This window comes from Orbicella franksi, chromosome 7 (genome assembly GCF_964199315.1).
Source record: "Orbicella franksi chromosome 7, jaOrbFran1.1, whole genome shotgun sequence".
In the NCBI taxonomy this organism is placed as follows: Eukaryota; Metazoa; Cnidaria; class Anthozoa; order Scleractinia; family Merulinidae; genus Orbicella; species Orbicella franksi.
Genome location: NC_138151.1, coordinates 29016790 through 29154706, shown reverse-complemented (window position 1 = coordinate 29154706; position 137917 = coordinate 29016790). Strand labels below are relative to the sequence as shown.

General features: G+C 38.8%; 17 protein-coding genes and 2 non-coding genes across 23 annotated transcripts in view; 12 read left to right on the top strand and 7 right to left on the bottom strand.

Annotated features, from left to right (window-relative positions):
• Nucleotides 1–7507, top strand: part of LOC145492940 (UDP-N-acetylglucosamine--dolichyl-phosphate N-acetylglucosaminephosphotransferase-like) — a 7829-nt gene extending 322 nt beyond the window's left edge. Inside the window, exons 2-7 of the mRNA XM_081472317.1 lie at nt 1744–1864; nt 3593–3806; nt 4372–4606; nt 5456–5644; nt 6040–6283; nt 6780–7507. Of these exons, the coding sequence (XP_081328443.1) occupies nt 1744–1864; nt 3593–3806; nt 4372–4606; nt 5456–5644; nt 6040–6283; nt 6780–6854 (1078 nt within the window). The 3' untranslated portion in view covers nt 6855–7507. The remainder of the gene's footprint in view (nt 1–1743; nt 1865–3592; nt 3807–4371; nt 4607–5455; nt 5645–6039; nt 6284–6779) is intronic.
• A 43-nt stretch (nt 7508–7550) lies between these two features.
• LOC145492939 (serine/threonine-protein kinase Chk1-like) lies at nt 7551–13868 on the bottom strand. The gene is made up of 15 exons (XM_081472315.1): nt 13757–13868; nt 13555–13654; nt 13357–13480; nt 12608–12672; nt 12372–12441; nt 11807–11913; nt 11542–11623; nt 10728–10832; nt 10130–10211; nt 9981–10009; nt 9769–9865; nt 9483–9660; nt 9081–9212; nt 8551–8649; nt 7551–8445 (listed from the first exon to the last, which is right to left on the bottom strand). Exons 1-15 carry the CDS (start codon nt 13816–13818, stop codon nt 8374–8376), a joined length of 1404 nt encoding a protein of 467 aa, XP_081328441.1. The 5' UTR covers nt 13819–13868; the 3' UTR covers nt 7551–8373.
• A 69-nt stretch (nt 13869–13937) lies between these two features.
• Nucleotides 13938–18874, top strand: LOC145492941 (omega-amidase NIT2-like). Of its 2 annotated transcripts, none has more exons than XM_081472318.1 (10): nt 13938–13980; nt 14064–14182; nt 14504–14716; nt 15250–15343; nt 15803–15877; nt 16033–16111; nt 16321–16336; nt 16448–16530; nt 17382–17437; nt 17740–18874. In XM_081472318.1, the coding sequence occupies exons 1-10, from the start codon at nt 13938–13940 to the stop codon at nt 17826–17828; spliced, it is 867 nt and encodes a 288-aa protein (XP_081328444.1). In that variant the 3' UTR covers nt 17829–18874. The 2 variants fall into 2 exon arrangements, with proteins under 2 accessions (XP_081328444.1, XP_081328445.1); XM_081472319.1 differs by having other exon boundaries at nt 13938–13971; nt 17740–18871.
• Nucleotides 18875–19297: 423 nt separating this feature from the next.
• On the bottom strand, nt 19298–22138 carry LOC145492942 (DNA damage-regulated autophagy modulator protein 1-like). The gene is made up of 2 exons (XM_081472320.1): nt 21084–22138; nt 19298–19968 (listed from the first exon to the last, which is right to left on the bottom strand). The coding sequence occupies exons 1-2, from the start codon at nt 21447–21449 to the stop codon at nt 19558–19560; spliced, it is 777 nt and encodes a 258-aa protein (XP_081328446.1). The 5' UTR covers nt 21450–22138; the 3' UTR covers nt 19298–19557.
• A 4459-nt stretch (nt 22139–26597) lies between these two features.
• LOC145493124 (alpha-1,3-mannosyl-glycoprotein 4-beta-N-acetylglucosaminyltransferase C-like) lies at nt 26598–28565 on the top strand. Its single transcript, XM_081472524.1, has 3 exons — nt 26598–26672; nt 27424–27534; nt 27863–28565. Exons 1-3 carry the CDS (start codon nt 26627–26629, stop codon nt 28561–28563), a joined length of 858 nt encoding a protein of 285 aa, XP_081328650.1. The 5' UTR covers nt 26598–26626; the 3' UTR covers nt 28564–28565.
• A 1052-nt stretch (nt 28566–29617) lies between these two features.
• LOC145493123 (uncharacterized) lies at nt 29618–32159 on the bottom strand. Its single transcript, XM_081472523.1, has 2 exons — nt 31670–32159; nt 29618–30656 (listed from the first exon to the last, which is right to left on the bottom strand). The coding sequence occupies exons 1-2, from the start codon at nt 31791–31793 to the stop codon at nt 29623–29625; spliced, it is 1158 nt and encodes a 385-aa protein (XP_081328649.1). The 5' UTR covers nt 31794–32159; the 3' UTR covers nt 29618–29622.
• A 1545-nt stretch (nt 32160–33704) lies between these two features.
• Nucleotides 33705–41914, top strand: LOC145493212 (uncharacterized). The gene is made up of 6 exons (XM_081472627.1): nt 33705–34559; nt 35099–35167; nt 36559–37027; nt 38286–38488; nt 39101–39277; nt 39718–41914. Exons 1-6 carry the CDS (start codon nt 34499–34501, stop codon nt 40020–40022), a joined length of 1284 nt encoding a protein of 427 aa, XP_081328753.1. The 5' UTR covers nt 33705–34498; the 3' UTR covers nt 40023–41914.
• Nucleotides 41915–42266: 352 nt separating this feature from the next.
• On the top strand, nt 42267–51825 carry LOC145492225 (zinc transporter ZIP4-like). Of its 2 annotated transcripts, none has more exons than XM_081471577.1 (7): nt 42267–42963; nt 44686–44838; nt 46993–47162; nt 48189–48332; nt 48817–49072; nt 49549–49736; nt 50477–51825. In XM_081471577.1, the coding sequence occupies exons 2-7, from the start codon at nt 44823–44825 to the stop codon at nt 50621–50623; spliced, it is 921 nt and encodes a 306-aa protein (XP_081327703.1). In that variant the 5' UTR covers nt 42267–42963; nt 44686–44822; the 3' UTR covers nt 50624–51825. The 2 variants fall into 2 exon arrangements, with proteins under 2 accessions (XP_081327703.1, XP_081327702.1); XM_081471576.1 differs by lacking the exon at nt 42267–42963 and adding an exon at nt 42970–43813.
• Nucleotides 51826–51847: 22 nt separating this feature from the next.
• LOC145492223 (uncharacterized) lies at nt 51848–56176 on the bottom strand. The gene is made up of 4 exons (XM_081471575.1): nt 54865–56176; nt 53374–53911; nt 52371–52515; nt 51848–51999 (listed from the first exon to the last, which is right to left on the bottom strand). The coding sequence occupies exons 1-4, from the start codon at nt 55848–55850 to the stop codon at nt 51848–51850; spliced, it is 1821 nt and encodes a 606-aa protein (XP_081327701.1). The 5' UTR covers nt 55851–56176.
• A 614-nt stretch (nt 56177–56790) lies between these two features.
• On the top strand, nt 56791–56862 carry Trnat-cgu (transfer RNA threonine (anticodon CGU)). Its single transcript has one exon. It is a non-coding gene; the product is annotated as a tRNA-Thr (tRNA).
• Nucleotides 56863–57589: 727 nt separating this feature from the next.
• On the top strand, nt 57590–71530 carry LOC145493750 (endothelin-converting enzyme 1-like). The gene is made up of 17 exons (XM_081473207.1): nt 57590–58705; nt 59773–59826; nt 59947–60063; nt 60700–60771; nt 61355–61482; nt 62275–62497; nt 62640–62738; nt 62913–62990; nt 64022–64125; nt 64563–64621; nt 67118–67172; nt 67712–67779; nt 67908–68044; nt 68642–68707; nt 69191–69286; nt 69598–69674; nt 70542–71530. The coding sequence occupies exons 1-17, from the start codon at nt 58016–58018 to the stop codon at nt 70639–70641; spliced, it is 2223 nt and encodes a 740-aa protein (XP_081329333.1). The 5' UTR covers nt 57590–58015; the 3' UTR covers nt 70642–71530.
• Nucleotides 63085–63156, top strand: Trnad-guc (transfer RNA aspartic acid (anticodon GUC)). Its single transcript has one exon. It is a non-coding gene; the product is annotated as a tRNA-Asp (tRNA).
• On the bottom strand, nt 64999–66924 carry LOC145493751 (uncharacterized). The gene has a single exon (XM_081473208.1). The coding sequence runs from the start codon at nt 66745–66747 to the stop codon at nt 65098–65100; it is 1650 nt and encodes a 549-aa protein (XP_081329334.1). The 5' UTR covers nt 66748–66924; the 3' UTR covers nt 64999–65097.
• Nucleotides 71531–72716: 1186 nt separating the features above from the next.
• On the top strand, nt 72717–92972 carry LOC145493748 (dixin-like). 2 transcript variants are annotated; one of them, XM_081473205.1, is made up of 15 exons: nt 72717–73012; nt 77820–77940; nt 80045–80167; nt 81974–82214; nt 82986–83409; nt 84117–84294; nt 84706–84965; nt 85863–85961; nt 86536–86649; nt 86748–86849; nt 87004–87078; nt 87666–87732; nt 89591–89684; nt 90060–90168; nt 90501–92972. In XM_081473205.1, exons 1-15 carry the CDS (start codon nt 72842–72844, stop codon nt 90606–90608), a joined length of 2286 nt encoding a protein of 761 aa, XP_081329331.1. In that variant the 5' UTR covers nt 72717–72841; the 3' UTR covers nt 90609–92972. The 2 variants fall into 2 exon arrangements, with proteins under 2 accessions (XP_081329331.1, XP_081329332.1); XM_081473206.1 differs by lacking the exon at nt 72717–73012 and adding an exon at nt 73020–77725.
• Nucleotides 92973–93524: 552 nt separating this feature from the next.
• LOC145493752 (out at first protein-like) lies at nt 93525–99553 on the bottom strand. The gene is made up of 4 exons (XM_081473209.1): nt 98831–99553; nt 97834–97968; nt 95916–96090; nt 93525–95264 (listed from the first exon to the last, which is right to left on the bottom strand). The coding sequence occupies exons 1-4, from the start codon at nt 99047–99049 to the stop codon at nt 94972–94974; spliced, it is 822 nt and encodes a 273-aa protein (XP_081329335.1). The 5' UTR covers nt 99050–99553; the 3' UTR covers nt 93525–94971.
• An 862-nt stretch (nt 99554–100415) lies between these two features.
• Nucleotides 100416–114536, top strand: LOC145492970 (AMP deaminase 2-like). 2 transcript variants are annotated; one of them, XM_081472346.1, is made up of 15 exons: nt 100416–100582; nt 101664–102064; nt 103120–103312; nt 103926–104163; nt 104651–104780; nt 105859–105990; nt 106740–106802; nt 107418–107472; nt 107559–107799; nt 108627–108753; nt 109948–110111; nt 111151–111271; nt 112013–112186; nt 112980–113090; nt 113528–114536. In XM_081472346.1, the coding sequence occupies exons 1-15, from the start codon at nt 100522–100524 to the stop codon at nt 113678–113680; spliced, it is 2364 nt and encodes a 787-aa protein (XP_081328472.1). In that variant the 5' UTR covers nt 100416–100521; the 3' UTR covers nt 113681–114536. The 2 variants fall into 2 exon arrangements, with proteins under 2 accessions (XP_081328472.1, XP_081328471.1); XM_081472345.1 differs by lacking the exon at nt 100416–100582 and having other exon boundaries at nt 101014–102064.
• Nucleotides 114537–116929: 2393 nt separating this feature from the next.
• LOC145492973 (uncharacterized) lies at nt 116930–127609 on the top strand. Its single transcript, XM_081472350.1, has 11 exons — nt 116930–118756; nt 119039–119290; nt 120051–120290; nt 120891–120966; nt 121501–121641; nt 121924–122042; nt 122906–123098; nt 124555–124698; nt 125234–125354; nt 126578–126690; nt 126858–127609. The coding sequence occupies exons 1-11, from the start codon at nt 118719–118721 to the stop codon at nt 126954–126956; spliced, it is 1536 nt and encodes a 511-aa protein (XP_081328476.1). The 5' UTR covers nt 116930–118718; the 3' UTR covers nt 126957–127609.
• A 1317-nt stretch (nt 127610–128926) lies between these two features.
• Nucleotides 128927–134659, top strand: LOC145492972 (homeobox protein PKNOX1-like). The gene is made up of 5 exons (XM_081472348.1): nt 128927–129107; nt 129237–129633; nt 130802–131521; nt 131817–131893; nt 132430–134659. The coding sequence occupies exons 2-5, from the start codon at nt 129250–129252 to the stop codon at nt 133148–133150; spliced, it is 1902 nt and encodes a 633-aa protein (XP_081328474.1). The 5' UTR covers nt 128927–129107; nt 129237–129249; the 3' UTR covers nt 133151–134659.
• A 1874-nt stretch (nt 134660–136533) lies between these two features.
• Nucleotides 136534–137917, bottom strand: part of LOC145492968 (phosphatidylinositol-glycan-specific phospholipase D-like) — a 10044-nt gene continuing 8660 nt past the window's right edge. Inside the window, exon 11 of the mRNA XM_081472344.1 lies at nt 136534–137869. Coding sequence (XP_081328470.1) covers nt 137714–137869 — 156 coding nt within the window. The 3' untranslated portion in view covers nt 136534–137713. The remainder of the gene's footprint in view (nt 137870–137917) is intronic.

The following is a 137917-nucleotide window of genomic DNA, read 5'->3' as shown; positions in this document are numbered from 1 at the left end:
GGTTTAGAGACTACTATGTAATACGTAAGCTTTTTAATTCTGATTTTTGAATCGTGTGTCATGGTGATTCGCTATTTTGGCCTGAACTCCATGTAATGACCTTAATTGTATTCATACGATTACTCAAAAATTGTATTTTTAAGTATAGTGTGAACATATTGCACTGTCGACATTACTGTTTACTGTTTCAGCCATTTTTATTTGTAGAATTCACGTCATTTATAAAATATTAATTATTTTACGAAGCTGTATTGACCTTTAGCTTGATAATCAAAACAAATCTATTCACATTCATGTGAAATTCGCATCTGAGCCAAATCATTGCTAAGTCTCTTTATCGATTGGTTTTTTTGGTCAGTTCTGGGAATTTGTTAGTCCATAACACTATTCCCATGTTGATGTTTTTATTTGTTCTCGTCAGCTTTCTGTTTGACAACATACTGACATTGCAACAAGAAATTACATGTTGAACAATCAGGGTTGTTCAAAAGACGGATAACGCTATCCAGCAGATAAATCACTATCCAGTGGGTAGTGTGGGTTGCTTTGTCAACACTTATCAATTGGATAGTGATTTATTTGGTGGATAGGGTTATCCAGTTTTCGAACAACCGGGGCCTGGTGTAATCTATTAATTTAGGTGGAATGCACTATATGACGGTCTTTTTCCTGTAGATAGCAACACATTCTGATTCTGTGCAAAGGTGCATTCTGTTCTCATCAAATGCTAAAGGTTTGAAAATTCTAAACCAAACAGCCCAGATCTTGAAACTACAAATGGGTCAACAGGGTCTTTAAAATGGTGTTAATGTTTACAGCAAGAAGCTTGTAGCACGGCCACAATCATATACTGGTACACTATGCACCCAAACTCATGATGTACTTCAGTATGTCTCATGCTTATAAATCCTGTGTAACAATCATAAAATTAATACACAAAGAAAGGTACCGGTATTCATTTCTAAGGAAACTGATGGGCTGCGTCAGCAGTTACATGTAAGTAAAACATTTAACTATTTATCCACTTGAATCTGATATACATGTAAGTATTAAGTTAGTGAAGCTGGCATTTCAAGCAGTAGCCCCTCATCAGAGCAAAGTGCAAGATTGTGGTTTGTATGTGTGTTTATGTTGTGGAGTAGACTACAGGTAGTCCCTCTTTTGCTTAGTCCATCGTGCGTGACGCGAAAGAAAACCGCAAGAAAAAAATGGCCGTGTGATATCCTGGGGACGAGAAATGCGTACTCCTTTTGTATGCTTCTCGCCCCCAGGAGTTCTCACGGCCATTTTTTCTTGTGGCTTTCTTTCATGTCACACACAATGGACCAAGCAAAAGAGGGACTAATTGTAGTTTAGAAGTGGAGCATGGAGTTCTGCTATTAGCAAAACATGGCACCAGGAAATATACATAATATTTATTGTATGAATGAATAAAAGATCCCATGGAGAGCCAAGATACTGAAGCAAAAGATCACTGTTCTCAATTTTAGCGACTTTTAGTCTTCTCTTGATGGAAAGTACAATGTAATACCAAAAAACGATCATGTTTCTCGAGGAGTAGCCAGCTTCAGAGAGATTTTAAAAATGTTCGAAGGACAGTTTAGAGGCATCTTTGTTGCTTTTTTTTTTTTTTTTTTTTTTGCACCCCATACAGTATTATGTGATTGGGCTGTGATAAATTAGAAACAATTTATTAGACCATTAAGTTCATTGCTTGCTACTTGTTAACTTTGTTTCTTTCAGTCCAGAAGGTCTTGGAGTTGTCACTGGAGCAGTATTTCTCATTGCAATGTTTCTGTTTATTCCCTTTCCTTTTCTCACTATATGGTTTGAGAAAGGCGACTATGATTTTCCTCATCACGAAGTAAGTTCAATCTGCTAGTAAAGAATGACATAATCTGAGACCTACAGGTCATAAACTAGGGTTAGGTGTAGGTAAATATGTCTGCATCACACCAAAGTATTTATACTTATGTCAGAGCATATCGCGGAACCTTCTGTAGTGTTAAATGACTCAAAGTATTTCTTCTCCCCAACTGGATGGGACCCTAGTCCACGGGGTGGGAGGGGGAGGTAGAAATATCCCTCTTCACGCTACAGAAACCGGGATAAGCTCCGGCCTGATGGGCCACTTGGTTTTGAGAGTTCTTTATAGCAATGATCCCTTTAGGATTAGAATAGCCCTTACCTTTACCATTGTCACTTCAGGGTACAGAAACGTTTCAGTATGAGTTAATATTGTTTTATACAAGGCTCGACACTAACTTTTCAACTTACTAGCCTAGTGGCTAGTGATAACTTAGATGTTACTAGCCAAAACCTTTTTTTACTAGCCAAGTGTTGTGGTTGGCTACATTATTTCATGAAATTTTCATGACACGTTTATTTCACGATTTGGGGGTGCACATGTTTTTTGACACTTTGACACTTTGCTAAAATTTTGTATTTTGAATCACTTTAACTTCGCATTTTTTAGTAACACAAAATTTATTTCCTTCGCAATGTTACTTAAACATGTCTTTGAATTTAGTAAACTGACTTTATCAAAGGTACAATAATGTCAAAAGTAACAAAAACGCAATAGCGGTACTATATGTCAACAGTAACATAATGTGTTAGGTTTCCGACACTTACTTATTCACGTCACTTTAATTTTGCAATTTCTTTTAAATCATGAAATTCACAAAATTAACGTGCCGCGAAAATTTCAGGTAGGTCCAATTACAATTACTTGCAGGCACAACGCAATTGACTCTCTTTAATACATAACGTTGGTAATTATACTGTACTTAAACTAGTTTCAAAAAAGTTCGAGTTCCTGAAAAGACTTTCAGGAATCTGTTTTTCTCTGAGACTTCCTTGGAAAAATATCAAAACCCCCAAGATGTCACTGTAAAAACTGTGGAGACTTCTTCACAGACAGGTGCCGTAGAAATGTTTCAAAAGCTAAACAACTATCTGAACAATACTGTAAACTGTCTTTGGCAAAATTCGACTGCTAAAAATGGCTGGTTTAAATGTTGAAGGAATAAATCTTTCTTGTCTAATTATTATTTATGTAGTGGTAAGTTTGTAAGTATACATACAACGACAAATCACCCATGTATTGTTATGCTAAATGAAATGTTATCCCATTACAGTTCCACACTATTTTGCACATGAAAAAAATTTTTCAACAAAAAAGAGCATATATGTGTGCTTTCAGAAAATGCTGTCTTGTTTGTCAAATATTTCTTTCAACAAAAGTAACATGTTCAGTTCCCCGTTTTCATACCACCCAACGAGAAGTTGACAAACTTAAATTTGCATACATGCTGAACACCACATGCCCAGTACCATGATAATTTATGTCGACAATGAAATTCTGACCTTGTTTCTGAGAAAAGTGTAAATTTTGTGTTTGTCTTCGTTGGAGGAGACAGAAACTACAGATGTAGTTCACCCAATTTCACTTTGTTGACTAGCCAAAGTGGCTAGTGGAAATCGAAAACCTGCTAGCTAAAACTAAATTTCTACTAGTCTGTGGCTAGTTGGCTACCGTTAGTGTCGAGCCCTATTTATATCTAACGTTAACTTTTTGTTCTGCACACAGTTTGTCATGTTTATAGCTGGCCTGCTGTCAATTTGTTGTATGATTTTCCTTGGCTTTGCCGATGATGTTCTTGATCTCAAGTGGAGAGACAAGCTTCTTCTACCCACAATGGCTTCCCTTCCTCTTCTCGTGGTTTACTTTGTCAATATTGGTGTTACAAACATCATTGTTCCTAAACCGTTTAGGTTTATCCTTGGATTTAGTTTAGATTTAGGTAAGAAAATTAGCTCTTTTAACATCTGTTGAAGTGTCTATTTAAAATGACAAACCTGTGTGCAAAATAATTCCCTCCCCCAGTTTGCATAAGAGGTGAAAAAATAATAATTGGACTTCATTAAATGGGTACAGGGGACAAATCCAGGCAGGTTCAAACTTCGTTTGCTCCCTAAAAGTTGCCATTATTTCCAGATGTTGCCTTCTTGAAGAAATGTGAAAGATTTCATGTACATGTATGATAAATCAAAACTAGCAAGGCAGATGGAGAGTGTGAAAGTTTTTTTGTTTGTTTGTTTGTTTGTGTGTAGTGTTGCTTTGTTATGAAAGAGCATCCTAGTATCAATCAATGTGTCAAAGTTTAGCTAGCCAAGGAGAAACACCCCTCTACTATTAATTTAAACAGCACTAAGAGACAATGAACATCTCTTCTCCCTTTACACTGGAGACCTCCTCCCCCCTCCCCCCAAAGTGATCACATTGTAGTTTTGTTAGTCAAAGCATTGCTTGTACCATGTTTTTATTATTTTATTTTATTTCTATTTCTTTCTTTTCTTTTTCATCAGGAATACTTTATTATGTTTACATGGGGATGTTGGCCGTGTTCTGCACAAATGCAATCAATATTTTGTCAGGGATCAATGGTGTTGAAGCAGGACAGTCATTAATCATTGCCGTCTCTATCCTGGTGTTTAACTTTATTGAGCTGCAAGGAACATGTTGCTGGCAGGCTCATCTATTCTCTGCATACTTCATGATGCCTTTCATTGCAGCATGTTCAGCATTACTCTACTATAACTGGTGAGTTGATTAAACAAATATGTCAGATGCCACAAATTATATTCCTTGACTAAAATTTCTTCAATCCTATTAACAAGATTTTGCATAGATTTTTATGACCATATTCTCCACCTACAGCTTACTTTTACATAGTTTCACTTGAAAAGATATTATAAACACTCAAGACAGTGTTTCAGGTAATTTTATCAAACGCAACCGACAATGTTTCATCACATTTACAAATGCCGAGAAGAGAGTTAAAAATATGATGCGCAGCAGAGTATCTTTGGTGACCTTCAAGATGTTTGGAAATGTATTTTAAAAAAATATTTTCATCTCTCTTCTTTGTGTTTAGAAATCAGATGTAACATTGACTCTCATATTATTTGATCTAAGTACATCCTAACAAGATCACAATTGTATTCTGCAAGTTCCATACCACAACCACATTCCAAACAATGGACAGTGCTTTCCACCAGATACAGTTAACCTCACTTTAGTTGCTAGCGTTTGTTTTCATTATTGTGGGTTTTTTGTCAAGAATAGAATACATGCCCCTGTCCACTAGCGACCATCATCAAATTGTTGTCCTTGCTAATATAAATTGTCCTTCCTTTGTCCTTTTCCTGTAAAAGCTGTGTGTGAAACTCGGACAAAAATAGCTCATTGGCAGGCTCAAAATGTTAGTTTGTAACATGATTGTAGTGAGGCTGACTCTGAAGAGAACTTGTTGGTGACTGACGTTTCGACAAGCTGAGCAGAAGTCATCTTCAGGGTCAAGATGTTAGATTTCAAAATGTTCTTAACCATTATTATAAATATATGGAATCCTTTACAATTAATTTTATTGATCATCTTCTTCTTCTTCAGGTATCCCTCCGAAGTGTTTGTAGGGGACACATTCTGCTACTTTGCAGGCATGACATTTGCAGTGGTTGGGATTTTAGGACACTTCAGTAAAACAATGCTACTGTTCTTTATTCCACAAGTCATCAACTTTATCTACTCCACACCTCAACTATTTCGCTTCATTCCTTGTCCAAGACATCGACTACCAAAGTAAGCTAACTTTATTTAATTTTAAGATCTGTTGTTGTGATAGATAACATCCTCTACCTTACTGCATGGAGAACATTACAGAAATATAAATGTACAGTGTGAGTGAGTGTAGAGATAAATTGAAAAAAAATTAATTTGGCAAAAACAAATGAATTTAAAAAAAAAAATTACCACTTGGGTGAAGAGAGGCAGGATCACGGTAAGCTGTACATGTACTTGGCTCAAGAACACAGTACAGTGTTCCAGGGTAGGACTCAAACTTCAACTTTGGAAAGTTGCTTATTTCGGGATTTGCTAAGAGAAGTGAAATTTTTTGGTACTTCTTTTAAGAGGCAATTATTTTCAGAACTTTATGGTTATTGTAATTAATTGCAGATTTGTTTTTATCTCTTTAGGTTTAACCCAGAAACTGGCTTCATTGGAATGAGTTACACAACATTCAAAACTTCTGACCTCCGTCCACTTGGCAAACTTTTTCTGTCATTGTTCAGTCATCTAAAATTAGTTCATGTGGAAATGGGAGTGGGAGAGGATAAGGAATCAACTCGTGTCAATAACTTAACTTTGCTGAACTTTGTTCTCAAAATACTGGGCCCCTTACATGAAAGAACATTGACTTTGATCATTTTGGGAATACAGGCAAGTTTAAATTTAAACTTGTGTTAATTTAAGTTAACTTAAAAACCAGCTTGCCCTTCAGACAAGCAGCTCACAAAGTTTGCATGCCTGGGGCAAATCTTGGTTTACTTTTTTTATTTGATGGCAGATTGATGATCAATGGGAATTGTGTTTTTTGTCTAAGGAAGTGGAAGTGTAAAATAGTAAGCTTCTTTCGATAATTTTATGTTAAAATTCAGGTTGGTAGCGAGGAGATTAGCAAATGAAATTGAACAGGCATGTTTGTTCAATTCTTTGTTTGTGTCCTTACATGTAGGTCTCACTATAAAGTTGAATTTTAAGATCATCAAGAGTAGCCTATTGTTCTGCAGTCATCAGAGTCAAAGTGTGTGTTTTCTTCAGTATAGTGTGTAGACAACTATGTAAATGTACATTGATAAGATATTGTCATAATAAAGACTTCTGTGTCAAAGCAGCTTGCTCCAAGCTAACAATCTTTTATCTTTTTTGTTTTCAGGTTTGTGGCAGCATGGTAGCCTTCATTATTCGTTATCATCTTGTGAGATTTTTTTATGATGTAGAACAGCACTAGACTACAGAAATGCAATGGCTTTTTACAAACAATTATTGATATAATACTGAAAGCAAACACATGTATACATGTTCTTTTATACATTTTTACAATAATTCTTACTGTCAATTTTTTTTTGTTTGTTTGTTACCAATGAGGGTATCAAGAACAAAAAAATTAATATATTTCATTGAGTACAATTGCATTGTTTTTGAAAGAATTGTCAACTTTTTATGACCTGTACCTTTATGATGTTATGAAAATACTTTCACAACTAAGTGAAGCAAACTGCCTATGAAAGTTTTTGTTCTACCAATATTCAGTAAAAACTGCTGAAAGGGAGAATAATTATTATTGTACACAACATAGAAATCTATGTTTTAGTGAAAATTAACTACTGTTAAAAAAAAGGGCTTTCGGAACTATTGGTCTTTGTAAGATGCTAGGTTTCATCAAAGTTATTGAAAACCATGAAACAAAAAAGTGCTTATTGAACTTTATTTAAACCAGAAGATGAAAGTTAACAAGGCTTGTGTTTGTCAGTAAATTTGTAATGAGGTACATTGTCTGTCATTCTGCAAGTTGTTGTTATGGTGGTTTGGTTTTGTGGTCAATAGGGGTCACTTCACTTTCAAGTGGACAGTGTTATTAATTTTGTAAATTAATGTCAAGTAATATAATTATATACTTTAAGTTAGAATTCAATGAACAGCAATGTTGAATACTGAACATTTAATAACTAGAAAAATAATAAATACATTTTTTTAGCTTTTGTATCTTCTTTATGTTACTTATTTTGATAACCTTTTTTCAATGTTTATTAATTGCTGATTCATATGCTTTGAACATGCATTAGGACTGTCATTAAGTTGTGAGTCACCCATTGTCTTGGTCTTCTCAGCTGTAACAAACTTGGTGCTTCCTGGGTGAATTTTATTCAACACAGGCAAGTTTACCTGTAGCTTCAAGGGATCATCAAGCATATGGCCCATAATAACAGCCCTGTATACGACGAAGGGTAGCCTACAAGCAGGCTCTTCACCCTTGCCCCACAAAGAGCCTGCTTGCAGGCAAGATGAAGGGTGTCTGTTCTGCTATTGTAACTCAGCCAGAAGACCAGGGGAAGGAAGACGAACAAGAATGAAAGGCCATCTTGTGTACCCTTCAGTTCTACTGCATTTTATACACTAACAGATGAGTTAGCTACTACATACAACTATAGTGCCCAACATCGACTAGTTTCACAGTGCATGCTGTGTACTACATTGTTTTATACAAATTATGGTTTAGAACTTACAAACAATTTTCATCTTTAACAGCAACAGTAAGGCATCCATATTTTTTTAACTTTTTTGCCTTGAGTTCTTAAATTACTTTAACTTTAAAATTTGTATTTGTATATATACTGTACTAACAAAACATGGTTGGTTATTAATTAATACTTCTTTGCTTACATAAATTGTTCGGTTTGCTGCGACACTAGACAGTCTTTGAACACACCAGTACCTTGTGTGGTAACCATGGTAACTGCAAAAAGATACTATCTGTCTATGATGTCCTTGAGTTGGGCCTTTATCTTTAGGAAGTGACGTTTGAAATCAAGCCCATCGCCCTGAAAAAATCAGTCAGCATTTAGTGAGCTTGTTACCTAAACTTACATTACAGTTCATAGATATCTCCACTCTAGGAAACAGTCAAACAAGTCAAAGTTATTTACCTTGGATAATCTGAAGTCCACCATGAGAGGACTCATGTCAATAAGGTTCACTTTAATACTCAGTTTATTACGCCGCCTGTCCATGGTGAATATTGTGACCTAAAGAACAATGAAGTTGATTAGTTTATCTTTCTAGTGTTGCACTTGTTGCTAATAATAACACTAACTCCCTTTAGTCTGTCCACAGACAGTTTTTCTCTCCTGTGAATTATTTTTCTTCAAGTTATTTTTCTTTGCTCTGCATTTTGCCTTGTTCAAATCTTGACAAACCCAAGCCCAAACAGAGGGTCTGTGAACAGCAATGCATTTCTTCACAAAACTAATATGAAATTGGTTCACAATTTTGTCATTTCTGTGGGTTTTTTAGACTACTGATTATTACACTTGTAGCAGTCAGGCACCTGGTTTCATCAAATTCATTTGTCTATTGAGCTATCACTAAATTCTAAATCACAATTAGTAACTGTAAATCCTTTAAGCAGGAATTAATTAGCTAAGATGAAAACAAACCTTCCTAAAGTGAATCTTACTTGGCGAGGGGAGTTTACTGTGAAATTATATTTAAGGGTGTCCAAGACTGCTTTCAACTTGTACAGTGTCTTGTCTGCGCTTTTCTTTGTGTGAAAGCGTGTCATTCGCTTGACTAGTCTATGGAATGGATTCTGAAAGGTAAATGTGAAAGTTCAGATTTAAAAAAGTCATTTCCAATTTGAGAGCTTATAAGCTACTGCTTAGGAGTTTTCCTCCCTAGGTGGGATGCTTGTCCATCAGAGTATTACCTCCACCCCCACCACAAAAATTATTTGCTCTTCCAAGTCTGAATGGAGAAGAGCACGTTGAGATTTGAATGTCCTTGCCAAGAACAGAACACAAAGTCCCAGGTAGTTCAAACAAAAATTAATTTTAGTGTATTGTAAACAAAATAACCTCACCTGTGATGCACCAGGTGTAGACTGCATCTGTGTGCTTAGTAGCATGTGATCAGGGTGGACAGGCTGCGAGAAACATAACCCATTCACTGTTCCTTCATCATCCACACCCTCCAAAGCACCACTGTCAATTCCACTGTCCAGCCGCCGAGGTTCTGGCTGAGATGCGGAAATGTGATCCCTAAAACAACACCCAGTGACAGTGAAAGATGCTTAGTACAAATAAGAAATAAAGGAATTATAAAATATATCGGTCAAGGTGTTTTATAAAGCAGAGTAAAGCACTCACCGGTTTCTTCTAGGTTGTACTGGGGAAAGGACATCTGCCTCGGTGCATCTTCTCTTAAATGGCGCTGTTCCAGAGGGTGTGTCTCCTGGTGAACACCCTAAATGGAAACACCATTATTTTTACATCTAGGTATGCGTAATGTACATTGTATATCAGCACAATCAACGTTTTACCAAATGAAATCAATTCATGACTAAATTTTAAATGCTTACCATCTCTTTGACTTCTTGATGATAATGTTCTGGAGACCAAAAAAATCATTTAAAGTTGTTTCAAATAATTTATATTTGCTTCATTGAAAATGTTCTTTAGTACTTAAAAAAAACAATACAAAGTTATGGAACACAATTAAACACAATACCTGCAAAACCATTTTTCTTTCTTTATTTGTTGTATTGTGAGCCTCCGTTTAGCATTTTCAATGAGAAGTTTCTTCATAAATTCTAGAAGATAAAAAGTCATAGCTTAACTGAATATGATTTTCTTAAGCCAGGACTACCACTGGGCTTGATTATGTTTGCAATGCTATACAGACACAAAAGAAAATGAATGCTGCGAAGTGAAATGGATATTTATATTCTTAAAACCCTCATTTATTCCTTTCCCATCCTTCCTACAGAATCACCAAATACCGTAGGTCTGCAGTGCATACATAGGACTACAATTACACACATGGCAATCAACATGCATTGCATGACTGTAATGCCAGGTCATTACCAAGAATTAGAGTCTGAAGTACATGCAAAGGCTACAGCTAGAAAGGCTTATTCATGCATTGTGCCTTCTGCTCTTGTTACTTGCTTATAACTAACACTGGGTAATGATAGTACAGCCTAGTACTACAGATTCAAACTGCTTGTACACTTTTGCCCTCTGCATGCATTGCATACCTGCAATGCTTAAGTATGATTCTAGCTGCTTCATGGACATCATCTGAAAAACAACAGAATCATACATACCTAATGATTGAGAGTCCATCTTGATCCAAGGTGTCCTGTTCACTTTGTTATTGAGCCAATCAAGGTACTCTTTGTTTGTCTTTGTTGGTTCGTCCCACGGAAGTTCTAAGTAATGGTTAAAAACATCAAGTCAAATATTTGCAGATCTACTTATGGCTAACCTACTTTGCAAAGAAAACACTTGCAAATTAAAAACAATCCTGTTTGTGGTCTTTTGAGTTCAGGCACTGTCATTATGTTGTATTCTCAGTCAAAGACAATAATTGCACGTACATCGGATCCAGACCATAGCTGTCCAAAGGGTGGACAATGCTATCCACTGGGGACTGACGGCACCAAATCACCCAACTGTGGATGCATACAAGTCTTAACAAAAAATAAGTACCTGTTCAGTGGAAAGTAATTTTATAAATAATTTTCATATCTTCAAGCTACCATGTAAATGTATGTTGATTATTATAGACAAACTGACTGTTTGCACAAACAACTGTGAAAAAGCAGGAAATGAAGTCATCAATATCTTCATTAGTGAAGATATGGAAAATATGCCATTCAAGTCCAGGATGACGTTTCATACAAATTTTACGAATGGTTTATTTTTCAGTAAAACACTCACGTACTGGTAGGTACTGGTCAACAAATAACAAAATAGGTAATGGTCAACAAAAATACAACTGGAACAGACTAGCTTGCTGCATCCTATCAAGGTGGGGTAGCCTTACCCCTGGATGTATCAAACTACAAAATTAAACTCTCCATTTTATGTACATAAATATCCTAGATGTTTTGCTCCAAACAGTCATCATATATTTACCTCCTGTCAACATTGCAACTAGGACAATACCACAGGACCATATGTCTGCAGGCTCCGCTCTGTATTCACCTTTGGATAGAACCTACAAAGGAACAGAACAAGTATCAAGAAAGTACATATAACATAGAGACGAAAAAAAATTACTCTGTAATTAAGGTTTATGATTATCATAATTTACTGTCATTTGCTTGGCTCTATGAAAAAACACCGAACTGTGAAATGGACACAGCAAACAACTAAAAGTTTTATTGATGTTTTATTATACCTCTGGTGCAACATATGGAGGGGTTCCACAACATTTTCCCAGAGGGCGTTCCTTGCCTTTGTGGCGGAATACAGTTGAAAAGCCAAAATCAGTGATCTTTAAATTATCTACAGTAAACAAGAGAAAGCAATCAACATATAAGTAAATCTACTTCATGACAGTCCATCATATTAAAATAATTCAGATCATTTACACTAAAGGCATTTGCAGTCGAGTGTCAATCGATAACCTCAACCTACCCTTGATCAACACTTGACTGACATCTCAATCAACAGTCAATCAACACTCGATCAACATCTCAATCAAAAATTAATCATTGATTGACACTCAATGGCTTGTCTACGAAAGTAAGTCGACTTTCGACCAACTGTCAACCAAGATGTTGATTGAGTGTTGATTGAGTGTCAACCGAGGTGTTGATCAAGTTTCGATGAAGGGTATCAATCAAGGGTATTGATCAGCACTCAACCACAGATACCTTTAGTACACATGATCTAAAAATAATTCTTGTAAAAATTGCAGCAATTTTAGTGACCTGATGTATTTTTAAAACCATGTATCTTACCATCAGAATCCAAGAGAAGGTTCTCAGGTTTAATGTCTCTGTGGGTCACACCTTGTCTGTGAAGGTACTCCTAAACAAATGGATGCAACAAACTGTCTTATGCACCAGTAAGACAAGTGTCAATGCACACACTAATGCGTGACCATTCAAATAAAAAGCTAATGAGCAGTATCTGAGTGGTACCACTGCCTGCTCAGTATTGTACAAAACTATCTAAATTGGTTAAATTCCCTTACCACTCCATCTATAAGTTGCCTGAAGTAACGCTGTGCCTGGTGCTGCGGCATTCCAACATCGGGTTCTATGGAGGACATTGTTAATGGTATGTTTTGTTACACATTTGAATGTCCCAGCTAGTTGAAGGAGATACCATAGCATACGAGACAATAACAATGGTATATGTTGTTTTAGAGGCATATTTTATAGTGACCCATGTTTGATGCAGTGTTGAGGGAACACAAACTATCAGGAGTTTCATTAAGGTTTTCAGCAACAGGTTTTCACAGTCAGGCAAATGTTTTAAACTGAACTTCTTTATAAGAAAAACTTTCCTCTAGATGGTCAAACCAGGCAGGCAAAATCATCCTCACAGCCGGGCAATTTGCCCAGAGCCCCCCCACTCCCCCACCTAAATGAAACCCCTGATTTATTATTTATGGAAATTATGTGGTCAAGAGGTTTGCAACACTGGGTTTGGTAATCCAGACATTCTGTGTTCCGTCTTACCAGAACCTGTCCTTGGGACTAGGAACAGGGCAGGTCAAAATTGGCACAGTGGATCGTGGACTGCAAATAACAATCAAACACTTCCATTATTCACTATTTCATGCAGTTATGCCCATTCCCCCCCCCCCCCCTCCCCCGCCTCCTTCATCCCTCCAACCCAACCCTTCCCTTCAACGGGTCTCATGTAACAGCAATTTGGGAGAGGGGAGGGTGAGAATTTGAACGACTCAAAATCAAAGGTATGAATACATTTAAATACCTATTCTATCAAACAATTCTCCACCAGCAGCGCACTCTAGAAACAGATACTGTTTCTTTCCTTCAGTTCTCTGTCCATAAAATCGAATAACGTGGACATCTTGAAGCATTCGATGAATGCAAATCTGTAAACAAAAGGGGCTCGTTAAGAAATGTACAGTTTGATCCATCTTTCACAAGCGACCTTCACGCCACTAACCTCCTTTCTGACGTTGTCATAACAATCAGCAGCTTTCTCTAGGTCGATGATCTTTACAGCAATCGCCTGTTGCGTTTCTCTGTTCACTGCTAGCTTCACTCTAGAAATATTTGGAAAACGAAATCGAACTCGTCCAGTCATTCATAACCAAAAGCTTGCATTTGATCACAATCCCAACAGCGTCAAGACAGGAAACACTTACTCGCCATAAGCACCTTCACCAAGGGTCTCTAAAAAGTCCCATCCCTCTACAAACGCAGTCATCGTTGCCAGAAAAAGATCAAAAGTGTTCGTGTTCTCACATGGTCGCAAGTACCGCCATCTTGCCGAACACGAATTTCGCGCGCCCACAAACCATTTAGTCACGTGAGCACACGCCACATATGGTCATGGGACAAAGAAACATGGCGGCTTCCAGTAAGCAAGGTTATTTGCAGTTTCTTGTGATTTTCTTTGCACGGCGTAAAAAATTGTAAGGTTCCCATCTTTCTTTTATTTTCTGATTTTAGAATTTCGTATTGCGCTTGTTCAGCTTGCTGTAACTTCAAACAAGGCTCAGAATTTGTTGCGTGCGAAAGACAAGATCAAAGAAGCGGCGTCGAATGGAGCGAAAATTATCGCGCTTCCGGTAGGTTTTGCTTTCACTTTAGAGAGATTCTATTTCGCATCGAAATTTCGTGTTCTAGTTACATGGCAGATCTATAACAACTTTGTGAGAAATAACGCTAGGTTGTCTGCCAAGTTCAAACTGTTGACGTTGTAATTTGATGCACCTTTCCCTCTCCCCCCCCCCCTCATCCCCTGTAGTCCCCTCCCCACCCCCTCCCACACAGATAGACCTATCCACACCTACCTGGAAAGTGCTCTCTATTGGTAAAAAATTATGAAAATTCACTAACTTACATAATTTTGTTTTTGAGTGCAAATCAAATAATTTTTACCTTACTAGGAATGTTTCAACTCACCCTATGGCACTCAATATTTTGCTGACTATGCAGAGAATATCCCAGGGGAATCAACAAACATGCTGTCATCTGTTGCAAAAGAGACCGAATGTTACATCATTGGAGGGTCCATTCCCGAGAGAAAAAGTGATGGAAAGTTGTACAACACCTCCACCTCATTTGGACCTGATGGCACCATGCTTGCTAAACACAGAAAGGTCAACAATGACAAATGAGTGTTCTTACTATGGGAGCCATGTGAGACATGCAAATCAAGGATCCCTAACCCCAATAAATCGGCTAGCCACAAGCTAAGTTATGCTAACCATAGTGCAATCTAGACTAAACAGGGAGCTAGTTAGGCTGATAGGGGATTTTTTAGGGTAACCCCCACTCCCTATATGCCACAAGGCACGAGGAGAATGGGCAACCAACCACCAAGCAAGCCATGGGAGCCAGTAATACCCCTGGCTCTTAGGCTAACCACAAGCTAACTAAGCTAACTTTTTGTTCTGGAGGGGGAAGCTATTTAGGCTAACCAGGTTCTATTTAGGCCATAACCAGACTGTTATTCAGGCTAACCAAAATGGATTACTGGTACATGTTGGCTCACATGACTCACTGGCTTGCACTTTGTACAGACTGTTACTGTAATAGTCTGCACAAAGTGCAAGCCAGCGAGTCATGTGAGCCAACTTTCAAGCAGTTTAACAACATGGTAGGTTTTTATTTTGCATTTATTTTGTTGTAGGTTCATCTCTTTGATATTGATGTTCCAGGAAAAATTCGCTTTCAAGAATCAGAAGTCCTGAGCAGTGGAAAACAGCTGACAATGATGAACACATGTAAAATAGAAACTTTTTTCCCTTTTTTTTACAATTTGTAATCATCATCAACACATTAACATAGTTATAGTTCATTTTACACATAATACAAAGTAAAAAGTTACATTTCACTGGCAATATACAAGAAAATAATAATGATGATAATAATAATAAAAGCTACTTACATAAATACTTCTTACAAAAGATAACAACAGGATACTATAGCTAAACAATACAAGGGAGTATTCCTATATTAATTAAATTTTTACATTACGTCCATTAAGATAGCTAATTTTGAACAACAGGGAGCAGTTATTTCTGTTTTTTGTTTTTAATTTGTTTTGCTATAAAGAAAACTCTACTTTGTAAGTGGTTTTTATTCTGGCTTTCAATAATTAGAGGATGGTTTTATTTTGTTGTTGTTGTCTTTATCCTGACCTGTAATCATTTTGTCTGAAGTCCTGTTTATTTTTATGGCAGCTTTGTGTAAAATAGGAATTGGAATCTGTTATGACATGAGATTTCCGGAGATGGCTCAAGTTTACACTCAGCAAGGTAAATAAACCCTTATTTTAGTGTCAGGTCTTAATAGTACTAAACATTTTGGTGGTTAATTTACCATTGCAAAGTCCTTAGCAGTTCCTGGAGTGTAGTAGAATGTAAGGAGGTGTGCCTTTTTAACATTAGCCACTCTGATCCTACTGTTTTAGGCTGTAAATTATTATTTTACCCTGGAGCATTTAACATGACGACAGGACCGGCTCACTGGGAACCTCTCATTAGAGCAAGGTACTCTCTTACCTTCACCAAAGCTTTTGATTTTCAATCAAAAGAGAATTGGAAAATCAATGCATACATTCATATATGACTTTATTTCATCTCACATCTATAAAGTAGCCAAGAAGCTTATGTCTAATAACTTTGTTTTGCAATTACTGATATGGTTGGATTTTAAGCATCAGAAATGAATAAAACAGTGTCATCCTTTTCTCTTACAGGGCCTTGGATAATCAGGTTAGGACAATCAACATATCCTTTTCATCCAATAATTATCGGACATAAAATTCCATGTTATATGAACTATATTTACTGCTGCATTGTTAATTCTTGTGTGGTCCTTTGTAGTTGTATGTAGCAGCTGTATCACCAGCCAGAGATGAGAAAGCAACTTATGTAGCCTGGGGACACAGCACTGTCGTCAATCCATGGTATGGACAGTCACACTAAACCTAAGACTTGTACATTATACCACTCTCACACGACCAGAGTACAAATTTAAGGGCTTGGACCATTTATTAGGTCTAATAAGCCAAGGAGTTACAATTGGTAAAATCCAAGACCCCGAGACCCTTGTTGGACAATCGAAGAAAGCGAGAGAGACAAATGAGACATGGAGAGTTGAGATTTTGTGAGTCATTGTGAAAGCTTCTGATTGGATGAAAAGTATCCCAGACTCAAGATTGTCTAGTGACCATTCAAACCATCAGCCTTACTACCAGTGGACACTAGGTGAAATATGTTCCAAGCAACAGCAATGTATTTCATGTGCAATGTATTGTTGTCCCCAGTTGTAGTTAGTTGCACTAGTTACACAATGACAGCTCAATGTGTACTTTCATTATCATGGTCATCACATAAGTTTCAAGTGACAAAAAATTGCCAAGACTGACAACAAAAATTACCCTGCATATATACCAGATGTAAACGACCTGGTACCCACTGATCTTGATGGTAAAGCAAATGATGCCATTAATTCTTCATTGACTTGTTAAGGCAATGACTCTGAACATGACGACAAGAAAAAAATTCTCCATTTTATGCCTCCTGTACCTGTGTAAGGAAAAAAATCAGCTACTCCTACTCCTAGAGCAGGACCACCTGTTTGGCAAGAACCACATCTACAAACTGACCGTGTATAATTTGCAAATGGCAAGTCTGTTAATTTTGTTTCTTGACATGGTGTACCTTCTGCTGGAAAAAATATTGATTGAGACTAGTCCACTCAAGATGGTTAAAGCTCAAATCTTGTATTAAATCATGTCTTGCTTGCTTTTTTTAGGGGTGAGGTGATAGCCAAAGCAGACCACACAGAGCAAACCCTTTATTCAGACATAGGTAAGCTGTTGTGGGACATTATTGTCCTCCTGGGTTGCCTGTGACACTGACTGCTCGTAGTGCTCTACTTACCCCTGGATGGGACGTTCATCCATCACAGGGTTACCCCCAGCATTAATTGACTAGTACCCATTTATACACCTGAGTGGAGAGAAGCACTGTGAGAGTAAAGTGTCTTGCCAAGAACACATCACAGTGTCCTCAGTCAAAGCTTCATTGGGTCACTCAATCTGGAGATGAGTGCACTAACTATGAGGCCTCTGCATCTCCATTATTGCAACTGTCTTAAATTTCTTTCATAGATCTGAGTTATCTGGAAGATGTCCGAGCCCAAATTCCAGTCCAACAGCAGAAGAGGACCGATATGTACAAGTTAGAAATGTTGTCATAAAGTATACATGTACACACCTGTGGACACTGGCACAAGAATATGTGAGGATGAATGTGTGGGAACAGCTACAGCTTAGGTTATGTAAACAGCAAATTCAGGAGTGAAAATTTATTTTTAAAAAACTGCCAGCTGAAAGTAACTTTGGATGTTCTTAATCTCTCGTCTTCATATTTTATTTCAAAGGGACCACTAGGAAATTTAAAAGGAATTAGATTAACAAGCAGGATGTAAAAATATTGATACTGGGAAATCCAAATTGAGCCTCCTTTACTCATTAAACAAGCTCTTTAATTAAACGGCAAAACAACGAATTTATAGGAAGCTGAACTAAATTAATACTAATTATCTAGATTAAGGAAAGATTGAAAACAAGTTAGAAATTAGTTTTTGAAAACTTAAACTGGCTGAAAAAATCCAGATTTATCTGTAGTAGTATGTAGGTAGGATTTGTAATACTCGGTGGATTGGAGGATTAGTTTTAGAATAAATTAAACTGATTGATTGAATTGACAATTAACTGAAAACACCTTGCTCGTTATCAACAGAGTGTCTTTGAGGCTCATCAGATTTAGAAAACTCTAAGGGCCTGTCGCAAGTAATATTTTCACACTCAATATTTCCTAGTGCTCTGAACAACAAAATGTGCCTGGAAACTATTTCTTAACATCCTGCAAAGTACACCGTGAGAAGTAAGAAATGTGAACGAAAGTGCTCGTTAGTATTAAAAGATCAAAATAGAGAAGATAACAAAATTAATTTTGGTGTGGATACTGATAATTTAGTCCAATGAAAATACCCTGTAGTAAGTAATATAAATATTAAATTTCCTTTTCCTGCTTTTTGGAGGTGAGAAAGTTCTGTTGAGAATAGCACAGGTATGCCATCCTCTGCATTAATGACTGGCCGTAAATGCCTCTTCAGAACAGCAGGGTTATAACCGTACATGAATAAAAATACAAACAATACTCTAACTGCCTATATCCAGTATCTTTCAAAACATTGTTCACTTAAAAAAGTCTCAAATAAATTTAATAATAGTTTAACAAAGCTAATTGCCATCCCGTTCTATGATAGCGATCGGAAATTAGGAGAGCCCAAGCGTATGCCACGCGTTGTGGCGTTTTCCCGCCATAATAAAACCCATCCATTAAAAGTTCTATTTGCTTTCCGCCAAAATGAGACGCGTACAACACATCTTGCAGTTGTTTCCCGCCATTTATATGTGACGCGCGTGTCAAAGTTTACAGTTGTGTCCCTCCGAAACTTCCGCATGGGATCAAACTGTTGTGTAATGATTTCTTATGTGTATCGTAAATGTTTTTCTGGTGAAGTCAACTCACTCACGGGATATTTCTCTGTAAAAGAACTTGGAATAAAAAAATTACTGAACACATTGAAGGTTATTTAGTAAAACGCAATATAAAGACTACGTCGGCTTTTTCATCCTTTTGTTATCTTTTGGAAAACTAAAACTCTTGCTGGTTTGCGCTTTTGTGATTCAACGTATCAGGTCATGATGAAGCCTTGTAATATATCAAACACGAAAGACCGTGTTTGACCACATTTCAAAACACCGAGAAGAGAGTTGAAAGTACGGCGCGTAGCGGAGTATTTTTGACGAACTTCGAGATGTTTGGAAATGTAGTTAAACACTGTCTTGAGTGTTTGATGTATCTTGTGAATGCAAACAAAAAAAGCTTAAAGTGGGTCGTGTTTTAGTACAGTTTGATCATTCCCAATAATCTGTGGACGAGATATCAGAGGTTATCTCTATTTGTTGAAACTCCTGAGCAAACGTCAACATAAACAGAAGCATTCCTCCGCACATGCTCCATTCGGCCACGCTGGATATCACATGGTACAAATATCCGGGATCTTGAGGACTCCACTTGAGTTTGGCAAGGAAGTGATATCGAGGCCGAACTCGGTCCCATTCCATATTAGCTTTGCCCTGACACGCGCCAAAGATCATGACGCAGAAAGTTATTATGAGAGAGAGCGTGGCTCTTGAATGGCACACCGCTGAACTATTGATGACACCGTGGTCTCGAAGCTTGTAAGACATTGCACATTGTAACCAACAGTATGAAAGACCGCTGATAAATGCTGTCATGGCACCGACGTCGTGGACTGACCAGTTCTGTAAATATATACAAACTCTTGTCACAACTCGATTTCAAGGGACTATATGAAGCCATAATGGCTAAAGTGAAACATTTGATCCAAACTACCTCCCCTTTGTGTTCTTGAGCTGGACAATATGCGCTCACAGTGCCCCTGTTCTCTATCAAACACTAACAGATACAGATTTTCTCAAAAGGGAAGAAAGGCCTTTTCTTGCCTATAAAAAGGATTCATACTCCAATAAGAAAGAGTTTGTCTTTTTCAAAAAATAAAAAAAGAGGAGAGGCCAACCCCCAAAGCCCCTCTCTCAAGAGTGTTGCAACCGGCCCCACCCCCATTTATGGGTTGCCAGTCCACCAAATCATTAGCCTCACCCCGACCGACATTTTGGCCAGTTTGCCGCACTATTCTCTGGTACCCGTTGATACTCCTGGAAGCGGAGACACCGTGAGAGCAAGCCTGTGTCTTGACTAGGAAGACAATACAATCTCCCCTCTCTCCCAACCCCAACTAAAGGCTAGAATTCAGTTGATCCGGCGAAATCCACAGCAGTAGCGATTAGGTCTGACACAGCGTCGTTCATGTAGGATTAGATAGCTAGGGCTTGATATCAGTAATTATAATCCATCAAAAAGTTTCGCTTGCGTGGGATTGGTCCAAACGCGTCACGTGACTGAATATGTCCCAGCTAAATCTGGGGCATATCCGAGTGTTATTCCCCAATTTTCAAAACTGCACGTGTTGTAAAAAATATTTGAAGGATAAACACTGCACAATGGCGCGAAAATAAAATATGTGCGGATATTTGTCCTTGGACATTATCTGTTCTATAAAGCTCATAGTTTTCCTCGAGCCACGCTCTCAGAAAACTGTTCGCTTCTCGGAACAGACAACGTCCGCGGACAAATATCCGCCCATATTTCCGCGCCAAATAGAGGCTACTGTTTACTTATTACCTGTTCATGTTTCAATACAATCCGTAACATGATATCTGGTAAAATGAATTTCTTTAAAAAAAAAAATAGCCCAACCAAAAGACCTCTAAACACTAATCAAAATAATATTCAAACATCCTGTCACACAAGTCAATAAGAAGCCTCTCTGTAAAATAATAAAAGTTTCTTGGCATACCTTTTCAATTTCAAAGTTGGCCACGAAAGTCATTCCGACACCCGCTAAAATGGCGACTACAAATGCCAATTTGTTAAGGCGATTGAGCTTCACGTGTTCCTCTCTACACTGCTCAGCCACAAGTTTATACTGCATAAAACGAACGAACGCGTTGGAGATGAATAGAAAGGCCGTTAAATTAGCTAACTCCCTGAAAACGTATTTCTCCGGATACAAAACTCCAGTTTCGCTGATCGCTGGAAGGAACGGGTAGATGTGTCCATGTGAGAGAGCTACACAATACGAAGAGATCACAGTAACGGCACTACAGATGATCAACAGAATACAAAGCCAGCCTAAACCACAACGCGGCCATTTCCATGGCATAACTTGAATTTCTTGACCAATAGTTTTCGCTGAAAGCGCTAATCCTTGATTTGTTTGTGATTTTTAACTGCGAAATCTCCGTGAGCTTTGCCAGTCGCTATCAACGAATGAACTGTCGCGCTATATTGAAGAGAGCCGGAAGTTGCTTCGAAGGTGATCTTTCACAACAGCGTACTCCGTAAAGATGATGTACATTCACGTTTTTCTGTAGTGTGTACACAAATAACATTTTGCCGCTATTGTGTGGCAAGTCCTCATAATCGTTATGACCAAACTGTTCACTTCAAATTAAACCAATACAAGTCAGGAGCGAAACGTTTCCCTCAGGTACCGGCAAAAAGGTCTTGACTTCAAACAGAAAAAGAGGCCGTTTTTTCTTATAGTTTCTGCGGCTTTTGACGCTAAATAATAAAGAAGAATACTTCTTCATAAGAATAAGCGTTATTATGATTCTGAATAAGTGAGATCACGGGCAAATATTACAGCTTAAACACACATGGCACCCGTTTAAAAAGTATTCATGCGTACAACAATCTTGTTGTTGCATGATAGGTTTTCTCACTCAGATATCTTTCTTTTCTTAAGTAATTTACAGATAGCTATCGTCTGATTAAATGTCAGGTATGCTAAAATGTTCTTTTTCCTCTTCTTTTGGGTAACGGTTCCGGTTTTCGCGTGAAAACAATGGATGCTTCGCCATGCATTTAGTGCGGCCTTGACGAAGACCTGCTTTCTGGTCAGCAGACTTTACAGTGTTGTCATGCACTTTACAGCAGTGATTGCGGTCGGTAGACGTTTTTATGTCGTTCCCGGAGTCCTTAATTACGGGGTCGGCAAAGAGAGAAATCTACCGTACTCGTAACGACATTTTATCGCGACGAGAATGGAATTAACTGAGTTTTCAGTTTTCCTTCATCAGCATTTCTCAACGACAAAGACAAACACCAACCAGAATAATCTAGCATCGCGAAACTCATTATCTAGGTTTTTAAATATTGCTGAATTCACAAGCTGGTAACATCGCTGAGGCACGGTGGAAAGATTTATTGTACAACGTGACGGTGTTCTAGCCAATCACGGCAAAGAATCTGTTTTCTCAGCCAATCAGCTGCATGCAAATGCTGGTCACGTGATTTGATTCGCGTTCCTGGCCACGTTTATCCCGCGCTTGTTAGCGGTTACATGGTTTTGATTCAAGTTCTTATTGTTTTGTTTAATGCGCTACTTGCGGCTGTAGTGAATAATTTTAGACCTGCTTACCACACCGTGATAAATTGTCAATGAAAGGAAAAACAAATATCGGAACCTACAGAAGTGACTTTAATTAATCTTTGCTATTTGGACAGTTTCCTTCGCCGAACATTTTAATTTGTCGCTCAGCACATGTGCACTTTTCACAGTGAAGAATTCCCGTGTTAAATCTGTGTTCTTTATTTGGGAAATGGAGACGAATTAACATTCACAACGGCGTGGCAAAAAAGCAAGCAAACCCCATGGAAACATAAAATCTTTTATTGCTATTTGGAAACAGAGATTAAATCTGCATAAATTAGCTTAACCGCCGGACAAGTTTCTAAAGGCTGCTGCTGTAGGAATATTTCTATCTAATTCTTCCTGTACGGCGGTTTTCATTTGATTTTATCGCCTGGCATCAGTAAATTTTCGAGAAAAAAAAGACGTCTCGTCTACAAAAGCACTCTAACATTTTCTTCACCGAGTTGGACTCATTGACCTAAAGGTAAGATAATATGGAATAAGCCATCGCCGCAAATAGATCCAATTTTGATCCGATAACTTTGTTTTTCCTTCTTTTCTTGCGAATCACCGTCACGTAGATATTTGTTCTAAGTGCGTGGTATCGGCAAGGAAAAAGTAACTTCCCTTAAGGTGTTTTTTTCTCGAGAAAAGTAACAGCTTTAGATTCAATTCGTCCTCGCGACAGCCGTCAGTCTCGATTTGAACTGAGCAAATATGGTTGAGAAGTTTTACCACAGGAGGTCGGTAAAGAGTATTCCTTCTCTTAGAATCATATTATTTCATTCACGCTGTACATTTTCAAGCTTTTAAGTAAACAAGAAAAGGATGGCACGGCCGGTAAATTGCGAGCAATTAGTTTATTGCGAGTTGCGAGCAATTCTATTGAAAAGCAATATATTTCTGTAGGTATTTTTTTGTTCCGAGTGAAGATTGTCTGTGATGGAAGATCCTGTTTGAGAGCACGCTTCCATTTTTTAAGTATAGCCGATAGTGAACCATGTAGCTTTTTAAAAGAAGCCTAGAGACCAGTCTTCAAACGGAACTTGTTTTAACATTTAAAAATGTAAGCAATCCATTGTTTTCATCTAATAAACTTTCGCACTCTTTCCAGTGTACTTATAATACGCTAATTGTTTCATAAAATTACATTCTCAATACGGGTTCTACTGCCCGAAATTTGACTCTGGCCGCCCGCCCAGGCGTTTATAAGAACGCGGTCAGCGTAAAACGCTGGTACAGTTTATTTTGTCTAGATCTAAAAATTTTGCGTCATTATCAAGGTCGAAATTATCTTAGGGAATTATCATCCATTGATATTCTATGCCTTTCTTCCTACTTTAAACCCAAGCAGCTTGTAATGTTTTACATATTGTGTCAAATTCTGGCAAATCTTATATTCCTCTTTCTTTTGGCCCCATAAGCGAATCTCTTTCTATCATGGTCATATCTATATAATACTGAAAGCAGAGTATGTATACACGCGCTTACAAAGACAAGTTTCCAAAGCCCTAAGGTCTTGACAATTGTTATTTTATCGTACAGTGAGAGTTCTCTCAGAGACCATGCATTGAAGAGGTTTTGAACTTTACTCATTATCTTGAGAAATTTTCCCATTCACAAAGTGTTGAATGGTAGCAAAATGATAACTGCATTGAAGTTCGAATGGTGTATCACCCTTGTTTACATTTTTTCCAAGCCCCATGGCACTTTGCTTCAGTTACTGCAGTCTTTTAACAGATCTAATAAATCTGGCAGCTTCCCAAGCCGTGAATACCTCCTTACATAATTTTAGACTGGTTGTCATTTGAGTGTGGAAAAGTAATTGGTTTTGCACTTACTACGCTTCACGATTGGCTCAAACCACTAGCGCCAATTTTTCATCCAATCAGAAGGAAAACCAAAGCCAACCGTGACTCGTTCGCACGCGTTTTCCCGCGTAATTCAATCCAAGTCTTATTGACTCACTGTATTGTCTATGTCCTTTGTGATTGGCTAGAGCGATGACTTTGGTTTTGGTTTTACGACACTCAATTGAAAACTACTCTATTTCTTTGTCAAAGACCTCAATTCCTTTCATATCTGGCACAAGCTCTCATAGGCGTTCGAGTTGAGGAGGGCGAGGAGGGCTGCAGCCCCCCCCCCCCCCCCCGCCACGGAAATTATGGGTAAGAAGGGTAAGATGCTTCCAACATTGGGGGCCAGATCATTTTCGGCAGCAGCTCCGAAACTCTGGAATGGCCTACCTGAAGAGCTTTGTCAAGCAACATCACTTGACAGTTTTAAATCTCGACTTAAGACATCTTTTTTAAGAAGTATTTTTATAATTTATAATTTTATTTTATTTTTATGGTGATTGTAAAGCGCTATTGATCAGAATATGTAAATATGCGCTATATAAATTGGTAAATTATTATTATTATTATTATTATTATTATTATTATTATTATTTCGGGCAAAACGCTCATGATTCGGGCAACGACACTTGAGAGAAAACATCAGCGTCAAAATAAAGCTATTGGCGTGATTTCCAAAACTAGTAAAAAAACGTTTCTTCTTTTTTATTAATCTCTTTGTGATTAGACGCCCTATTGGGAGTCTGTAGGCCGTCAAGTGACCTGAGGATTTTTAGTAGCTACAAGTCGTTTAAATGTGTATCGTGGAAATCCACAGTAAGGATATTATTTCCTTTCCCAATTTTCTATCGACAAAACAAGGACACGAATCTAAGCGAACGAAGACCAAGCTAAGACTTTTGTTTTTGTGGAAGCCCTAAAAAGAGCCGTTTGGAATGTCTTAACCACGGAGTGTTTTAATTTCTTTCTTGAATTTTTCTTTGGAGGTGTTTCTCTAGTACGTCCATGTTGTTTACCATAATATTGACGTGGTTTCTGAATTCATGGAAGGCTTGAATTCATGGATGCCTCATGTTGTTCTTTGAACGTCTCGAGTATGTCGAGACGCTCGTCTCGAATATAGGATAGCTTCTGTAACGGTCGTCCAAACTGTGCATCTTGAAACACAAATGTCTCTGTTGCTGATCAGCCGATCTCTGAACGAACGCCTTGAAAGGAAGAACTTTTTCTTTTAATAAGTTTTCGATTTTACTCGATTGAGACTGTTCATAGAGGTCATTGAGTACGCAAGCTTTCAATATAACTATCTTTGTGAACGTTTTTGTTTTTCACGCAATTTATTTGAGTGCGTTTGCATCCCGATTTCAACACTCACACATTCGGGCGTTGCTTAATTTTTTCGGGCAAGAAAGTCCCTCCCCCTCCCCCCCCCACCAAGTCCGAAGGTGCCCGTACGCTTATGCAAGCTCTCATTGAACAAGGCAGTTATTCTACAACTAAAATGAACAGTAAGCGTTCTTGGGAAATAACATGCCCACTTCTCGAACGAAATGCCATGCTTCGGAAAAAGTCTTTGCTCCCAGTTTGATGACTGATCGAGGATTTCGGTACTTTTCAGCTTAATTTTATGATGGTGTCACACGTGGTGTTAAGATTAAAGAGAATTTGACCCATAAACCCATCCACAAATCTAGCCATCCTTACACTTGATTTTGAACGGGTTTATGCCCAACTTTGACGTTACGAGATGTTGTCACCTAAAAGTGGTATTAGTCATGGTAGTCTGCAAACCACATTTTTTGACTTCTCTCGTACTTGGTATTTTCATAAACAGGCTAGTGATTGAAAAACTCAAGAAAACAATCATCGCAATAAGATGAGATGGATTGTTAAGGTACGTAAGCAATACTACTGACAAGCACCGAAATATTTTTGTCTGCTTATTCTGCGGTTTCCTCAGTCATCAAACTTATGTGTTTGCTTCATTCCTTCTAGTTAAAGTTGTTTCTTACCGATTCAAGAGGCAAGACTTCATCTTTCAAGAATGTTCTTTTGATTGTTCTTGCGATGTTAATGCTTCAGTTGAACTGGAAACTTCAGTATCTTAGCCTGTGTAAGTACTTTAACTTACAAACACTACCGAGACAACTTTCATGGGATTTTGATTTGATTGACAAATGCAGCCTTTGATTGCTTATTTTATGATTTCCTGTTACTTCAATATATTCGTCAAAACAGGTTTGACCAATTAGATTAAACTTCACGTCTTCTCAACCAATCAGATGCGAAACCAAGCCAACGGTGAATTGGGTTCGCGACTTTTCCCGCGGTTAATATCAATATTTCAATCACAATGCGATATACTCTTATTATGATTGAACAGACGCACTTGCAAGTTTTAGCCAATCAGAAAAAGGATGAGCCCAACTTTACTCCTGCTAGCACTACCTACCATTGCTTGCATACTTTTTACATAGTTTTTACATACTTTCTTGTTTCTTTTTTACTGCACTACGTGAGACGATAGTATTTTTCGCTTTTTGTCAGCACTGTAGCGTTACGACCGTCGTAAGAGATTTAACAATAAGTCTGTATGGTAGCAATAGGCCATCTCAGAGCTTTACCTTGTGCCTCGGTTTAATAACGAGTCCTCGTGCAAAAACCTTTCAAATGAAAGTAGTATGATTTACATGAAAATAAACCTGTACGCGGAACACATTTTCATATGAATGTTTCGTACGAAGACTCGCTTTGACACAGCGACAAAAGGCAACTTGGAAATGGCCTTTCGTCGTCCTTATGGATGGCTTTATTTCCATTTCTCGGTGCATCTTTTACCATGCTTTTCATGTACGTTTTTTAAGGTGAGAGTGCCCAAACAGCCAGTCTGGATGACTTTGTGTCATGTTCAAAAGGTGGAGAAATCATCACTAAAACTAGCGTCAGAGAAATAGGAAAACCACTCACGAAAAAAGGTACTTACTTTGCCATTGTTATTCTGGTCCATTCAAAAGTTTTACCGTAACCATTACCGTAAAATCTTAGTTGTCAGTGTTAAGCTTGCAAAGCCTCGGAACATTTAGGGTTTTTGGGTGGGTTTATATAACTGCAGTCAGATTTTGGCGGGAAACTTAGCGGCCTGTGTGTCTTCCCTGCATTCCTTGGGCTACAAAATGTTCAGTCCATCTATAACAGTCTTTCTCATTAAATGCCTCACACTCGGATGGTTAAGCTAAACGAACGGCAAGTATTTTATTTTTTTATGTGCGAATGCTCTTCTATTTGCCATCTTCTCTGTTTCAGTTTTTCTGACCATTGGAATTCCCACAGTTCAAAGAACTTTCAAAAACAAGACCGAAAGTTATCTGGTGGCAACTTTAAACTCACTCATAATCAACGGCAGCTCCGAGGAAGACCTCAAAAATATCTTAATCGTCGTCTTTCTTGCCGACTCAGAAGAGTCGGCTCGGACAAACGTCATGGAAGATCTGCGGTCAAACTTTGGTAAATACTTGGACATGAATCTAATTCACGTCATTTCAGCTCCCTCCTCGTTCTACCCTCGTCTAACAGGACTTCAATCGACCCTTGACGACGGTCCAGACAGAATGCATTGGCGTTCTAAGCAGGCTATGGACTATGTATTTATGTTTTATTACAGTCAAGGCCTGGCCCAGTATTATCTCCATCTTGAAGATGACGTTACGGTTATGCAGAATGCTTTGAGTCAAATAAGGGAATTTATCAACCTCAGAGCCGGCAAACAATGGGGTATATTGGCTTTCTCCAGATGGGGTTTTATAGGAAAACTTATCCGCGACGACGATTTGCGATTAATTGGCAGGTATTTAGAACAGTTTTACAATGAAATGCCATGTGATTGGCTGCTGTATATTTATCTTCAATCGCGAGGTGGAATGAGTATATTGGACGATAAAAGCAATACTTGGACAAAGGAGCTGTTTCAACACGTTGGTCACCAGTCTTCCTCCCTTGGAACATGAACTAGTCACCAGTCTATTGATCATGTGGCAAACTCTCGATCTATTTAGCTAATCAGGCATCGACTTTCGATCGACACAAGTCTTTGGGAGTGTGAGCGCTATTTCTTAAAGGAGCTCAGTCAAGGTATTTTCAGATAGAAAAACACCAAAGAGATAATAATAAACCATAAAGAAACAAAGATGGTTAATGATGGAGAAGATTAACACGGATTACAAAGGAGGAACTTGGAAAATTTTTGCTCAACTTTTCTAAGATGCGCAAACCGTGACGTAGCTCCTTTGTAATCACGTACCAATCAAAACGTCAATAAATCAGGTTCATCACTGTTCTATGTTTAAAAGTTGATTCATTCTCGCTCGGCTCTCGATAGTGCTCCCTCGGGTGTTCGGTTGTTATTGGGAGTCTGCCTATCAACTTTGATAGTAGAATTGAGACCTGGTCTATCGCCAACTATCTGCACAAAAAAAACCCTCGGGGTCAAACTTGAATCACTTAATGATCAACCTGTGAGCGCACGCCTACACAACAATTAACTCGGTTAATAAATCATTTTTCGTGTATATTTTACGTTAAATATAACAGTGACTGGGTTATGACTGTAAGGCTGCCCACCCTTGGTTCAGAGTCAGTTACCAGTTGACTCGATCGCAAAGGTTTTGAATGTTGATTAACGAATTTTCAAAATGTCAACTGAAGAGTACTTTGAATGAGTTGTCGCGTGAGTTGAATTCAAGTTGCGACAATGTGGCAGGTTCGGTTGCCGACCAACGCATGTGCCAAGGAAATATGAAGAAACGACGACGACTGTAGCTCAGTCAAATTATGGCGGGAAACTTAACCGCGCGTATGTCTTCCCAGCTTTCCTTGCTCCAGGACTTTCCAAGTTCGGTGTGCTATGACGCCCCTCTAAACAGTCGGGATGACAGTCAAATTTTGGCGGGAAACGTTATACCTGCGCGTCTGTCTTCTCAACATTTCTTGCGCGACGAGACTTTCTAAACCACAGCGCAAACCATATATGGTCATTCGCTCACGTAACGAAGTCTTAGTTCGGTGAGCTATGACAGCCCTTCTGAACAGTCAATGTGATTTAACCATTTTAACAAAACCTCTACCACCCCGTTTGGCTTTGAGTCAACAGAGTAATTACGAGTTAGAACAACAGGCCTTATATAGCTAGTGTTCGGTGAAAAATGCCGCCAAAACAAGCTAGCGTCCTTCTGAGCTCGCTCTTCTCCATAAAGCGAACCGATGTCCACCCCTGTCACTTGCTCGGTTTTTTCGGACAATTCGAGCATTTTTATCATGGTCGGAACCGCTATCTCCATATAGACTTGGTGCTTTTGAAACACGGCGGAGAGTTTCTGAAATGCAACTGCGTGTTGTGAAGGAATGTAGAATAGATTTGAGAATCCCCGATAACACATGTTCAAACCACGTCCATTCCATAGCAAAGCATTCAGTGAATTTTCCACATCCCACGAACTTTCTTCCTGTCCCTTGCTATCGATTATTGCACGCTTGTAAGCGTCATTCAGGTAAATAAGCTCTTTATAAGCCTCCTCGCAGGCCTTGAGTCCCCACGGCGTATACCACCAGATCCAGGAATCACGCGTTTGCTGAAACATGACCTGGCTACCAAGCTGTCCTGAGCTTTGCCATATCCGTGATCGACTAAAATTTGCAATGCTCCAAATATTCAAGAACAGATCATTCCTCATAAATAAATAACCCGTAAACTGTGGTAGTGTCCTTGCTGCAGTACTCAGACACTCGTAAGCTGTAACCCCATGAAGCATAGAGACCACTATAAGTTTGTACTGGCCTTCCTTAGGCGGTTTGACAGGTCCGCAATAAACAATATTTGGAAAGCGATGTCTGTAGAGCTTCTCCAGATAAGGAATAGAGTCATAAAGAAATTCAACGAAAGCTATAACCAGTAAAATGTCGTCGAACTTGTCGTGTTTACAATTTCTTTCGCTGTTGTTCCCTCCGCGGTTGTAACTGTTCTGTAATTCGCGTTTTTGATCGATTAGAATGCTGTCCTCATCAGCTATTTCAATTACTGGACTTATGTAGATAAACAGATAACCTGTTGGAAACAAAGTATCTTCATTACTTTAAATCTAAGTGGTCGCCATCTCAAAAAAGCGTAGAATCTTGAAAATATTAGCCTAATTTTTCAAAAATTGTTCCTGCGTAAAACTTCTTAATTGCTCCCAATTTTAACCAGCCCTCTTTTTCTTTGTATATAAATGCCTCTTTTGTGTTTTCATACTCCTCAGTAAGCTATTATTTGAGTTTTATTTAATTTGTAGGTAAATATGTGTATGATAAATATTGCTTTGAGCGGAATGCCATGAAAAACAATCAAAATTACATTTTTCATTGGTTTCCGTGTTCGCGTGTATTTTGTTCTTTTCATTCTTCATGACTTTTACCCTCACTTTTTTTTTGTATTGCGTAGACTTACTTAACAATCTTACCCCACTGTCAAAACCACTGTTTCTCTTATCTAGAATCGCACTACGGCGACCGAATGTCGGTGCGGTGTTGCCCAAATCAAGGTCACCTGACCGAGCGATAGTTTTACACACGAAGCGAAGAGAAAGTAGCGACATGGCTTACAAGCAGGTCAATATGTCTGTTATAACGGACGCTATATGAAAAAAAGATTTTGAAGTTCAAGAATTAAGCACCAAAAAACCCAGACCTAAACACTGCAGTAGGGTAGTAATTATTTCACGCATTGTCTGTTTAACAGGTATTGTATAAACAATATTTGCGCAAGTGCATTTACCGTCCCGAACTTGCTAGCTCCATGTGTTCGCTGTCCGAAAGCATTTGTATCGAGCTATACGGTGAAAAGCGTACAAGTTCGTACAAGTTCGCCTCCTTATCTCTCAGATTAACGATACATCCCCGCTTTGTCCCACGCGCGAAGTCGAAACTTTGAATAGTTCAAGTAGCTTACTGAACGCTTCAATGAATGTCTAATAAGCGATCATTTTATTTCGACGCAAGGCGCTGATCACCCACCAATTCCTAGACGATGTAAAGTGAATTACCTGGACAGAAATTAAGAAAATAAACTGCAATGCTAACCTCTTGTCATTATGAAAACAACGGAGCACAGAGATAAAGTTACTAAACCAAGGAAGCACAACCGGAGACAGAGTCGGTGAGACGCCATATGCACTTCAACATGGCCCGCTTCCTTGGGCAGCATCAGTTCTAAAATCTCTTTAACACTTGCGCAAAGGAGTGAAACAGTTTCCGCTCCTCATATGTCGCTAGAAGGGACGGTTCGCTTTTCTTTTGTGTGGAAATCAACGTTGTGAGCACGCTGCACCGAAGCGCATGCTCAGTTAATTTGCCTGGCAGGTACCAGTAAGATGCGATTTTTTCCGTGCGTCAAATAGAGAAGACTATTTTCAATTTGTCAAAGGAAATTGAAAGACCAGTTTAGACTTTCATTCAGATTACATGCGTTGAATAAATGTATTTCTCCCTTCTTTGTCAAATTAAGTCTTCTTTACATTCAGTACTTCGCAAAATTGTTCATGGGAGATGTAAATTGCAAAATTATTTACCAGAATCTCGAGTTGCTGAGGCAAAAATCGTTAAAAATTTTACTGAAATGGTTCTTCAGCTGTTAAACACAGGTAAAACCAAGCCTATCCATCCGTGTTACCACGGTCCTTAACTCGTTAGATCTCATAATGGATTATTTAAGTGTAACTGACAAAATCGACGAAAACATTCACATTAATTGAACACTTTCCACGGTTCACTGATCAAATCACACGGTCATCTAACCAAAAAGAAAAGAATGTTATGATCAAAAAACTAAAGAATTTGTATCAAATTTCCGGAGCTAGGATCGCACAGCTTTTCCGCAGGCTTGCTTATGAGTATTTGTAACAATGAATATTTTGCGGGCAAATTCAAGGCAAAAGTGTTGGGTCAGATTTGATAAAGAAAACCTCTCTTTCTTATTGGAGTTAGACATATTTTATAAACTATTTCAATTGTTTTGGTTACTGTTTTTTTAGTCCAAGATCTAGCCATTTCTTCGTAACAAGAATTGAACACGCGATTTTTGATTACTGATGTACAAGTTTTTGTCAACATTTTCGTTCTTCCAGTTCGATCACGAAAAAGAGCCAGCAAACTATTTTATTTCACTGACTAGGAGAACTGAATCAAGCGTAATTTGTTTTGGTGGCGATGATGCGAGCTCAGATCCAATAAGCAACCAGTAAAAAGACCTGCCTAGAAAAATTACAACCGTTACGAGGCACAACAAATATGAGAACCTCGAGATAAACAAGAGCTTTTTCAGTTTCTCTTAGCCTGTCTGAAGTTCAGATTTCCTACGAAACTTCGCTGAATATAAAAGCAAAGAATTACGATTATTTTGCTAGCTAATCTCATGACGCCTGTTCTTCACTGATTAAATCTTGTGTTAATGGCTTTATTGCCTGTTAACCCCTGACATTTTAATTGTCAAAAGTTGTCCAAACTCTCTCTTGAGATGTCAAGGTTAATGATGTTACTAAAATCATGTACTGAAAATAGACGATACACGTCGTTGCTGAAAGCCTTTTAAACGGGTTTTTTTTCTTTAAATTCAAGAGAATGGACATTAAACCTACTTGCTCAATCAATATTGAGTTATTACACTGGCGAACTTTTTAACGATCTGATTCTTCAAAAAACATGCACCGTATATTGTAGGTATATGTCAAATGCAAAACCTTAAAGTTCAACTGATTAAATCAACTAAAACCAGTTGAATTCTTACGTTCGCGTTTATATTTCCTGAAGACAGAAAAAAATATCTAAAAGTTTGCGTTCTCTCAGCGATGGTCATGACAGTGATTCTTGTATGCTATGTTTAACCCATTACCGCCTGAAAGACGCACTGTAAACAGCTCAAAGGAACCGTAAATCACGGGTTTTTCGTCCATTCAAACATATGTAAACCTCTCCTTATCGAGAATGTCAGGATTGCACACAACATACTTGTGACCAAGGACAATTTTCGACCCCAAATTCAAGCGCTTAACAGATGTACTTAACCCAAGTTGCTGGGCTAGTGTTGTTCAATTTATTCTGATCTTATCACATTGAACACGGTGCTGCTCATTGTTGACACGCACTTCTGTCGGCCACCTGCGAGCTAGACACTAGCCTGCCGCTGGAGACCGTGTCAACAGCTAAAACGGCTCAAGCGCGGGATATTCAAGGACCGGTGAACGCCAAGTGTCATACCAGGGAACTCCAAGTTCCAACACGGGTCAAAATTTGCGTCTACGACGGCTGGAATTAACCACAACACTGACCGCTTTGAGATAGACGTTGCTGGCTCGAAAAGGGAAGAAGTTTGAGTGATTTGCGCTGAGTAGAAGTGAGAGAGTGGTTAATCTTGGTGCATGACGCTAAGCGTAAGACATTCAACTCTATTACCTAACCGTACGCCTGACCGTGACGTAATTATTGACTTATTCAATCTGCCCGGTTGGGCGGTCGGAAATTTCTCCAAACAGCTAGCGGGGTAACATCAACAACACTCGACCACCTTCGAATTTTCTTGTCCAGGGTTTGGAGAACTCTTGCATACGGCAACGCGAGCGTTTAGATTTGAAATTCCTCCCCGTTCGTCGTAGATTTTTCCTCTGCAAGAAACGCACGCTTTTTCTGGTTTGTTTTGAAACAGGGAACCGCGCGCGCATGCTCAACGCAGTATCGGTAACGCGTTTGAGTGATGGAGCGGTGTTAGGAGTTGTAGGAGAGACGCGAATGGAGGGAAAGCTAATCTGCTGATAACGTCATCTGAGGCAAGAAGGAGGGATTCCTCTCCTTAGTTGCCTTGTAGCTAGATGAGTAGTGGGGTTAGTTTGAAGGACAACTCGAGGACGCCACGGTGATATGCCAAAATCTTTCCTTGTGAAAAAACCCTCTCGCAACAAGAGGAAGGAGAGATATGATGGTAAGTACCTGTGCTGTTATTTCAACACACCAGACTCCGCGAAACTTGTCATTACCAAAGGTCAGCGCGTTTTCAAAGCTTAGAAACATTAAACTTAGTATGGAGTTAAGCTCTCATTTGCGCCAAAGTGTTTTTAAATTCAAGTTTGTTGAATTTTATTTGATTTTACTTGACTTCTTTAATTTCTGTTGTGGCGCAAGTCCGCGGTTCGTTGGGTCAGCACGACCCACTCAACAGGATTAAGGCAGCCTGTCTGACAAGTAAATAAAAAAAATTAATCCATAGATTTGAAGTAATTGTCTTATTAAACGAAATGAGTTAATTATCTGGGGTTTTTTTTTAACTTGAGGCGCAGATTTTTCAGTGAGATTTTTGTTACCGCTGATTACTTCAGTCAGCGAGTATGCGAAAGTAGTGAACTCACAACCAGATATCAATAATTTAGCTTTGCGCTAGTTTGTCAAGCTCGGTTAACTAGCTTTTACGTCGTATTTCTCTACGAACTACACCGCATAAAATGCTGTTTAATTTTTTCACAGATAATGAAGAGTTATCGGACGTTATCGAGGAAGGAGAGCCGGACAGGAGTCCAGAATCAAGCATTACCGGTTTGTGTTGATTAACTATGTTGACATGACCACCCGTTAGGCCCTGGACTTCAATATAGGGATAAGAAAAGATCTTCACGCTCCGAGAAACACGTTTAATGCTAGCTTAAGCTTTGCTTATTTTGTCGTTTTTGACTTTTTGGCTGTAATGAAGTCCATGGTCTTTCATTTCGCTGAAAAGATTGGAAGTAACTAAGTTCTGTTGGATTGGAAAAACGGACTTAGTGTTAACGAACCTAGTCTTGCAAAACACTTTGATTTGTAAGTAGTGAGCCATAATTTAACTTCTCATCCAGATTTATATCCTAAAAATCAAAGGCTTTTTGCTAAACAAAGCAGTTGGAGAGATTTCTGTTATTGAATAACGTAATTGAGATTACACTATCAAAAGATTGATGTGAAACAAGTGGTTCTGGTCTAGGTTGCCATGGTAATAGTTAGCTTGTGAAATGTGACCGCATGCCGGCGAAAAACTTTGATCACTGGAACCCCGATAAAATATCTTTCTTACAATTTTTTTTTTCTTATCGATAATATAATTATCGGGTTATGTAGTTGAGTTAATTACTGTTGGAGAGAGCATTTCTAATCTTATCCTCGCATATATTTACGACGCGCAATTTGACAATAGAATATCTTAACGGCCAGATACCGAAATTTAAAGTATTTATAACTTCTGGCTTTTCGTTTGAAAACAAAATGAAAAAATTTGCGATAGGAAAAGGTTAGATTGGATATGTTCGAGGTAAAATTTCATGGCATCACGTCATCCCACGTGAAGACACCCTAAAAGCAAAACTTGAGGTAAGATAACACTACGGTATGTTGTCATTTGGCTAACTTTGTTGCAACAGGAACAAACAAACAACCAATCTTAGCGGTTTTCCATTTAAGAAGGTCTCAAATAAGAACGCTTCTCTTGGAAACAGATTCAACTACTTGTCAAACTCGGTGGCGCTTCGACGGAAAAGTTTGTTTTTGGCCACTCCGAGCCGGTTTCAGTTAGAAAATCAGCCAGGATTGAAGCTTGCAGGTCTTTTAATGGAACACCAAATTCAGAAACCGCTGAATTTTACAGCTCGGATCTTGTAAGAAGTACCTGCCAAAAGTAGTTTGCATCAACCCAAACGGGCTTCGAAACGTTCAACTTTTAAAGCCTAAAAAATAGCGAAGCGCATTTGGAGATATTTTACGTGACAGAAACGCTTTCAATAGCAAATCTTTTGTGAAAAACTTATATCTTGCCTTGGTTTGACCCTGCCGTTCCTTAAATAACATCTGTGATGGTACCTGATTGATCATGGACAGGAAAACAAGTAAGAATTTAAGTTTTTTATTTTTTTTTAAAGCCTTCAAGAGTGACTGTTTCAAAACTTTAAATCTTTTTTCAGGCGACGTGGCGATTCAGTGTAACCTGGAAACCGCCGCAAACTCTCAAGTGCCCCGCGTCACTAATGGCGGGAACCAACCGTCTGTTTTTCCCGCGCTTGACACACGCGGACTGCACACGCTTGCGGAGCTGTGCCTGCGGCGGGCGGACTACGAGTTTTGTGCAAAGAACGTTAATGTAGATCACAGGGATACCAACAGCAGCGAATTGCATGAAGCCGAACTAAACAATGATACTTTCAGAGAGCCTCGTAAAGTCCACGAATCAAAGTTTAAACGGCGTGTTAGCGACAGCTTCGTAAGTTTAAGGCGAGAACAAGTCAAAGTTGAAGACAAGGAAACTGCAGAGGAAAAGTGTGATGATCTGAAGGAAAGAAAAAAGCAAGCAGCGAGACGATCAGTTAATACCATGAATGAAAATAACTCATCAAGACTTCACAAACTGGAAGAGGAACTGGAAAAGATGTTGCAGTAAGTATCATAAAATTCAAAGCTTTTTTCAGCTTTTACTTTAGAGTCGAGCCTCCACTAACGTCCACCTCTCTACACGTCACGTTTTTGGTCTCGGCGGACAATCCATACATTCAGTCTCCTTTTTAACCTCTCAACAACGGCCAGCTCTCCACAACGGCCACTAAACGCGTCCCGACTGCCAAAATAACCTCTTCACAATGGCCAGTTTATCAGTGACTGAGAAACGGTGTATACGAAGCCCATTTTTAATGTAAAAGGCCACCAAACGTGATCCGTAACGCGCTTCGTTGGTCCGTGTTTAATGTTACACCCCCTCTCTATAACGGCCACTTTACTCTGTCCCCAAGGTGACCGTTGTAGAGAGGTTCGATTATATCTTTGATATCTGTATTTTTCAACTTACAGTTTTTATTTTAAAAATTAAATCTAAGCTACAAAACATTTGGTTTGGCTCCACAGGATTAGACACCATTTTATAAAAATTGACCTAAGTTTGGCTTATGTACGTTTGACAGAGAACATTTAACATTAACATTAACATTAACATTTATTATTTGTATTGCGCCTTTTCTATAAAATATTCAAAAGCGCATCACAACAATAATTAATAACTAAAATTTTACAAATCTTCCTATCAAAACCATAAAAAATATTTACATTAAATGGGTAAAAGATAATTACAAATAAAGGTATAGATATGCTAAGATAACTGAAATGATTCCTTAAATAAAAATGTCTTAATTCAAGTCTTAAAAGATTCTAAGTTCGTTGCTTCGCGCGCGGACCTTGGCAGCTTATTCCATAGGAAAGGAGCAGCTACCTGGAAAGCTCTGTCTCCCAATGTTTTCTTGGCTTTCACACTTGGTCTTTCCAACAAACGACCATTGTCGTTGCGCCTCAAATGGTAGGACGAAGGCTGTTGAATACTAATTAAATCTGAAAGGTACTTAGGTGATAGGCCATGCAAAATTTTAAAAGTTTCAACTCAATGCAATTTCTTTTCATCTTGAACGAACCATGGGTACTCCTCCATTGAGGCTTTAATTCTATCATTTTTTGATCAATCTCAGAAAAATGTCTAAATCGACTGAAAGACCACTTCAAATATGCTAACAAAACAAACTAAAATTGTGTTGTAACGCTTAAAAGTTCCTATCTTTTCGAAGCAATAAGATTAGAATTTAGTGACTTTGCTGATGACCGTCAAAGTTTTCGCGTGCCCATTGGCTGAATGTATGACGTCACTGTTTTTCAGAGGCAAAGAAGAAATTATCGGACGTGAAATCAGAGAGTTCATGGAAAACAACAAGGCTTTGGAAAAAGAACTGATTGAAGAGACCGGCGTGTCTCAAACAGAGATCACGAAATATCTTCAGGAAAGTGTCCACTTGAAGGAAGACAAGCGAACAAAACTGTTCAGATGGTATCTTGAGAAAAAGCTTAGTAGAACAGAATCAGGTACGGCAAGTTTTCCTTGATGGAAATATAAACTCTCTTTACTTTTGTAACACATTTCTTCAAAATTCTCACATCTAATATGTTATGAGAATTTTGTTTTACATCAGGACGATGATCCTTGGTCTATGGTGAATTTTTTTATCGGATTTCTGGACGAAATCCGCTGTATACAGGCTGTATACAATCCATTGACTCTTCTTGACCAGCAGCACTGGTGATCTCTCAAGTTGCTTGAATCTGTAGCTTTACTTGACCCACGCACAACAAATTTATCTCAGAGTCATTTTCATTCAATATCCCTAGCCTTTCTACACTTAACAGACATTTGCATAACAATAGTCGAACGTGGATGCGAGGCAACTTTGGGCAATTCTGTCGTTTCTGCCCGAAATTGCCTCGCATCCACGTTGCGTTACCTTGTCAAGTAAACAAGCAAAGCAAACCTTTAAATGGGCTATTCTCTTGAAAGCGGGCACAAGGTTGCCATTCGCCGAATAACATTCCATCTAAGTTTAGTTTTCGAAACTTCTCGTGATGGAATTATCGAACTCAATGATCTATAGTCGTTTCCTTTGATTTTAACCAGATGTTGTTTGCTTTCTCATCCCTAAGATGATGAGAGCTATACATGTTACAAATGCGGCAAGATTTTCGCATACGAGAGCTACCTGGAGCGTCATGTGAAGTATGTGTGTCCGGATAAAACTGGCCGCACTTGGAAATGCTCGTACTGCAGTAAAGCTTTCCAGTACCCTTGCTATCTGAGGAGACACATGAGATCCCACACAGGTATGTAACATAGAAGGAACAAAACCCATTGTGGCATTTTGCATCCCCGGGAGGGCACGCCTATATCAAAAGGACGAGTGAGTTTGTCGTACATTTAAGGGGTTAAAAAAGCGTACGTCTTAGCGTGTTCAGTCTCAAAAGGTCCATAAAGGAAGCTTTGGCGGTACCTTTTAGGGTGTTGAGCCGAGAAAAATAAGACTGGAGATAATGTGTTGTTTTAGAATTGGTATCTCCTAGGGGTGAAAAAAATTTCAAGCTACGCTCAGAAAACACGGTCGTGGTACCTCTCAGGAATTCTTTTCAAAATTTCCGACGACCACCCCGGTCCTTTTTATATGGGAGCCCCCCCCCCCCCCCCACAGGTGTGCACCCTGGTTGTTCATTATAGTAACATTATCGCTTAATTGTGATTTTGAAATTGTTCCCTATCTTTCCCTCAGGCGAGAGTCCTTACAAGTGTACGCAATGTTCGCGGGCGTTCGTTCGTTCAACTGACCTTCAAAGGCATTTACGCAACCACACAGGAGAGAAACCGTACAAGTGTCAAGAATGTTCTAGGGCATTTGCACGCTCTACGGACCTGAAACGCCATATGCGCACGCACACAGGCGAGAAACCCTATAAATGTTGGCAGTGCTCTAAAGCGTTCTCTCAGTCAGGGAGTTTACAGACTCACTTACATACACACTATAAAGAGTCTCTGCAAATGAAGGGAGTGATACCCGACAAGACGAAAAGGACTTGAAATTAAGGCTCGGAACTCGGAATTGAAACTTCCAACACCAGAGATATGGGCGTCAAGAGTTCTTCAGGTAGCGAGAGAAATACAAGGGAGTTTTCCGTTCTGGAAAAGCGTCGGAGAGGATAAGAGTAATTCTATTTAAATTAAGTGTAAGATGAGATTATTGATGCCATTCAAAATTATGGGGAAAACGTGCACGGTCTGTTTAAAACAGGTGGGGACATAAAGAGGCGTCTTCATTTGAATTGTGAATGATGATGTTAACGCAAAATTCTCTGTATCAGAAAGATAGATGTTTTCGCTTAGCTTTGAGTCACCTTTAAATGGAATTATTTGCTGCTAAATGCACGTTTTATCGATTTGTGTCAAATTAAGGAGAATCAAGCTTGTTTTAAATGCAGTACGATGCGCTGGGTAAACCGTTATGCTGTTCGGTTCACAAGAACGATCATTGAGTAGAATGCCTGGTTGCAAAGTAAACATTAATGCCACATTCAAATAGAAAGGTTTTGAGTTTTTCTCAAGGGACCATCAATCTCAGTTGACTTCTCTGTTTGTTTGCTTTTTTATTTCGCTTTTTTACGCGTTAAACGCCAAAGATGGAGGCTAAATATGTAAAAAAAACTTTACTTAAAAAATGTATATTTTCGAAATTTTGCTAGGGTACAATACTAAGTTTTGTGTATATGTTTGCTTGGGAAAACTGTTTTTATTTGCTTTGCTTAACTTTTGAAGAAAGTAGCGAATTCACGTGTACAGCTATCGAAAAAAGGTTTTTACCAAAATGTAAGGCGGCGCTGTTGCGGACCATGAACAAGGACTTTACATCATAATTGTATGACCTCCCTGACGTGAGATAATCATCACTTACATGAAACTACCATGTGATTTTCAGAATTGAGTGACGCTAAATTCACATAACTGCATGAAGTTCTAACACACCAGGTTGAATATTGTCGAAGTGAGAGCATTTTTAAACCGTTACATTTAAGGTAGCTTCTATGACTGGGTGTTAAATATAAAATCCAAATGTTCAGTTCAACAGCCGTTAAAAAGTCCTCGCTTTTGTAAGTAACATCTTTGAAGAAACGTTCTTTGGCTAACGGTTGTATTGTCTGTTTCAAGTTATGCAAGTTTACAACAGATCTTACAAATATACAAATTAAAATGGCTTTCTACAGTTTTCGTCAAGATTCCTCGGGACTGTTGTGGATATTCCTTGTTAAATAAATCTGGAGTTTTAACAAAAAAAAAATACTCGTCTATTTCGTTGAACATCGACTAAACGGCTTTTCGTTCTGTTTTTCAAAGTGTTCCAAGGACTTTTGTCGAAATCGTATGTAATCTAATGGCTCTTTCCCTCTGAGTTTATTTTTTAACTTTCATGTACATAGCTCAAATGAAACATGGCATTTACCTGTTTCTTACCTTGATTCAGCGATTTAATTCATTGTATTATAATTCTAGCATACATGGGTGTATATTTTTCATTTTATGGTTCTATTTAATCTTTTAAATTTATCATAGCTTGATTTGAAAATGGTATGAAGTTTCTTTCATGTAATAACAACGAATTTATTTCCATGAAAACAAAATTAGGCAATATTAAAGAGTTCTTATTGGATCTATAAGTTTGTTATTCCAATCCTTGACAAAGCCAGATAATTGTTGATGCTCGGCTTCGAGTATTGATGTATTAATAAAGTTGGCCACTTACTTAAAATTGTTCCATTTTTCCGATATATGTTAATTCTAGATATGTCAAACGTAAGCAAGATTTGTTTCTGCTTTGTTTCAAAAAGTATTCGTTTAGCCGCATCCTTACTACATTAAATAACTGTTTTCATTAAAAAAAAGTTTGTTGTGATCATATCTCTGTCGACTCGTTATTGTCCAAATATTTGTTATCATTAATTATTATAACAATGTTATTATATTTATCACACATATTATGATATCCCCAATAGCGACAGGGTTTCAATAGCAATGATGTTTAGCGTATAGTATATAAGCTTACATGTTTATTCTAAAAAGCGAGCTGGTCTCATTTTCACTCAATAAAGCAAGAACTTGAGAGCGACTGTGACCTATATGACTGTTGTCTGCATAAGGGTAATGTCCGATCTAGCATTTTGCCCAATGCCCTATTAATTTTGTACTGCCCATTAATGATCTTTAGTGGAAACAGACACTGCGAAAATCTAAGCTAAACCTTAGAGCACGACAGAACGACTTTAGGCAGCCTAAAATCCGAAACGCCTTTCCAAGCTCTCCATGATGTTCTAGCAAAGTCCAGTCCGTCCATTTTCTACTATGCACGCTTTGCGGGCGTATTTTTCAACTTTGTGTTTTAGCATTGTCATACCTTGTCGCGGATTGTCAAAATGCCTGTCGCATTTTGTTATAACACACCTGCCGCAAATTATACTAACGTGCCATCGTAATTTTTATACCTAGTCGTGCCTTTTTTTGTACGCATCGGTGACATATCAGGTGATTGTGAATTGGTCGAGGTATGGTTCGTATTTTGGCGAGAAGTAGTGAAGCCAAAATACCCATGGCGAGATCAAACGAACTTGATACGCCGCCGAACAAAGGTACGATTAGATATTTACCTTGCCCGAATTCGGCCAAGTGAGCATGATACCGTAACCATATCAGGTCAGGGACTTGATATCGCAGAATATCAGGGCAGTACACACGGCTCCGTACGGTAAGTAATTATAAATCCGGCCTGTCGTAGACTGTAATGACACATTGTCAAGTTGTGTTTAGTTAATAATAATCTAAATGTTCATTTAGCAATTCTCGTGTCATCGTCATGTTTTCTTGTGTCATTCAACTTCTAAATTCGTTAAAAATGGGTCAACGTTAACTATCGTAACTGAACAGGAACTGGCAAGGAATGGCAACAACCTAACCAAGCAACCAACCAACCAAACAGGTAGCGTAATGTTTGAGTTAACCTGTAAAATGTAGCAAAGAGGTTTGTCACCTACAACTTTACGCCAGCCCTAGGTTATCATTTCGTAAACTAAATTTACAGTTTCATATCGTTCGTGCCGGCCATCTTTTCGGGTACACAATCACGTCGGAAATTTATGCAATCTTGGTAAAGATACCCGACCTTGAACAATCTCCGTAAAATTTGAATTCTGAAAAGTTTATTCACTGAAAACTGAAAATACTAGCTATGGGTTTTATGTAGGAGTTTTAGCCGGGATGAGGCTTTGCTAGAAGCCAGGCAGTGTCGTTTCGTTCATGTTTCCACATTGTCTTTCGATTCCTTGCCGCGGACGTGAACACGTTCGACAAATTACTAACGTAACTGTGCGTTTTCTTACAGGAATACATCTCGCGGATTAACTCAGTAAAATCGTTTGCCTCAATGTATCTTTCTCTGCAACTCACTCGTCATTTTTACCACAGAACACGAATCTAGTATTTTGTGGTTCCGGTTGTTGATTTTTACCGGAACGTGGCACGTTTGGTCATCGCTAATCGAACACGCGCGGGCTCTGGCGTGACAAATGTCCCCTTCCCTTCCCTCCCCGCGACTGAACCTGCGCGCGGGCAATATCACCTCACGCCTTCTCGCGCTAACTGTTTGCTAGTATTGCCATGGTTACATAATGGCAATTCAAGTTGAAACAAACCATTTGAAGTTCACACGGTTGCAAATGTGTCAGTCTTGACGCGTAAGGGAACAATTCAATGTCTTTCACATATGTATTATCCTCGGCCTGTTGACAAGAGAAAAAGGTTACCGCTGAAAAACACAGCTTGCTATAAATGTAAGTATCGGTTCTTTTCTACAGAGGGAAGCTAGTATGTATAGACGCAATTAGAGAGGTTAAGCATTAAGCATGACGTTTATTTCAAACAGCACATATTACCTCAGATATTGTTTTCTTTTCTTCTAATATTTAAATAAATCACAGAAAAATAGAAAAACGTCTCTTACTATTCACCATAAATACAAACATTTTCGCTCTACTGTACAAACAGCTGAAGACACACGGTAAAAGTTTTATTTTTTACGTACATTTTTGTAACTATAATCAGCTAAACACTTCGTTGGTGTCAAATGCACATTGAAAGTATCTGCCAGTCACGGATCAGTTTATTCCACGGAAAAATGGTTACACATGGTTAAAAAAAATAACTGAAACTCTTAAATTCCTCCTCAAAGAATCTTCAAACCACCTTTTACTTCTACCCCTAATTCTTTCCGCTTAGAAATTACCCTAAACCCGTTTGCTTCAGGCTATAATTTAACTGTGTAAACTATTGCGCCTGTCTATTTATTCGCTAATTCTTGTCATTTCATCAAAATCCATATCACAAACAGAACATTAGATCATGAATCAAGGGTATGATCCCAAAAATGGAGCTTGCTGACCCTGCCAGTGTTGTGTTCGTTGGGTCGTTTTAGTTTCTGAAATAAAACTGCCTGAGCTAAGTGGGGTTTTTTTCGCTACGTTTCAATTTCTAATATTGATGGAAACGTTTGTCTAAGGTTTCATCATTAGTGTTTGATAACTGGACTTTGCTGTGTTTTTGTAATGGACAATACTTCACCTGTCTGGGGGACTGGTGGTTTGAGCCACTTGAAGTCTTGTAGACCGCTGACTAGATTTGTCGCGCTGTTATTTTATTTCTTCAGAGTTCACGATGACGAAGACACCATCCTTCATATTAACGGATTTTGTTTTGTAAGTGTTGTGTTGAATCGATCGAAACACTCGAAGCAAGGCCTGATTTCGCCGGGCAAAGCCGCGCTTCTGAAAGCGCCGTGGCGCTATGACCATAATCAGAGGTAAGTAATAAGTAAGTAGAATCTAGTGCTCGTATATTCCTCAGTAGATTTCACTGCCATGCCATCAAAAAATAAAAGTCATAACCGTACAGTAGATTAAGTCAAGAATCGGTGATGTGATAAATGATTGTTATATAAGCATTTCGTCAAGGCGTAGGTCTGTGCAGAGAAATGTTTCAATCTAATTTACAGTGGTACGCCATATTGGCGTCTCTGAGAGGAGGGCCAATATGGCGGCCTAAACTAACAAAATCGAAACATCTCTGTCATAGAGTTTTGCTATTAAAACAAAACGTTATCATTCTAGAGCGCCCACACATTAAAATTGATACTCCTTCTAATGCAAGAACTGTTCATTTAGCGAAAACTTAAACGAAAGTTATCTTTTGATCTACGCAACAACCAGTTTAATGTCACGCGACGCAACAGCTTGGAAATTCAAATGTGCTCTATCAAAAAACTAAGAACCCGGTCAAGTTATAACTTTGTAAAACATCAAGTTCTAACAGGGTCTTAAGTCTGACGAGACTAAAACCTCAGAAGAGTAGGTAATTTTGAACTTTGCAATATCACAAGTCATATTTAGCGATATTGAAAATATATTGTTTGTAAATTCTTACTAATAGGCGGACTCTGTTGCCCTAAAGTACATTGATTTTTGAAGTGTTTTTTTCAACCAGTGCTGAAGATTTAACCGTCAGTATATGAAACCTCGCCGTCAGCGCCTCTCAAGATCATTGCGTTTTTGAGATCAATGTTTTCAATGAAGTATTGTACAACTAACAGCATCTTCCATGGTTATGGTCTGATACTTTTTGCACAAAAGACTACGAGAATAATATTATTTTATTTATTATTTTTTTATTAGTTTACAACACCAGACTGAAGGCTTTAAAAGATCATTTTCTTATTTAATTAAAGGTAGCGTTTTGTTAATTTCTTCTCGAAGAAAATTCAGATCGACCAAATATGTTCTTTTTTTGGCAAACGTCGGTACCAGTTTGGCTTCAATTTTCAACCCCATGTTTATTCAATATTTGAGGAGTATGCAAGAAAATTTAAATATGGCTAGAACTCTTTGTCTTCAATATCGTATGCCTTTCAGGTTGCTAAGGTATAATACGACGAATGCACTGTGGCCTAAAGCTACGTTCTTAAAACGACCGCTAAATGTTATGGTGTAATTTTTCGCAAACGAAAGTAATCCGTTCATCTTTTACTATTTTATTCAACCAAGGATAATTAAGTGGATGAAATTCGAGGTACTGAAAATCAAACTTAAGATGCGCATGTCAAAAGAATACCATTGTTAAATGTTCTACCTTTACATTTGTAATTAAGAAACCGAACACTAGAACGAAAACACTGCGCGAAGATTGTTCTCTTTCCGCAAGCTTTCCGTCCAAGCTTTCCCGAGCTGTAATTACTCAAAGACAAATCATAATTCGTTTCCGAATTTTTTCACGCCATGTTGATTCGACCGCGCAATTACGAAAACTGTCCAGGCGAATAAACCAATGTCACGTGTCTTAAATATCGTCATCTGATTAGCTTGGTTTAACTCTCTTGGGACTTTAAAATCGTAATTAGTATGCGAATTAGTATGAAATTTCGCGCCAAAATTAAGGAATAATTTGTCTTCCATGACATTCAAGTCAAGACGAGTGAAATTAGGAAATCATTTCGCGCGCGTTTTGGCGAGGGAAATAATTAGAATTTTGTCAAAACGCGAATAAATACACCATTTGATTACTTCTTATATCATGGGTGTCAAATTGCGCTTACAATCCTAGGTTTTTTACTTGGTTATTGTATCGAGAAATTTCGCGCCAAACGTTGCCCTTGCAATTTTGTAATTTCACATGTAAAATTATAAATTCTTGATCAATAACGACTTTTTAAAACATAAACAAGCCGATATGGTGTCATCGTGATACCATTCTCAAGGCAAAGTGAATAAATTAATGTAAAAGTATAGAAATCAAATCTTGACGTCGCCGAAACGTCGGCTATTGACTTAAACATTCGCTTGCTTATGTTTTAAAATTATAAATTAAGGCTGAAATTTCGTGCAAAAATTAAGGAATAATTTGTCATCCATGATATTAGTTAACTAATTTTCGCTAATCACTTTGTTTTTATCGCTGTTCACAGCTATTTGGCAGGGAAGTGCTGCGCAAACAATAGTTTTTGTCTGCGCTGTACTGTCGTCAGCCGTTATATGCCCAGCTCTAGGTAGCTATCGTGATCACGTGATCACAGTTCTCATAGCGTTGGGGGCCGCGTGTATGGCGGGTGACGCCGTATTCCATCTCCTACCTCATGTAAGTAGCTTCCTTTGTGTCTCTAGAATGATTTGAAGTCGCCTTTTCTCGAGTGAAAAGTATATTCTATATAAAAGTCAGATAAATGCTCAAATAAATTATCTTTTATCCAATTAATAGTGAAAGGTTTACTTCACCGTCCTTTACATCTAACGTGAACACGAAACGAAAAAAATATGATCTAATTGAATGTGATTTTGACTGGTGAGCCCAAAGTACAGCCCAGTTGGTATTGATTTATCAAGTTGCAAAAATCTCGTCTCTAATTGAGAAACTTCAAGACTTGAAACTTCAAACCAGGAGTTCCCTATCCACGTTTGAAATTTCATCCGTGACCATTCATTGGAAACGTTTTGTCAATTCGATAAATACTAGTGACATATGGGGGTAAAACTGTACCAGCTGTGTTGTCACAGCTTTGGGTGCGAACGTTCAGGTTGTGGTCTGTCAAATTCAAATGACTGATGACGAAACAGGCATTATTTGTTGCCTAGTTATTTTCGTGACATGTTAATACTTAGGCGGCGTCCACACTACGCGGAGAAATTTGAAACGCAGCTTTATTTCTACGGTTAGGCCGCTGGTTTTCTAATCCGTTACGAAAACGGAACTTTTCCACAACGATGTAGTCTTGATAATAACGTGATCTCCCTGTCCACGTTTTCCTCAAACATAAATCCAAAATGACTGGTGGTTGTTGCGTTTTAAATTCCTCCGACGTAGTGTGGACAGAAAACATTTGATGCGTTTTCAGAGTGAAACTTCCGTTTTATTCATCTCCTTCGGTATAGTGTGGACGGGGCTTTAGAGGCAAACGACGGTCAGGGGATTGAAATATGAACAAACTTTAAAATATGTGGCTGGCGTTTTCAGCCTTCAGTCATATAGCGAATCAGACCCTTCTCAATTTACTTTAAAGGAAATTTTCTGAGAGAATAAGACTCTTGGAAAAGAACCAATAATTTCAAAATCTTAGAAAGTATCCAGCGCAGAAATAAGATAGATATATTTTTTATTATTTTATAGGCATTAAATCCTAATTTTTACCACGAACATGGCGGCTCCACGGGAGACTCCGAAGGCGCTCACGTGGTCTTATGGCGTTCCGCGCTAGTAATTTGCAGTATATATTTTTTCTACCTGTTTCATCTTTTCTTTTGCGCAATGGAGGTAAGAACTGCTTTTTTCCATTGTAATATGTAGCTGTTGACTAACGCAGCTCATATTTAAATGACCTTTCACCAGTTATTTACCTACATATCCACTACAAATTAGAATGGTGTGAAATCTCGGCATTTGTGTTCCTACTGGTAAGCGCAAAAGTGATAGGCTCAGGAACAATCTAGATTATGCGGCGTTGTGTCACGAGGCTTATAGGAGTGTCGTCTTTGCTATTTTAAAACATCATTGAAAGTTTTAATAGCCCAGTTCGATTGAAATGAATTCAACTTAGAAGCACTTGCGTTTTTTAAATTTGATCTCAGTGACTCGGTCTATGGAAAACTCATAGAAAACTAAATACGGGCCTGTAAGCATACAGCACATCCAATTGACAGTTTCATGGACTAGCCCACTTTGTTTCTAACTCCTTCAAGCAAATTGTACGTTTCATGTGTCACGCATTCTCACAGTCACGTACTCTTCGTTTTTACAGGGAGACCATATTCACTCGCACGGCTCAACACCTGAAGCCCAGGAGACTATCTATCTAATGCAGTCCGAAAGTAAAAGCAAATTAGAAGAACCCGAGTCTAAGACAAACAAGGCTCTTATAGGCATGATGTTATTAGGTAATACGTTACACACAGCGGCTGATGGCCTGGCTGTTGGAGCAGCTTTCTCAAAGTCTGCCGGAGATGGTCTAAGTACTTCATTTGCTGTGCTGTTTCATGAAATTCCTCATGCAGTTGGTAGGAAAATGTTGCTGCCTCGTAAATGACTGTGACACGACAAATCTGAATATGTAATCCTTTGATACTAATTATAATATTTTATGATATTGAAATATTTTATGATATTTGAGTTTGGATGTCTGTAGGCGAGTGGGGGAGATTTCTCTCTCCTCTGCAGAGGCTCCCTTCAAGGATTTTGCTGGTGGGGGATCCGCTGAGTGATGCAGGTGCAGGCGCAAGGTTACGGAACCTTACGGGCTCCGCCCGAGCGATCCATTTGACTTTGCGCCTGCACTCACTTTGCAAGTGCATTTATATAACGAACGTTCGATCCTCTGCGGAGAAAAGAAAGGAGATACTGTGGCGTTCACTTTAGGTCACTTAGCACCGGATCTTACATGCGCTGGCTCTAAGCTAAACCTACACTATTAGTAGAGATTGACAAGCATAAATATTTCGTACTTTTCTAGTTAATCGTTTCGTGTGACTTTCAGGTACCTTTGCCATCTTCGTCTCGTGTGGTCTATCATTGCTTAGATCCCTGGGTCTACTCTCGTTCAGCTACGTCTGTTCCTACATAGGAGTCATTATAGGAGCATTACTAGGCTCCAGTCTTAATCTGACAGCTTGGATATTTGCTGTCATAGCGGGCATGTTTATTTACGTTGCCCTGGCAGAGATGGTGAGTAAAAAGTCCCAAGCTTAAAATATCTCTTCTCTTTACAGACTTCCATACATTTCTTTTATTGTAAGGTTTGAGAATTCGGAGGTACATCAGGAGAAAATCCCACAGTTGATAGTAATGCGCTGACTCTGGATCGAACGGTCCGGGTTCTAGCCCTAGCCGGGTCATTGTCACGTTTCTGTTCTTAGACTAGACACTTTACTCTCACAGTGCCTCTCTCCACCCAGGTGTTTAAGTGGGTACCAGCAAATTAAATACTGGGGGTAACCTTGCGATGGATTAACATCCCACCTAGGGGGATTAGAAATACTTCTCGTCGCTTAATGCTGCAGAAACCGGAGATGTTAAATGTTTATAGTGGTCGATGCGCTTGGCTACAACTAGCTAGTTCGATCTACGGCATCAGTGCCACTTAAACTGAAAGAAAGAAAAATTTCAAATAAAAATAATAGGATTGAAAATCCCAACTGGTAGGAGGCAAACCAGTTGGCTATTTACGACCATGACCAAGAAGCTGAACAAGGGTCTACCGAGAAACAATTCCCGCTTAGTTGTCAGAGCGGGCCTTGAACCCGCGACCTCCGGATTTCGGCCACGCCGCCTCCATAATCACTGGCTTCATGGGCCACTACGTTCAAACGCAGACTTAAGCTGTGACTTTACCCAATAAAAGGGGCAATGAGAGCATATTCGTTTAAGCACCAGGCTCTTAATGTTCTTGCATTTTGTCTTCATAGATTCCAGAGATGTTTTCTGCCATCACGCAAAGAGCAAGTGATCGACGATATTTTGTAGTATTGCAAAACGTGGGACTTCTCCTTGGATTCATAATAATGATGCTGCTGGCAGGATTTGAAGACAAAATTAGAAACGCTTTACAATAGACAGTATTTAATACCTATATTTACTTTCATGGTAAACCTCTGTTACCAACCTTTCCACTTTAAATATCTTATTGAACGAGCGTGAAGTCCGTATTTGGGAAATGTTAGGTCAATTTCTGTCTTTTAGCAATTTTATGGACCAAGCCGTAGGTGAGGTGCATAAATTCTCAATTCTGACGAAGCAAAAACAAGCGATAGTTTTAGAAACGTATTAGAATAAAATAAGATTCACACACAGATAGCTTTATCAGAGTCTTTAAGCTTCTGCAGCTGTAACAAGACAAGCTTATTTTGTTTGTATTAGACTATTTTGTTTGTCGGTTTTTCATTAGACTTCTTTATATTTGTATAGGATTATTGTGGTCATCGTGCAAGTCTAACAATTGACTGACCTTCAGAAATAGAACCTTAGACTCGAATTTTCGTCTCAAAAGCCGTTTGTATTTGCCGGCAAATAGGGCACTCAGTTTTGTACAGTAATCAAATGTTCTAAATATTCTGTAGTATTAATGGGTAAGTTACGAAATGTTTAACTAACAATTCATTGACATTAAGTGGAACTAAGGCTCGAATTTTCAACTCAAAAACTATTTATATGGGACGGCTGAAAGATAAGGTGCTCCGTTTTGTACAGTAATCAAACGTATAAAAATATTTAAAAAATAATTTTGATCAGATATATATGGCTTGCAAGAACCTTTTTCGTCTCCAAAACTTACTCGATTTCTGATTGGCTAAACACCGAGAAAAACCAACAAAAAGCGATTAAAGCCTTCACTGCTTAGCAACGGCATACGATATCGTACCCAGGACGCTGAGTCCCCGTTACAAAGATCTGCCTACTCCCTCACGGCCAAAGAAACCGAAGTAGTCCCTTGCCGTAGGGAATCTTTAAATCCCTGTAAATTAACTATAACCCGCCCTTTTCCATCTGATTTCCCGCCCAGAAAACCATGGTGATGTTTTATTTTTATTTTTATTCAATCAAGATTAATTTGCAAAAATTAACCAACCCTAGGGGTGGATTAGAAACGCCTTCAAGTTAGCATTCAAAAACAACGTTCATTTCATTATGACAGCCTATTAGTGATTTAGAGGATTTTTATTCAGTAGTTCGTGTATGGTCTCCATACGTACAAGGAATAAAAAATTTGGGAGGAAAACTTTGCGAAATCTTAGTCCATTTGCTGATATCGCTTATAATTCATTCATTCATATCACTGTCTAGTTTCGCCAGGCTTGCGATTTACGTGATTCAGGATTAAACAGGCGAAACAGGTTTGCTCTCTTCATCCGGGCCACGTGCAGTCCATTGGATAAAATACGATCCACTAGGTCCCAGGCTGCCAGATGATCGTTTACACCCTCGTCCAGTCCTAAAAAGGCAGGATTTACGTTGTTGAAAGAAAGACTGTGCAGAGATATCTTTGGGTGACAACTAACGCTGTTTTTACAGTCTGAACACTATTGTATTTTCTTGGTTTCTGATGCCTTATTTTTCTAACGAGGTAACTAGAAGCCTAATGCTTCTACCGCTCGGGAAAGGACCCACAACATTCCATTCTGATGACGCAACAGGACAGAATTTGTGCTGTGTTTCTGATTGTTTTTGCTGGGTTCAAATTTTTTTGCGAAAGTAACAATGAAACTGAGACATTTGTTTGTTTTGGGCACAGTGATAAACAATCTTTCATCTTTCAAAATTAATATTCGAATTCAAGAAAATGGTAGAAAATCTTCAACCTACCTCCAATCCGTTCCCAATCTTTCTTAAACATGCCAATCATTTGGTAACCGTGGTTATGCCATGAACCCTTCGGTTTCTCAGGGTATGCCCCGCAGTCCAGGCCATAAAAGACTGGTGCAAAAGTCATCTTCCCTTCAATACAATGCTGAAAAAAAGCAAGCATATTACATTAAATTGATTGACAGTGAACCCGAAAACGATCAGCATGACCTCAAGATACAACTTGTTTAATTCAACGTTTCAAGCTTAGCATTTTTTGCAGTCGAACACGAGCAAGCCTTGTTGAGTTGTGTTACCTTGAGAAGAACAGTGACCCGTTTTTGCGCCACGTCCCTAAGAGAAACAGTGGGCGAGACAAGTGTCGTTGTTTTTGACAAATCTTTGTTAAAGCACGTAAGGTCTTAGATTTTTACTATCCAATCAAGAACAGCGCAAGCACTCCAGGCTATTCCGAAGTTGCCACTCCCTCATGACGTTATCGGTTGCTTATTTCACAACTTCCAGCCGAAACCTGTGAGCTAGCTAGGGTCGATCTTGAAGACCGGAACTCGTGCTATATATTGGTACTTGTTCCATTGACTTTACAGGGCTCTTTCCACATATGGCTACACAAGTATACAATAAAATTGATCTTGGTAGTGACCGAAAAGGAATGCGAACTCCGGAAATAAATACAGCCTGAATTTTCAAGATTCTCTTGACTATACGTTTTAAAATGGACGAAAAACCAAAGACTACTTGAGAAACAAAACTATTGGAACGCTGATTGAAGTTTGAGTTCGTCCTCAATTTTCCGCACTCCCCTCTCCTGAGGCAAAGTTGGAATATTGGATGATCAGCATCAGCATTGTGTCAGGGGTGGGGGGGGGGGGGGGACAGGGGGCAAAAAGGCAAAAGGTCCCAGTTAAAACTTCTAGCATGGGATTCTAGTCTATATCATCTAATCGCAGTAGCTTTACTAAGAACGACATTTTCTGACGCTACATAGGAGGATAAACCTCACCTTGCGGCAGTCTTCAAATATTGAAGCCTGTAAATACATGTGAACATCACTAGTGACAACAATGCCTTGTGAATCCTCAACCAGTCTTACTCCAGAATTAATGGCTCGCGTCCAAGAGAATTCTCCTTCCAGCTGTTTAATTTTGTACTTCTGTAGAGAAGTACCTTGGAGAATTCTTTCAATATCTAGTCCTGACTTCCCAGAGTGTACAATCACAAGATGCAAATCTACCTCGAGACTTTCCTCGAAAATTTGTTCAATTTTTTCTATGAATCGATGCAGCCGCTGACCTTCATGATCGACGGCGATGATCAAATGAACTACAGCTTCTTTCTTCCAACCCAGATCCCTTGGATAATAGAGCTGCGCGTCCTTATTTTGCATTTTGTCTTTTTGAAGATACACATACTCAGCGACTCGCTCTGTGTAGTCCAAGGCATCGCAGCCTAATTCGATCTCAAGGAAGTATAGGATTGAATTGTTCTCTTCTACTGTTGGGAAACGTTCTAGGTTGAGGAGCCTTACTATGTTGTATTTTCTGAAAAAAATAGAAAGAAAACGATATTAAAACCCCTTGAGAAATAAATAACGCTTCTACTCTGTCGTCGTGCCAGCCCTACAGTCTATCAAATAATTTTCTTTAATTTTAAGAGAACATTGAAGAATTACATAGTACAGCTTATAAATTAACTATACACATAGTGAATTCAGAACAAGATCCCTTATTACATGAAATTTTCGCGACACGTTAATTTCGCGATTTTGCGAAAATTTTGCATTTTGACTCACTTTAATTTCGCGTTTTTGAGTGAAACACACTATATTTCTTTGTCAATGTTATTTAAGATGTCCCTGAATTTGATCAAACAACTTAATCAACAACGTCCAAATAAACAGAAACGCAACTGATTATGTAAACAGTAACAAGAAAGATGTTCTCACAGTGTCTACAAGGCAATTGAAAGGTTTAAGCAACTAGTGGAACAGCACTACAAGGAGCCAGTAAATGGACAGTTTGAGGGTTGTACAAAAGAAGTGCTACCTGGAGTGGAGACGGAAAGCAGTAGTGATGAAGAGGACCAGAACATTACCACAGAATAGTTCAAAATGATTGTTATAAACGTGTGTAATGGTAATAAAGTCGCTTTTTTAATTATTGACGTAATGTGAGTCACTTAATTTTCGCATCATGTTAATTTCGCGACATTTAATTTTCACGTCACTTAAATTTCGCGATTTTTTTTAAATCGCGAAATTCGCGAAATTAACGTGTCGCTAAAATTTCATGTAATAAGGTATTTGAAAATAACAATTCAGGTACTAGACTTATATGTAACGAAAAAATTGCAAAGAAATTTAAATTTCAGCAAAAATGTAGAACTCTCTCGCACTGTGCAACAAGCAGGATGTTCACTTATGGTGTACGCTTCATTCAGAGGACAAGATGCACTCTTTTAGTCAGTGGATGATAAAATTAAAGAGAAAACTTACTTAGGAAAAATCTTCTCGAGTCCCGCCATGTAACGATGTATCACTTCCTTTGCCTCTGTGTTTCCTCTCCAGTCCTTGTCATTAGTTACCATGGTAACTTCCTTGATGGTCTTGTAGCCATGGAAACGAGGTACATCCGGTTTAGACGGGGCCGGAAGTGTGTAGCTGCACGTGGAAAGCGTGCGTTCCACAGTGCTGTCCGTGAGGAAAGTCACAAGATAAGGCCTGGTGCTGAAACTTGATTGGCTTCTTGATGCAACCTTAAAATTAGTAGTTTGAAACACTGATTGAAAGTTAACAGAATGTGAAATGTACTCCGACGTTACGACCTCCAAAAAGTGCTTTCCTGGTCGAATCCAGTGTAGTTCTACAAAATCAGCTTCTGTCCCTTGAAGGTGAATGATTTCAAGTGGATATCTATTCCCCTTTTCGAGCAGGAAATCCTCCGATATTTGAGAATCGAAGTGGATTTCTCCAACAGGGGCTCGTCCAATTTTCTGCCGCGATGCTACGCTCGCCGCGAGTTTCAAACTTGCCAAAGTTCCATTTGAACCAAACCAAAACTCTGAGCCGTCATCCGAATACAGGACAAACTTGTAATAACCGGTCTCAGGCGGTTGCAAAAAGCCGTAGATTCGCTGGCCATAGTTGCTCTTGTTAAACGCAGCTCTCGTTTGAGAAATGAAATACGACTCGTCGAAAAACCGTGGAAAGAAGGGAGAGTTTAACAGATGCCACAATTTGCCGCCACAAATGTTTGGCCAGACTTGCACCGCTAATTTTCCATGGTTGTACACAGAATTATTTTTCACTGATGAACTTGTTTTTGAATCAACTTGTGTCCCCTTCCATTCCAAGCTGTTTGGTTTGCCTATACTCGGATTCTCTCTCACCTGATTGTAAATCAGCACCAGTGCTAAAACAGAGAGAGCCTTGCCGACTGTATCCAAAATTTGAAGCAACTTCTTGATTCTCAAAGATCTCATTGTTTCTTGCTTCAATTAAAATACAAAATCGCCAAGATTTCATGCAAATGACAAGGGATATGAGATGCAGAGATGGTCTTGCTTGTTCTATGAATAGAAGTCTGTTCCTTTATCAATTCTCTGATGTCAGCGGAAGTGACAGAATGTAAATGTGCAACTACAGATCAAGGCTGGTTAAATACTTATTCTTCAGAATGATGATAATGTGGCATTTTACACCGCGTTGTTGAGAAAATTTTACATCAATTAATAGCTGTTGTTTGCTGTCCATAGAAACACAACCTTTTTAGCAAGAATGAGCAAGCGCATTGTTCAAACATTTACCTTCAACAAATAGAAAATGAAAGGAATACTCAAAATGAGGTCGTTATAATAAAAAATTCTGTCAAAATCAGGTCATTGGAGTTTAAACCCTGTTTAGTTTAGTTCTCATGCATTAGTTGGCGGAAAGAGGTCGAAAGAACGGACGGAGAGAAATAGGCCTCGTTCCCAGGAAGGGGAGTGATCGTGGAAACGAGGTTAGTGAAAATTACGGACATGAGTTTGATTTTTCATTCATTCAAGTTTTGAAGAAGGAGCCAAGCATTTGAAAAACATTCATCTTTTGTATAGACAAATGTAACTTGCGGCCTGGTGTTTGTGGAGTCTATACATGATGCTGTTGAGCAACATTTTCAGGTCGCGATGTTCAAGAGAAAATTATGTTTCATAGTGCTGTAAAATGTCGTTCGTGCTTTTTAGCCTGTGTTAGAAACTCCATAGCAAGACGGTTTTTACCGGCTTTTTCTCGATTTTCTTCTTAACGTGTGTATATTTTGCAGAATGAAATTTGAATATTTTTCTTCCCGTTTTCAACTTATCATTCTCGTTGTGAAGGCTTATTTAGCACCTGGCAACCCAAGTTATTTGATTTTAATTTTCACTCAGTGTTTGTCACAAAGCCCTGTTAGCTCAGTGGCAGAGCACTGGTCTCGTAAACCAGGGGTCGGGAGTTCGACCCTCCCACAGGGCTGTATTCGAGCCTCCATAGGGCTAGAAGAAATTTTTTGCTTGTACGTTTGATTTTGTTTGTGTCATATTTTTGTACCAGCTGTAAATGTGTTTTTTTTTTTTTCGTTTATACGCCGAAATCATCTATTTCTCCGCAGTAATTTATCGACTCCCAAAATTTTAGACGGATTGTTTCACTTCTTTGATATATTATCTCTTAGTGATAGTTTATTAATAAGAAAAAAACAAAATTGTATTTCACACAAGCATTAAACTAGAAAATGGGAAAGGGTGATGCTTTTCTTAGTTAGGTATTCTCTATTACTTTGATCAGTTTCCTTTATTTTTGTTCGTTTCCGACTTGCCTAACCCCGTTTTTCGCTCTCTTTAACCTAACTGCTTTTTCTCTGAACAAAAACGTCCTCCAAAACCTTTCTAGCGTTTTTCATATTCTTAAAATTATTGACAACAAGTAATTTCTTTATCCTGTTAGAAGTTCAGGGCCTGAAGTTATACGCTCCGGTCCGTTCTTAGGAAGAAATATCCCCTTCGATTTCATTAGTGCCACCCTGAGGACATCCCAGGGATATTAGCTCCTCTCTACCATCGTCGCCTCTACCAAAAATACTCTTTCGTGATAGATTTTAAAATGCTCAGCTCTCGACTAAGCATCGCCGAACACTTCAGGGAGGCAGGCAGTAATATAGCACAAGCCCCGTGCAATTAGCACCTTCACAAATTCTGACGAAGGTGAATACGCCCTCGGAATGAAACTGAGAAATTTCAATTTGGTCGTAGAGTGGTGTCAAATGGACCGTAAGCATTTTCTTTTTTTTACATTTCTTGCTGTATCTGAACAAGGCATGCACGCTTGAGTTGTTTTCTTATCCCATCTGCACTTTCCGATTTTTTTTTGGCATTTTCATTCTCTTGTCGTAACAGGTGGCAGAATGAAGCATTCACTTCTCAAACTGGTACCGGCTCGATTCCGTAATCAATTGAACGAGCTCTCTGATCTCTGAAGATCAGAGAAGAATATTTACATCAAAAAGTCACGGGCTCAGCGAATGAAAGTTTCCTTCTTCTACGCGCAAAACATCTGACTTAAAAGCTGTTAACATGACTACGAAATAACAACTTTTCTGTTTTACACCGGTAAACGCTTTCAGGAAGAAATGGAAGGAGGAAATTTACTCAGAGCTGGTGTTACCGCGTTCCTTGGACACAACGGTCTGAAGGTTTTCGTTCTAAACGTGATTTTCTTCGTTTTAGTTTCATGTGCTAGTTTACCCGTAGAAGATCCCCCCGTTAGAAGCGGCCCGCCATCGCAAGTGAATCCCCGTAGTTCGAATGAAACCAAGCTAAACACACCGACCTGCCAATCAGAGAGTTGTAAAGCTATTTCGAAGTTAATACAACAAGTTCGCAACGAGACAGTGGACCCTTGTGATAATTTTTATGAGTATGCTTGTGGTCAGTGGATAAAAAATAACCCTGTGCCCAAAGGCCACTTACAATTTTCTAGGATAACACAGTTATCGAAAAACAACGAGCGCATTATGAAGGAATCTTTGGCAGCGGAACGACCCGACGATACTGAAACCCTAATGAAAGTAAAGAATTTTTACCGCTCGTGTTTGAACGTGGAACAGATCGACCAGCTGGGAAACGAGCCATTGTTGAGTTACATTGATAGTTTGGGTTCTTGGTCCTTAAACCGGGACTGGAGTCCTAAGCAATGGGACTTCTACAGAGTTTTAGCCGATGTACAGAAGAATTACCCGGTGGAGGTTTTCTTCAGTGTGAACGTGATTCAAGATCCCGTCAAGAAGATTGGGAGCACTGAACGAAAATATGTCATTCTTGTAAGTAGTATTTGAAATATAAAGCATGCTAACATTCTAGATACAATGACCCGGGTGAGGGCCTGGCGGCTAATCTGTAAATCTTTGTGTAAGGGTGCACCGCTGGGACACTGAAACCTTTACTATACTAGACCATGATCAGCTTGATTTTGCAACCCTATTCTAGACTAGACACCAAAACCTCCTACCCTATCTCAGACGAGCTACTTTCCATGCAGAACCGTTTATCACTATCGTAGTTCACATACGCGAACTAAACCAATATTTTACGAAGTCACATCCGATTTTCAATTTCTATTATAGCACCCCAGGTAAAGAACCTTGTTCTACATTAAATTATTTACACACTGGCCACTTTTCCGATAAATTATACCCCATTCTAGACCAAAACTGTCTGATTTCTAAACCCTCTCCCAGACTATACTGCCTGAAAACCATTCTCTTCACAGCGGCACATACCCATATAGCATATATATGCGAGTACTCCTCCCGGGGGTTGGGGCAGGGGGATGAGGGATGGAACCCAGACCTCAAAATCTGGATACTAAAACGTCTTTATAGATATGCTTAGAACCGTAAATTGGATGCAGTGATTAGGGTGAGAGCTCTGACCGGGATCATTTCGTTGTGCTTTTGCATTGGGGCTAGAGGCTTCACTCTGGCAGCCGAGTTTCTCTCTCCACCAAGGTGTATAAATGAGTACCAGCGAATTTAATGCTGGGGGTAACCCTGCGATGGACTAACATCACATCAGTGGGGAGTAGAAATACGCCCAGACACCCCATGCTACTGAAACAGGAGTAAGCTCCGGCGGTATGGGACACTTTGTCCAATACCACTTCTCCATAATCAATTTGTTCCCTTTTCAGGACGTTTCCGTGGTTGAAATAGAATATTTGGCTCTCCGGTAGACTGAGGATGCTTGTGCTTATGATATCTGCGCGGAGTGCTCATCTGATTGGCTTGTTTTAGTGTTATTAATTAAATTGATAATGATATGTGACATGATGCAAGCATCACGCTAACAAGGGTTTCTTATCTTTGATTCCGTTTCTGTTTCAATTTAGATCGATCAAGCAACATTAAACCTTCCTCAAATCATTTATTTCACCAGTAAAAAGGTAAAACTTGAAGGAAAATGTTTACTTTATAAATGTCTTTTCTTTTAATAGAGGACAACCTAGAGTATTAATCAGATAGTAGCTTTGAGAGTACTTTACTGACGGCTATTGATCTCTTAGATTCTAAAGGAAGTATGGAAATATATGTCGATTATTACAAGTCTCGCAGGAGTCGGCCGTAGGGAGGCTAAACGAGCGATGAAAGATTTACTTCTTTTTGAGGGTAACCTTGCTTTGGTAAGTGAAAATAAAGATGTATTGTCCACCGTTTATATTTTTAGGCATCCTCGTACCCAGTGCTACTCGTTTCAAAAAGTCGTTACGGACGAGAATGGGCATGAGCAGATCTGTTAGCAAAAATTACGAATACCCTTTCGGATGTCCGTGATTTGCGGAACTACCTCCCCACCCTTCGTCTGGTATTGGGTGCGTCCAGAGCCCTCCGTTTCACCGACCACGTGACCAAATGAAACGGAGGCTCTGGGGAGGAGAATCAATTATTCAATCACCAATCAACACTACATGTTGCGCCTGATCGTAAGAATGATCTTTAGAAAGTGATTTCAGAAATAGACTTCTTGTTACTTCATAGCAAATGGTGACGAAAATGAAGCATTTTTCAAGACACAATTTCTCTGGTGTAGTTCGCAATACATCTTAGACGTTTTGCGTCTTCTTAATTAATTATAATCATTGATGTTCTCCGGTGAGTCTTGGTGATTTTCTTCCATAGTAACCTTTTATTCTCAAATTTCCTTTACCTTTTGAGAGCAGTTTCACAGATTTGACGGTTCACGCGGAACAATGAATATTCTGACAGTACAATAAAACTAGAGACCTTTTTTTACTTTTTCTGTTAAACTTTTTTCACAGTACTGGGTTCCGAAAGTGTCCAAGAAGTATGTACGTATTCCCATTGGCAAGCTAGCGGATGCTCTCCCAGAGGTAAACCTAATGTCACTCTCTTTTTCACGTGTTTCTCTTTTTGTATGCGTTGCCGACCTATGATGGTCCTCATGCCCTAACGGTTAGCCCGATGTACTCCAGACCATGCCCGGATAAGGGAGCTAACCGGGGTCACTGTGCTGTTTTCTTAGCCAAGGCCTTTAACTCTCTCACTGTCTTTTTCAACCAAGGAATATCGAATGTCCATGCCAGTCAACTATTAGGGAAACAAGAAAGAATGCTGGGGCCAAAGCAAAATGCCGAAAGGATTTTCCGCCTGTTTCAAGTTTCACTAAATTGTTCTTACGACTCTCTTGATCGACTACTAACAAAATTAGCTTTCCCGCTCTAAGCTCGGATGCAGAGGTAGAGTGCGTGACATGTTGCGTTGAGTGTGTGACCACAATTACGTGTACCGCAAAGTATGCTGGGATTTGGTCGAAAATGAACCATGTGCACGGAAAATGTTATGTAAAAGTACGGAGCTTGTGCTTGAAAGTAAAACCTTTTTTCTAGCCTGATTGGAGCTTGTGACACAGAGAACCTCTCTGACTTTATCAATGATTTCTATTTCTTTCATCAGTTTCCGTGGCTTGAACATTTACAGAAGGTACTTTCGAATCCAGACCTTTCAAGGAACGACACGGTCGTAGTACTAGCTAATGATTATTTACAAAATATGTTGGATCTACTGCGCAAGACGGATAAGAAGTAATTTGATTTTATACTATTTAGTAATATTATCTAAACTGGCTATAACCTAGAACCCAGATCTCCCATGGCCAAGCGTCAAACAGAGAGATCTGGGCACTAGATAAAGCTGGCTAATCAGGGCAGTTGTTTCGTCCTCTTTGTTAGCACAATTTCCAAAAGGTAAAAAATCTGATCGCAGCTAAAAAAGAAAACCTTTGTGATAATAAGGGTGTGATTTTGTAGAAAAATACTCGACGAATTGACAAGGGCCCAGAATTAGGAATGGCTAAAGATGGAAAGAATGTTAAAAAACACAATATGGATAAATGCGCATTGAAATTAGCTCGAACTCCGTTACAACTTTGGTAGTAATATATCAAACATGAGAGACTGTGTTTTACCACATTCCCAGAAACCGAGAAGATAGATAAAAATACGACGCTCAGTGGAGTAGCTTTGATGAATTTTGAGGTCTTAAAGACACTGTTCGAGTGTTTGATATATCTTTCAAATCGGAACCAAAACTAAAGAACGAGACAGAGCAACTTAATCAAATATAAGGTAATTAGGGTCAGATACCAAAAACACCGTCACGGTCAGTGATTTCCTTTATTTTGACGTGTTGTTTCTCGGTTTATTACAAGTCCCGCCAGGGTTTATGGGAGTACAGGGAATTGTGGGTCACGGTCCTCGCACTTACTGACTAATTACCAAGTTTGAGAATGAAAGATCTTTTTCCTGTCAAATTTTGATGCATGAAAAGATTAAGCATATACCATTTACAGATACAAAGTTGTTGTCTGTTCTTAGGGTCTTATCCACGTACATGGTGTGGCGCTCTATTAAAGACTCCGTGCCCCTCCTTTGCGACAAATTCCGAGCTGTTCATCAGAAGTTCAAGAAACGACTTCTTGGTTCTAAAACAAACAAGACCAGAGAAGAAGTCTGTTTCAGCTACACCAACAATATTCTCGGCCCCATGCTTGGTGCGCTGTTTATCAGAAATGCTTTCGGCCCGGATAGCAAAGAAAAGGTAGGAAGTAACGCTCGTATCTACTTTCAAAACTGCGACGATGTTGGCCAGGAGTGGTTACTCGAGTGGAATAAGAAATTTGACTGGCTTTCTCCGTTGTATCCTTTGTTGTCAAGGTGATCACAAAGTGTTTCGTTTCCAGGTGGAAGTGATGATGGAAGGTATCATCCGGGCTTTTAAAGACCGTGTGTCAGGGGTGGGCTGGATCGACAAGCAGACTGTCGAAGCCGTCAGAGAGAAGGTACGCGCTTAAATAAAATGATTTTTTTTAAATAAAATGTTGCGTCTGAACGTGAAGAAATCATTCATGGAAAACATTTTTGTGTGTGTGTTATACAGCGTGACGCTTCGGTTCATTTTCTTTCCTCGCTTGCTCTCGTTCATTTTACATGATTATTTGTGTTAACTTTTCCAGGCCGATGCAGCTGTATATAAGGTTGGATATCCTGAATATTTGTGGAACGAAAAAACATTTGCCGACAGATATCACATGGTAAGGTACTTGCTAATACTTATCCGAAAGAGCTTATCATTTTGTTCCCACAGTAAAATTATTTTCTTAAATTCATGTCAATTTATCTCCGAAATCCTCGGTAGTATAGTGGTGAGTATCCCCGCCTGTCACGCGGGAGACCGGGGTTCGATTCCCCGCCGGGGAGTTCAGTTGTTTTTTGTGGGGGTCAATTTGTTTTTTTAGAAAGAGCTTTTTAGAATTTGGAATTTAAATTTTGGCAGAGATTTGTGGTTAACAATGACAACAAAAAGTAAAGATAAATGGTTTTGGATGTTCAAACGTGCTTCTTTCTCAGATCACTAGCTCTATATTTGATTCATCTGAGGTCAATATTTTATTTACAATAGCTGCAGAAATTCTCGCGCGCTCATTGGCTCATTTTCATTGTCAGTCAATAAGCGAACAAACATGAATTCTCGCGTTTTGACTTCATTTTGTCCCTTCTGCCTTTTCATTATTGCAAAAAACAAATTAACATCAGTTTTTCATGCGTATGTCCTGTTATTGACAATGAATTTCGACATAAAATTGTCAAAGAAGTTTGCGGATCCACAGCCACTTTAATTTGACAATTTTGTGACGAAATCCATGGTCAGTATAAACAGGACAGAGGCAGGAAAAACTTACTTCAATTTCTTAAGCGGACCTCGGCTGCCTCAAGCCGTGAAGAGACCTCATGAACTACCACGCGAGCCCGTTTTCACACTGATTTTCCCCCTTGTTGGGTGGTGAATTTTCGATATGAACATAAAAAAAAGCGATCACATTTTTCCATGCATGGTCTCAACCCTTATAGACCAAAAAAACTAGCGTCATAAAATGCTCACCGCCTTGCAGTAGAACCCTCGCGAGCGGTTTGTGGTTCCACTTGAGTTTTGAACGTTTTTCGGACGACGTATACATTTTGTGGTCATGCGAGGGTAGAGTAGACCATGGGAAAATGCGGTCGATTTGTTAAATATATATCTGTTGTTATATACTACAGTTTGAAAGCTTTTTCTTCTTTTTAGCTAAACATCACAGAGAACGAATGGTTTCAAAACGTCCTGAGTACGGACAGGTTTTCAAACTATCAAACGTACCACAAGTTTGGCAGACCAGTAGACAGACACCAGTAAGTGTCACTCACCGTGTCCACTATCTAAACATTCTCGTCCCTAAAGCCTCCATTTTTGTTGGTCACGCGGTCGGCGAAACTTAGCGACATTTTAAAACAAGTAGTACTGGGTACGAGAGTTTATGAATAGACAGGTCAGCAGACCATGAGATTGAGCCCACGATTAATTTCTCCTGAGTTGTTGCTAAGTAACAGAAGTTCTGATCCAATTATAAAAATCGTTAACTTTATACACTTATGCGAAAATTCGTAAGGAAAAAAGTAGCTGTTCTTTGGTTACTTGTTCTTCAACTTTCTTCGTCTTCCTGCATAAATTAAAGCTAGGTTGGAAGTAAAGAATATAAACGCGAAGTAAGGCTGAAATTATTACGACAATGAAATCGCTGTGCGTAAACGAAATTTAAAAAACGTTTTCTTTGTCTTTTTGACTACAGGTGGATCACAGTCCCACAACTGGTGAACGCGTTTTACGTCATAACTAAGAATGAAATAGGTATGAATATCTCAACTTGTTGAGCAGCAATGTTGCATTTAAGATCGAAAAACGATGTCCTGCCCGCGGGGGGGGAGGGGGGGGGGGACTCACATACAAAAAGGTCAGGGGACCTCGTCGGAAATTTTGATAAGAACCTCTAAGAGCTACCAAGATCCTGTTTTGTGGGCGCAGCTTGAAATGTTCCCACCACCGAGAAGCCGGTACTAGTTCTAAAAGAACACATTATCGCCTGTCATATTTTTTCGGTTCAATACCCAAAAACATTTGACAATAAAAATAAACGGTAAAAGTTTGCGACGTTTCGACCGCTCTTCGGTCATTATCAAGCAAGATGTAAGAAGTAAAATTAGCATAGATATATATACCTACAAAGAGGTAAGAATGTGTGAAAATTATTAATGAAGTAAAAATATGTAAAAAGTATGTAAAAGAATTAACAAAGTAGTGCTTAAAACAATAAAAAACATGTAAGATTATTTAAAAACTTTCGCACGAATAGAGTCAGATTGTACATTGGGACTTGGTCTCAGTTCGTGAATAAAAAACATTTCGAAAATAAGACAGTCAAACTTGGTTGTACATTTCTTTAAAATCGAAAAGATATTAGTAAGATCTTTAGGGGCCAAAGAATGTTCCTCGCGAAAATGTTTTCCAATTGATGACGATGGGTTTTTGTGCTCATCGACGCGTTGGTGCAAGTGCCGACGCGTAAAACCAACATAACCTGCATCGCACAGGTCACATTTAAAATGGTACACAAGGGACTGTTGGTTAACGACTGGCGGTTTGACTTCACGTGATTTCAGGTCTCGCTCAATCTTGTGGCTGATGAAAACAGGTTGGATGGTGGTGTTTGTTTTCGTGCTAAGATCTTTCAGTTGCGTGCGAAGAAAATCAGCTGAAGCTTGGTCTTTGAATGGTAGGACAATCCGAACGGGCTCTGGACTGTTGTTGTCAGTCGGTGAAGGAACAGGTTGCTCAGAAACTTTGATGGCAATAAAGCGTGTTATGGTTGAATTAATTAAGTCATCTGGGTATTCAAGACGGGAGAACAACAACTTGAGACGATCGCATTCTTCGGAGAAGTAGGTCCAGTTAGAAGAAAGTCGAAACGCACGATCCAGCATAGTTTTTAGTAGGCCGCGTTTATAACGATCGTCAACATGACTCTTGTAGTGTAACAAGAGACCAGAGTTTGTGGGCTTCACATAAACCTTTGTCTCAACGTGGTTGGATTTGTTGAGCAATTGCGTTCCAAGGAAAGGAAGCATGCGGTCATTTTCTATCTCCGTTGTGAACTTAATAGAGGAGTGGCAATCGTTCAGAGTCTCCAGAAAGTTGTTGGCTGATGCTTGGTTAGGCATGATGGTCAGTGTGTCGTCGACATGCCTTCTGTAGTAGCTGGGCATCTTTCCTTCACGATCCAGGGTTTCCTCAATGCTACACATAAAGACTTTGGCGAGCAGGGGTCCAAGCGGGGAGCCCATGGCGACACCGTCGGTCTGTTCATAAAGTTGACCGTTAAACAGGAAAAGTTGATCTTTTGTTGCCCCTTCTAGGAGATGGATTAGGTCCTGTTTGCTGAGATTAAGGTGGTGCGTTTGATTAAAGCAGTCATTAGCAAATGCTTTGTCAGCAAGGATGTGTATTGTTTCTTCAAGGGGTACATTGGTGAACAATGAGGAAACATCATAGGAGACCAAGACGTCACCGTCTTTGAGTGTCAATGAATGGACTTCGTTCACAAATTCGAAGGTGTCGGTTATCGTGTAATGATTAATAGCAAGCGGTTTAAGCTTGTCATCTAACCATTTCGCCAGCGCATAATTGTAAGTCTGTGTAGCTGACAAGATGGCTCGCATAGCTAGCTTTTCCTTGTGTGTTTTGGGTAAACCGTAAAGGTGAACTAACCTTGAGCCAGACGGACGGACAGAGTCTGCAATCTCAGTAGGGAGAATTCGACGAACAAGTGAATCTAAGTCCTTCGCCTTTTGTAGGAGAGGGTGATAGTGCTTGGGTGGTCTTCCTCTGCTTTTTGGTCTCATCGGGTCGACCGATCTAAATTTGGTGAGATCGTTTATGGAAGCTTCAGCTAGTAAGCGCAAGTATTCGTCCTTGTCCATAACAACAACACCAGATCCTTTGTCAGGTTTAGTTAAGGTACCGCAAAAGCTCTCGCTGTGGACTTTTCAGGCTGAACACCCCAAGAAGTGCTAAAACCGCGTATTTAACCCCTAAAATGTTCGACAGACACCCCCATCTTTCTTATATGGGGTCCCCCTCCCGGGCCACATAAACCAGTGCATGAATGTTTCATAACGACTTCAAAATAAAGGCTCATTACTTAAATGTAATATCTATTTTGTCAGTAAATAGTAAGGGACGTTTATGTTTATCATGAAGGTGAGTGCATACGCAATTAATCGTATTGAAAAAAAAAAAACGATTGCATAGTATAACATATTTTGATGTGTCTCTTGTTTATCTCTACAGTGGTTCCAGCTGGTATTCTGCAGCCACCATTCTTTTATGCCAACGACATACCAAGGTAACAGATATTACCGAAATTATGAGCCATAATTTGGACATCGGTTGCTCAAAGAGTGGGTGGAGCTGTTCATCGGATAAGAAATAACAAAACTAGCTCCACTTTGTCCACCAGAGTAAGGGGATGGACCATTATTTTTTTGAGGGGGATGGGGTGAGCAATTTTCTGGGGCACAAAATTTTTTCTCACCTTTAGGTTGTGCATGATTTGTTTGGGTGGGCAACAGCTTGTGTAAGAATGTTTCTTAACATAAAAAATGCAGGACCTGGACAGCAGACAGCTCTTGCACGATTGTTTTCCCATGGTTCCCTTTGCCCATTTTTTTAAAGCAGTTTTTGCTGTGCAGGAATGTTTTTCGGTAATTGCTCGACCACTCCTCGAAAAAAAATACGGTTCGGTTCCGTTTCTGTTGTGCTCTGATCCACTGGATGGTGATTTATCCAGTCATCCATCCTTTGATTCAACTAGTTCCAGGCCTCTACCTCGAGGACACGCTGCATTCCTGGAATGTTTAGGAATCATGTGTTCTTTCATTTTAGGTCTTTGAGTTATGGCGCCATTGGTCACGTGCTCGGTCACGAGCTTACGCATGGCTTTGATACGACAGGTGAGAATGTTCACGTGATAAGAGTGTGCCTCATCAGTAGTTCGTAAAATGTTCCTCGCTCAGTATCCATCTGCTTTGCCATTGAATTTGGACATCATAAAGAACACATTCTTTTTTATCGCTGTCAGGGAGAAAATTTGATAAGAACGGTGAGCTGATTGAGAAACGAACTCGCTGGAGCGAGCCTGCCATCAAGATGTTTCAAGAGAAAGCAAAATGTTTGGTGGAGCAATTTTCAAAATATAAAGTCCTCAATAAATTTCACGTGAGTATGAAACAGCACCGTTGTTCTTTCTGTGCGTTCTAAGAAATGATACTACTACTACTACTACTACTACTACTACTAATAATAATAATAATAATAATAATAATAATTTTAATGACTTTATTTATGTGTCAATGAGATTTAGCATTGCTGCTAATTGGGGACATCTAAAAAGAGTTACAATTATCAGGGCTATGTGCATACTCAGACAATTACGTTTTTTATAGCCTATGAGAAGCAGTATCTAATTCTCACGTGACCTGGCAGCCGTTCGAATAAGTCAGGTTTCTTAGTAAAACACTTTATAGTGCACGACAATGGAAACATAATTTTCACGTAGTTATAATGGTGTTAATTCCATTAACATCTTAATCGTTGTACAACGTGCCTTAAAACTGTTAGAAGTTTATTCCGTTGGTACCTCGTTATATTCTTTTTAATTACCGGCACACTTTTGACAATCAAATTAGATCAACGGCCTCCAAACTCTGGAAGAAAACGTGGCAGACGGAGGCGGCCTGAGTCTAGCATATCATGTAAGATAGATCACGTGATAAACTGTCCTAGTTTATACTGCTCCTCTTATTAAATGAACAGATAAGTGGTGAGAAAACCCTTGGGGAGAACATTGCTGACTTAGGAGGAGTCAATCTGGCTTACCACGTAAGAACCATTCCTTATTTCGTCCCACACCTTATAAATCCACGTGTTCAGTCCCGAGGCCTTCGCGGTCATTCCGCCATCTTGAAACTGGGAACTAGCCAGAGCTCGTCAGCGCTTACCAGCGGTTGTTCCTTTAAATTCTACAAGGTTTCTAAACGATTTTCTGCTTCACACGCCTCCATCCCGTTCACTCGTCAAGCGAGTACACATGAGATTTAATAGAAGCTCGCTTTTCTAAATTACTCACTAATAAAGCAGTTTCTGCGTGTAAATCACAATCAGCTGTCTACGTACTCCCGCGTAGCACTAACAAACTTGTATTGAAACCGCTTAGTCCCGAGCAATTTGCAGCAAGCGTTTGGTTAAGTTAACTTGTAAAAGCAGACGTTAAGTTATAAAAGAACCAAATGCAGACGTGTTTCTATTTTATCAATGTTCTATATGTCGTTTGAAGCGTTTAATTCGATGTTTTATTCCTCCCAGGCCTATAACGCGTTTATTGAGAAGAATGGTCCCGAGCAAGTCTTACCAGAGCTCAACATGACGAGCAAAGAGCTGTTCTTTATCGGATACGCTCAGGTAAACAACACAAAAATCTTATCGATCCTTCACTGTGTTTCACTTGATAGCCAAAGCAGAGCACTATGCATTGTTTGTTTGTTCCTTGTTATAATTCGGTTATTGCGGTTTCTATTTCGCGCTTATTTAGTGAACACTTTTCAAAATGGCGAAAGCCTAAACTGCGAACTGGTCTATAGCTTTCTACAAGCCTTTACAAGAGGTTCCTGACCTTGAAAATTTAACCAAACCACCAGCTAGTGCTAATAACAATTGCTGCCTCTCGCCATCATCTTTTTCATATGTGATTGTTTGAAACGTTTCACTTGTAGAAAGAATGTACGCGGACCACCCCTGCTGCCGAATTCTTGTCAGTCACAGAGGATGTCCACGCCCTTACCAAGTACAGGTGAGTTGTACAAAACTCTCCCCCCACCCCTATATCTACCCTGTATGTGGAAAACAATTCTTCCTATTTCCCAGTCCACCACGATTCGGGTTATGTAAATGTAGCAGGTTCGTTCACTTTTAATAAGCAACGTTACAGTTACGTTCGTGCACTCTGTTCATCGCCGTATCTCTAGATCGTCCGGGAAATGTCGCCTTCCATCGTTTGTCTCGTATTTCCAATGTTACAGCTCTTAATATAACATGTTTGGACATTCTATTTTAGAAATCACCGGCAATGATATGAAGTTAAGTTTTTAACTCGTCCATAAATAAACCCCTTACGTCGAACAATTGTTGCTGGTGTGTTGGTTACATACCTTGTCCAGCAGACTTGAAACTTTGAGAGCTTTTCATTTGCGTCAAAAAACCTGGGAGAATTTTCCACCAAATGGAGCAATACAACTTTTTCAACAAACTTTTTCAACTTCATCTGTTCCATTAAATACTGCATTTGTAAACCTTCCAACGAAAAGGACTGTTCCATTTTATTTACCACCGGAACGACTGAGTATTTCATCAGGGAAATTGGGAATAGTGTGAAAAACCAAATGGTACTCAGGGATTTTCCGATCATTCCTGTAAAAAGAGGAACAGCTTGGAACGTATTTCTGTTTCAGTTTTCCCAAATTTTCTAGTGAAATGGTACGTTCTATTTGATTTCCCACTGGGACAACCGGTTTTCCATACAAAAGGAAGTTAAAGTGCTGTTAGTTCGTCTATGGTAGGCAGCGTACGAGCGTAAGAAAGGCAAAATTTGCGATGTGAAGTATTTTCCTCCATTCTTGATAACTTCTCTGATGAAATACTGTTTCACTCTATTTTGCAGGGTGATAGGCACCTTGTCAAACTTTCAAGAGTTTTCCGATGTGTTCAAATGCAAAGAAGGATCATACATGAACCCAAAGAAGAAATGCGAAGTTTGGTAAACACAACTAAGCTTCGTAAAGAACATGTGGACCTGCGGTCTAATAATCAATGAACTTATTTATTTTTCTATGAGCGTATTGATATTCTTGTTTGTTTTATTTGTAACAGTGATCAACTGTTACTTTCTCCATATTTTAGTTTATCATCAAGTGGGCGAGTGATGAGAATCAAGCAATCATCAAATACGAACATATCGCAATTAGTTGCTTTCATTTCGCCTCATAAAGACACTTTAAGAATAGATTATTTCCGTGGGCTCGAAGGAAGGCCTTTCTTGACCAGCAATATGCAATTAGAATTTCCTCAAGATAAGAAATTTAGTAACTTCCATGACAAGAGCCATTGTAGCTAGAAAGAACCTATAACACCGCTCGCCAACAGCCTTGTTTTGTTTGTTTGTTTGTTTAGTATTCCGAAAACACAATGTAAGGAATAAAATATGGCGCCTTGTGTCAGAAAAGTGTTGTATTTGAGGGTAGCTCAGTATTTTCGTTCGGCTGACAATAATAAAACTACCGTACAAATAACAACCAATATTTAAGCAAAAAGCCCTGGGAACGAGTTCGAAGAAATGGAGGAACATTATTACACAGACACTTACATTTTCACGGGTCATAATATCTTTCACAGCATCAGGCACCTTGTTCTTTACACTTGTAGGTTTTGTTGCTTTTTAAAGGCTAGTTAACGTTTGCAGAATTTTGGCAAATGAAAACATATAGCAAGTTAAGTTTAGCTAACTTTACAGAGAGTGAAATAACGTTGTGACTGAAATTAAAAGAAAATAAAGTAAAAATCGTAAAGCAAATCTTGCCATCATCCGTTTCTCATTGGATAGTTTCCCTTTGCCGTTTAGATGTTATTATTATCATTGATGGGACTTTGGTGTATTACGTTATCTTGCTTCCCTCAATTGTATCCATGGGAGAAGCAAGTGTAATCTAGATCGACGGGTCCTGGCGGGGATCAATAATTTGTATTTTGTCCTTCGAATTCACGAGCAAGACACTTGTTGAATTCTCCACTGATCCAAGTGAATAATGACACTTGAGCGGAGATGTTAATGCTTGTCTAGGAGTTAGAAGAAATACTCCTAGTCTTTTTATGCTACGGGACCCCGCTCGCGTATATTTCCTGGCTGGCTGCTGGCTGCTGGCTGCTGGCTGCTGGCTGCTGGCTGCTGGCTGCTGGCTGCTGGCTGCTGGCTGCTGGCTGCTGGCTGCTGGCTGCTGGCTGCTGGCTGCTGGCTGCTGGCTGCTGGCTGCTGGTTGCCCCCAGAGGCGCGATTTTCCATTAAGAAAGAAAAGACGACGTTCGGGTTACCTTGAGACTCCCCTCCCCTCCCCCTCCCCCTCCTCCAGAGACTGTACGGACGGATGGCCGACCGCTCACTCGCCTGTAAAGTGACGTCAGAACGAAAGGTTCTCGGCTTGATCGTTTATTAAACCAAAAATTCTTGCCCATGGCCCTCCGCTGGCGCGAAAAAAGGTTCACTCGATCAGCCAAATTACCACTTGAAGACTCCAATCAAAATATTTAGAGCCTAGACTGTTCGAAGCCCTTTCCACTCCTTCCTTTTTCATTTCTTTGTAGGCTGTTTCAGCACTTTCATTACTGGAAGGTATTTTTTTTTTGTCCAGGGTCTTTGATGGGATGTATTCGAACGAAGGATATTTTGAATCCCTTGTTCAACACGTTCCAAACCCGCTTTCATCTGCAAAGATCGCGTGTACACTTTCTCTGCTTTTCGGCGTTTAGGCGCGAGAGAAAACAAAATACCGATCTATTTCGAGCCTATCATAAATCATTCTTTGAAGTGGCCTTTGACGCGCAATTTGAAGAATCTCTTAGGTGACAACACATCAAAATCATCACGGAATGAATTAATGCACAAACAGTCTGTCGAGAATCTTCTGTTTTGACATTCTTCCGACCTGCTAATGTGTTTGTGGAACTTTGCATGTTGACACTAGCAAGTTGTTTTTGTAGGTATATCTTCTTTATTTTATGGTTTTGCTCCGATCCGATTACAGCAACTTCCGGTCGAATTCGCACCGATCGGTTATCGACTGAATAAATTATCCATCGGTATTACAGTAATGGCTTCCTGCCGGACAAGAAGCGAAGAAGAAACTCTCGAGCGTGAATAAATGGAATGTCAGATCAGAAGAGTAGTATGTGGAAAGAAATAACGGCGACATGTACAATTTCCCGAACGACTCTAGCAGGCCAAATATTCCTGTTCCTTCGCCTACCACTGCACGAAGCAAATTTAAGAAAGAAAGCGGTTACTATGTGGAAAGCTGGTCGTCTTCCCCGTTGACAAGAGAAACACTCAAGCGAAATGTGGAAGAAGGAGGCAAGCGAGAGGTAATAACAAAGTAAATTCTTCGATAAGTTTATACTCGTAATTCATTTTCTGTGCGTAAACGACGTTGCAGACAGATCCCCGTCGTGTTTTGTGTTTTTACGGTGGATAAACACGCATTGGAGCATGTTGTAGGAGGTTATTAAGCCAATACAGTATCTATCTTATGCCGAGTAATTTTCACACGTTCGGCGTAAAGATCTCTTAATTAAGTGGTTCATAGTCGAGAAAGTGATTTTTTCTCCCAGGGTAACAAGACTTCAACGACAAACAAGCCAATATTTTTGCATTTTATGCTGCTTAAAACTCGATTAAAGGCGAGACACATTTTCTCTTGCAAGTATGTCCTCTTAGAGAGATTGATTGGAATTTTATTAGCGTTGACATTCTCGATTGTACTTGAAAATATATTTTGACAAGTACCTTCACTTGTTTATTCATATACTCGTAACGAGATCTTCTTGGAATCTTTATTTAAGAGTTCAGTATCAAAGCTTGTAAATGCTAATAAGCTTATGTAAAATCGCTTTGTGACTATAATGCAACAGATACAATATCATTTATTTTGAGCATTGCAGAGAAACTTCTTTCCGTCAATGTTGTTTCTTAAAATAACGGCATGTACAAAACCTCTCACTAACCTTTGTGAATGAAAAATTTGTACAGTTGTAAATAATTCAGGTAGGTGTCTATTTTAATGTGGATTTAATAGTGGTTTTGGCTAGCCATTTTATTGTGTATAACAATATGGGTGAAATTTCAAGACCAAATGCTCTGTAGATGTCTTGAAAACTGATTTGAATATCGGCAAGGTTATTTCCTCTTTGTCAACCTATAACTTAATATTAGTTTATGCTAAACAGAACATAAGGATCTCGACAAGTCTCTTCTGTCATTCTTGCAAGTGAGTTATTCATATAAGTTGTCACATATGCAAATAATTTGTTCATAACAAGGTCTCCAACTGCTTCATTGAGTATACATTCATGTAATTATTTCATTGCTCAATTCCTGCAGGTCATGTACAAGTGACCCACACAGTACATGAAATATGCATGAAAGCAGGCGGCTTAAACTTCTTGTCAGTTTTCCTTCCCTCAGTCAGCACAATTATTTTATACAAGACTTGCCAGGTCTCAGTTTTAAAGCCCAAAAATTCATAAGCCAAAAAGACCTGGTTGCAAATTGTTTTGGGGAAATGCTATGATTTTTGTGAAGGGAAAAAAAAATTACAATTGGACACATGGATTTGTTGTGTTTATTCTTGCTGTTGTCACTGTAAAATGGTTGACACCTTTTAAAATTATGCCTAAATGTGCAGTTATGTGCAGTTGGTTACTACACATTAATTTGCAGTTGAAAATGCAAAGGGTCATCTATTGCCATGGAATAGAGTAACAAGCAAGTGATCATTTTGTATGAGAGATTTCAATCCCCTTTTAATATTTCATGATAATGTAATTGCCATGCTCCCCATATACAGCTTTTTAAAAGGTTTGTGTAGAACTATCAATATACTCTATTAGCATGGACTTTTAATATACAGTCAAAACTCTGTCAACACGCTTGTTAGTATACAGCTCTACATGTATACTTGTATATTCACTGTCACAAAAACAAACCATAATTTAACACAGCGGTTAGTGTGCTTTTTTTCTGCATGAACATTGTTAAATGTGGGCAGTGCAAGCTCCTGTGAGTGGCCACCCATTTTTAATGCTGCTAGTGCTTATGATGCTTATTCCCTTAAGCAGCCACCTCAAGTTAGGGAAGCTTTTTCTGCTTTCTGATGGTTCAGGCTTATGGAGGCTTTGAATATAATAATATACTATTGTGACATAATGTGCTTGGATAAGGAAAATGCAGAATATCCAATGTCTGTAAATAATAATTAAATTTCTTTTGTTCGTTTTTATGAGCTTTCCTTCTACTTAAATATTGCTACACAGTAGCAATAAAGTCGTTGTTTGAGGTCTAAATTCCACTGTTTCTATGTGATAAAACACAATGCACTTGATGATTCCAGTTTGCTTGCCTCAGTGTCAAATCTCTATACTCTGTGGATTTATTTTAAATAGAGTGTGTAAACTGCAGAGAGATGATAAAAGTTTGCAAATTTTGCTACTGATCTACCAGTCTGTTGAGAGATGATCTTACTGGGTGCAAAATACACTTATTAGAATTGGATCAGGGGAGTATACCCCTGCAGAAAAATTGGAATTTTCAGAGCCTCAGAAATGTTAATTATCGCCCTCTGCCAGAATGTTTACATTATAATATATATTGTGTCATAGGCAAGCTAATGCCTATCGCAGTTCTTTGAGTGCTCCCCCCTGCTAATTGCAAACTATCATGATAACTTTTTATCCTGCCCCCCTTTTTGAGACCATATTCCGTGCCATGTCCTTCATCCTAAAAAGCTAGCAACCCCCATTCTTTGATGAGAAAAAATTGCAATGTTATAATTATAATCTCCCATATCAATGTACAACAGAACCCTGTTAATCTGGTCACCAATGGCTTACAAAAATTGGGCTGCGTTAACGGGGTGGCCATATTAAAGGGGTTCTTTAAAAAGAAATTGACCAACTGAGCTTTTGTTCGGGCCAGAATAAAGTGGCCAAAATAATGAGGTGCCTGCGTTAATAGGGTGGCCATAACGTGGGGTTCCACTGTATGTGCGTAATTTTCAGATGTTAAAATTCCCCCTCCTCCCCCTGGAAATTACCCTCACGTCCCACAATTACCTCATCCCCCTTATCAAGAATAAAATGTACGCTAGTAAAATGTCTCAGTTGCAAACAAAGTACATCCTGTCTACTATTTTGTTCCCTATGTTTTGTCTAACAAAAGTATGGGCTCCTGCAGAAACTGATGCAGTTACAATTTTACTGGGCTGGCAAATATTCTGCTGTTTAAAAATGAGGGGGGGGGGGGCTGAAAGAAATCTTCAGACATCGCTCACAGTTGCTGGCTGCTTCTAAGAAAAGTGGATAAAATGTTGGATAATGTCACAAATATTGTTTTGAATTGTGGTTGTGACTGTTTTGTCACATGGCTACCCCTGAAAATAGAAACTAAAATTCTTTTACAAAAATCTTTACTGCTCACAGTTTTGAGTCGGTTCAGGCTACTTTATTGGTCTCTTTAATTGCATTTATTTAGTAACTATTATATTAATAGCTCCTTGTAGAGCTTCTGCTAAGACAGACGTAAAGGATACATGCAATTGTGCTATGATATGTGGGCATACAATGTACTGTACAGTGGCAGGACATATCCATATTCATCCAAGGAATGTTGTTAAAACTTTCAAGGGGGAGGGGGTTTCAAATGCCAAGTCATTGTTTTAGAGGAAAACATGAAGCTTAGCTAGAATTTTTATGAAGCATGGAGAGGTTTAAACCAGAATACCTTTGTGCAAGGGGTATGGATACTTAAAAAAAAAAAAAATTAAAGTTTTTATTGCACTGCCCCATGGAAGACAGTGTTCTGAGAAAAATTACAAGGAGCCCAAAGGTTCCTAACCATGAAATCCTGGGTGCCCAGCACTTAAGCTGATATAAAAAGAGTAAGTTTTTTCAGTTGCCCAAAGGTGAAAGTTACGTGCTTGTGGCACCAGGGCACTTCTGGAGCACAGCCCTGCCCAATGTGACAAGCTTATGGCAAAACCACAACACATGTTGCTTCATGGAAATCAAGTCTTAACAGCATGCTACACAATGTTTTTGGATTTTGAAATTGTTTTTAAAATTGTTTTAAATTCCAGTGATGAAGCTAGTGCAAATATTGTCAAATATGAGAGTTTTTAAATGAGTTTTGCATGAATATTTGATCAATGTGTGCGGCATAATGTCAACTACAGAAATGTAGTGTAGCAAAATTAATTTGAGGGAGAGTTCTATCAAATGACATCCTTCAACTGGACAGCCACTTGTCCATTCACTGAGGGTGGTAGCTAATAAATATAGGATTGACTGTGCTATATATATGACACTTCCATTCAGTATTAATTTTATAACATCAATTTGCATGTAGCCATAGTTTGCACTATTCCCTTTTAATATTTAAATAGCTCTTGGGGTGCAAAGGTTTTTGTTTCTTCAAAATCATTGTGTTTTGTTCAGATTTTAAAACTGCACATTTACAGGCCTATTCTCATCAATTAGCAAATTTCAATTAGCAAGTGTCAAATTAACTTTGCTAACAAATACCTACATGTAGGTCTGCACACAGTTTAATTTCTGAACAATACAATTTAATTGGCAAGAAAATCTTAGTCACTTTCTAATTGTGTTTATTCTCCCTGTGCCTTGTAGGTTTCCCTATTGTGTCCATGATATCCTTTATTCCTTTCCCTTCAAATTCTTATCATTGTTATGCAAAATTGACTTCATTTTTGGAGGCATTCAACCATAAATGAATATGCCCTTCGTGAATGATTCAACTTTTAACTTCCATTTCTTAATGTATTTGCTCTGTAGTAGCAATTTATGACCATAGATTATTTGATTTTCAAATGGTTCACAACAGTTTTTGATTTTGAAAACTAGAAGAACGTTATGAGCTCATTCAAATGCCAAACTTGCTGGTTTGACATTCTAATTTTCATAAATGGATCTCATTATGGTATGCTCAAACATGTTTTGATGGCTCTGTAAACGCAAAGCAAAATGTCAGACAAGGAGAAGAGTCATGGAGGAGATGTTTACACGGTGAATAACATGTAGACTTATCACTTGGGTTAAATTCTTTGATTCGTGTGAAATTTAAATGATATCTTCTAACTCTAATTTGTGTTAATAATAGGAGCAATATGTTGCGTGGGTCAATTCACAGTTGAAGAAAAGACCTGGCAGTCGTTTTGTTCGTGAAATCCCTCGAGACACAAGAGATGGTGTTGCCTTAGTTCAACTTGTGGAAGTTTTGGGTGAGTTTTTTCTCTTTTAATGACTTTGCATTTGATCTACTTAATAATTTTCACTGAAGAACATTTTATTACAAGTGCTTTGAAGTGTTAAAATCCACTGATATCTTACCAGCTAGCTAGTCAAAATATTGACATTGCTGGTGACTGCCTGACAGAATAGTCTAAGTTAAGTTAATTAAAAACTTCATGATAAATTTAAATCTGCATAGCTTGGCTTATCATACATCGAATTCATTTTGTCTTGGATTAAATAAATGGTGATTATGTATCATTTGCAGTATATTGGATGTCACTTCATTAACTTAAGTTTATTATTAGATTCCAAAATTTAGAGGGAGATATTAACAGTCACTAAGAAAGAAATTAAAATAACCAAACTGAGTTAAATTATTTTTCAAAGAATGAAAGAGTCTTTGAATCAACCATAAGCTAGTCAGAATTTGTTGCTTTTTGTTTTGGAAGTCTGTTACAGTAAAAGTATGTCCAAGAAATTTCATAATCTTGTTTTTGCATTGCCTATAATTATTAATGTTAGTGATCACTTATTCTTGCATCTCTACCGGCCAGTTGGTTCTCGTGAATTCCAAATCTGTTGGTAGTGAAGAGAGGCTGCTGTCTTCACACTCTGTTCTTCTTTAATTATTGTAGAGAAGGTTGTTAGTAATATTGTTTTCCATCGTTCCATGGCATGACACCCCTTTCCAAATGTGAAACTTGTTTTACTCTATTTAAATTGCCTTGGAGTCATGAAGCAAAGTGGGACATTTTGTTAATTATGAATTAAGTAAAATTAATAAAAACTGAAATATTTCCTCAACTATAAAATGTTTAGTTCTGCATCAGTTTTTTTCAGAATTTGATTCTTGAACCACTGTTTTCGTAGCCTTGTTTGATTTTTGGTAGAGACTTAAAGAACTGTTAACATTTCAGCCTATAGAAGAAATCTACAAAGATTCCTAAGGAACTTTTCAATAGCCACTTCACAGCTGTCACATTTGTGCTATTTTTAACTTGGATCCCAGTGACTCAGCTCATTTAATCACTGTCATGTTTTCGTAGTACTTGTATCATGTAATCATGATTTTTGTGTCTGGTGCTTTGCATCTAGACTTCTAGATACTACAAAGCTCAAACTGCCCAAAAAATTGTCAGAACAATGTTTCTCTATTTAGCAATGTTTGGCCATTAAATTGAAGGACACATGCCAAAATACAATAAATTTCTTTTGACTCCCTCCTCTAATCATGACAAAAAATCATAGGAATTTGTTGATGATAGCCTTTCAACAAAGGGTCACAAATAGAGTCGATACCATACTGATAAAAGTAATGAATGGAGATCAAAGTCATTGAACTAAACATGTTGTGTACCAATTCTGACAACTCTTAATAATAATTAATAATTTATTGATTTATAGTGCGGTTTTTAACATACCAGGTGATCAAAAGCGCATTACAACAATAAATAACCTAAAACTGTACAAGTATTAAAAATCTACAATAAAATTTAAACATAATAAAAAAACACTACATCATTTATTTATATACACATATTTAAGAAATATTAAAGGCTAATTTAAAAAGATAAGTTTTAAGATTTGACTTAAAAGTGGAAATACATTTGATCATGCGGAGGCTAACAGGAAGAGCGTTCCACAGAGTGGGCGCAGCCACACTGAAGGATCTGTCACCAAATGACTTTTTCATTCTCCCCGAAGGATGCTTTAATAAAACACCTTCAGTAGAGCGCAGCGAATAGCGTGTAATAGTCTTAATATGAATAACTATTGCTAACTGATCCATTATTAACTATAGACACATCTCTGTTGGCAATAATTGTCCCATCAAAATAAGTAATAAATTCAAAGTAAGTCATAGGGACATGGCTGAGAAAACACTCAGCCAGCCCATTAACAGGGCCAGCTGTCCTTTCTGACCTTGGCAGCTCCAGACTTTTGATTTTGTCTGAGGTTTCTGCCAGTTTTAGGTTCTCTTCCAGTGGGTGAAATTAGCTGGCAATTAAAACCCTTAGCAGCATCCCTGAAGTCAAGCAAATCAGTGAGGAAAATGTAGATTTTGTGTTTGTCCGTTTGTTTCTATTGCAGCTGGTGAAACTCTGAAATTCGATGAATCTCCGACAACCTATGCAGCCAAGAAGGAGAATGTGGATCACGTTCTACACTTTATGGCAGCCCAGAGAATCAAAATGAGACAGATCTCCTCGAAAGGTAAAAATGGGTGGTGGTATAATTATTTTCAGCTCTCAGTCAATCTGTCAGTCATTCATTTAGTCTGTCTGTCTGTCAGTCAGTCAGTCAGTCAGTCAGTAGGGACGTCAGTCAATCAATCAAACCGTCAGTCAGTAGAGTCTTGGTTGCTTCATCAGTGTGTTGGTCAGACAGTCAGTTAGGTTGTCAATCAGTGCTGCTGGTTATCTGGTCAGTCGGTCTGTCATGTCATTCACTCAGTTAACTACAGGGTGCAAAGAACATTTTTTTCCAGGTTGTCCTTGGGGCAAGATGTGGCCAGGATGCACACGTACCAGTCCCATAGTCATTAGGGAGTTTAAGCAAATCACTACGGCTGGTGCTACTACGGCTGCCGTGACTGAAAAGGTCTGGGGAGAGTACGTCTCGGTGGTCTGCCAAATTTTAAGTTTAGCGGGTAAAGCGAAATACACAGATGAAGAAACATCGGCTAAGGAGTATAAAATCTCTTTTATTTAGTTTCTCACAGCCAAATGGCTTCGCTCAAAGGACGATGGCCGTTATTCGGTAGGACGAACAGATTATTTCTGAGCAAAAGCGAATGCCATACACTTTGTACCATAACAATTTCATGGATGAAATATATAATTTCAGAGACAAATATCTCAAAGAATATCGAGTGAAGAACACAAATATATCAATACTCAAAGAAGCAAAATAGCATCGTATAGTTATCCAGATATAAAACATCTTCACTAAACCCTCAAAGCAAACTTAACCAAAGAAAAACAACCTCGTGCTCAACACGAATATTTCACTTAACTCGCTTCGCCATTCCAACACCTTTGCCAAAACTTATTGTAAATTCAGGATACGGATTTACAAGCTTATGAAAGGCAACCTTGACACAATCTTTGACTTAAATTGAGTTTAAAGGATATAGTATCCAATGGAATTCTTAAAATGCAGAGATGTCCATTGAAAAGGGCCAGAGAAGCGAAATAAACCAGACGTAGTAGCCACTACAGCGAAACATCCCGACTCACATAGTCAGGTTTCACACTATGGTTGGATGCAACCGACGTACATGCGCAGTGTCTCATTTTGGGGGAAATTTACTTCCGGCAGCCGTATCAGCGCCAGCCGTAGTGATTTGCTTAAACTCCCTATTGTCACTAGCCTGGAAAAAAATCTCACATACACAATTGATTAATAAATTAATTCAATAATTAGAATTAAAAGAGTTATTATTTTGATTTCTCACAGTACTTGAATTTTCTCACATTTTACCCCACCTGCCCTGTAGCCAAGTGAAGGATGGCATCCACTAGCTCAACCACAAGCTCCAGGCTAACAGACATGACTTTCATTGTGTGCTGAACTAAACCTATTTAAGTTTAAGTGAAAACGCATAATTTAGAAATTAAGTGATAATATTGTTGGTTGTGGAGGAATGGTGGTATAATGGTTAGCATGCTGGATTTTAGACCGAGTTTGGCCGAGCTCTAGCTGGTGTCATTATGTTGTGTTCTTGGGCAAGACACTTAACTTCCACAGTGACTCTCTCCACCCAGGCATATAAATGGGTAGCAGCAAATCTGAAGCTGGGGAGTAACCCTGTGATGGACTTAGCATCCCATCAAGAGAGAAAGAGGGAGTAGAAATACTCCTAGTTACTTCATGTTACAGAAATCAGGATAAGCTCCAGCTGTATGAACTACTAGCCTGATGCAGATTTTACCTTACCGTATCATTGTAGGTTAGCCAGAGACATTAATTTTTGTTGTCCTTGTAACCGTCGTAATTAAGTTGTTGTTTTCCTTCCAGAAATTGTGGATGGAAATCTAAAAGCCACAATGCGCCTTGTTCTGGCTTTAGCAGCTCACTTCAAACCTGGCAGTGTTAAACCTCCAGCACATCCGAGTGGCCTGTCGCCTGTACAGAATACCAAGCTCACACGAAGTCCTTCTGCTGCAGCTGCTGCTGCTGAAGCTGCTGCTGCTATTGGTGAAGCTAGCAGGAAAGCGGCTAGTGCAGGGAGACATGTTCACATGCCCTTCAGGCTAAGGTAGTTACCGGGTATTTGTTTCCTTTCAGTCAGTGTTCTCCTCAGATTAAAGAAAGTAATATTTCTTCAAGTTTTCAAGTTTTTGATTCTTAATACAGTGGAACCCCACCTTGCAGCCACCCCATTTGTACAGACACGTCTTTATTACGTAAGCTCAGTCAGTCATTTTCTTATTTAGAGAACCCCTTGAGTACGATCACCGTGATAATACAGCCAGACTTGCCCATTGTTGACCGGATTAACAGGGTTTCATTGTGGCATTCTAATTACAGTCAAACCTCCATGACCACCACCTCTCCTCAGTGACCAGTTTTTCCAAAATACCAAAAGTTACCAAGTCAAATCACTATATTTGGAACCTCTTGTAAGCAACCGCCTCTCGTAAGCAACTGTGACCTCTTTTTAGAGCTAAAAGTTTGAAATTTCTATTGTTTTTATCCTCCTGTAAGCAACCATTTGGCAGATAATAAAGCAGAGATAGGATAATAAGGTGTTGTAACATTGCATTCCTGGATAGTACAAGAGACGGAAATTTCTCAATGAGAAGTGCCGGATTTTTTCTCAAAATTGACTCTTCACATGAAAAAACATTTAAAACATGGGGTAAGTTTCTGCAGTTACCATATGCTAATGAGGCAAAGTTTTGACCCAATATGATCTAAGCCCTCATAAGCAAACACCAAGGATTGACATTTTGGATGGTCGCTTACAGGAGGTTTAACTGTATTCATCTCTCCCAGAAAGATTAATTTCTTTCATTGGTGTTTGTAGAAAAACATCTAAGATTGCCCATAGTACTCTAAAGATTGATCGTCACCCTGTGGACGTTAGTCCAGGAACCAGTCCCACACTGTCTGCATCGCCACTCAACACACCATTACACAGAACACCAGTGAGGAAGATAAGTCGGCCATCTAGTGCAGAGTCCTCTAGACGTGACAAGGACAATGGGTCAGATGGTTCAAATGTTAGTAGTGGCGGCACTACTCCAAGACTACCTCACAGAGATCTAGAGCTACTTCAATCTGCATCTGATTCAGAATCTGTTTCCTTTAAAGATCCTGGAAAGACTAATAATAATAATGCCAGTACGTTTCCAGATTTAGAGTTTCTTCGTGAAGTAACTGAAGGGTATGATAGTATGGAAGAGGACACAAATAGTGCAAAGGAAATGCTGCTACACCTACAGAACTTGGTGAGTTCTCTCAGGTTTCAAAAGTGATCAAAATATGATTTCTCTTTACAATGTCAACACATTGCCAACAATTCGGTGTCAAGAATAAAAAAAATTGTCAACTTGCTGAGAAATGAAAAGACTGAGGCTTTAGATATGCTTTATTCTGTCATAGAGCAAGCAAGGAAGTACAAGAGCACAAGAGTAGTGTAGGAAGAAGCCTGAGCTGCAGCCAAATGTTGACATGTGTTTTTGGGAAACAGTTAACGTGCCCAAGTGTGTTGGCATGTGGAATTTTTTAAGATCACGAAACAAGGGCATCGAGAAGCAAAAGGTGCATATGAGTGCTTCTCGCACTTCAGTTCTAAGTGTTCTAAAAAATGCTCCTGTTCTGAAAAAATTCTCCTTTTCTGAACAGAAAGTGGACATGCTTGCTTACACTTGTGATGTCATGCAAGTTGGTTGATTGAGTTACTTCTTACTCCGGGCATCACCCTATCCCAGGGGGGAGGAGGGGTAGAGACTTCTAAATCAGAACCAAAAATAGAGAGAAAATGCAAAAATAAAATCATAAAAAATATATTCTAATTAAAATCAGATATCCAAACACTGTCACAGGTTTAAACTTGATGAATAATTTGTGAGTTTGAGAAGTTCGATTCCTGCACCCAGCATCAAAGACAAGTTTAGATGAGGCACATCTCCATATTTTGGGGTTGTTTTTACAGTTACTGAATGGCAGAGTGGAAGACGACGAGATTCCTGAAGAATACTGTGGGCTTGAAGGTTCCACAGTTCAGGAACAGCTTACTATAGTGAGCAGTCGACTTGATCAGAGAGAAGCTGAATATGACAGTCTGAAAACGGAACTCAACAAAACCAAGGAGGAGTGTATCAATCTTCAAGGTTTGTTCGTATGTACTGGACAACCCATCGAAGGGCGGGGGGGGGGACTCTGAAGTCAAAAGGTCAGAGATGCTCATGATCTCACTTAGGGATGTCAATCACAGTTTTTGGGCTAGCCGTCAAGGTATCAGGGTTGCTCTCAAAGAAATAATAAGCAACGCTGCCATGTCCGTTTTAAAATGGTATCTTTTAGGGGTCAAATACAGCTGAAGCCAGGCCCATATTAGTCTACTTTAAGGGTTTAATTTAAATTCTTTGATGGGCATCCCTGACCTTTTCACATGGGAATCCACCTCCTGGGGCTGGACAAGAAGTGTTGAGAACTAAACAGCATGGAGTAGTCAGCTCCTTACTAAGCAGATAACAGATGAGAATTATGAAACTCATTGCAACTTGTTATTATGTTACCAGGCATCAAGGCTGGTCTGTTGTCCAGACTCAATCTACAAGAACAGACCATCATGCAGCTTCAGTCAGACTCGTTAAAGCACGAGTTGTCGCAGCAACAGCACAAATCAGAAGTAGAACAACTACAGTATCAGCTTGCCGAGAGGGACAAGGAAGTGTCTGCTCTTCGTAGTGAACTGGTACGCAGAGAGAAGACAGTCGATAAACAGAGGGTGGAGCTTGAAGATGCTATGAGGCATATTGAGGAACTTCAATTTGCACAGGTTTGTGGTAGTACATGTGGATTTCTGGGTCGTGAAGAAACTACAGTTATGAGTATCTCTTCTCTCCCTGGTTGGAATTTAAGTCGATATATTTTGGACCTTGATAATTCGAACTCGGTTATTTCAATTTCCTCGTTTCTTTGAACTCAAAACCCTTTGAGTTCTTACCTTTCAGTCGTTTATTACATTGGCTATTTTGAACCCCTCTTTTTCAAACTAATTTTTGTTTCCCATAATCGAGAGTTTGAAATATTTTAGCAGGGTTCAACTGTATTTAAATTTAAGGTGATAGTCCATTACAGTTCGCTGCCAGCATTTTTCTGGTTTTGCAGGTCTCTAACCAGGGTGCAAGGCAACTTACTGTGTTTCATTTTAAATAAATCTGGCATTGAGCCCTGGCCATGGTCACTGTGAGTGTTCTTGGGCAACAAACTCTAAAGTCATAGTCCCTCTCTCTAACCATGTATATCAATGAGTAACAGTGAATTAAACACTAATGAATGCAATGAACTAGCATCCCATCAAGGGGAGGGAGTGAAGTACATTGTACTCCTTGGCTAATCACTTTGTGGTACTGAAGTCAGACATAAGCACTTGTGCAAAGGGCCATTAGGTTAGAAAGCACTTGATCTTTATATTTAATAAACACCAGAGATGATGATCCTGAGAAGCACTGAGACCGGGAGTAAACTGACTTGCCCTTTACCCAACACTTGAACGCAGTCCTCTTGATCTTGAGTTCAGTGCACTATCTGTTGACCCACAATAGCTTGTAGTCAACTATGGGGTTGAGATTAGAGTTCACTTTCTTTTCTGAATAGGGCTGTTCCTGTTTTATACTTTGTTGCAATTAATTTACCATCAGCAAACATCTCTTTTATTTTTTCGTTATTACAGGCAGGACCTGGCAGACAAGTAGATGATACCATTATAATTGAATTACAACAGAGAATAAGAGATCTCCAGGAGAAGCTTGATTCTGTTGGTTCATATGAGGTAAAAACAAACATAACAACTTGCACGTGTTCAATACATTTTCTCTAAATTCTTTATACAGTAGTATAACTTGCAGTTATGAGAATATATATGTTTTTAGTAATTTGAAACTATTAATATTTTTAGTAATTTTGAACATTTTGATACTAGGTAATTTGTGTAACTGTGAGTATGTAATTGTGATTTTATTTTCAAGTATGTAGCCAGGTAAAGACATTTTATAGCTTATAATTTACAAATAGTTATTAGGAGGCGAAGAGTCACCCCGTGGAAGTACTACTAATAAAGTCATTATCATTATCATTATCATTATCATTATCAGTATCATTATCAGTATCAGTATCAGTATCAGTATCATTATAAGAATGATCATGATCATGAAAAAAGAAGCCTTGATCTTTGAACTTAATTCTCCCAACAAATGATGCGAAATGCATAGAGTAACCTTAAGGAACTTGGAGAATAAAATACAATAAATAGAGAAATTCTTAATGAAGGATACTTTTAATTATTAATTAGTTTATGATGAAAAAGTGGTTTGGCTTATAACATTCATCTTTCTGACTGATACTAGGCTACCCTGTCAGCTCGAATTTCCACACAGGATGAGAAGATGGCATCGCTAGAGGACAAGATTTTGAATCCACAGAATGTACAAAACTCTGCTGTCGTTTCTCATGGACTGAAGGTGAGCTTATCATGCAGTTAGTGATTACTCATATGTACATACTACATGTTCAGAATTTATATCTAATAACCTGAATGTGTTTTGTCTGTCATTGCCAGAGATCAGAAGAAATGGAGGTTGTACGAGAAGCTATTGAAAGTCTGCGGAGCTGTTTTAGACCACATGATCCACATCACCACACACTGGACACATTAGAACAGGTAACAATCAGTTCCAAACATTGGACGCATATGATGTGTATTACCTCCCAAGCAAATGTGTGATATCTTACAAGTACGTACAGTGTACAGCAACTGAAATGTCCAATGAGACAATATGTATAATTATTTATTATTTTTGTGACTTTGTTTGCAGAGTATTCTTGCAGTCCATTCTTCAGATCACCAGTCCAGTTCCTTTGATTCTGATACTGAGAGTGTTAATATAAAGGCAAGTGTAGTTTAAGAGTAATTCAAGTCATGAATTTAGCATTGGCCATATTTTCCATTTATTTTAATTTGTCCAATTTCCATCGGCTATGCTCATTACCTGACGTAACTAATTGATAACATTGATGACATCAGTGAAACAAATGAGTAATCAATTTATGAGTAATCAGTAGCATCAATGAATAATCAATGACATGCGTAGGTGAGTAGAGCTGTCAGTTTCAAGTGTCTTAAAACGAAACCAAAGTAATCACTCTAGCCAATCACAAAGAACACAAACAACACAGTGGACCAATCAACGACTTATCAGTTGATTACTCAGTGATTACCCATCAATTACTCACTGACCTTATTGATCATTAATTGGTTACTTTTGGTCCTCAGTTTATACCTTGAAATGTTTTGTAAATTAATGTTGTAAGCCCTAACTAATGAATAAAATTGTATCATTCTGTAGTTAGCAGTAAAAGAGTTCTAGAGTTTTTAGAATATATAAATTTGACATCTGAATAGATAAAAATGAACTACCTGTATTTCATGGTACATGTATTGCAACTCTCAGATTAAGAAGCTTTTGTTGTTTAACAGGGTGTGAATGGATTTGATCATAGCAATGGATACAATAGCAAATCGCTCCCACATCAAAGACATTTAGGTATATATGTGTGTGATAAAGATTGCAACTTTACTAGCCCACAAACCTTAGAAAGAAAGCTCATAATAAGGGACCATTCATTTTTTATCAGGTAGGGGGGGCTGGTGGGATTTGGGGGGGGGGGCATGCGAAAAAAAATGGTTTTCGAGGGGGGGCCATCCCAAAAAAATAAGGGAAAAAGGAGGGGTCACGTGAAATATTTTAGTAAAACTTTAAAATGGCATAATGCTTGAATATCAAAAAAATTGCTATAGAATAAACATAGAAGGCAGGATACAAATTTATTACAAACTTTCCTTCTGTTTTAAAAAAACCTTGGGCGACAAAAAGCATTTGTAGCTACTGAAAAGAAGTATTTAACACTGTTATTTTTGAATGCAACTTTCACTGGCACTCATCTTCATCTTCGCTGTCGTCGAGTTCTTCGTCACCGCTTGTGCTGCTATGGGAGTCTCTTTCACCGATGCTGCAAGAAGCAGCAATGCTTTCCGTCAGAGTGTACTCTTCAGGGTACATGAAGGTGTAAACATAATCTCTGACTTCCTGCTCAAGGTTGGTGATGATTCTGCTTCTTGCAGCATTGGTGAAATAATTCCCTTCCAAGAGCTGTGCGATGTATGGCCCATCTCTTCTAAATAACGACGTGGCAACATCCTCAACTTTAATACACTCTTCCGGGACGGCCATTCTAAGAGGGTACACAAGGCATTGTGTAAGATCATTTCCTAGCGGGTTTCCAACACAGATTCCATAAACTCGTTGGACGTTGTTTTCAGTCCGCTTCCTCTTTCTTTCATTTGACTTTCTGCGGCTTTCTTTTTTCCTTCTCCTTTTGTTGATGTGCTGTTTGAGTGTGCCCTTGAATACGCTGTTATAATTGCTCTTATTTTCTAGTGCTTCCATGTCTTGCGTGACCTTCCTCAACTTAGCTTCTATACATTTGATCTGTTTTACATTAAAACTGTGGGCATTCATCAATTCAGATGAGGGAGATGCCAATGAGAGGCCAAATGCCACACGCTCAGGGCGAGCCATAACGAGGAGATCCGAAATTGATTTCTCTTTCTTTTGATTTGTTTTTCAAACAACAGCTCTCTGTAGTACAGGGATTGTAAATATTATCTTCACAGTGAGCACGAAACGTGAAGTAGGGGGATAATAGAGAAATATTAAAAAAGTTGAAATCTAAATATTGTTTGTTCAAATTTTTTTTTTTGGGGGGGGGGTCATCCCAAAATATGACCGCTATAAGGGGGGGCCACGTGAAAAAATTGGTAAGCTGAGGGGGGGTCATGTGATTTTTAAATGGTGCTTCCCAAATCCCACCAGCCCCCCCTCCCTCATAAAAAATGAACGGTCCCTAATATACTGTTAGCAGTTAGTGCAAAAGATTGAAATATTAAGTGTAATTTGCCTTGCTTTGGTAAGCATATCACCTGTGATCAGTAAATGTGGGCTTATGTGTGAACTTGTGTATAGTTGTACAACTGAACCTGAGTACTTTTTATTCTGGTTAAAGGAGCTCAGTCATGGTATTTTGGCCATGTACAAAATTACCCTTGAATTGAAGAAAACCTGAAAATAGTAGTTTACTAAGATAGAAAAACACCAAAGAGATAATAATAAACCATAAAAGAACAAAGATGGTTAAAGATGGAGAAGATTAACACAGATTACAAAGGACTAACTTGAAAATTTTAGGCTAAGCTTTTCAAGATGAGTAAACCATGACTTAGCTCTATTAAGAGATTTTATCCTCATTTTCAAGATTGTGCTTCTAACCATCTCTTAGGCAACTCTAGTTGAATTTACTTTCTAAATGTATGTCAACTTTTTTTTTTCTGTTTTCGTTTTCCAGATGGTAATGCTAAAGACACTCATGTAATTAGCACCAAAGTACTTTATTTTACAGAGAAGACAGTCACTCCTTTCCTTACATCAATTCCGAGAAGGTATTATTAAACGCTATTTTTGATGATTTCAATACATTTTGTTTGATTTAACTTATCAAAATCCAAGGAAAGTAGAGGGTCCATTTGACATAGCAAAATGGCCATCAGAAACAAATTAATGTGAAATAAGTTAGCAAGGACAAACCTTTTTTCATTATCGTGAGAGGTGGACAATTTAAATCTCCAAACATTTAGTGATACAGTAACAGGTCAGCTGAAGAAAATTTCAGTCTCAAGAAATGAAAATTTTAATTGTTGTGCATAGGTATCAAATTCTCTGTGCCATCAGACTTCTCCCCATATTATAAATAATTGTGATATTATTTGCAATGGACGATTTTCTCATCAGCTTACTGTATTATTTGTGGTTTGCAGATTAGGAGAAATAACTTTAGGAGACTTCAAAGAAGCAATTGACAGACCTGGATTATATCGCTACCACTTCAAAGCATTAGATCCTGAGTTTGGAACAGTTAAAGAAGAGGTACATAGCTATTAGTTAGCCCATGGGAGTCCAGATAAAGAGGCCGCATTTGAATCCTGGCCAGGGACTTTGTGCTGTGATTTTGGGCAAGACACCAAAATCTCACTATACATGTACATCTATCCACCCAGAAGGGATACACTGGTACAACTGTTAAATGCAACCCAATGAAATTTTAGGGTGTACATTGTGATGGTCTTGGATCCCACCCTGGGGAAAAAAATTATGCCTGGGTGCTTCATGTTACAGAATAGGGGAAAGAGTCAGTACCAAAGACTTATTCTTAGAGTTTACCTTAAGTACCTGACCAAAGTTTTGTTTTTGTTTGACAGGTTATTGATGATGGTGACATTGTGCCTGGCTGGGAAGGAAAGATTGTAGCGTGGGTGGAAGATGATTCAGGACAAAAAGTTCTTTCTTATCAAGAACAAATGGCCTGACACAATGAATGCCATAGAAAAAACTAGAATAAGTTATTATTGAATTACAAATGCTCAACACTTTCCAAAAGAGACCTGCTGTTAGGGTCCCTGATAAGTGATGGGCCCCAGAAAGTGGTTCTTTTTCTTCCCTGTCCTCCAAAATGTAGTACCATAATGGGTCTCTTGAGGGTAGGTCACTTTTGTAGGAGTTCCCCATTAGTAAGCCTCCACAAATGGGTCCTTTTCTGCCAGTGATCCATAATAGGCCTTTTTCACACCCACCAAACAAGATCCCCAAGAAGGGTCACTTTTTTGCATGAAGGTCGCTACGAAAGAAGGATAATAACAAGAGTAGGAAAAAGGATTGCCTCTTGATTATCGCCTTATTAGACAATCAAATGTGTAATATTTTGGTATATTTTTATGGGTTGTGCAGTATTTTGAGAGACAACACACAAATAAGGAGACGAGAATAGACAGCCATACTACACACCTGTCTATTGAATAAGAGATTTATCAACCAGCTGGGTTCAGTCCCTGAAAAGTGTGACTTATACTTAAGAGCTGTGGACACTTTTGGTTTCCATGGAAACTAACTAGTCAACCCAACAAAATAACTTATTACATGTTTACCAATATCATCTAGTATTTGTGGACGTGATAAACGAGTGAAGTTGAATAATTACAAGGACCTACATTCATTTGGTACAGAACCTCCAGACATGGCGAAAACAGTCATGTGTCTATTAAACAAAGTAAATAAATGTTTTATTGTGTTGTGGCCCAAGAACATAAAATGTGCATTTATTGGGATGAACAGCTTGTCCAGTGACAAGCATAGAATGTATTATAAGTTGCTAAATAGAAGAAATGATAATTATTATTATTATTATTATTATTATTATTATTATTATTAACTTGTACATGTAAATAACAGCATACATCATGTCAGAGAGGGTGCAAAATATGTGATATATATATTTTTATTTCAAGTCTTTTCAAGAGTTGTATTGAGAAATTTTTGAGTACAGGTGCCATACCATTGACCTAGGATCCTTGAATGAAGACAAAAAAACATAGAAGCGTACAGAGTGGAACTGAAATTTGAGTGTTTTTGCATCATCTTGAATGCACCTAAAATTAGTCATCAAATTAAAATGTCATACCCAAGATTGTTGCCATTATTTTAATAAATCTCTGAATATTTGGAATGCAAGAACACCCAACACAGGTTAAGGTTAGTTTGTGATTAGTTCTATGGTGACTTTTGGGGCTTGTTATCGGCTTTTTATCCTCTGCCCATTCCAGGTTTTTCTATGCTATTCAAACATTGGTTTAGTTCTAGCCAAGATTATTCAAGATGGAACTTTGAATCACAAACGATGAGCAATAGCGAGCTACATCTATGAGTTGAACAGCAAGTCAGTGATTCAGAGAGCTTATAAATTATCTTTATGTGTATTGAGACAATAGCACTTAAATTTCATTCACCATCATTGTCACTTTAGTTGTTATATTTATTATTTATACTTACATTTAATTATTTTAATAAAGCTTTGTAATATAAGAGGTTGCAAAGTGTCTGCTCTAACAAGACTTGTTTTGGGAATAATGCAAATTGCTGTCAATTTCCATGATTGAAGGGCTGGGAGTCAAAACTACCATAGGTTGACTTTGGGTTGTCTCAATTCTTGTCCCCAGAGGCTGTGCTCCTTTTGTTCAGCACCTAGAATCACAACCTCTGGCCTGACCCAATTTTTTGACCATGTGTGGAGCATTCGTCCTGTATTCTAAGCCAATCAGATTTGTCAATTTGATGGGAAGTCCTTGCATCGCGGACTTCTGGTGTGGGCCCAGTCAGGTCGCAATTCTTGCTGCTGACCAAAAGGAGCGTGGCCTCTGGGGACAAGAATGGGTTGTCTCTACTTTTTTTCTTATATTTTCCAAAAGTTCAAACTAGAAAAAAAATGGGTATTGGGCAATGGGTTTAAAATCAGCAAAAAGGCGGTTTAATGCCCCAGCATTTCAATCATAGGTTTTGTGATAAGTTACAAGTAAAAGATATTTTTGGGTAATTTTTCAAGGAATTCTAAGAGAATCTTTTTTTTTTTTGTGGTGAGATTGAGGATGGTTAAATAAGTTTCATTGGCAGACAGTGCAACTCTAAAAGCTTTTGTTAGAATTGTCACTTTCTGTTAATTAGTGCTTATCCATAGGTAGATTTGTTAGGTATGTTGTAACTTATTTGTGTCTGTTATTTTCTGGCGTATTGTAAATTTGTAGACATTTATTTTGAAAATTAGAATGCACATTTCACAAAGATGTAGATATTTATTGTGTGAAGAAAAGCATTGGATGTAATTAAATGGCTGTTTTGCAAGACTGCAGTGTGCCTGTATTCTTTTGTTCTCAAAGGGGTTACGTCACAGTTTGCACATCTTTAAAAGTTCAGCCTAAATTTGTCAAGTTTGTCGTTTGTAATCCATGTCAATCCTCTCAATCATTGATCCTCTATTTTTTTTATAATCTTTTTGGTGTTTTTCTATCGAAGTAAATTATTTTCAGGTTTCCTTCAATTTTAAGGTAATTTTGTGCAAGGACAAGATAACTTAAAATACTGTGGCAGAACCCCTTTAAACAATGAAGATTAGAAAGCACCTTAAAAGAGACCTAGCACTGTTAAAAGCCTTACCTGTAAAACTAGATAAAGCACAGAATGAGTGGGAGCTGCTGATGTAATGATTGCACAAGCAAAGAGAATTTACTTTTTGATAATTAAAATAAATGAGTGATTTTCCTTTTGAGGGTACCATGGCAAATTTAGGACTTAGAAAAAGCTGACGCTTTGAAAGTTGTTGTTTGTTTGAGCAAAATACTTTCTAACCAAGTCATTTGTATGAGAAATTCATAGACCAAAGGTTTATTAACCAACTGAACAAAAAAAAACCTTTATTTTTTTCTGGCTCATAGACAATACATAAAGTTGTATCTATGTGCATATGTATCTTTTTTAATATTAATATTTTTTAACCAGTACGAAATGTTCATTAAAAAATGAATAAATATTACAAACTGATGTTTATACATAATATTAAACTCCTTGAATCCCAACTATCAACCATAATTTACTTATTAGTGCTTCTTATCAATATGTTATGTATACTCAAGTCTCGGATGCCCGGAAAAAAATAATCATCGCCAAACACGGAGGCATCTGCCCTCTCATATGAAACATACATGTACCTTGCGCAAAATTTCCTTACATTTTTCAAGCTATCACCTCTATGTGGTACAGGTTTGGGTACATTCTAAGCCTGCACACAGGCAACAGTTTAGTATGGCTGCTGTTTTGGGAGTATTTTGAAAGCTTGTTTATAATTAACCAGCAATGAAGACCTATTTGTATTTTGCCCCAAGCACTTTCATGACATATTTGTGTTAATCATGCCAAAAAATTCATCATCATTAAATCTTTCTGTTTCTGTGGGAGCATGCCTCTTTACAGTCTAGTTCTGGCCTTCTCTGTCAAGCAACACTACGCTCTCAGGAGAGAGGCTTCTATCCCAAGAGCATAGCTTTGTGTGAGAGAGAAAGGGCCAGGACTGGACAAGCCTCTCTATTTTTATTAGCTCTGTCCCCAGGTACAACTTACTCATTCTAACATACAATATTCCTGCTTTCCTTACTTAGGGTATTAACAGCTAACAGCAGCCTCCCTGCTTGTAACTGAATCGATGTTATCACCCATTCAATCTTCATTGCTCTTTCTTATTAGCTCTTCCTCACCTCGTGTACTTGGCCATTAAAATCCCGCCCGAGGTGGATCAGAGACAATGAGTTAATATGACCAAATCTTGAAGCTTGTGCCCAGGTTGAATACCAGGCCAAAATTTAGGCATTAACACTTTGGTACAACTCACATTGACAATAAACTTAAGAGCTGGAGAGTATGCCCTAAGTGAAGGTGAATACAATATCTTTTAAATTAACCATCCCAATGGTAGACAATGTCTGTGGTTCCCAAAGACTCCATATTTAAGTCAAATGACTGTCATAAATGAGGTTTACCATGAATCCTTTCTGGGGAGCAGGGATGGCGCAGTGGCGAGAGCGCTCACCTCCCACCAATGTGTCCCGGGTTCAATTCACGGACCTGGCATCATATGTGGGTTGAGTTTGTTGTTGGTTCTCTTCTCTGCTCCGAGAGGTTTTTCTCCAGGTACTCCGGTTTTCCCCTCTCCTCAAAAACCAACATTTCTCAAATTCCAATTCGATCCTTGAATGCACGGACATTTCTGAACAAGTTCTGTGAACTCCTTGGTGCTCCGTGGGTAAACAAATTACATTTACAATTACAGAAAATTACATTTACAGGATCAGATTATGAATCCATATCCCAAAAGCAATGCTGCCTCTCTGCAACATTAAAGTCAAAGTCATGACATTTTCCACAAGTTTTGATTCCACAGCGGTACTCTGTTGGTTGTCCATTGTCATCTTGTCCTTGGCAGAACTTCAAGTGGCAAGGATACCAACTAATACAAACTTCAACTCTGCAAATGCACTCAGCACTGAGTTCAGATGTGTCCTTGCAACGTTTTAGCAACTTTGTAAAACTTGACTGATCCTGTGATTCCAACTCAACTTTCTCAAGATCTTCACGTGTTGAATTTTCTGTTAGGGAAAAAAGGTGAGACATTATTATGTTTTGATGTAAACAATATATTCGGTAAGAAAGTACATGCTAAAAGACATACTATATGACTCAACAAAAAACACCACCAGTGTTCTTTGAGCTGTTAATTTATACTGGTGACAAAAACAAAACAAATTTGTTTCTTTTTCTTGCAGCAATTCCTAAAAGAATGATGAAAACAATTTCCCTGTTTCTATAATTATAGTTATAGTCTAAATACTTATGAAACTTTGGAGAACTTGAAAACCTTGTGGCTGAAGCTCATGTTCCCACACCAGTTTTCAGTTTTCTGAAGTTTTACTTGTGTTGAACTATAATTCAATAGGAACATGGAAAACAAGACCCCTCCCCTGACCATGGTCATTGTTTCAGGTTCTTGGATGAGAAAATAAACTTTGGACTTCATTGAATTCAACCAATCCATAGGCATTTGTGAACTTGTGGGGTAACTCTAGAATGCTCACACTCCCCTCATGCATCTGGGGCAATTGTGTGTCATGTTCTTGGCCAAGACAAATTTTCACAGGTGCTTTCCACTACTCAACAGTCAACATCTCAAGTAACTTCAAGCTACGGAATCTGGGGTCAGCCATGGAAGCATGCACTTCACAAATCTGCATTGTACCCACCTGACAAGAGGAGTTTGGGATTGTCTCCTTTAAACAGCACTTTGCCAGCATCTTTACACAAGTAATTAATGCTGTTATCTGTTGCACTTGTTGAATTCAAGATAACTGCATGATCCATGTTGTAAGATTCACTTCCAATGTCTTCTTCAGGAACTCGGATTGTGCTGGGATTTTTCTACAAATTTAAAAACTCAATGAATTACTACTCATCCTTCATTACATACAATGAAGAAGGGGAGCAGAGGATTGATTTATGGGACATACGATATGCAATAGCTGTTATTGCAGTTGAGCCTGCAGTCAAATATTCTTTTGTTTAAATAGGTATACAAACAAGGGGAACGTGTCAATACAAAGCAAAAATTGACCCTTTCGTCTGGTTTGTATGTCAAATCACTGATAACTTCAATAACAGCTATCACGGGGGTTTATAGTTTCCTGGGGGCATTGGCTGATCTTTTTACATCAAAAGGAACTACATCAACCTGGTAAAGGGCAATGGACAAAGAATTTGAAAAACATGGCCTCACCTTTGAAACAGCTGAGTGATGAGCAGAAGATAGCAGAGGACCCTTGCCTCGCGGGAGGGGGGGTACTTCCTTATTTGAGTTATATAGGTGTGTGTGACCCCAATGTGAGCCAATTCTAGTTAGCTGTGGTCATATTTGAGGCATGTAGTCATTTTAGAGGTCTGAAATGGGGTATCAATTTTTCGCTGAAGTCTGAAATAGGATATGGAATTTCACGGATTTTGGTCTGAAAGAGGGTACAGGTTTCAAAGTTTAGGCTGCATCCCCACCAAAAACTTTGGGGAGTAACCTCTCCCCTCCCCCCTCCCCCCCCAACCAGAGGACCCTTGCCAAAGCCCAGGTACCGGTACTACTTTTCACACTTTGGGCCATATGTGCATGTTGAGCAAATACTCAAAAATGTTCCCTCAGAGGAACCTCCATTTTTGTTTGTTAAGGTAACTACCTCGGTTATTTTGTTAAAGGCTAAGGGGATTGTTGTGTCTTGTTGTGTACCTTGTAACAGGGACACCCTAAGAGCAACTTTCACCCTGTCAGATCAAACTCTCCCATTCTATTTTGTGTCAGCTTTATCATAATTTGTTTTGGTTTATTGGTACATAGTCCCATTCTAGGTTTACCTTCATCCCCCAATGACCACCCCTCCCCAACCCTCCACCCCACCACCCAAGTTTGTCCACACTACTCCAGGGGTCAGTAAAAAAAGAGATCTGGGAAGAAATTGTGACTCAAAAGGGAAATATTATAAAATTTGGTACAATCAAGCAGAGAGCTCTTTGATGTGTCCAAATTTAGGTTAACAAAATAATGTCAGTGCAGGGCTTATTTTCAGACTTACCATAAATCCTTGAATTTGCACCTCCCCTCAAATAAGCACCCCTTCGAATAAGCATCCCTCTTATCAGCCAAAATCTAAAATATACAACTCCCCTTGATTTAGTCTCCCCTTCCCTCCCCCTGTTGTATGGAATAGTACCGAGCCAACAAAGGATGTATAGTTTTGGTCGTGTTCAATCACAAGCAAGTTATCATTGACTCATTCAAGCACTGCACATTGACCATCATAACAGATGGTTGTGAAGATCTGCTGATTCATTGCCTAAAGACCAGACTGGCTAAAGGGGTTATATTACATAGTTCCTTGACAGAGACAGGATACTTCTGAGACTTCTGAGGCACTGACACATACATTATTATATTACAAAAAGTCCCATCATATCTGACCACAATTTGGGTAAAATTAAATAAGCACCCCCCTCCCCCCTTGATTAAGCACCTCCTTCAAAAAAGCACAACCCGTCTTTTCCTAAATTTGAAATAAGTGCCTCAGGTGCTAATCTGAGGATTTACGGTAAGTGTCGTTTACGAGTGTGATTCAAGAAACTGACTTGTCTAAGTTTTGACATGGCATCTGATGATATGAACTCCTCTTCTTCAAGTTCTGTTACAAAACACATTGCTTCGTATGAACTTTCTGCTCTATCCATTTCTCCCAGGACAATCACTTGGAATATCTTTCGTTTCTGAAAGAATAAAATGAAAGCTTGATTTTCCAGGGAATTACCAAGATTATTTATCAACCAGCAACATTTCATAAAAGCTAAAATGAGGATTCCAAGAGTCTTGACACAAGTACAATACAATACAGGTGAGATGTTTTAAAGAGCGATATAGTTGGATGGGATTTTTTGAAAAGATGTCCTATTTTACATTTTAACTTATTTGTGAATGTTTGCTGAGAGTGTTACCTGTTTCGCTCCCAATCAAGTTCTTACCCCCGAGTTTGCACCCCTAAACTCATTATAAACTTTCTATTTCGAGTTCGTCTTCACCTTCAATGGATTAAAAAAAGAGAATTAAACACTTTTTGTGTGATTTTGTTTCACTATGTTGTCTGTTTTGTTCGGTAAGAGAAAGATAAATTTTAAGCACTTGATCGCTAGTTGAATCGATGTGGGTGCGAACTCGCTTGGGTGCGCACAACTGGCTCCAGCTACCCTTGCTAACAGTGACAAACTTTTCGTGTCTATGGAAATTAACAGTGACAAACTTTTCATCTTTATGGAAATCTCTGTTTTGACGGGAATTCACAGCAAAACGTCTAAACTATCGAAAATGATTTAAGAGTCAATTTGCAATACTTACGCTGAGATAAACAACGGTAAAGGAAAAAGGTAACAGACGGAGGACATATTTAAGCACAAGTTTGAATGCTGAAGGAAACAGTCAGCTTCCTTTATGGATCAGATTACCAAAGCCTATGTGTCGTTTTCAATTTAACTTTTCTTCAGATAGAGTATGACGACTTTGAAAATAATGTTTTTCTTTAACTCATTAAAAGACTGATCGTAATAGTCCAAACAGCCATCGTAAAAGGAAACTCACCAAACGGAAGTCGATGTAAACTGTTACGAAGCGACCTTGGTTATTCTTGAAATCGATAGTAACGTAGTCTTTCTCGGGATCTGCGAAAAAATTCTGCTGCACTATCTCACCATCTTTAGCTTTGATGTTGACAATGAGATTTAAACTGCAGTTTCGGACCAGAAACACAAACAAAATCATCCCATGCAGCCAAAACGAGGTCTCTCTAACAAACGCCATATTGGTATAACAAACAATGACCGAGACGGCATGGACTGGGGAGAGACACTTTTGTACCACAGGAAATCCAGCCTGCTTTGTGGCGAGCAGACTGGTTTGGCTAAAATAATTTAATTTTCTCAGCTACATTAGGCATATCAGCTGTCATGATCTTCTCTCTTCTCAGTCTGTTACAATATCGCAACAACCAATGCAGTGGTCACCATTGCATTGTTTGCTGCAACATTGTAACATGATAACTGACAAGTCGCAAGAAAATTCAGCTGATGACGGAGATTCCAGCACCACCGTCCCAGCTGGCTAAAAAAAGTCAGATAACCTGCTCAGATAACTTTTTACCATTTTAAAGTGTTAAATGGGAAGGCTTCAGCCCCCAACTCCTCCCCATCCTGTGCAGTCCCAGGATAGTGCTATAATCAGAAAACTGATGCTAGTAAAATATCCAGGTACAACAAAAAAAACTCCATTTATCTTCTAAACTCGCCAAGAAAGTCCCAAAGTACCCCCCCCCCCTCTCCCCCTGGACGTAGCTCAGCTGGCTGGCCAAGCTAGGGTGTACACCCGGGGGTGTTCCCTCGATCGCGTGATCTCAGAGGGGTTTTTTTTTTTTTTTTGCATAATCTGACTGTGAGCAGTTATCAATCTAGTTCATTTAATTTATTTTAATGACTCTTCTTGGAGAGCTCAATGGAGCATGAAATACAATGAACAAATAACGAAGTTTTCAAAGCCCGTAGATCAGCTTGGATTCTTCACCGAGTGAAAAGCGCTTAAAATTAGTCGCACCACTATTTTCTAAGCGCTTTTCTAGAAGTTTTGTCTTTCGGTTACAACCGAATTACGAATACCGTGAGTTGACAGCACTGCGGCAAGAAGACAGGAAAACTATGGGCGGTTCAGTTAAACGCTTTCAACATTCCGAACATTGATCCAGTTACCCTCCTGCGTTCATAATAAGAAATAATAAAAAACAAATTGTAGATGTTTCTATTAGAAGCTGTTTAGGTTCTCTTGGACTATTCCAACGGTCATACGAGCCCTGACGGATTTTCGGTCACTGTTTCACGTCCTCGAAAAATTGTCTCACGTAAAAAACATTCATGTTTGTGTTTTCCTGCTATTTTTAGCAACATAAATTGGTAATGACCATCGAAGCTTATCGATGAAGTTTCTCGACAAAAATGAGAGTTTGGGTTGTTAAAAATGTATATACCAATTCAGCAACTAATTCCATTTTGTTTTCAAACGTTTTTGTTCATTTTTACAAGTAAAACAAGTCTTTGATATATGTCATGTGTGTTCCTTGTGTCGACTGGCGTGACTTCCGGTGATTGTAACTTTCAAACATGCGATCGAGGGTCGAGGGTCAGAGAGAGGATATGATATTTTTAGGAAAGCGCCACAGCCGAGGTTTTGAGACAACTCAGCTATTGATCGCGAAAAATATTACGGTTGTCTGATCTTTGAAAATAATGGAAACGAACGAGGCTGTGCATGTCGACGAAAGCGGAGAGCACGACAATGATGTTGAAGGTAAATAGATCGCTTATCCTTAGAGCGCGTGGAACGATCGAGTGATTTTTTGACGCGAAAGGCTCTCGTGGAAGGTCGCCCGGTCAAGAAATTATTCCGGAAAAATAGTCAAAATTCGAAAATCAATGTTATTTTCTCTTTTCGAAGCCAGAAAAAATTATGAAATACAAGTAGAAGTGAGTCTGTATTTTTATTTGCGAACCCCAGTGCATGTAAGTTTACCAAATCATTACGAAACTAGTCTATGATCGAGATTTAATAAGGGTCATACGTTGGCGGTTATGGAGATATTTCTGATCACTTTTTGCCTTTGAAGACAGATTGTTTCCATCAAGGTTAAAAATCTGAATCATGCCCTTTTTTAAATTAGGAAATGAACTTCAAGTAATTTGAAAGAAATCACTGATCAATCAGTTACAACATATCGTTTTCGTGTTCAACCGATGGTTTGTCCACTTTTTCTACTTGCCAATCGAACTGATCGGAGAGCCCATCGAATTTTTACGTTTTACAACCCTTTACACGCTTCGTTAAGGTCACTGAACAGATCACCTCAAATTACCGCGGCATTGCGTTTATCGAAAAAAAACAATCATTTAAAAAAATCCCTCGGGAGGTCCATTGTGAAAGACGATTTAGATGCTTTGTGGTGCAGCGTTAAAAACACAATGAAAAACTGGTGAAGGCACGAGAAATATACTGCTCATCTTTTTTTGACCAAATTTTATTTTATTCAATTAGTTCCTAGTAATACCTTTCGTAATTTCAATTGATCTGTTTAATAGTAACGATATAAGCCTCAGCTCAGCGGAGCTTCGGCGGTTTGCCATCTTGTGTTTACCTTTACATGTTGTTTATTTGCCTCCTGCGCAATGAACCAATAGGAGCATTCGTAAGAAATTGTCGTAAAATCTTTCACCAATCACAACCTGCGTCTAATCTTGACATAATCACCGGATAATGGCGGAAGGTGCTAGTACGGGACCGGCAGAAAGAAGTCCAAATTTGCCCTTGGATCTTATAAATAAGCCTAGCGAAAATCCAGAAAAGTCTCCCTCAAACGAGCGAATTTTCTCTCCAGATTCAGCCAGACGGCATCGATTTTTTAACGAGCCCTCCAAGTTTGCGGCTGTTGTTGGACAAGTCATAGTTCAGAAGAAACATGATGTCTACCAGACTTTGCAGGAGACTTTGGAAGTTCTCAACGATGAAGCAGTCGTGTCGAGGGATTCTCACAAGAAAGAAGGCTTGTGGTGTCATCCCTTTGAAATCCCTCGTCATCCAATAGAACAGATTGAGCTGAAGAATGAAGAAATCGAGCTGCAAAGGCAACATTCAAACTTAATACAGAATTGGACTCCAAATGATATCACGGAGATAGAACAGGTCATGAAGAAAGAGAAAGAAGACCCTGTGGTACAGAGCGATGACCGGTGTACATTTTATCAAAAACTGTCCATTTCGGGTGGAGATATTAGCGGGGTATGTTTATTTTGGTGCTTTAATGTTGTGTATGTCAAATAAAACACAAGTTTAGTACAGCAATTAAGTTTGCATAGCTCGTGTAGGCTAAATAAATATGTAAGGGCCTTTCTTATCCACATCATGGCATCTGTCAAGAAAGTTTCCATATGGTGGTCAGTGTTGTAAGTTTTGCAAATAACACAGTCAAACATCCACTGACCGCCACCTCTCTACAGCATGCCTCTCTATAACGGCCCTGTTTTTTGTCCCGGCAGATGGTGCATACACTGCACATTCACTCTTGATTTAACCTCCTGACAACGGCCACCTCTCCTTAATGGCCACTTTCCTCTGTTCCTAAGGTGACCTTTGTAGAGAGGGTCTTAACCTGAATCGTGGGTTTTCCTTTCCCTTTTCATAGATTCAGCTCATTAAACCCTTACCCTTCATATACCTCCAGCTCAAAAACATACCCCCTCAGACAGAGCCTCCCTATATAGTCCATTATAGTCAGTATGGGAGAGGGGCAGTGATGAAAATTCTACTGTAGGAAGGGGAAGGGGCAATTGGGAGTGGAATTTCAAAAGTTCAGTTATAGTAAAATGACTGAAAAACAGCTGGGAGAAGCCCCAGTTGTCCATTTTAATGAGGTGTGATGCAAGAGATTTCAGTGAGAATATATCACAGTTTGTCTGAAAAAGACAAGAAACGGGTGTCTCACCCCACCATAAATTCGTAGTGGCAACCACTCACTAAAAGGTGATAAACTATTCGAGCTTAAGGTCAACCTTGAATCACTGAGATGCAGTGAGTTGAACAGACCATATTTGTACTCCTGGTATTGGACTGGAGCTAGCTTGCAATGGAGGCTCATGTGGGGAAATGTCATTAGAAAAAGATAAAATAACGTTATTTGCATTTGAAAAGACTCCCCACACTAGTCTCAGTTGCAAGCTAGTTTAAGTCCAATACGGAAATTACAGATATGATATATGGCAGTACAGGTGCACTGCTTTCAAGACCAGTTTTTGGTTAGTGATCTAACAGAATGTTTTTTTTGTTGTTGTTTTAAGGTATCTATTGATGAACTGCAGCAGGCAGCCAAACTTCTTGTTGAGGCCTTGTTTATCAGATCAAAGTACATGACACTGAGTATGCAAAGTTTTTGTCCAACGACTGCTCGTAAGCTGAAGACTGTTCATTCAGATTTTGATGCGGAAACTCATTATTTTCATTTGAAGACACAGGCTAGTGAAGAAGAGTTTGGTGAGTGTACGACAGTAAGAGGTTTCTTGCGTGTGTTGGTTTTAACAACAAAATGGGGAACTTCCATTTATGATTTCCTCTTTACAGTGGCTGCTTATCCACAATAGTCAGGTTTTTTTTGTCCCTTCTGTATAAAGTGTTTCACTTTACATGTACCTACACTGTACCTTAAATGGCCATCACCCTTTCAAAAAGCCTCTTAATTCTTACCCAGGGGGGCTTTTTTCACAGAGGTTCAGCTGTATCCCTTCAACTCTTGGATGAAAAAGGGTATACTGTAGGAAGAAATAATCCAGACTAGATATTTTTTGAATGGTTCTGAAGTGAAGAAGAATTTTTTATCAATCTTGTCTATGAGCAGTCAGGGGTTTCAATAATGGCCATGCACTGGACAAATTGACCAGCTGCGAGGACGATTTTGCCCGCCTGGTTTGACTATGTACATGTGGAGGAAAGTTCAGTTCAAAAGTTTTGCCCACCTGTGAAAACCAGTTGGCCTCGTGCTGAACAGTGTTTGGTAAACATACATGTACTGTCTTCTTTTCAGTTTTCTTACTATTATAATTATAATAATTATAGTAACTGAACAATCTTTCTGTTTTTGAAACTTAAGATACCTGCCTTCAGCCATTCTCTGTCCAGTCACCATATGACATTGATGTCCCGGGTGACTGCGGATACCTGTTTGAAATGATTGATGGCGTCATTCAGATTACAGCTTGCAAAAGGGAAATGTCCAATATGGCTACTGTTAGTGATAGTTCCAAACCTGTGATACACCACAGCCCCAGCCTGGAGGAATTTTTTGAAGATCAAAATATTCTTCTGGCTCTGTCAACCCATGGACCTATGTGAGTAGTTGTTACAGTCAGTGCTGCAAATGACAGTCGGTCATTGAACGTAGTCTGACCAAATTTTGAACATGTCCAACCAATGCCACATTGTGATCGGACATGATGTCTGAACATCTTGCCAACACATTTAACTTCTTCCTTTGAAGTTGTTGTCCATCCATAAAATTTGGTTAGATACATTGTTAAAGGGTTCAATTTAAAATTGCAACCAATGCGGTTGACCACCAGTGCGGCTAACATTTCATCTTTGGCAACCAAAAAATATTCTGGTGTAGTCGCCATAATGGCGACTACATTGCTCTGTGTTGGTGGTACATTGCTCTGTGTTGACAATCAATAACATTTTTTTTCTCATGCGTTGTGTTCTTCCACAAAATCATACATGTATTGAAAGATCTTTGCTTCTAAAACATTAAACATAAGAAATAAAGTCAATCCATCCCCTCGTTTCTGACACAATTTTATTCTCTTGTCCTTATCTCAGAAAGTCTTTTGCCCACCGGCGTCTGAAGTACTTAGATTACCGTTATAGTCTTCATTCCTTGTTAAACGAGAACAGGGAACTGGCCGCAATGAAGGATGTACCTCATAGAGACTTCTACAATGTCAGAAAGGTGCGGCAAATGTTTTGACCCGTTATTAGTCAAAACGGTTTTCAATTGAGTGTCAAAAGTAATCAGGCAATTACTTTTGCTTGGTTTTGGTTTTGGTTTTACTAGGGCATGATATTGGCTGAGTAGTCTTATTGGTTTACAAGTAATAGGTTTAGTTTTGGTTTAGAGCAGTTTTCAATTGAGTGTCTTAAAACCAAATCCAAACCAATTACTTACCAGTTAGACTGTTCAGCCAATCTCAAACTATAGTAAAACCAAAACCAAAACCAAAGCAATTGTCTGATTACTTTGGACACTCAATTGAAAACTGCTCTAACAACACTCAATTGAAAACCGCTCTTAGTCTAATAGTTTTTGCTGATAGATGTCTTTTTGGTTACTCAATACTTCTGCTGCTGTTGCTGCTGCTGCTATAGAATATTTAACCAAAGCACAAAATACAACAGGACATATAAATAAACCAAAAAAGGAATTAGCTAAGGGTGGTTAAAACTGGGAACATTGACACTCCTTCCAAACAAACAGTTGAAAGTAATTAACAAAATTTATGGTAAATTTCACCTTTGAGTGACATCTCTTTTAGAAGATTGGCATACTGTATCATGGCGTTTAGTTTCGTGTAAACAAAGTTATGTTCTGGACTGGAAGGGAGGGAGAGTGCAAAGTGAAGCGAAGGGAGGGAGGAGTGAAGAGCGGGAGGGAGGGAGGGAGAGAAGGTGGTTGGGAAGTTAAAGTCTGGGCTTGAGTCTAGTGCCCATCACGCCAGCTTGTATGCCTGGTTTCCATGACAGAAGGGGTACTCCCCCTTCTTCTTCGACTATAACGCTATGTGGTATAGGGCCAGCAGGTGTACCCCCTCCCCCCCCCCCATAAATGGGCTAAATAGGATGCTGGTCCGTGACAGGGTTACCTCCAGCGTTAACTTTGCTGACACCCATTTGTGTACCTGGGTAACTGTCTTCCTCGAGAACTCAGCATCAAGGCTACATTGTAGAAATACTGCTTGACAAGACACCAGGTTAATCTCCAAAGGTACGGGACACTTTGTCTTCATACAAACGTCATCATCTTTTTTCAGGTGGACACTCACGTTCATGCAGCTTCTGGCATGAATCAGAAACATTTGTTGCGTTTCATAAAAAGGAAGATGAAGTATAATGCTGACGACATTGTTATGGTCCATGAAGGAAAGGAAGTCACATTACGTGAGGTAAATACAGCCAAGAATCTTGTTGTTTTTAGTTATTTCTTTTATTGCACTTGTCATCAGCTAGCCATTTTTAAAATGATGTGATCTTGAAATCATAACTTTTTGCCTGTTCTTCAGATTCATTCTAAGGTTAAAATCAATTTTTAAAACCAATGTTTGGCAAGTTTGACTTGTCTTCTTCAGGAATTAAGAATAGTAATTTAAAATACATGGTGTGACCTTGATTGTCAATAACAGTTGGTTTCATGTGTTTAGCTCTGTGAGAATAGCAGGTCATATAACTAACATATAAGATGTACTATTGGTTATTGATTATTATTGTTAAAAACTGGATCATTGGATAATGCAATTCGCGAGTTTTCATTGGCTTAGCCATCATGGATTATGAGCCATTATACCATGCTAAATTAAATATGGTAAGCGAATGCATGATTTTTGGGGGCGTTTTTATTTTTATTTTAGTCTTGTTTTCTATATTTTGGGGGCGTTTTAATAAAACAATTATTCCACTTGCGCTTGTGGGATATAAGATAATTATAGCCAACTCATATCCAACACTCGCTCATGGAAGAACTGTTATTTTACTAAGTGTGGAAATTACATATCATATGTAGGCTTCTTGTGTTTGATAATACTGGTGCCTGATGCTGAATTTAGTAACGTGCATCATGGATCTTTTATCATGAATGACATCGATGATTATGTCAATTGTTTTTTTAATGTGTTTATTCTTTTTTCTCTTCTATCAGGTCTTTGCCATGTTGAATTTGACTCCATATGACCTGAGCGTTGACAGACTAGATGTACATGCTGTGAGTCAAGTTTTTACTGTGTTGTAACTGTCAATAAAAATAGAATGTGTAGTTCTCAGAAATATCCATACCCACCCACCCTAAGGAAGATCATAGAAATTGTGTAGAGGGTGGCAGGGGTGTCATTAAGTTTTGAAGTAGGAGGGTTCTCATGACAGAGTAAGCGGGCAGCCCTATACACAGGAGGGCCAAAGATCTGAGCCTCTAGGGTGGTTCAGAAAAAAAGTTTTCAACTTACTGGGAGAATTTAAAATTTCGGTCCAGAGTTGACAGAGTTTTTTTTCCCCGCTGGGTTTTTTTAAATTTCGTACTTTAAGTAGCCAGGTACTCTGTGCAAAGTAGACAGGTGCTAATACCTGGGACGGTCCAGCTTCTGATAAAAACCCTGGGGTTTTAAAAGCCCAAGTTTTTAAATAAAAGTTCATGTATTAAGCTAATATGGAATTTCCAGAGGGGTGAGGAGCAGGATTTCATAGCAAAACACCTTCTATTTCCATGGGAGGTGTTTGGATACTTTCTGAAACAAACAATAGTTGAATTAACACTTGTGAGCTAACAAGTTTGGAAAGTGTAATTTTAATACTTAACATATGTATCATTCTACTTTTTCTTTAGGATAGGAACACTTTCCATCGGTTTGACAAGTTCAACACTAAATACAATCCTATAGGTAAGAAAGCTTTTGATAAATCATGAAGGTGACAGAGAGATTTGGCAACTTTGCTTTAGAACTAAATTATGTTTTTCTAACTTTAGGTGAAAGCAGGTTGAGGGAAATCTTTCTCAAGACAGACAACCATATCAATGGTCGGTACTTTGCAGAGATGATGAAAGAAGTTATGGCCGACTTGGAAGAAAGCAAGTATCAGAATGCCGAGTACAGGCTCTCCATTTATGGCCGAGCAAAAAATGAGTGGGATGTTTTAGCTTCTTGGGCAGTGAAGAATGATATGTACTCTGATAATGTGCGCTGGCTAATTCAGATTCCACGACTGTAGTGAGTAAACCATTCATTTTGTTAAATTAATACTGAACAAGAAATTTAGTCTAAACAGAAGGATATCACTCATTAGCCTGATACTTTCAGACAGATGTAATACATGTATAGTAAACAGTACCACATAAAGCCAGGGCTTAATAGCTTTCATTTGAATGGTCACACTCTAGATAGGGTTTTATCCACAAAGCAAAAGCTTAGAACCACCTTGTAGAGCATAATAAACAGTGTCGAATGAAAGTACTGCTTAATAGCTTTCATTTGAATGGTCACACACTAGGGTTTCATCCACAGACTTAAAAGTTAGAACAACTTTGTACAGCATAATAAACAACACCACATGAAAGAACTGCTGAACAGCTTTTATTTGAATGCCCACAGACAGTAGCAGTTTGTCTAGTCATGCTGAATCACTTGTACAAATAAGAGTCAGCTACAAATAAACCGGAAATAAAGTATATGACTTGAATTAGCTCACTTAAATGAAACAATTTGAACTTTGCCTCACAGTGTTGTCAGGCAACATAGCTATGTGCATGTCAATAGACCAATTTCGATATATTAAAATTCAGCCTTAAACAGTAGACCTCAGTACGAGGCTCTGGGGAATAACTGCAGAGTTTGTGGGGTTTATTTCCCAGAGCCTCGTGCTGAGAACTATTGTGTTAGGCTGAATTTTAATATATCGAAATTGGTCTATTGACTTAGTAGCTCAAGTGCTTTTATAATACTTAATTACTGTTGGATCTTATTGCAGTGAACAACTGTACATGTATGAAACCTTTTTCACTGCGTTAACTTGCTTTCTTGTTTGTGTTACTTGACAGTGACATCTATCATTCAAAGGACCTTGTGAAAAATTTCCAAGAGATGCTGGAAAACATTTTCATTCCATTATTTGAAGCGACAGTTAACCCCCAATCTCACCCTGACCTTCACAAGTTTCTCACACAGGTGATGGACTTTCCAAAAGTCTTCATTATTATTTTTTGTATTGTTTCTGTATTTGTTTAGTATTGAGTTCCGGTAAATGATTTCAACTGAACAGTATCAGATGTTTGTTTGACTAGTCTGATCACCCTAATACAGGGGTTGCACTAAAGGCCAAGCACCAGGTAATAGGGAGTTTAAGAAGCTACGACGGCAATGCCAAGGACAACATCAATTAAAAATTGAATTTGTAATTTACCTACGAATCTCGCGATACTCTTAAGCCATTTACTTTGTTTATCACTGTCTAAACTATCACAAAACTGAATCTGGGACACAGCAATAAATTTGAAATTTGAAATTAGAAATTTAAAAAGTTTGCTGTCGTGGTTCACGTTCTTCAGACAATGCAGAATTTGGTCATTTAAAGTTGTTGTTTTGCAGAGGACAGCAAAGAAATGTACCAAGAATTATAATGCACGTGCACAGCCATTGTTCTCCTCAGTAAAGCTTTTGTTTAGTGATGTTTGCAATGCTGTTGCCATTGTGGTTTTCTTAAACTCCCTATTAATTTGACCAGCTGTGAAAGCAATGGACCTTTTTATCGATGTCACACTGTTCCAATTTTACCATTCAAACAAAAAAACCTCAATGCTTGATTTATTATGCCAAATTTAGTAAACGTGTTAAGTTTTTTGAGAATCCGTTGCAAACTCATGAAAATATGGGACCCCAAACTTTGTACAAAGAGTTTGTAACAGATTGAAACTTCACATATTTATTTTAGCATCATAAATTGATCTACCGAAGTGTTTTTTTCTGTTTCAACAATCTCCGAGGAATTTTTTCGAAGAAGCTTTGTTCAAAACATTTTGGCTGCCTGTGACCATCAAATGCCTTCTTGAATTTTAAACCTAATGAAACCCCTGCTAAATGAGAAGAAAATGTTAACCCCCCAAAAAGACTTTACCAAAATCTTTCACTCAATAAAGTCACTGCAAAATTCCCTCCCTCCCTCCCTCTCCGAAAAAATAAAAGGTCTTCAGATTGCAAATTCCAGACCCAAGGGGGATTTTGCACCTCTCTGTCACTATTGTAATTTGCAACTCCTTATGTTTTGCCCAATAAGAGTCACCACCAAATTTCTACCCCTGCCCGTCATTATATTCCTGAGTACCCCCTTGTTAACAGTGTCTAACCCATTTACCATGTAAACAGGTTGCTGGCTTTGACAGTGTAGATGACGAGAGTAAAGCAGAGACCCATTTGTTTACAAAAAGGAGTCCTTTGCCCGTAGACTGGAACACCAATGATAATCCGCCATACTCTTATTATCTCTATTACATGTACTCCAACATGGTGGTCCTCAACCATTTGAGAAAGTAGGTCATCTTGCTTTGTAGTCCACAAGTGTTTTTCTTTTATTCGGCAAAGATTGTACAGGGAAGAAACACGTTCTGGCTCCAGTTGTTCAAAAGATAGATACATAGGCATACGGGCACCTTTGATTTGGGGGCAGTGATGACCTTCTTGCCTGAAAAATTTGCATAATGTGTGAGTTTTGAAATTGGGATACAAATGCCCACAAATAATTTATTTGCAGTAAAAACATTAATTTAATTTAAATCATTCACAATTCCCTTATCTCGAAACATCTTGGAATTTCTTCTCCCGAGTACTGTTGCCCAAATCATAAGCACTTTGTACGAAAAATGTAAAACATTTTCGAGACTGGGGGCTGCAGCACCATGCCCCCACCCCATCCCCTCCAGCTTGTACACCTATGGATAGATAATACTAATCCATTAGATTAATCATTATCCAGAAGATAGTGTAGTATATCTGTCATGACCAGTGATCTATCTGATAGTGTTATCCAACCATTTAACAACTGGCCTCTGGAACTTTGGAGGTCAAGAGTGGTCTGGGGTAGAGTGGGGCATGTTGAGGTGGGCAGCAGTGGCGTGGGGTGTGGACTGGAGTGATGTGATGTGTTTTGTGGTGTAGTTAAAATTAATGTTAAAAATAACATGATAAACCTGGGTTAGAAGTAGAAAACAACTGACAAGCTGTGTTTTTCTCACTTTTCCTACTCTGTCCTTCTTGGCCTTATTTTCTTAGCCGCTTTTCGCTAGTCTGATCTTGAACACAATCTGAGGACTTGGTGCTAACTGCTGTTTAGCACCTCACAAGATCTTGCAATGTCTTCTGTCTGTAAAAAATCTTTTCAGCCTTGTAAGTGGCAAACCTTTATTATCCTTTCTAGGCCATGTACCAGTAAGTAATACAGAATGCAAATTATGAGAGATGAAAGGCAAAATTTTGTTGAAGTAATGAAATCAAGTTCAAAGGAGTCTGTTTTTATTTTACGTGAAAGCATTTATGAACTGATTTTTGAACTAATTTGTGTGTTTTCCACAGAGAGCGTGGCTTTAACACCTTTGTATTGCGACCTCACTGTGGTGAAGCAGGACCTGCCCATCATTTGGTTTCAGCCTTTATGCTTGCTGAGAACATCAATCATGGTCTTCTTCTCAGAAAGGTGCGTAAGTTACTTTTCTACTAAAAGTGGCCCTCCCGCACCTTCCCCTGCAGCCATTTTGGCAGGACCTGCCGATCCTTGCATACGGCTGGCGTGCCTGAAATTTGAATTGACCAATTAGGATTCAGCAGGTAGGATAACCTAACTGTCCTTTCATCAATGTATAAAGTTAACAGGAATAGCATTGAAATCAGGCAACTTTTCTCACTAGAGATGGATTTACATGTAAGGTAGATATTCACGAAAAGGGATTTACAATTCCCAAAACCATATCAGATGGTAAAAAGTGAAAGATCTGAAACATTTTGTGTCTCCAAGCTTCCAATTTGGCGCCAAAAATGGGTCGCCCGTGGTTCGTTGAATGTTGCCAGGTAGGGTAATAGTTGTTTTATTTTGAACAAAATATGCTGTTCCTCGTCAAATTAAACCCGGAATTCTCAAGTTAACCATTGGAAGAGGCTAAAGCATTGCCTTTATTTTTGTTAGCTTCAAAGAAAAAGGCCATTATCGTGTACTTTCGGTAGGACAGTTAAGTTTTGACTGCCGCTCATACTGCAGGCACAGCCGCTGTATGCAAGGATCTTGTGTAGGCCTCATCAGCCCTCAGTGAGCCCACACTAGACAAGGAAAACCTTCTGAAATCTTTCTCCATGAAGAAAAGCCATGATGATGAAAAGTGAAGCTACTTATTCACAGAAGATGATCAAGGTATATTTTAACATGAAGCTGTTTGATTGACAGGTGCCAGCTCTCCAATACCTCTACTACTTGGCTCAAATTGGTATTGCCATGTCACCCCTTAGCAACAACTCCCTCTTCCTTAACTACCAGAGGAACCCTCTGCCAGATTTCCTGGCTCGTGGACTGGTGGTATCTTTGTCGACAGATGACCCACTCATGTTCCATTTTACCAAGGCAAGTTTTAGCTTTACAGCATCACATAATGCGGTCATATAATTTTAGGATATTTTGAGGGGAAAATGTGTTCTTTAAGATCCAGGAAAAGTCATATTTGAAGGTTAATGTGGGGTTTAATAATGGGGGTTTAATAATAGCTGTGGCTAGATGAATAGTTGTTCAACTCTGATAGTAAAGAATCTGGGTTGAGTGCAAAAGTTTTAGTTCTGCTCGTTAGGTCCAGCCAGTATTATGACGATCTCGTGACCACAAATCAAAGAGCACACTGAATGACAAAGTAGAAGCTTCAGATGTAATGCTTCAAACGTAAGATCCTTGGAATACATAGAAACCAGAAGATAATACCCGAAAATGATGCTGCAAACATCAGCTGAATCATTCTGAAATAAAAGAGTAGCTTTTCAACAGGCCATATTCGTATTCTCGTTATTGGACATTAAGTAGCTTGCAGTGTAGGCTCACGCGGGGGGAATAGCATTAAAAAGAGATTAATGTCATTTACATTTGAAAAGACTCCGCGCATTAGCCTCACTTGTAAGCTAGCTCCAGTCCAATACCGACGATATGAGTGTGGACTACTGATTTCGGCTTTTCGAGTTTCTTTATCAAGATATCAGTCCTCTTGTCTGATTGCCTTAAAAAATGTTGAAAATTCATTCTGAGTATTTGGTGGTACAGCAAGAAAATATCTAAAGCTGATGCTTTGCTGTATTCTCATCATTTATTTGCTTAATATTGTATTGACTCTGTAAGGAGAATTGAGATCCTGATCAATGTTGAACATCAACAGGAACCTCTGATGGAGGAGTACAGTATTGCAGCGCAGGTGTGGAAACTCAGTCCATGTGACATGTCAGAATTGGCCAGAAACAGTGTCGTTATGAGTGGCTTTGAGGATGAGGTACATGTCTCGTATTTCTATTCGCTCAAATCAAATGAGGGCTTATAAGCTAATTGTTAATATTGTCAAATGTGAAACACGGGTCCAAGGGCGATTTATAGTCGACCAAAAATTCCGGTTTGAATTTCCGGAAATTATCAGTAGCAAATGGATCAGAATTTGTCGGAATATTTCTGGAAAAGAATAGAATCTCGCGAGGTATACCCAAATTTTCGAAAATTTGTCACCCAGAATTTCCGTTCTTTTGAATTTTTCTCCCGGAATTTCAAGGATTTTTCGGTTGTGTGGTTCGCATTTCGGAAATTCAACAGTTTTTGAATTTTCCAGAAACTCTCCCAGGGTATTTCCGTACGTTTGCTCCAGTTTCGAAACTTGCAGAATATTTTTGAAATTGAAAGCGCCCCAAGTTTGCTTCTAATGTGATTGACATTTGACAGGTGAAACGTCATTGGATTGGCGACGATTACATGAAAGAAGGAGTAGCGGGGAATGACGTACACAGAACCAATGTCCCCGATATCCGCGTGGCATTCCGTCACGAGACTTTGGTGGAGGAATTAAGCACGATCTGCACTGCTGCACGTGTTTGAACCACGCCATTTGCACGTGTCCAGATTCATACTGCACGTGTTCACATCATATTCTTCCCACGACAGTCTAAGTGAAGCAAAACTCAGAACTGAGTTTACAAGAAGGCAAAACAATTATAGCAGTATGGTCTTAATTATTTTTAAAAGTAATTCAATGAAACAATGCTCACAGTGATAGCGTTTTTATTTTTTTTGACGGCATTTTTTGAATACAATGCAAATAGTTCAGATCAAAAAGAGACATTCTATATTGGCGTTATTTTAGTTGAATTTAACAAGTACTCAATTTTAAACTGAAAAAAATATATATATGTCATATATCATATTTACATAATTTTGAAAGGTTATTCAACGGTTGTTACAATTAATTATTTAGAAACTTAGTACTTAAGTTTGGCTGAAACTGTTAGAGTTATTTATTTGAGCTCATATTTTAATTTATAGCGTAAACATTAGTCCAACTTATCTGTCTTTTTTTCCGAAATATATGTGGTTCCAGAAAATATCTATACCCATCCAAAGGAGGGTTATTGAAAAAATCCAAGGGGCGGCGGCGTCTCAAAAACCAGCATTTTGTTAAGGAAAGCATGAACCAAAACTTGAATTTCCAGCAGTTTGGGGAGGGGGGGAGGTGGGTGGGCATCAAGTTAAAAAACCTTCCGTGGGAGGGGTATGGATATTTTCTGAAACAACACAATGTATGGTATGTACAAAATATGGGTTATTTAAGTTTTATTTTAAACTGAATATCATCTTTGGCGGGGTACGCTAGCATAGATATGATAAACTTAATGTACAGAGCAAATTATCTATTCAGTCATCGGTAGTCAATTCAATTAAAGTTTTCAGCTACAAAGCGTCTGTATATTTTGTTTTACTGTAGTTGTGGGATAAACAACACTTAAAAAGTTCGCCTTTTACTGTTGTAGCATCCTCATAGGATGCAAATTTTAAAGAGCGCCCTCGAGGAGAAAATTCCAGTTCTTTCTTCCTTGTCAATGTGAAACTCATTATGACGTCATATATGTTACTATGGTAATTATCAGCTTTATGAGGCATTTTCAAATTTTTAGAACAAAAATTTGGCACCAATCGTTTGGGGGAATGGAATGTTCAGTAGTTGCTAGAAAGGGAAAAAGGCCCTCGAAACATGAAAAGTTGCCGAAAAGTTGCCGAGCAACTTGTGGAAATGCCACTGAGTAGGGAGAAAACGAGGAGGGAATTTCCCAGGTCAACCCATTTGTCGAATCCCATTCGGAAAATCACTCAGATGCAGTTTTTGTGGTCAATTAGCTTCATGTCTGTTGTATTTTTTGCAGAATTTGTTGAAATTCGACCAATTTTCTGAACGGTTTTATCCTTCTTTGTTCAAAAGGTGATCAATTATAATTGACTTGGATACCTTTAAACGCTCAAGAAATTTTATTAAGAGTTTTGGTCCACTTTATAAGGGATCCCGGGCTAACGATTTACAATGTAAGGAAGTAAAACTCACTACTTCAGTCACACGTACTGCCAAATATTTCTTAGTGAACTAGAATCAAAAGGGTTATAAAAGGACAACGCCACGAGTCTAGTAATTAATGCGCATTCTTGCCCAAATGTTTTATCGCGTCGTAAAGCATTAATTCTTTTTGGTGGAGGAGGAGGTAGGCAATTTCCCAAATAAAAACATACGCAGCGGAAAAAGAGAAAATTTTAACAAGCAGAGATCCAACGTGCTACCTCACGCCCTCGTCGTGGGTCCTGGGCAACGTTAAGGCGCCAAGCGGGGGTCTGGTGAAGGTACAAAGGCCAGCCACCACGTGCTGAATGAAGCCTTAGCAAATCTTCGGGGACATGGGTCCCCAGCTTCAGAATTGGTTCATGGAATGCTTGTAGTATGTACGAGCAAGGAAGATGTGCCCAGATAGTGAAGGAGATGAAGAGATACAGTTACTATTCTTGGAGTAAGCGAGATGAGGTGGAACACCTGTCGATTATTGCGGAAGCATTTGCAGAGACCATCCTGTACTCTGGAAACCCCAACGAAGGTGATCCTCATATGAAGGGAGTGGGTATTATCTTTTCAAGGATGGCTGCAGATAGCCCGCTAGCAAGGCAGCCGGTCTCGGAACGAATCATCACAGCCAGATTCGCCTCCAAATGCCAAAGGATGTGAATTATACAAGACTATGCTTCAACTAACGATGCAACTGGCGAGGAAAAAGAGGCTTCCTACCACCAGCTTCAAACAGAAGACGATCGAACACTAAGAAGAGAAATGACCCTTGTCGTAGGAGATTTTAAAGGTTAAAATTGGCAATTACTATGCTGACTGATGGAGACTGTCGTAAGTTAAGATAAGATGAGATAAGATAAGAACTTTATTAACGTGTCGAAGTCGCTAGCATACAATGTATACTAATTGGGAAGACCTAACTACGATTACTTATCTAATGATTAATAAAATATGAAATACACGTACGTATTTAAGTGTTTTAAAATATGTATAGGGCAGCATGGACTAGATAGACAACATGAATGAGAACGGTGAAAGCCTCAGTTGCTGATTCCTGCGTCATCAATGAGTTGGTAATTGCGGTCACTATCCTCCCCCACAAACCATGTCACAAAGCTACATGGAGATCGCCCGATGCAAGAACTGAGAACCAGATTGATCACATCACAATAAACCGACGATGGAGAAGTTCTCTTAAGAACTTTAGAAGGCGATCCTTGCCTAGGAGAAGACGAAAGAGACGTGAAAGAGGACTGGAATTCTATCAAGGCTATGTACATCTGTACATCAAAACAGGTAAAGATGTGTCAGGAAAAGTGAGAGGAAAAGAAGGGTACAGCTCATGATCACGGGCGATCCTTGAAAGAAGATTGAAGAAAGAAGGCAACTAAAAGCAGTACTTGATAGGGACCCCGGGGTGGGCACTCTCTAATATGGGCTATATACAGTAAGTATACGTGCGACCCTATCGGGTATAGGTTTTTAGCTGTTTTGGTCATAAATAGGGTTGCAAGTAAGGGAGATCTTAACAGACTGTATCAAACAACAAGAATTTACAGCGTACGAAGACCTAACCAAATGCCCAATAAGGAAGGGGGCATCCTTGCCAAAGCTGATGAATAACTTGCAAGCGGAAGGGACACTTTAAAGTGGTGCCTAATCCCCCCCCCCCCCCAACCCTTAAACCAAGCTGTCCTACAGCCTAGAGAGCTGTCGATAAAGATAGACACCATAACCAGGGTCGAAATTAGATCAGCCAGTAAAAGCCTCAAGATTGGAAAGGCGACTGGGATCGATAATGATCTGGAGAGATAAAGAAGAAATCCCAGACTGGAAGAAGGGCCTCCTTGTGAAGTTGCCGAAGAAAGGCGATATCACACATTATTAGAATTGGAGAGGGATGACACTGAGTTGTTTTTTGCAGGTAAAGCTCTAAGCCGGATTAAGCTGGATCGAATGAAGCTGGCACTATACTCATTGTTGAGAGACGAACAAGCTGGTTTTCGCCGTGAGCGTTCATGCACAGATCAAATAGCCACTCATAGAATTATTATTGAACAGTCATTGGAATGGAACACTGGACTCTATCTGGCCTTTGATTCGGTGGACCGAGAGGCAATGTGGCAAATCCTGCAGCATTACAGAGTACCAGGAAAGATCATTAATATTATTCGATGCCTATACGGCGGCTTTGTGTGTCTGGTGATCCACTGTGGATTCCTGTCGGAACCATTTCAAGTAAGAACCGGAGTGAGACAAGAGTGCCTACTTTCGCCCATACTACTTGTCTTGGTAGTTCTAGACTGGGTCACCAGACAAGCATATCATGATGGAACGCAAAGAACCGGCATACAGTTGACTCTAAGATGAAAGTTAGAAGACCTGGACTTCGCCGACAGCCTTTGCCCCCTAAGCCACAAGCTTCAGTACGCGCAGGAGAAGATGGTGGCACTCCAGACTGCATGTGAAAGAAGTAGGTCTTAAGATCAACACTGGAAAGATCCAGAGAAATGAGAATCCAGGCTAGAGATCGCAACCATCTCCACGCTGGGAATGAAGATATCCAAGATATCCCAGACAACTTCACTTACCTTGGCAGCATAGTGAGCGTGAAAGGAGGAACAGAAGAGGATGTCACTGCACGGATCAGGAAAGCGCAGCAAGCTTTTATATGTCTCAGAGCGGTACTCTGGAAAGCATGAGCTCTCTCCCTCAAGACAAGGTTGGTGACATTCAACTCTAATGTCAAATCGGTATTTCTATACGGGTCGGAAACCTGGCGCCTAACCAAAGCTCTGCTTTCCAAAGTGCAGACGTTTGTGAAAAAAATATTTCACCAGATACTCGGTATCTTTTGGCCAGATGTCATCAAAAGCGAGGAACTATGGGCAAAAACTGGACAAGAAGAGGTAGAAATCACCATAATACGAAGGAAATGGAAATGGTCGGCCCTACCTTGAGGAAGGAGAGAGAGAGAGAGACCACCACTAGAGTGGACATGATGGGAATCCTTAACGCAAAAGGAAACAGGGAGAACATCCGGAAGACATAGGGTGGGGCCGAAAAGATTGCGAAGAACAGGGTCCGGTGGAGAGATATGGTGGAAACCCTATGCCTCACAAGAGGCAAAGAGGATTAAGTCAGTTAAAGCAAGCTACCAATAGCAAGCTTGCTTAGAAGAAATCCTCCCTCCCCCTCCCCCTCCCATCAAAAACAATGGTCCCTTCAGAAAGAGCACCCTTTGTCCATTTCGGGAGAGTGTAGCGTTGCGTGACAAAGAGAGGTCCCGGAGCAGGGGACCTGGGGCAAAGCAAAACTTTCAAGATGGCCGCTCGCAGCTCACGAGAACAAGTGTAAAGTTTTTCTGAGTACTTCGATCGGAGCTTTTTTCTTGAATGTCTGTCGAAACAAAGCTAGAATTAAGCGTAGACGTTTCATTGCCTAACAAAAATTAAGAAAATGATTGGTAAGAAATGAGATTTACTTGTTTTACTGCAGCAAGAACAATGTTTCCTAGACAACACCATCGTGTAAAGAATGTCCGCGTTTAATCCACGTAAGAATGTGCTAGAGAGGTAAGTGTGCTTGAGAATTGTGTTTATTGCAGAACACTCTATATATGCAGTAGTGTTATGGTTAAAACTTATGATCATGTTCACGCCATAAACTAAACTTAAAACTAATTTTAAAATTACTCCTGGAAGAACCTAAGTACAGCCAAACTCAGTTAAAAACTACATACTTTGATGTTTTTTCTATGTATTTGAAAAATTTGGTTATATGTCTTAGAGACTTTGCCAACTCACGCTTCTTAAGTGCTCTCCAAAATTTAACTGACATGTTAAATTCTGTACTAGGTTGAGGGACAGAGAAAAGAGTAGGGACTGGGCTACCCTAGAAAAGAAACATAGAAATCGTTCATGGTCTGCTGAATCCTATCAGGGAGAGAAATTCGCGTTGTCAAGGAAACTTCCAAGCCCACAGCATCTACCAAGCCTTGAAAACCGGCCAACATCTGTAGATTCAAATTATCACCAAGATTTAAAGCGTGGAGTCCTAAATGTTATCCCTCCAGTGCCGGTCAGACAACAAAATGATAATTTTCAAAGGTAACTTGATTTGTTACTATGTAACTCTATAAGTGCAAAAGTACTGCTAAGGTTTTGATCTATGCAATGCAATTCATCCCTGGCCGGTTTATTTAGGAGACCAGGTTGGCTTGAGATTGAGTCAAACCCAGGCTAGGCATAGATGTGTATAGAAAAAATGGACAGCAAGAGGTTTCCTAAACCAAATATATAGCATTGTGATGTTATGAATAAGATACAGGCAAGGTAGGTACATACACGTTTTTTTCGTAGTGCACACAGGCTCCTACCCCTCCCCAACCACTTCCTTGCCTCAAGACTACCGATAATTAATTAATTGGTATCAATTAATTAAGCTAACATTAAAGTCTACACCTTATTGCCTTATTGCTTATGGAATTATTGCCTTACTGCCTTATAGACTTATTCCTTTAGTGGACATCAGCCCCCAAACCATCCCAGTAGTGCACTCTGCACTAAAAGAGGCATATCAAAAAAATGCATATCATTTGAGTGTGCTTAAACCATAATAAAGAAAAACGTAAAATTTTGTATTTGAATACTGAATCATCATTCTGCAATTAGATGCTGAATGGGACTGATTGATAACATTACATGGTTATTTACATTTTCATTTCACAAGTCCAAATATACAATAATTATTTGTGTCTGATTTGTATGGCTTTTGATTGTCCTTTGTAAGTACCATTAACGGATCAACCTTTTATGTTATATCAGTCTGTTAAAATCTTCCTCTAATTTGTATTTGCATTTTCACTAGGGATGTACATACCCAGGAAAAGAACAAAAAACAAGAAAGGCAAGCACTTCAAAACCAATATGGAGATTACACATATTCAGCACTGCAATCTTACTATCCCAACCCATCCATGGCACCCCTACCTTACCCCCCTCTGATGTACCCAGTCCCTATGGTCCCAGTTCATCCTGGGTATGCTCCTTGGCTTGCACCTCAACACGGCTTCAGTGGCATGAACTATGGCCCTAGTAATGGCAGAAGGTAAGGAATGGAAAACTTTTCCTGCAAGTTTTTTTTATTTTTAAATGTTATGTTGTTTGCTAGATAAGGTAAAAAAGCAGTCCATTAATTTCATTTTCAATACAGTGGAGCCCTGTTAATCTGGTCGCCAACGTGGCCTTATTAAAGGGTTTCTTTTTTTAATAAGAAAAAAGACTGACTGAACTTTTGTTTGGGCTAGATTAATAATGGGGTGGCTGTATTAATGGGTGGCTATAAGGCAGGTTCCACTTTAGTACATAGGTCATAACTGGTTATTTCATCAATTTTATTGTTTTGAATTATAGACTTCAAATTTCTGGGTTTTCATGATGTAATCATGTTTGCACTTTTTGTGAAGTTTGAGAAAATATCCATATCCATGAAAAGCCACGGGACATTTTAAGGGGTGTAGGGTCTCAAAAGCCAGAATTTGGTAAGTTTAGTATGAGGCTTAACTGGGATTTCCTGACAGGTAAGGTAGGGATCCTAACCAGACGAATCTTACCAGTGGAGAGGGTATGTCTATTGTTTATTTTCTGGAATGACAAATGAACTCATTCTTTCTTTCATTTCCTAATAGCTATATTTTCCTCTCATCAGACCCCCAAACCAATTAACACGCTCTCAAGCGGCTGTAATACTTCAAAAATATATCAGAGGCTGGCGAGTTAGAAAGGTACCCATAATAATATTATTATATATGAATGATCAACAGTTAACTTCTTTTGGCAATTTTAGTGGATTGAAAAATGGCTGTGAATAATGTAAGTTGAAGCAGTCTTTTGTACTTTATTTTAATTGTGAAAAGGAATCAACCTTCCATTTGTTTCTTTATAATGTTATAGAGACTTAATAAGGGTGGCAAATGGTCCTTCCAATAATGCATGTCCCACAGAATTTAAGTTTAATGTCATGGCTCTTGACATCTTGAATTTTTTCAGACACTGTCTCAGAGTTTTCATTCTATCTGTAGGGCTAAGAAAGTTTCTGGCTCATCGAAAAGATAGAGGTGTTGCTGTTCTGCAAAATCTTGGGTTTACCAATCCCCAACCATAAAATGCTATGCGATTTCTCTCCCTCAAATGGCTCACATTAGTTACAGCCTGCATTATTTACAGCCATATAGTGAGAGAAATGACATAGCTCTGATCTTGGCAGAGTGTGGAAACATAATTAATTTATCATGTACATTCTTTTTTCAATTTAACAGGGCCCTCAGTTTGCACTCTGGCACTACATGTGTAACAAGAAATATTCTAGAAGATTTATAGAAGGACTGATTGACAGCTTTCTTACAGAAGAAATTATTCCAGATATCTTAATTGATGTTTTCTCTGGTCAAAAGTTCTTGGTGAGCATAATGACACATACTTTCCTAATTTCTTTCCCTGGTTTTATCCACCTTACTAAAAAATCGGCTCTTTAGATATATATAGTTAGTTAGATAGTTAGTTATAAATATATATATCTGAAAACACTCCTTGCATGTGTTCTATATTTTTTCCAAGGTATTTGTAGGCATCAAGAGTTTTCTATTGGAAATCTGGAAATACTGCTGTCTATTCTCTCTCTGCAATTTCATTATAACTTATTTATTTGTTAGTATGATTTTTTTTTCTTTTTTAAATGACAGTCAATTGGAGATCCAAGATACAAAGTGAGTGAGCGAGTTTGCAGAGAAATCGTTCATCAAGATGTTACTGCTTTTATACATGAAATTGCTATGGGAGTGTTTTATTCTCAAGGGGGAAGGTGAGTGCCTGAGGTAATAATAATGGATAATTAAAAAATAAATAATAATTGTTATTTTAATTTTTTAATATTATTTTCACAAGAATCAGTTAGACTATGACAAAAGTCTCTTATTTTTGTTAGGGATAGTCAAGTGGGTGAACAAACAAATGCATGTAAAAATCACCATCCATGAGGAAATGTTATGCATTAAGCCCGAGAACTTTATTATTGAATCTTTACCCCTGTGTGTTGCATTTCCTTGTGCAAGGTGATATTATATGCAAAACTCACCTAGAAGGAGGAGATGCAACGTTTTGGGGCAGATTTTTTTAACCTCTGTGTGGTGTGCATCCTTTTGTGAAGCGATTTTTGCACACACACTCACCTGCTCAATCACTTGACTAACCCTTGAAAAATGAGAGACTTTTTTAGTCAAGCAATCAACACACCTGTCTGATATGAAATAGTTCACATTGCATCGGCAGTTATTTAATGATTAGAATATGAGCTCGCGATTTTTATTGCATGATAGTTAACAAGAGTGCAGCCTGAAATCATAGAAATCAAGAGCAAATAGTGAGTAATATTGTTTCAGTATAAATCTAGTAGTCATTCCAAAAATTAATCTAAATCCTCTTAAAAACACTTTGAAAATGCAAAGAGGCAACCCGCAGTGCACACTGCTACACCAGTCACTATCTACAACAGAATAGATAGTGAGTAGTGTAGGCAATCAGAGAATAGCATTCAAGATAGAATGCTAGAAGATTTATACTAATTTAAATTAATGATTTTTTTTTTGTAGCGATCTACATCTCAAGTGACTACATCGTGAGACAAACGATAATACACTTTGTTATAACTGTTTTTTTCTCATGCAGTTCTTTGTCTAGAAGAGATCCTCTTGTTAAAGTGTGTGACAATATCATAAATGAAGTTGTGAAGGAATCTACAGTTCAACTTGTGCGTTCTGCAGTAGATGAGGTAGTGGTAGGTCACATGGCTGTCATCAAATCTGGAGACTGGTTGGAGGACTTAATTTTGGAGACAATTCAGCCCATGCTTCCAAGAGTGGTTAGGGAATTTCTTTGTAGTGTTTATGCTTCAGAGGTGACTTGCAATTGCCATCATAAGTGATAGTGTCTTACTATATACATTTATTTATTTTCCAAGTGCAGGTAATCCATTATTACTAATAAGTAATTAGATTATGACCTCAAGATTTCTATCGTGTTACAACTATCACGCATGCAAATCAAGAGCGAACAATCTAATTAATTAGTATAAGTCTACAAGTCCTTCAAAACTTTATCTAAATCCTCTTCACAGACACTTAGAAAATGTCAAGAAGCTGCCGTCATTTTGTTAACAAGCACACACTGCCATGTTACTCACTATTTAACAAAGAATAGATAGAACGCTAGTAGATTTATACCAAGAGTAATTAGTATAAATCAACTAGTGTTCTATCACGAATGCCGTTCTCTGATTGGCTACGCTACCCACCATCTATTCTGTGTTAGATAGTGAGTAGTGTAGCAGTGTGCCCTTGTTAACAAAATGACGGCCGCTTCTTGGCGTTTTCAAAGTAGATTTCAATAAAGTTTTGAACGACTAGTAGATTTATACTAAAACAATTAGATTATTTGTCCTCAATTTCTATCAGGCGATAGAAATCTCAAGCTCATAATCTTATTGATCATTAGACTGATAGGAATACAATTCAGGGAATAATTGTGCAAGTAATTTCAAAATCTAACAAGTGCAGTGTGAGGCTGATTTGAAACTATGAGGATGATTATTTCCTGTATTTTACTCCTCTCTGTCCAATACTAATTACCCGCATTAACAACAATTTTGAGCTTCTTCTTTGAAGCAAAAAAGTCAGCAATGTTTTCCATAAGTTGTAAAACCTGTAGGGAACATTGAGAAGGAAGCCATTAAAACTCAATTAATTAACATGGGAATGGTATAAGTATCCGGCCTCAAAAAGATGAAATTGGATACCTGTAATTGGTCACCCACGTGATCTGCGCCGATTACATGACAACTCCACAAGGCTGGGATTTCTTGTGTTGTAAGTGAGTCAGAAGAGTGTATCCTTCGTCAATTTATGAAGCAATTGCGTTTGTACCACTGTAACTAATCCAAATTAAACTGGTAACGTTAGCGAACCCTTGCTGACAGACGTCTGTGCTGTAGACTGCTTGCTGATACCATAAGTCTCTATACCTACCACAGGTCGGAGGCAGTGTGGCCGAGTGGTCAGCGTGTCGGACTCGCAATCCAGCGGTCCCGCTTTCGAGTCCCGCTCTGACCACTACCTGAATTTGTTTCTCGGTAGCCCCAAGATCAAATCCTCGGCTACGCTTGTAAATAACCAACTGGTTTGCCTCCGGCCAGTTGGGATTCTTAACAATGTTATGTTCAATTTGAATTATTTGTTTCAGTAGTTTGCTCGGCCCCACTAGCACTTGTGCTATAAACATTGCCGAGGGTAAATAAAGGTTATATTATTATTTTTTTTTAGGTGACTGAAGCCATGCATGGTTTCCAATTTGACGTGGTAATCGATGACATCATTGATGAGGTCATGGAACCTCAGTTGAGGCCAGTTATCATCGAAGCTTGGCGTGATGTAGTGGACGTTGACAGAGATAAGCAAGTTAAAAAGGTACGTTTCAGAGGAACTCTCTAGAGTCATGACAAATACTTGCCGTAAACTGATCGTCTTTCTGTTATTTTTTTACATGAGGGGTTCACATGAGCGTGTTTGACGCGCGAGTGCAATAAGGCGCGAGTTTGACGCGCGAGGATATGGTTCATCACTCACGAAAAATTGCAGACGATTTTAATTTCCGAAATAGTGTCCGAAAATAAAACCGCCGGAAATTTTTAAGTGTCCGAAATATTAACAGTACAGTATAAAATTTTGAAGTAACTCCAAAGCTCTTAGTTTCCTTTATTAGGCAAATTTTAGTTGAGACGCTGCTTGAGACACGTAACGGCTAGATAAAATTTGTGCTATTTTTTCCTCGGTAAATCTCTAACACCTTAAGGGTGCAGTAAACCTATCATTTTCACAGTTGTTGTTTCACTGTTATCCGTGTTTTGTAGGCGTAAATTTACTTTAGTTATGTTTCATCGTAGTGTCCGAAATTTTTTCCCCAAATCCGCTCACTGCATTTACGTGCCTGTTCTCTCGCTAGGTTTCTACTTATGCTGAGGATCACATGCTTGATGCATTGTGCCTGCAGCATCTTTTGGGTCAGTTGGCGGGAGATAATCTCTCATTGTACTTTAGAGATTTCACAGACCAGTCATTAGATGGTAAGTCAACAAAAAAAGTGGTTTTTAATTGGGATGATTGATTTTTCGAAGCAGTTGTTTGTGCTCTGGATTTCTGTTTGTTAAGGTCTAGTTGTAAAGAAAGAAGACTCGTTCAGCAAAATCTGTTAACTTAGGGAAAACTGGCTATTCTGAGGAGCAAAAATTAAGAGCAAAACCAATACGAACCATGCGTTTTCCCTCGCTTGCCACGGGTTGCATTGTTTTTCCCGCGCTTGGCACTTTTGCCTGTTTTTCTCCCGTTTGTTTCCTACACTAGACACTGGCCACTGGTCGAGTGTTTTACCGCACTTGGTACCGGTTGAATGTCTGCGGTGCGCTCGGCGCTGGTAAGTTAACCATCTGCAGGCTGGTTTCCCGGTTCAGTACTGCTTTGTTCTGATCGGTTCTGCCTTTTGTAGCATGGTCTCACCACGGTCAAACGTAAATGCCCAGTTTGCCAACTCTTTGTCCGTTAAACAGACCTAACCACTGCCTCATAAATTTGCCTGTTCCTCAGAAAAATTACAGACAATCTATTTTGCACCACGTCAGGTCCTCTAACTGTTTGAATTCAGTTAGGGAAGAAGACGGTTTTGGTTACACTTTCATCCAGTAAGAATGTTTTCTCGACTTTCAATAAGTGGAACGATCTGAATTTTTTGTGGCACGATCTGACTTGGAACGATCTAATCATGGAACGATCTGACCGTAATCAGAAAATTACAGAGAATTTGTTTTTTGGCATTGCCTTAGACTTAATAAAAGTTGTCATTAAAGATGTGTCTATTAATCATCGTGGTGTAAGATAGGACAGATGAATTTTACTCGTTTGTCTCACGATAGAGTCACTTTGAGATATAGATCGCGTCGTTTCGACTGCTATACTGCTAGTCTTCATCAGGCGACGAGGTCGACTGTTTACGTGTCGCTATCACTGTCTCAATCGTGAGACACACGAGTAAAATTCATCTGTCCTTTATAAAAGTTGTTTTCGATGCATGCCTTGCTTGGATGGTGCTTCCGGTTAGGTCACGAGTCCTTGCTGTTACAAGATCGTCGTTGGGAACCTCGTGTTTCGACACGAAAAGAACTGTCTTTTATTTTAACATAAAATAATCATAAGCTACTAAGAAGTTTCCTTACATCTAACGTGTGTTTTAGCCTGTGTATATCCTCAAATTGATACCGAACTGACTATATTACAACTCCATGTCTTCGCACAGGCATGATTTGTGGATTACTGACTCAGCAGTATTTAGCGGTGAATGATGAGCAAGAAGCAACGCAGAGTAACTCGGCTGTGAGAGAGTTTCACCAAGACGTGTTCTGTGATGTGGTGAGTACAAGATTTCAGCCACAGATTTCATGGGCTAGTCTGGTCCTGTACGAACTTTCATAGAGTCTTTTCTCTCCAGTTGATATGTGATCCCATCAAATCGTGCGGTTTCTGTAAATACGTTGACACAACGGCAGTTTAAACAAGCCTTTGCATTTTTCTTTTAGGCACTGGATGTTGTATTGGAAGAACTGACAGGACATCTAGATGAAGACATCCAAGAGCTGCTAGAACGCGAAAAACAAAGAAGCATGTTCGATCTTTAGTATTCTTGGACCTTCAAGTGTAGCTCATTTGTTTGTAAGCGGAGTCATTTTAGTCAGTCATTCCGTCTTTCCCCGGGGTCTTTCCATCCGTCCGTGAGTCAGTCAGTCAGCCAGGCAATCAGTCATCAATCTGTCCGTCCGTCCACCCGCCCGTTTGTCCGTACATCCGTCCATTCGTTTGTCCATCCGTCCGTCAGTCAGTCAGACAGTCAGTCTTAAGGTCTGTGTCAGTCAGTCAGTCCGTTAGCCTAAAAATCTGTCTGTCTATGTTAGTCTGTCGGTCAGCTGAAGACGTGTCAGTCTGTTATTTACTTCACAAAGTTTCTTCGAAAAATGAAAAAGAAACAAATAGCTGTTAAAGTTTCATCCACTGCGCAAACAAAGTTCCAAACAGAACTGACAATGGAATCCTATGAATTCCATGCTGGTATCTGAGTGCAGACAAATGAAGTGTCTTTGTTTTGAAAGTCACTGCATGATCTCTCTGAGAGTTTCCCGCGGAAACATGTCTATCAAAATAGGGTTGTAAATATATACGTTTAGAAGGTTGTAATTAAATTATTTTTATCCTTTCTTCGCGATGCAACCGATGTATGTTATTATATTATTTTTTTAAAGACGTATTTTAATGTACATAGGGAGCAATAAAACAAGGATAGTAATACCGTTGTTATTCTCGTAAGCTTGAAAAGAACTGAATAATTTCTCAATTCCACTCCATTTCAGTCTTACGGGTATGGTATAGCCCACTGAAGTAGCGGTATTGGTTAGGTCTCGGCAAAGCCCGTTACGCTTTTCGTTATTTTTCGCGTCTCTGCCCAGTCTCGCTCCACTGGTTTTCACCAAACTCCAAAGAGTGATTAATTGTTTACTCCAGACATACTTTGTATTGAGTATATCAGTCGGCTGTCACTCTTTCATTATCTAAAAAACTTTGACAAATGATTTCATTCCAAACAATTTTCGAGAGAGCATGTCAATCATAGCTTTTCCAAAACTGACAATTTGTGTCATGTTTATTATCCGTGGCGAAAATGGCGTCAATGTTATTGTCCATGGCGAAACACGCACGTCCCGAAGAGATGGAATTGACTGGTTGTCAAACTCTCCAGGGTGGAGTATGGCAGTTTCGCTGGCAGTCACAGGATTCCCTTTCATCTTGTAAAACGTTTCGCAGAAGGATGAAAATCCGGGACGAAAATAGTTATTCATGAAACATAAGGCGTAAATCATGTGCTAGGACATACTTGCACCTTATTATTGATGGCTGCAAATTACGAAATTATCAAGGTCTAATACAATGGTCATGTCAATGTTGTGGGCAGGCATATAACTAGGTGATTTTGTTCAATTATTTAAACTCGAAGTTTAGTAGTGAAGTATGAAAACAAGTTAGCTGTTTTTTCTTTTCTTTTTTCTTTTCGGGGTTCTGGTGCCTCTCTGAAATTTTTGTTTCTCGCCAGAAAGAAATAGGAAATCAATAGTATTTATTTCACTTGATTTTTTCATCTCTCAGTTTTGAGCCAGGAGGAGCAGGTGTCAGAACAGGACTAGTAGGGGAGGGGTAGGTACGTAGTTTGGTGAGGGGTGGTGATAGACATACTGACCTGTAGAAATGTTTTTGAATGCCGATACATCACGCCCACAATATACTGGCCGCATATCTGTGAAGCCACCCGTTCTCGGACCTTTTGTTGTCAAAACACTTGGCAAGAACCTCCCACAATTAGCAAAACCGCTCGCAGGGTTTCAAAAGAAACATGATTTTTGACTTGAGTGTGAGAGTGAAAAGAAACAAAACAAGAGAGGAAATAAAAATTTACTGTCTGCTTAAGTTTTGCTGCGAAGCGCGCCTGCGGCAATAAATTTGACGATAAACAACGATGTTGTTTTTGCAGCTGATTAGCCTCAAAGACACGAAAACTGATCGGAGCATGAAAAGAATCATTAATTATTCACTCAGAATTATTCCCCCGTGAGCGACGGGTATATATTAGCATGAAGACAATACTAATTATGTAAAAATTTGTCGGTTGGCGCTGTCAATCAGGCAAGGCAAGGCCGCGCCAAAAAGAGTTTTTGACGTTGATGAGTGAGTGACACCGTCGCTGTTCCATCGCCTCGTGCATTTCTTTTTAATAGTGACCAATTGTAAGTCCTTTCAACCTCCCATACAAACACATTAACACTGGAACGATTATCATTTCATTTGGTCTTCCTGCCGGGAACGAACGCTCAACATGCCTTCCGCATATAACTTTGTGTTTTCTCTTTTCGTAGAGGCAGCCATCGAATGGAAGGGCTTGCGAATCGAGTGGCTCCAAGTCACATGCTTCAAGCCCAACAAAACATTGCTGGTTCAACTCATTACGGAACCATATCTTTACAACAGACACAACCTGAAAAGATGCCACCTCCATCTTATGAAGAATCCCAGTTAGCCGTACAAGCGGTCGATATGCAACAGATCACAAACATGGAGGCAGAAAAGCAAGCCATTTATCGACATCCCTTGTTGCCTCTTCTTGCTAAGCTGTTCGAAAAGTGCGAGCAATCTACACAGACATGCGATTGCTCTCCCGCTAACGCTTTTGACAACGAGATCAAGAATGGTATTTTACAGATGAACAGGGAAGGAAAACCCTTTTACACCGACGATCGAGACCTTGACAACTTGGTGAGAAGAATATTTTTTAGTTCGTCTTGTTCGAGTCTTTAGAATCATGAGTTATTCCTTGACGTGGGTGGACAAATTCAAAACATGCTAAACCCCCTAAAACTTTTAGGTCACTCGTGACAAACACTATCAAAAGTAGAAAGAGATATTTTGACGGATTAAAACGTTCAGTCGTAAATCGATACAAATTTTGTAATCAACGAATTCGTTGTTTTTGCTTTGCTGGTCAAAGCTTGGTGTTGTCTCTGAGCTCCAAGCCGATCTTTTTCTCGATTGTTTTCACTGCCCGCCATGTTTTTATGTCTAGAGAACCGCGGGTGGAATACTTATTTTATTGAAAACACGCACTTCTCCTGTGTTCTTGTGCAGGTACCACGGATAATGTTTTCTGCTTTGGCGATGGCTGGGATAAGTTTTAATCCAGCTTAAGTTGAGCTTAAAATGGCGCCTGAAGTCGAATTCTCGTCGCCAAATTGATGAATTTGATCTTATTTTGGAAATGTAGTTTTTCGCACACCACCTTAAATATTAGGTTATCTTCCTTATAATGGCTAACTTTAGTCTAATTATGGATGTTAGAGGCCTCCTTTGTAAGTGTAGGTTTGAGCCATTTTTTTACGATTTTATTTGGATGAAAATGCTTTCTGTAGCTGAGTATTTTTGTGATTTTCACTTGGTAAAAATTCACTTGTGGCGAAATTGATTTTTGTGGTTCCTTAACCGCTGGTAGATTTTTTTAAAATGTATTATCTCTATCCCAAAAAGCAAACTGTATTAAGTTTATATAGTGAAATTCTGGTCTAACATTTATTTCACAAAGAGTAGCAAATTCAATAAAAATGTGATTTGCATATGCAAATGTATATATTGAACGAGGTCTAAGTTACTTTCGTTAATGTGAATTTGCTGTTATAATATTGCAGCAAACTTGTCAATATTATTGTCTAGCACCTGCTCTTTGACGTACATTACTGTAAGGTTGATATATTTGTGTATAATTCATGGCTTTCAAAGACCCATTGACTTTATTTTGTTAAAATTTAAATTACCATTTGAAAGGGAGAGTGATTGGCAATGAAATTTTTATTATTTTTTTCTATAGAGACAAACAATTTTATTGAGTGTTTTCAGCAGAATTCATTTTTTACCATTATCTTTTTATCAACAGATGGTGAAAGCTATTCAAGTCCTCAGAATTCACCTCCTTGAACTTGAAAAAGTCAATGAACTATGCAAAGATTTTTGCCAGCGGTACATAGCTTGTCTCAAAGGGAAAATGCAGAGTGAAAACTTACTACGTAGCCCTCTTCAGACAGCTTACTCTCCTGCAGTAAATGTAATAAACTCAAATGTACAACAACAGCAACCAACAACACCAATCCAGGCACAACAGCCGACTTTCATTCCACAGCAACAAATTACTTACTATGCTGCACCAGCTGTGACACCATGTACTGTGGCAAATGCAACTCCAAGTGCGAGTGTCATTGCCTCTCCAATACAACAGCAGGTTGCAACAGTGACATACGTTCCCCAGGGAGTAGCACCTGGGCAGCAGATTGTCATAGCACAGGTACCCCAACAACCAGCTGTGGCAACTAGTGTGACTTATACCAGCAGCACAGTACCGGCAACCATGACATACTCTACAGTGCCGGCAAGTGTGACATATGTGAGTACACCAGCGATCGAGACTGTGACACCACCCAGACCACAGACACACTCCTCGGGAGATGAATCTCCAACTGAAATCACTGTTCCGTCTAGTGTTCCGCTCCCTGCATTGGATTCTCCAACAGAAGTAACTGACAAGAAGCGAACAAGAAGAGGGGTTTTACCAAAGCAGGCAACAAATATCATGAAGACATGGCTTTTTCAGCATCTTGTGGTGAGTTGTTGCAATAATGTTGTCTTTCTGAACCTCACGACAGTCTAATCTCTCCTTATGGACACCTCTAGAATAGTTAATTAACCTCTTGTTGTGGACACAGTGATATGGACACTCCATGATTTAGACATCTCTAGATGGAACCTCACAACACATGTGGCATGAATTTTTACTAATTATTAGTAACAATTCTCATGTTGAAATTTTGTGACTTGAAAACCATGTACTCCTTGACTGTGATCTATTGTCTTATTCACTTAAGAAAACGGATTTATTTTGTTCTGTTCTTAACTAGCACCCTTACCCGACCGAGGATGAGAAGAGAACCATCGCTGCACAGACAAACTTGACGATACTCCAAGTCAACAATTGGTAAGCTGTGTATTATAATCCTTTTAAATGTTGAAAGGGGTCAAAGTATACTGTGTAGCACTGGCAAGAGATAAATGAATGTTCAATAAACGTCAGTTTCCTTACAAAACTAATGCCTGTGCATGTTTATTTCAGCTACTTTTTAAATCCAAATATTTTGGTAAGCATGTCACTGCTACAGCAAGTTTGATTTTTGTCAATTTCTCAAGAATTTCTGTTGTTTCTGTTGCCTATTCTCAATTCATCAGTTCATCTATTCATCTACACTTTTTTATTTTGTGCATATGAAAGGTCATTTTATAACATCTGGCAAAGCGGCACTATCAGAGTCAGTATAAATACATAAGCATGCTTCATAATTGAATGATGCATATGCATGTTCATGTTATGAGAAAAACCTTATGCTTCTTCTCTGCTCTCCAAACTTCCCATGTATATTGTAAGTTGAAGATACTTGCTAAGGCATGAATCAAAAGTTAATTTAGTTTAAAGATATGTTATCTCAGTGTGACTGACTTGTGGTGATATGTGTCTAGGTTTATCAATGCAAGACGTCGTATTTTACAACCCATGTTGGATGCCAGCAATCCTGAAGGACCGAAAGCTAAAAAGTCAAAAATCCAAAGTAGACCAGCGCAGAGATTTTGGCCTGACAATCTTGTTCCCAGTCAGTTCAACACCATTCCAATAGCACCAGCACCAGTGACTGTCCAGGCGGCCATGATGCAGGGAGCCGTCCAAATGCAGGCAGTACCTCATGGTGCGACAGTCACTGTGCCGCCAGGAGTGGCATTACCAACTACTATAACAATACCTAATGTGCAAGGGACCACAGTTATCCCGGGAACTGTCACTTTGCAACAACAACCAGGCACACCAACCACAATGGTGGTTGTAACATTACCTCCATCAGCAAGCCATATCAGTACCGTGTCAGCATCAGAGAGTTCGTCAGCTGTAACAACACATCCCTCAATGATTGCATCAAGTGTTTCGTCGCAAGTTGAAACTGTTTCCGTCAGCAATTTATCTCCCATGTACAGTAACATTCAGCAGGGAAGCCCATCAATGCAGAATTCGCCGTTACCAACCATGGTTCAAAATGGTTCTATGGGGAGTGGAGAGAGTACCCTTGTAAGTTCTCCGCATCACTTGCCGCCCTCAAGTGTTAGTATTGCTGGTGTTCAAGACAGTCTGGTGGGAGTAAACACAATACCATTAGAGTCAACAGCAGTTTCCAGAGGTTTAGTGAACTGACCTCCAGAATATGTTGTCTTCGCATCTTTGTGGTTTTTTAAATCAAATCTTGTACCTTCTACTCTCAAGTTCTTGTTACTGTAACTAGCTAGAGAAGTATGCCTCTGGTCATTTCATAGAGAGAGACAGAGATTCAAACTGAAACATTCCCAGTATTTCAGTTCTCTCTTCTGGCTTTGATTTAATAGTTTTTCCAGTTTATGAACAACCACTGCCAATGCATGGATTTTCAGTTGAATCTCAGATGGCTCTCTTATGAAAATTGTACATCTGTCTTCTCAGGCTTGACTGGTGTACGTGTAATATTTATCTTGCTTTTCCAGAAAATAGGAAATTTGACTTACCAGTTACTCATTTGAGGTGCAAACTTTTCAAACTCAGTTTCCTTTATTAACTTTTAAGGAGTGTTAACGAAATTGCCAACAACCATAAGTTAAACTTACAACATGCCCTAGTCTTGATTAACGAGTTTCTTCAAGGCAAATTCAGAGCTTTCTTAGTTCTTGTATCCTGTAAGATACAGTGTGCCAGTCGAACTTCAGCATTATCCCGATTTGCTTCAAGTTCTTCCTGATGGGCTAATTTCAATATGTTTTAATTCTAACATTGTGCAGTGAGGTTTAGAAGGCTAAAACAAAAGAAATTATATATTCATTTCTCAACGTCACTGTTTTGTTCACTTTAAGTCCCCTAAGCCTGACTGCATCGTGTTAATTTGAACATATTGAAATTGGAATACTATTTTATTTTTCTATTCTGAATTAACTTAAGGTACAATACATGCATCAAAGTGAAAATTAAGTGTAGTAAAGAAAAGGATCTAAACATGCAAGTCTCTAATACAGTTTGTTTGGTAAAAGGTCTTGAGGTGATGTCTTTTCTTGCCCATATGGTGTGTTTTTGACGTGTTACAGTTCAATAGTGGTTGTGTTGTTTCCTTGTGAAAGATAAGTACAAGGAAGCTAGCCATTTCATTGTACAACTAAAATTCTTTTTGTGGTTTTCAACCCTTAAGAAGGTGCTGGCTTCTAAACAAAGTCCTGTAGCTGTGGGGTATTTTTGGTAGAATTATGTGTTCAGCGATTCATGATTGTTAACTGTATAATAAAGTGAAAAATAAGAGTTTTTATAAAAAAAAATAGCTTAAACAAGTATAATTTTATATTGTACATTATTTTAAGGAGTGAGCTGTATATTGCAGTTAAATTATTAACAAGTGAATATTTTAAGGCTTGTTTGTCAGATATTCTTTGAGCATTCGTGTATATTTTTAGTTGAGTGAAAATTCAACTTAGATTGAAGTAAAAGTGGAACCGAACATAAGACAACACTGAATATTGATTAAAGTAGTACAGATTGTGTGATTAAAACAAGGCTTTGACATGGCTGAAGTGTGTGAAAAGCATGGTGACTCCAGTGATAGTACATTGGACTGTGGATTGAGCAGCTGGGCTTTTGAGTACTGGCCATTGTCTGGGGCGGATACACGATTTTAGAGAAGGGGCAGATCTAGGGGGAGGGTGCAGGGGGTGTGCACCCTGTCCCCCCTGAGATGACATGCGGCTTTTTAATATACAACTGGTATTCTGCCCCCCCCCCCCAAAAAAAAAAAACAAATTCAGGTATGCCATTCCTTAGTAGTGCACCCCTCCTAAGAAAAATCCTGGACCTGTCCCTGTAGAGAGGGGGGTTTAGGATAGGCAGTCCCCTATGGGGGTCCTCAGAAATGGGATTTCTGGCATTCTGATACCTATGTTAGCGTGTTATAATGTCTCGTACTTTTTTTTAATTTAGGGGGTTTGACCCAAACCCCCCTAGATCCACCCCAGATTGTGATGTGTTGTTGGGCCAAACACTTAAATCTCACAATGCCCCTCTCCACCCACAAGCATATTAATCAAAAAGGTATCAGTTGGCTGAATCACCAGCCGCTGTTTGGGAAAGGAACCTGCATTCTCCCCCACCCCCAAACTCTGCCGCGATCTCAAGGAAGAACACAGACCGGACTCGAGTGAGCGGCAGAAATTGAGCCTAAGGTATCGGCAAACTGTGGAGGGTAGGCTGACCAAATGGTGGGTGGAGGTAAGCATTGTCAACCTTTACCTCATTTCAAAGAAGCCATCCGTGACCAGTAATCAACCAGACATGAGAGGTCACCAATAGTTTTTTCAGGTGTTCTTTTTTGGTTAGGGTCTGTAAAAATGATAAGTTTGCACAGAGCTTGAACAGTTCAAAAGCACAGCAAACCGGTAACTTAGTAGATACTTTACTTAGCTCACAAATTAGTTTTGGCAAATTTCTTCGAAAGAAAATGGTTTGTTGTTGATTATCTGATATCTCTTTTCCTCTGTGTTAGGCAGTTACAAGTGATCTCACCCTGATTCACCAACACCCATGTATCCAGCAGGGATGGTGATTAATGCTTCTTTTGCTTACAACACTGGTTTGTCTTGCAAATAGATAGGGATGACTGCTACTGAACCCTACATGTCTTCAGGGCTGGGCGAGTCCAGGAGATGGCTGATATCAGATCTGAGATGCTTTGGTAGAGCATAGTTTTGGTATAGTTAAACCACTTGCATTAACATAAACAATGTTTTACCCAGATTCCACTCTTGTCAACACTGGGAAATCTGGGTACAAGAACAAAGACCTTGATCCAAGCCAACACTACAGGCACACAAATATGGCATGAGAGTTATGCTTTTATCCACAATGAGGTATTGTCCTCTTCATGCATTTGTAAGTTGATGCGACAGGGGTTAAAATTAGGAGGGGAACTGGAATGGGTACTAATAATATTGTAAATAATTTAAATGCTGTTTTGGCTATCTTGCAGGCATTAGGACACTAGATATTTTGCTGGGAAACTAGAAGTGATACATCAGCACCTTGCAAAAAATAATGTAGGTGATGCATAAAATTATGTTATTGGTGCAGTAAGGAAGCAACACATGTTTATTTCACCAAGAAGAAAACAGTTGTATAATTTGCTGATTTGTTGCCTCATTTGAAGAACAACTTGAAAATATACATTTTTTCAATTTTAATGATAAAATATTATCTATTTAACTAAAACCAACACTGAACAAACAATGCAATTCAATTCATGCTAAATTATTTGAATGTTTAGATCAGTTCTTTGAGCTTAGAAGTATTGCTTTATTGTCTCATTGTTTTAGGTTCCCTTTTTAACTTTGCAAATACTCTTATCACTTATCTTACATAATTATTTTATTGCATAATTCTACAGTTCGTGACATTTTTAAGTATTTTTATTGTAAGAAACGTATTTATACTAATTTTATATATTTTTATTTGCACTTGAAAATGACCTCGTAGAGGTCAAAACGTCATGACTTTTTGTTGTTAGTTTTTATTGCAAAATCGATTTCAAAGAAATCACTCATTAATAATTATGTAATTATAATGTAATTAATACAAAAGTAATGATACAAATTCTAATAATAATATTTTGTAGAAAATTTTATAAAAAATAAGACAGTGTAGTTTGCACATTTAAAAAATTGTTTTGCCAACAATGCATTGGATGGGGTCAGCTTAAAAAATTTGGTTTGAAGTTTCTTATGGTATGTTACAGTACATGTACTTGACTCATACAAATGATGCATTTTTGGACAGCTAAATGGACTACATGTACCATGGAATCCTGAATGTACAAAGGGTCATTGGTTTTGCTTTAACAAGCTTCTCAGATCACAAGTTTTGGGAAAACAATACATCTAAAACCAAGATATATTTAATATTCAGAAATTTATGCTGCATCACCCTTTACTTTCAGGATTAACTACAGTACATGTATGCTAAATATTAACTACTTATTTACCAAGAGTGAGGTCTTTACAGGAAAATCTCAAACTGAGCCTTTGCGGTATTGACCGAGGGATACCAAGATAGATATGGCAACTAGAGGTTTGAGATTTTCCCATAAAGACTGAATGTGCGAGGTAACTAATAAGTTGTTTATTATCTGGCTTTTTGCTTTGTTTTTGCAGGCCCCTAATCAGCCTGTTGGCATTGCAGGAGAATAATGCCCTAGAATTAGCCAATCGGAACATGTGTTATACCAGTTCCTAACACAAGCCATATAATAATGAATAAATACTGCATACTTGGTAAGTAAACAACAAATATATTAATATGCAGTTTCTCTAAGTAGCAGTATCCTTTCTCTTTGACCTGGAGAAAAATATATTTAGCTATCAGAGGAGCCATAAATCAATAATGGTTTGTTTTCTATTGCTTGTTATTATCTTTGAATATTGTAATAAAAATGTTATGGGTAACTAGTAAATTGGTGCCATAAAAAAATGCTACGGTCAAACCTCTTTAATAGAGACACCAAAGGGCAGATGTGAGTGTCCTTATTATGGAGGTAGACATATTATGGAGGGTAGTATTACAATATGAATTCTGTTTTTGCTGACTGTCTGTAATACAGAGGTAACTGTAAATTTATGGCTCTGTAAGGAGACTGGTTTGATTGTATTGTTATTAATAAACTATTATTATTTTTAATAAAAGTTTCTATAACTTTCGAGATTAGGCAGATGTCAGTTGTGTGGGTATCTGTAGCACGTGAACAGAACCAGAGTGGAAAGCTTTGTAAGAACTACGAGGAGATGAAACAACCAAGTTTACAGCTGACGAACCCCTTGATGGCACATTGAGAAATACTGCTCCCAAGCGGGACCTCTCCTGCGTATAAAATGTTACAAACATTTATCAGTTAGTTGACTTTTAACA

Bases quoted from the DNA above. Each gene is read 5' to 3' on its own strand.
- LOC145492939 (XM_081472315.1), bottom strand. From the start codon at position 13,818: ATGACTGCGTTTGTAGAGGGATGGGACTTTTTAGAGACCCTTGGTGAA. The intron at 11,624-11,806 runs GTATAATAAAAC...GTTCCTTTGTAG, and splicing joins CTCCATATGTTGCACCAGAG to GTTCTATCCAAAGGTGAATA. The intron at 8,650-9,080 runs GTAAGATTCACT...ATTGTTCTTTAG, and splicing joins CAGTAAACTCCCCTCGCCAA to GTCACAATATTCACCATGGA.
- LOC145492941 (XM_081472318.1), top strand. From the start codon at position 13,938: ATGGTCATGGGACAAAGAAACATGGCGGCTTCCAGTAAGCAAG. The intron at 13,981-14,063 runs GTTATTTGCAGT...TTCTGATTTTAG, and splicing joins GGCGGCTTCCAGTAAGCAAG to AATTTCGTATTGCGCTTGTT. The intron at 15,878-16,032 runs GTAAATAAACCC...CTACTGTTTTAG, and splicing joins TCAAGTTTACACTCAGCAAG to GCTGTAAATTATTATTTTAC.
- LOC145492942 (XM_081472320.1), bottom strand. From the start codon at position 21,449: ATGCCATGGAAATGGCCGCGTTGTGGTTTAGGCTGGCTTTGTATTCTG. The intron at 19,969-21,083 runs GTATGCCAAGAA...ATATATTTACAG, and splicing joins CCAACTTTGAAATTGAAAAG to AACTGGTCAGTCCACGACGT.
- LOC145493124 (XM_081472524.1), top strand. From the start codon at position 26,627: ATGTTAATGCTTCAGTTGAACTGGAAACTTCAGTATCTTAGCCTGT. The intron at 26,673-27,423 runs GTAAGTACTTTA...ACGTTTTTTAAG, and splicing joins ACTTCAGTATCTTAGCCTGT to GTGAGAGTGCCCAAACAGCC. The intron at 27,535-27,862 runs GTACTTACTTTG...TCTCTGTTTCAG, and splicing joins AAAACCACTCACGAAAAAAG to TTTTTCTGACCATTGGAATT.
- LOC145493123 (XM_081472523.1), bottom strand. From the start codon at position 31,793: ATGCTGCCCAAGGAAGCGGGCCATGTTGAAGTGCATATGGCGTCTCAC. The intron at 30,657-31,669 runs GTTAGCATTGCA...TGTTTCCAACAG, and splicing joins TGTTTTCATAATGACAAGAG to GTTATCTGTTTATCTACATA.
- LOC145493212 (XM_081472627.1), top strand. From the start codon at position 34,499: ATGCCAAAATCTTTCCTTGTGAAAAAACCCTCTCGCAACAAGAGGAAG. The intron at 34,560-35,098 runs GTAAGTACCTGT...ATTTTTTCACAG, and splicing joins GAGGAAGGAGAGATATGATG to ATAATGAAGAGTTATCGGAC. The intron at 35,168-36,558 runs GTTTGTGTTGAT...ATCTTTTTTCAG, and splicing joins TCCAGAATCAAGCATTACCG to GCGACGTGGCGATTCAGTGT.
- LOC145492225 (XM_081471577.1), top strand. The intron at 47,163-48,188 runs GTAAGTAGCTTC...ATTATTTTATAG, and splicing joins TATTCCATCTCCTACCTCAT to GCATTAAATCCTAATTTTTA. The intron at 49,073-49,548 runs GTAGGAAAATGT...TGTGACTTTCAG, and splicing joins TGAAATTCCTCATGCAGTTG to GTACCTTTGCCATCTTCGTC.
- LOC145492223 (XM_081471575.1), bottom strand. From the start codon at position 55,850: ATGAGATCTTTGAGAATCAAGAAGTTGCTTCAAATTTTGGATACAGTC. The intron at 53,912-54,864 runs GTAAGTTTTCTC...TATTTTTTTCAG, and splicing joins CTCGAGAAGATTTTTCCTAA to AAAATACAACATAGTAAGGC. The intron at 52,516-53,373 runs GTGAGGTTTATC...GCTTTTTTTCAG, and splicing joins TATTTGAAGACTGCCGCAAG to CATTGTATTGAAGGGAAGAT.
- LOC145493750 (XM_081473207.1), top strand. From the start codon at position 58,016: ATGGAAGGAGGAAATTTACTCAGAGCTGGTGTTACCGCGTTCCTTGGA. The intron at 60,772-61,354 runs GTAAACCTAATG...TTCTTTCATCAG, and splicing joins TAGCGGATGCTCTCCCAGAG to TTTCCGTGGCTTGAACATTT. The intron at 69,287-69,597 runs GTAAACAACACA...TTTCACTTGTAG, and splicing joins TCTTTATCGGATACGCTCAG to AAAGAATGTACGCGGACCAC.
- LOC145493751 (XM_081473208.1), bottom strand. From the start codon at position 66,747: ATGGACAAGGACGAATACTTGCGCTTACTAGCTGAAGCTTCCATAAAC.
- LOC145493748 (XM_081473205.1), top strand. From the start codon at position 72,842: ATGTACAATTTCCCGAACGACTCTAGCAGGCCAAATATTCCTGTTCCT. The intron at 85,962-86,535 runs GTAAAAACAAAC...GACTGATACTAG, and splicing joins ATTCTGTTGGTTCATATGAG to GCTACCCTGTCAGCTCGAAT. The intron at 86,850-87,003 runs GTAACAATCAGT...CTTTGTTTGCAG, and splicing joins CACTGGACACATTAGAACAG to AGTATTCTTGCAGTCCATTC.
- LOC145493752 (XM_081473209.1), bottom strand. From the start codon at position 99,049: ATGGCGTTTGTTAGAGAGACCTCGTTTTGGCTGCATGGGATGATTTTG. The intron at 96,091-97,833 runs GTCAGTTTCTTG...TTAAATTTGTAG, and splicing joins CCATGTCAAAACTTAGACAA to AAAAATCCCAGCACAATCCG. The intron at 95,265-95,915 runs GTGGGTACAATG...TTTCCCTAACAG, and splicing joins TCCCAAACTCCTCTTGTCAG to AAAATTCAACACGTGAAGAT.
- LOC145492970 (XM_081472345.1), top strand. From the start codon at position 101,543: ATGGCGGAAGGTGCTAGTACGGGACCGGCAGAAAGAAGTCCAAATTTG. The intron at 104,781-105,858 runs GTGCGGCAAATG...ATCTTTTTTCAG, and splicing joins ACTTCTACAATGTCAGAAAG to GTGGACACTCACGTTCATGC. The intron at 108,754-109,947 runs GTGATGGACTTT...CCATGTAAACAG, and splicing joins TTCACAAGTTTCTCACACAG to GTTGCTGGCTTTGACAGTGT.
- LOC145492973 (XM_081472350.1), top strand. From the start codon at position 118,719: ATGTCCGCGTTTAATCCACGTAAGAATGTGCTAGAGAG. The intron at 119,291-120,050 runs GTAACTTGATTT...CATTTTCACTAG, and splicing joins CAAAATGATAATTTTCAAAG to GGATGTACATACCCAGGAAA. The intron at 122,043-122,905 runs GTGAGTGCCTGA...TTTCTCATGCAG, and splicing joins TTTTATTCTCAAGGGGGAAG to TTCTTTGTCTAGAAGAGATC.
- LOC145492972 (XM_081472348.1), top strand. From the start codon at position 129,250: ATGGAAGGGCTTGCGAATCGAGTGGCTCCAAGTCACATGCTTCAAGCC. The intron at 131,522-131,816 runs GTGAGTTGTTGC...GTTCTTAACTAG, and splicing joins GGCTTTTTCAGCATCTTGTG to CACCCTTACCCGACCGAGGA. The intron at 131,894-132,429 runs GTAAGCTGTGTA...ATATGTGTCTAG, and splicing joins ATACTCCAAGTCAACAATTG to GTTTATCAATGCAAGACGTC.